Consider the following 144,179-nt stretch of genomic DNA (forward strand, 5'->3'; position numbering starts at 1 on the left):
TTTGACAGACCCGACTACTGCTGCAGTTTGAAATCTAGCATTTTAGATTCTTGAAGGCATGTAAAAGTTGCAGTTAAACCGCAGTTATTGGTTTATTACACCAACCTATTGTTCTGTGTACGACAGACTGGTTACACGGAATTAAAGCAACATTTTATTTTCATATTTTATTTCTCTACTAAAAATATTAAAGCGATAAACACATTTTGATCTGCCATTCAATAGCAAAATGCACACATTACGCTTGTAACCCCCAAAGGAAGGCTGATTTAGCTATTCATATGACATCACTCTGACACGCCAACTCATATTAGCAAATGCACAGGCATGTCCAAAACAATAAGCGTATGCAAAGCGCCCTTGCAATTGTAATTCCACACAGCAGCCGTTATATTCGATGCCGATGCATAACTAGCTGCTCGACAATTCACCGAGTTCGTAGACATAAGCATCCTTTCAGTTTCGCACCATGCACGAAAACCGCAACAGGAGACAAAACCAGACCTACCTATAACCACACCATTTTAATAAATGAGCAAAAACAGATCAGTCTTAGGGATAAACACTGTGAGAGCGATTTAGTGCGCGGCGGCGATGAGCGACAAAACGGGCCGTCGCTTGAACAGATGGCTTGGTTCTGGAAATCTAGAAATCATCGCTCCTTGCCCGAAAGTGCTATGAGCGACTAGCCAATAGCACGAAGCCGGAACTAGATGTACTACATACATCGCTCAAATACTACCGATTGTAGCGCGGAACGAGCAAATGATTCAATTTTTATACGTGCAAGGATAAGAACCTACGGCAAGACCTCCGGAAATATTTTATGCTACTTTTTTAGTAAAATACATCAACGTAAATTACTAAAGCACGCGTCACGCGTGATTGCAGCCCTCATGCCGGCAACACCGGGGAGGCGTCGATCAATATCGTCGCTCGCACGGAGTACGACTTGTAGGCGACGAGCGAACGCGACAGCCATCTCCATCGCGTCGCTTGTAGCTGCCGCGCGCAAGATCGCTTATATGGGGTTCATACTTTTTTCAGCATAAAACATGGATTCCTCATGCGTTTTCAGTAAGTTCAAGATAACGCGCCCAACTGACCTCTTGCAGCATGCAGCTGAATGCCTGCGGCAAAGTTTCTAACTAGCACTGGTGCTGCACGTAACTTCAGTGGTCGCAGTTTCCCCCTGCGCGAGACACCGTCAAGCGCGCGGTTTATTTATAAAAAAAGCATGCTGCCAGCAAAATGACGCCTTCTGTTATGTGATTCCTTAGTTCAACAGCGTTCCGTACACAGTAGACTGCTAAACTGAATAAATTCAAACAAACAAAACGCACGCTAATCACGCTCCGCATAGGCTCGGAATCACGGGCTGGTGAACGAACCATTTTAAGCGTCCTCTCGCCTGGCGTCTTATTGAACATACCATAGTTCTGGCAGCGTTTGCGATCTTTAAAACTCTTACGGACAACGGCAACGTGATAAAATCACATGCAGTTATCGCGACGACTGGCTTTTCGATTGACATGGAGAGACACAGCGCGTATGCCTAGTCCTTTGTCAATCGCGTCGGCTAAGCGCAGCGACGACTTCCTGGCGATAGCATGACATATACGTAGAATGTGCACCTAAGTTAGAATTCACTTACCGTGGAGGATTTGCTGTTATATCCAAGGCATGACGAACGACTGTCGTGTTTTCGTAGCGACGCGAGATGGCTGACATACGATCTCCTTTGGCTGGCCTTCGCGGCGGCGGTGCAGCTCGCTGTAGGGATCACCTTTCTCCGGCGCTGTGTTGTTCCGCGATCTTGAGCGCGCGCGCGCGGTGGAGCAAATCCGAGTGAAAAAGTAGAGCGCTCGCTACGCGTTCCTTTGAACTGCGGCGGTCTGTTCTCTTAGAAGCAACTGCATGTAATGAAGCCACAATTAGGTTTCTGGCCTCCTGTAACAAAATCCCGCCGGACAGATGTCCTATTCTGCCGTCTAAGAATAGGACACACTTTTGGCACACATAACTTCTTACACACGGGAAACGAGCCTCCAACCTGTGGTAGATGCGGGGAGAGGCTGACCGTCCTCCACGTCCTACTGGAGTGTCGGGAAGCCGAATCCGAAAGAAAAAAAAAACATTTTCTCTTAGCATACGGGCACCACATCCCCCTTCATCCTGTTATGTTACTTGGCCCAGAACCACTCTTTGACATCAACGCCGTCCTAGGTTTTTTGAAAGACGTTGTGTTGCATGTTATTAGCCCCACACGTTCGTAGTGCTTCCTCTCTTCAGAGGATGCCGCTGCGATAATTATTTTGAATAGCACATGCCTCTAGGCCCTTGTGGTTCAAGGGCTCTGGCGAGGCAGTAGTGCTGTAAGCAATTTAACATCTCGCATATTTTAAACAATGCATCATTCCTTTACGATCGATTTTAATGTTCATAGTATTCGTCATTAGTCATCGCCATAATTTTATAGCACGTAGATTTTACGCACTTTACAGCGACTATTTTTAGGCCGCTTTACGGCCAAGTCACATCTTCCATAATACATCGTTAACATTACCACTTGTCATGGCGCTCTTTGGCCCCACCTGGCCCTTGCGCCACAAAACACCACACAGCATCATCTTAGAAGCAAAACGATGTGTTCTTTGCTCAGCGTGCATGAATGATACATTGCCATGTTCGGGGCCAGCCACCTATACAGTTGAAGCAGAAGATTACGCTACGTTTTGTTCTCTATTGCCGCAAGAGTAGTTCTACTCTCTCTCTCTGAAGGGGAGAGTGAAAAGCACATTTCACTCTCTCCTTGGTGACAGAGTGAACAATGCATTTCACTCTCCTCGACATTTTGTGAGAGTAAAACGACGCTTTGAAGAGTGAACAGGCCGCTTCACTCCTGCGATACCCTTCCTAGTTTTTAGAGTGTACAAGAGCATGAAGGGCACGTTGTGTGGTTATTTGTGTGAAGAGTAGCTTAGCATTCTGTTGAAGTACGCACCACGATCTTTCATTTCATCGACCCTGGGCAGCGGAGCATCTCGAAGGGGGGATAATGAAAATTGCACATGGTGTGTTTTCCGCATATAACTTAATACCATAGTAATGGAAGCATTTTTGAGTACGTTATTGTTTCCGCACCAGTTTGAGAGTGAAAAAATGTCCTTTTGGAGGTTGATGCAGTGATGAGCACTGTTGACAGTCTAAAATAGTTTGAAGTTGTCGACACACAAAGCCATGCTGTTTATTTTATAAACTGTTTTAGCACTAACAGAAAGCAAGGAATGCAGCACCGATTCAAATACTTTTGATGCACTCCAGAGAATAGATATGCGCCGGCAGTTAGCAACTACGTGTCTAGCACCCGATTTGTGCATGGCCACTGTCCACGCTACTTTCCGAGAGCTAGAAAACGTACCAGATTTTAAGGAACTATTGAAGATGCTTGTGAGAACAGGGAACAAGTGTACTGCCATACGTCTTAAGCGCTGCGGTAGGAACACCATCAGCACCACAAGAAAGGGAAGGTTTGAGGCGCTTGATACGCTTGAGAACAAGGTCGTCATTGACTGATCGCGTACAAACCGTGCCAGACTGAGAACGAAGGTTACTTGAAGCATCTTTTACGCCATATACAGAACATATATGTTCTGCAAAGCCATCAGCAGTGTTCGAGATAACAGCTCCATTTTCATCGAGGCATACATCATTGGCAATCTCTTTAGAGGAGTGAGAGAGCTCGAAGCTCCAGAAATATTATGAATTACGTGTCACGCTGGATACAACAAGTTCAATGTGGTCATGGTGACGATTATAATAATAATAATAATAATAATAATAATAATAATAATAATAATAATAATAATAATAATAATAATAATAATAATAATAATCTTGGTGGTAACTTGCCACTCTAGACAGCTCGCAAGACTAAAAAAAGGCTTACGCCTGTGCACTCGAGCGTCTGAAAGCCAGCCATCTAGAGCAGAAATTCGCAGGGAGCACAAGACAACGCCCCCCCTCCCCGTGCGAACACACACACACATACACACCTACACAAACACGGACACACACGCACACACATTTGTTCAATTACAGAGCATACAGTCGACGGGGGCACAACGCTCAGGATTGCCAATTCTGTCCGGTCGCAAGGAAGGGGAGTCCGAATGGCCGTATGGGTGGAGAGAAAGCTCTGTATGCCAGATGTAAGCATATAGTTGCGATGTCGCGCCGTACAGACGCGATGGGGCTCAGGCTGTGCTGACCGCTTGTTCAGACGGACTGAAGAAGGAAGATTACTGCTGTCCAGAGGCCCATTAAGCAACCCGCAAAATAGAAAGACTATTACAATGTTGCGCTGGTATTCCAGGGTGTGCCACTTGAGTTTTGACTCAATTCTCGTAGGCTAGCACGAGATGGCGACGACCGAACAGACGAGAGTAGAGGGTGCGTGTTGCCCAGCGCTAACGAAATCAAGTTTCTCGGTGACATGAGTTTGGTACAGGGATTATAGTGATGAGCAATACTCAAGCCGTGGCAGGATGATAGAAGTGTAGAGTGCTCGGAAAACCTCAGGTTCGTAGGCAAGGGAGTCACGGCAGACAAAACCATGAACGCGATACAGTGCGGGTGACATATGCAGAAAAGTCAAGAGAAGGGTTGAACGTTACCCTCAGAATGGGAAGGGTCCGTGCAGTCTTTATAGGGGGGCCTCCGAGGAAGTAGTTTTGACACGCATCAGTTTTGTTCTGGCTGATACTCACGGGAGCACTTTTTGCAGTGCTGCTACAAAGTTTGTGATTGTTGGCCCAGTTATTGGCATTTACGGAATGTATTTATTTCAAGTGCGCATGCCGTACACCAGCCTAATGTTGCAGTGGAAGTGTTAAATCGTTAATCGAACAGATTCTGCGAAGATGAATTCGGAACTTGGTTTGGAGTTTACCTTACTCATGACTACAATTATTGCAGCGAGAAACATTTTAGTGAAAGCTGAACAGATTTCTGCAGTTTAAGCATACCAACTGAACAAAGCACTGATGACTTTTCACCTTCACCGCAATGCACTCACATCGTCTGCTCTCTCCACAAGCAAAAAAAAGTTCAAAAGCCAACTGCAGTTTCATTTACTCAGTATGTGCTGCTTCTCAAGCAGGCATCGAAGCAATCCTGGTATACGCGGCTACATGCATAGGGGCCCAACAATGAAATCTTCCGTACCTCAGTAAGGAAGCCTTCACTACGGTGAGGCCACCTTATGTCGCTTTAAAACCTTCCTTGCTGAGGTGCCCTAGGTGAAGGTTTCCTTTTTGCTTCCTCAGCTTCTGAGCTACCTTCATGCGACCTTACGCCGCTCCTGGCCCTGAACGAGCGCTTCACCTCACTGCTTAGCCACGTGACGTTCGCTTGCGCATGCGCGCTGTCGCCCGCCTGCGGAAAAGCGCGTGCACGGTGCGTCTTGCCATAGAGTTTCAAGCATTGTAGGAAACTCTATGTGCCTTGCTACGCATTTTCGTTTCAGTCGCACGTTCGGCATGACTGGCGTTCCTAGGCATTGCTAGGCGTTGAACGACGCCGGTGTGCCAGCGTTGCTGGAGCACATCAAGTTTTGCGTTAAAATGTGGTACTTCCTTACGTTTAGTAAACAAAACTAGAAGAAAGCGTGGACGCATCTTTATATTAGCACTTCAGTTTAAGAATACTTCGACGATACAGCATTTTTTTATTTAATAACAGTGTTCGCGCAAAGGTTTTAAGGGGTCGTCTCGAACCAGCCCGTGCGGCAACCCTTCCTTAGGTGAGGACAGGTAAAGGGAGCTTTCAGAGTACGCTTGCTTTCTCCATTGGTACTTCGCTGTAAGGAGGCCTCACGTAAGGTCGCATGACAACGCTAAGGGGGCATCTGTTCTAAAAATGCACCAGCAACGAGTTAGATGTTAACAACTTCTTCAGGCTCTTAAATTCGTCCGTGTTGTCTGCACCCTAGTTCCATGCTACGCTACTAGCGAACAAACGATACAGTTTTTCAGCTACCTCTGTCCTGCCCTTCAAGAAACGATTAGAGAAATTTACCATACCCAAAAAGGCTTGCAATTCTTTTTGTTCTGTGGGGCAGGAGCCTGGCGGATGGCATCGACCTTGGCCTTCGAGGGTAGCTACGAATAACATTATTCCGATTCTCCAGAAACTCAAGGCACTCCTTGAAAAACTCGCACTTCCCGGTTTGAACTCTGAGCCCCGATTTCGAAAGGCGGTTGACAACTTCGGCCAGCATCCATTCACGTTCCTCAATACACTTGTTGGTAATCAGGATGTCCTCTAGGTATATAGCTACCTGCGGCATCGGGGGCAGCACCCTGTCCATGGTTCTTTGAAAAATCGCGGGGCAACAGACATGCCGAACGGCAACCGAAAAACCCTGCACGGTGTTAATCAGGAGCAACTCCGCCGTTGCTTCATCGACTAATAGTTGCTGGTAGGTCTGCGTCACATCCAGCTTGGAGAAAATATGCCGCCTTCCTAATCTGGCAAAAATGTCCTTTCTTGTCGGTAGTGGGATTACATTACTTTTGACCTACTGTTTAACAGTGCTTCTGTAATCTCCGCATATTCTGAGGGAGCCGTCTTTTTTCCGCACGCGACTACTAGCGTTTTTTGTCAGTAGTGGGATTACATTACATTTGACCTACTGTTTAACAGTGCTTCTGTAATCTCCGCATATTCTGAGGGAACCCTCTTTTTTCCGCACGCGACTACTAGCGTTGCCCCATCGGAATATTGGGGGGAATGGGCTGCAGAATTCCCAGTTTCACCAAGCCATTTCGCTCAGCGACAACTTCGTCCCTCATGGCAAACGGAACGCTGCGGCTTTCCAGGAACCTTGGCTTGGGCGCCCTCGTGTTCGATGTGGATGCATGGTAGGGCAGCGCCTGGAAATGTCTCAGTGAACGCATCGGGAAACATTTCCAAAATTGATTCTAGTCTTACATGGACGCTATGAAGACCCGTTCGGCTGATTTCCAACGGCTGGAACCGATCTCGGCCCAGCAGAGTGTTCCCCTCGTTCTTCACTGCAAGTAGCAACAGTTGAAATTCTCTGCCTTTGAACTTTACGGGCACGTATGCTTTTCCCAGCACGTCGAAACCTTCCCTTGTCCAGGTCACGTCTTGTGTGTCACAATCTGCCAGCTTGTTCCCTTTCACCACCTGCAGCTTTTGAAATTTGTTCACACTAATAATCGATCTGGCAGCTTCATACTCTACTTCCATGGGCACGATTTCGTTCCCAATCCCTACAGTGATGACGTACTTTGGCGTCCCATTTTTACTTGGCTGATACTGAACAACTGGTCGTACTCGCACTTCATATAATGTCCCATATCATCCAGCTGCAATTTCACTACCGCTTGCTTCATCCCGCATGCTTTTGCTAAGTGTCCCTTTCCACCGCAGCTGAAGCACACACAATCTTTGTATCTGCGACACCATCCTGCATTCGCTCCCAAGCAGCGAAAACAACACCGCTGTCTTTCTGGTTGCTTCTTGCTTGCTTTCATTCCTACTTTTGCAGTCAACTCTTGCTGGAATTCGGGTTCCTGCGCATTTCTCCTCACTGCTTTTTACTGCGTGTCAGCAGTTTTCGCCGTGACTGCTAACTCGTATGCCTTCTCGAACGTCCGATTCTTTTCCGCTAACAATCTTTCTCTAACCACATTGTCCGAAATTCAAAAAACCAAACAGTGCTGCAACATTTCCTCCAATGGAAATTTTGTACCGCTAAATCCGCAGCCGGATAACTTGCGCAAAGCGGTGACATAGTCAGCCGTGCCCTCCCCGTCTTCTTTGTTTCGCTTCGAAAAGATGTACCTCGTGTATAGTTGAGACGGTTTCGGGTTGATGTGCTTCTTCACTGCGTTGACGATGACTTGGCAGCCAACGTTTGATGGTCGCGAAGGCTTGACGAGGGGGTTGGTATTAGGGAGTACGTCTCTCTCTGACCCACAGCAATTGAGCAACACAGCTCGCATGTCCTCATCCGTTGTGAGCTTGTTAGCAGCTCAAGATAGCTCAATGTGCTCGACATACTCTACCCACGACGAGTTTCACTAAGGTCGAACGCTCGCATGCGACTCTCGAAGGCCATGCTGCCCACGCGCAGGGTAGGCCATCGCCACTGTTATAACTGACGTGGAAGTCACGAATGCACGGAATCAGAAGCCTTTTATTCCAAGAATACCACTGATTAATTGGCTATGGCGGTGGCGGGCTTCAGCACACATGGTGATAACAAAACACGCACAAAACTGGCGCATGCTCTCTTCTGGCACACCGACGTTGCAGCGCGCGATTACACAATCACACTATCTATCTATCTATCTATCTATCTATCTATCTATCTATCTATCTATCTATCTATCTATCTATCTATCTATCTATCTATCTATCTATCTATCTATCTATCTATCTATCTATCTATCTATCTATCTGTGCATTCACTCGGGAATTAAAGTCCGGCACCAGCTTATTCATGGCCAGTAGCTGGCTCTAAATATTTTTTATCTCAGTAATTACTTTTTTGGGGGCCGGTTGTTTCTTCTATTTGTTTTAGTGCAGCGTCAGCACTAACGAGACCCGGGTTAGAGTCAATGTCTACTGAGAAGCGAACCAAAGAGCTAACGGGAAAACCACACTCAACGGCAGCAGGCACATAGCACCGCGGGCTGGGCTGCTGTATTGATGGACATCTCGATAAAAAGAGAATACCTGTTACCTTTCTGCCTGGTGTTACGACACCCAACCGGTGCCACCAGTGTTACGACATCCAACCGGTGCCAGCAGTGTTACGAACTTTCACCGCTGCACCCCGATTACGGCTTTGTGGTCCCGTAGCGCTCGTCACCCGTTTCGTGACAGAGCGTTGGTAGCGAAGACTCCGAGCCTGGCGTCGATGAGAATAACAAAAGGGACTTTATACATTATATACAGGTTATCATACAGGACAAGATCGGATCGGCACTGGGGCCGAGAGCTCACACAAACGCGACTGTTCCCGCACGACGGCGTCCGGCGAAAAACGCGTGACACATCTCACCCCAGTCGGGAGCGACACTCTCTCCCGGTGGGTCGGCGGATCCTGTTTTTCAGGCAGCGCGTTGCTGCTTTTATAATCCGCGAGAACCATTGTCACTCAAACGGCCCAATACAAAGTCAGCACACGACGGTCGTCCGAGGGGTCCAACCAGCGACCGCGCTGGCCACCCGGTTCAAAGTTCGCGCGCGCGGTGACCTCCAGGCAAAGGGAGGTGCGGCGCCGGGCTGTCTGGCACACGCGGACACGTCCAAACAGGCTGCTCGCCGAGGCTTCTCCCGCAGGATCCCGCTGCCTGACGGCTCAGCATCTTGACTCGGGAAGGGAGAATTAGGGCGCTCGCAGGATAGATTCTGCATCTTGCAGATTCGGAATCCGGGCTTGTGGTAATGGCACAACACTGGTGAAGAGCAACGCGTTGGTTGTTGCATTGAGGTATAACCCAGCAGGGAATGTCCAACACTCGCATATGAGAGCGGGAGAACTGTGTTTCTGTAAGTCAACGCAGCATCGGCGAAGCCTTGTCCATACAGCGTGCATCGATCATTCTGTACTCTTAAGCTAACTAATCGCACTGTGGTTATCAATGTGACTCACTCTGGTGAGCCTTTAGATCCCTGTGCTTAGCATCATTGGCGTTAACACAGTGACTGTCCCCGAGGTAGCGCTCCACGCACTGCGCGGAACTGACGCAAGACGCGGAGTCTGCTCTGGCTAACGCAGCGGCATGTACGGTCGTAAAACATCAAGAATGATGCTGAGTTAAATCATTCGTCAAACCCGTTCGAAATCCTCCCGCCAAGAAGTACCGGTTCGGCTTTGGCTCTCAACTTAGCCAAAAATTATATCGCTTCAGTTCGGTTGCGGTTAAGCTGAAAAAAGGAAAAGACAGTCGCTTTAGTATCCTTAGGTGATTTGAAAGCGAAAGCATTCAAAACAACTTTAATGCATACAAGTCCTCCTTAATTCACCTTATTTCATTTGAATGGCACTTTACTCCCCCTTAAGTCACCGTACTCTAACTTGTTCTAACACTAATTCCCTTTACTTCAGTGTAATTTATACCAACCACGAGGTCGCGGGATTCAATCCCGGCCACGGCGGACGCATTTCGATGGGGGCGAAATGCGAAAACATGCATGTACTTAGATTTAGTTGCACGTTAAAACACCCCAGGTGGCCCAAATTTCTGGTGTCGCCCATTACCGCATGCCTCAAAATCAGATAGTGGTTTTGACACGGGAAACCCCATAATTTCAGTTTATTCACCTTCATTATTTTTATCGCCCATAAATTTAAAAAGAAAGCAATGCGCTACTCAAAGAAAACCTAGTGCATATTGTTTCCAGTACAGTGGAGTAGCTGCCAGTAATTTTTTCGCTACTGAAATTTAAGCAGGTAGTGGTGATTAATTATCTAACTCGAGGCGTGCTATCATAATCATCAAAGTGTCAATGAGGCACTTGTAGGCACAGCGAAAGTACATATAAGTGCGGTATCTTCAACGACATACAAATTTTTTTCTGACTGATAAATAAACCCCCCAAAATATGGCGAATACCACGCGACTGCACTCCCAGCCACACCATAAAGCAGCGCCCTCGGACAGGCTCTTTCCGAGTTAGCCAGAACGAAATGAAGTAAGTAATGAAAAACATCACCACCCAAGCACTCCGTAGAGATGATCAACCAGCGAAGATGAACCGTGCGGCCCGGGTGTTTATCACTCGATTAATCCCGACGGTTCATTAAGGGACGGATTGGTAGGCTGCCGGATCTTCGGTACACTGTTGCTGATTGCGCTCGGCTGCATGAGCCTCTTGTGCGCAGACTGCAGCATCGGAATGGCGTAGACGAGCTAGTTCCCGGTTTTGCTTGCGGCGTTGCTGATCGAAAGCTGCCTGTTCCTCAGGGGGTACGTACTAAGCGTGGCCTACCCAATTCGGAGCCGGAGAAAAACTGCGGCGCGCCCTCTCGGCTACGACGGAGAACAACGACGTCATACTGGCGCAGCCAATGGCGCGCTTCTCTTTCGCTTTTCTTTCGCATGGGATGGCGCCGGAGTAGTTTTCAGCGCACAGGCGACAGACGGAGGGACAGACGAAAAGGATAGTCATATACAGCTTTGATATAAAAAATCGTGATCGGGCTAGTGCCTAATCGGCTACGCCTCGGCCAAAGTAACACGTCAGGTGTGTTTTAGTTGAAAACAAGCTGTGATAGCTGTTGTCAGCGTAGATAAACTGCACGAGTGATTCTTCTTTCGTGGCCACCAAGCCTATCGCCGCAAAAGCAAATTGACAATGTCAGTGTAAATGTTTAAATGTGCGTTTTGCTTCGTCCCAGCCGCCATGTCTTTCTGTATTGAGCAGAAGGTAAAAACAGTAAAAGTCCTCGCTGTCTTGGGAGCTTCAAACCACAAGAGGAAGGCTGCAAATATATATCAGCCATGGAAGTGTGGTGTTGGACCAAACGGGTCGACTATCATCACAAACGATCAAAACCTGAGACAAACTGGCAGCTTCAGGAAACGGCGCTGTAGGGCTCCATCTTTGAGACCTAGTCTACGCAAGGATGTTGTAGAATTTGTGGCCTCAAACCCTCATGCTAGCGTGTGCGACGTGGCCGCCCAGGTACCAATTCCTAAGTTTGTATGATTCTAAACGACGGACTTTCATCCGTACCCCGTTAACCAGCACCAATGCATGGAAGATAGGGACCTGTAGAATCGTCTAGATTTATAAAATTGGGTCCTCACAAAAGCCGATGACTCACCTCACTTTTGAGCAAGCTCATGTGCACAGATGAAGCCAATTTTCACAAGAACCCCCAGGTAAATTTCCATAATGCACACTATTGAAGTGACTACAACATACACTGGGTAAAGCGCAATCGACACCAGTACAGTGGTCGTTCAATGTGGGGTGCGGAACTTACGCCTGTTTTACAATCAGTCCCATCTCCTTCGATCACGCACACACTAGACTGCGTTACGTGGACGAAATCCTTGAAGGAGTGGTGGATGAGTTTGTCAGAGAATTCCCGCTGTCACTTACGTGCTATCAGCAATATTGAACACCAGCACACAGCAACAGCTGGCACGAAATTGGATGGATGCGACTTTTCATGCGCGATAGGTTGGAAGGTATGGGCCTGTAAATTGGTCGCCTAGGTTACTTGACCTCTCTCCCCTCGATTTCATTTTCTGGGGTTATGTGAAAGACCGTCCTTACGTGGTGTAGAAGGACGTCAGATTAGCTTAAGACAAAGGTAATGGATGTCTGCCGTAGAATTCGAGCGTCGGTCATAAAGAAAACCACTGAAGATGTGATAAAGCGGATTAGTACTGCGTAGTTGCAGATGGAGACCTATTCGAACACGTCCTCTTGGCAGCAGCTGGTGTTCAACTCCGTTTACGAATTCATAGAGAAGAAGGGCATACTGAAGTCAGACGTATTTTTTCAGTTTATTTATTCTTTTTTTTTGTGCAGGCTTCCCGATTGCCAATTCAGCTCATCTATAAGTGTACTTCGTTGAACGCATCGGTTCTGCCTTCTCTCAACACGTGGGTAACTCCCCAGTGTGTTTATCTCGCTTTTATTTGATGCCATGAACCTGTTTTTGCAGCACGTATACATTCTCATGAAAATTGTAACCCTCACTTTAGTTCGGCTTTGGGTCCAAGCAAGTTTCTGGCGCGAAATTTAGCTACGCGTGCACTCATTCGATGCGGTGCAAGTAGAGCCGGGATTTTGAAACATGCTGTGCCTATTACATTGCTTTTCGAGTTTCATGTGCGGTCCGAGCGGCACTTCGGCCACGTGATCGAGGGTCTATTGTTATCAATGTGCTCGGTCGGCCTTGAGAGGTGGATAATAAGTGTGACGTAGAGAGGAGGGAATAGCTGCAAAGCCACGAAACATGCTGTTGGTGCTCCTTCCGTACCATTATCAATGCGGCGCTCTGTCTCTTAGGTATTGCGATAGGCAATGCAATTGCTTTCAACCAACTTATTTGAGAGTGCTGCTTGATGATGCGGGTGGGAGCGCAGTCACATGTTTTTCTTCATATTTCGTGAGGTTTGTCTGGCAGTCGGAAAAAATTACAAGCAATTAGTACGTCGATGAAAGCACATCAATTAGACGTCGCTTGGGGCTGCCTGGCGCTGCCTACAAGAGCCTAATTAACACTTGGATAATTAGGACAGTACTTCTCGAATTAGATAATCATTTGCAATTGTCGAATTAAATTTAAAGAACTAAAGAATTACTGGCGGCTACTCCACTGTACTGGAAACAATATGCACTAGCTTTTCTTCGGGTAACGCAACTGCTCTTTTTGAAAGTTTTGGTGCATGATAATTGGGGCATTCTGTATAATTCACTCAGTAAGGGAAATGAGGACCCCCGGATTCACTGGAAATCAGAATCGACATCAGTCATGCGCAGGAGCACTTACTCGGAGTCACAGAAGAAGAAAGAGAGGCTGCAGTTTCGCCGGAAAGGCGAAGCAGTGTCAGTGATAGCGAAGTATAGTACTCTTGCACGAAGGAAGATTACACCACCGAGAGACGCCAGATTCTTGGTGGTGGGAGAGGACTCAGGGTGTGAAACTGAACTGTCTCCTGCTATGAGGTCTTGGAAATTCTTACGTAAGGCCGTCACTGCAGTGAACAATTCTTCGAGGTCGCACGAGGTTGCTTCAAGTGCAAGAAAAATATATATATATATATATATATATATATATATATATATATATATATATATGTAGGCAAAGAGGGTTTCTTCAGGCTACCTTTCAAACGTAAAGAAAGACGTGCCTCCGGGATATGCCGTGAAAGCGCGTGGGAAACGCGAATACATTCTATGTACTCTAAAATTGAGACGCTGGCTATTCACTGCTTGCTCACCCCTCCGCATGCGCCTCAAGGGGGCGAGTGGAAAACCAATAAATTCAGTTCCCTGGACCCTGCCACTGAAGTGGTCATTCGGAGTGACCTATTGCCCTTCCTGAAATACGCACGTGCTGACTTGATGTCAGTTGTCTGTTAAACGTTCAAAAATTGGACCACAAGGAGGCTATTTAACTCGACTCCCTAAATCTAAGCCCATGGGCGCACTTGCTTTGCGAATCCCATGCATATATTCTGTTTTGGAACTATTTTTTTCTTTTTTTCGCACCGTAGCTGGACCACAAAGCTGCCGGAACGGGCCGTGCCTTGTATATTTGTACTGTGACACTGTGTTTCTTTCTACAAGTTGCCGCTCTTCTGTCTTCCTTCTGGGCCCCTTCTCTATTGTGCCCCCCGCCACCCGCTCCCGCTACAACGGCAGCCCACGCACTGGAGCTGCGGAGCGACCGCTTTCTCCCTCCTTGCCTCGGGTGCACGGGAACCTAGCTGCCGCTACTTCCCGCCCCCCTCCCTCTCCGTCTTACGTCTCCCTCCTCCTGAGTGCTTTTTTCTTTTCCTTTCCGTTTTATTTCTCTCTTCCTTTTTCCTTTTTTTTTTCTTTTCCTCCTCACACACCTCCTTGCTCTAGATACATGTGACTCCGCCTTCCTCTTGCCCTGCATAGCTGCCAAAGGCCGCTGTAAATCTGCCAAGGCGCCGAAAATCAATCAATGTCACAACTGTTCCTCTCGGATTGATGTATGTAAGAACGACCGGGTACCCGGTCTGGTGTCTTCCCTACCACGGCCGAACTGCCATTTTTTTGTAAACCCTGACGAAGATCGGTCCACCGATCGAAACTGTCGAAATTAAATACTTGTTCTGTTTACCTTGTAGCACCACTCAAGTTCTTTATATATATATATATATATACACATGGGTTTCGGAAAGCTGGTCCGGCCCCAGCGCCCCCCCCCCTTGGAAAATAAAAACTTTCAGCCTATGAACGCTGTGGTACCATTTACTATCTTCTGTATTACTACTGAGGTCATACAAGACACTGATGACGTCACTTCCTCCCCATTGGCTGTGCCTTAACCTGCCGAACTACACACGCACTAGGCCACACGTTTAGTCAGCCAGATGGCTGCGACGTGACGTGTCCAATGACGCATACGCTAGGCACAATTTTAGTGAACTAGAACCGTGGAGCCACCGTGTCGTCCGGGGAGCACACCCCGGAGGCCCGGCGGGTTCTATTCCAACCTAGACCGAAATTTACCAAATCTTCTTTTCAAAGGCATTCCTTTACTTTGTCTACACTAACCTTCCTGGAAAGTCTGAGCTCCTGTTTTTGGTTTGGTTTGGTTTGGTTCGGCACAATGCTGCCAAGATGTTCCTCTCTGAAACAATCAGCTGAAATGGGCGATCTGGCTTGTAGGCGTTGCCAGAAAAATGTCGCAGGTTCGCCCGAAAATCGCAGCGTCAATTGCGACGATAAAATATTAGACAACTATAGGAAGTATATATAATACTTAATAAGCACGTTATCAGGCTTGCATAGGCAATATGAACACATCTCGATCGATGACCGCGGACACTCGCTGTCAAAACGCTGACGTGAGGAAGAGCGTCAGCAACAGCTTGGCATGAATACTTTGTTTAGCGCAAAACGACAGAGACAAGAAAGACGACAGGACAAGGCGCTACTCTCAACTGACATCATTTTATTGCGTCACTCCTTAAGGAGTGTCTATAAGGAGTGACGTCTATATATATAAGTGACATAAGTGACGTCTTATGTCTATAAAGGAGTGACGCAATAAAATGATGTCAGTTGAGAGTAGCGCCTTGTCCTGTCGTCTTTCTTGTCTCTGTCGTTTTGCGCTAAACAAAGTATTCATGGATTCGCACCAACTAGCCCTAGCTGAACAGCTTGGCAATTGACCTTCGTGCAGCCTCTCCCTTCAAGGCGAACTAGACGGCGAGAACACGGCGCACACAAAGCTATCAGCCATTGGCGTGCCTAGAATCTGTGTCATCGTAGATCGCTTTCACGACAGAGCGTGCGCGGGCACGCACAGCCCCGCCATACCTAGCCGCCGCCGTAGTAGAACGTAAAAGCCCCTTGATAATTTGAAAGTAGCGACACTCCCCTCCCCGCGGCGCTTTCTTCCTCGATTCTCCTCGCGCAACGGGTGCGCGCGTTGCAAACGGCACGCTTTTTCTCCTTGGCTAACGCGGAGGGGCCGCAGCACTCGATGGAGGCGCATGATTTTGGGACATTGGTGCGCCCCAGGGGTGCAGAAAATTTCGAAAAATCGTGATAACAGCATAGAGAATGCTGAGGTAACGTTTGTGAGGAATATGGTTTCTTCTTAAAGCCATATGAATAGGCACGCTGATGTAAAGCGAGCGTTCAGGCGAGTTCTATATTCCAAACATTTTTTTCTGCCACATGATAAGGTGCTTTACTTAGTGCATCTTATCTAGTATTGTTTTGCGGCACATCCCTCTGTGTTTGGCTTTTTTTCTTGCCTGTGCGCGCATTTGAACCCAGGGACTATATTAAGCGTGCCTACAGATAATGAATTAGTTGAGAGTGAATCGTCCGGCCATGCGTTTGTCTTCTTAATAGGGAAGTAGCGTTTTGCACTGCAGTCTATAAACTGCATAAGACCGTTGCGCGAGCAAGTGTACGCGATCATGCGAACATGCCTAGCACGTTGCCTGTATCCGTGAGAAAGCCAAATAGTAATCCTCACTCACTCATGCGTACGTGGCAGCTCAATTTAATTTCATTGCGCTTTATTATCCTAAAGGCCCCTATATATGGGGTGTTACATAAGGGGTCCCAAGAATAAAAATATATAGGCACAATAACCGGAAGTGTTGTACATTTGCGACGAACTTCCATGGGCTATGGGATTCAAAGCATATGCAAGAGCTGAAAAACCCAACGTGGGCTAGCTAGCGCTCGTATACGTGCCATTAATCTTATTCAAGGCCTACACTGAATATATATATATATATATATATATATATATATATATATATATATATATATATAAGGTGGCCGATGCACACATCGAAGTAAGCTGGAAAAATACCTCTTCTACTACAAGCAGCTATTTCGATTTTCAGTAAAACTTGCAACGGAATCCTACGAATCACAAGACGTGCGAACTGGAGGCTGCATCTTGACACATAATTGTGTCAAGATATATATATATATATATATATATATATATATATATATATATATATATATAAGGTGGCCGACGCACACATCGAAGTAAGCTGGAAAAATACCTCTTCTACTACAAGCAGCTATTTCGATTTTCAGTAAAACGTGCAACGGAATCCTACGAATCACAAGACGTGCGAACTGGAGGCTGCATCTTGACACATAATTGTTCACAGCGGAGAGCAGAACCTGTAGTCCCGCATTTTCGACTGAATAACAGTAGACGACGTGCGAGTTGATGGCATCCCAGCAGAATATTGAGCATAGTGAGGAGAGCCCCACTTTCATGCAACGTACAAATTGTGCAGCGAAAACGCTGATGGGCAGTCCGGAAGAATAACATATTTATGCGGAAACTCCATTGGAGTTGTCTCAGTATGCACAACCATGCCTCCTAATTTTAGTTGGCTCATCCTCAATTTTAAATTTGCCCACCTCCAAACTTTAGCTGGGGCATTCCTAAACTTCAAGTTGGGCCAAACCCAAAATTCAAGCTAGACCAACGCCAAATTTCAAGTTGGGCCACCCCGAACTTCAAGTTGGTCCACACCAATATTTAGGTTGGCCCACCCCCACATTTAAGTTGTCCCTCCCAATTTTGGTTGTTCCACGCCCAAATTTATTATTCGCCCATGCCCAAATTTAGGTTCGCCAACCCCCAAATTTCAATTTGGGCCACCTCCAGATTTGGGTTGGCTGACCCCAAAATTTCACTTTGCCGACCTTCAAATTGGCGTTGGCCCACACCAAAATTTAAGTTGGCCCAACGCTACTATAGCCTTCCTGATAGAATTTTTATGGAGCACTATGTATCCCTACGGGAATCCTCTCTAATCAATACTGTTTTTCGTTTGCTTTCGATTGCTACGTATCGCCTATAAAGCTTTCGATAATCTACATTTAAACTATTATAATAATTAGATGTCGTAACTTTGTGAATTACTCATTTTGGTGCAAATACAAGACATTGAACTTTTCGCGTGAGGGGGTGGGGCACTCGCTAAAGAATGCTTACGGATTAAAGAGACAGCATTCGGGGACACTTTGTTACTGACAATAAGAAAGCCGCCTTACCTTGGAAACAACACTGATCTTTGTCAGAACAAAGTTCTTTCGGCCAGTGTTGTGTCGCCAGTGCTTCTTGCACAAGGCGTCACACTTTCCTTGTGGTACACAAAAGCTGCATAACGATTTTCAGACATCGGGCTGCTGTTATACGCGCTATAGCACGGCGCAGCCCTGGCACCACACAGTAGCAAACACAGCGTACAACGTTCGCTGCGGCATTCCAGCCGAGTTAAGGAGAAAAATGGCGCCAGCGAAATAGAAAAACAGAAGCAAAACGCAAGGCCTGTGTGCTTCCAAGTGCAACGGCATGGATGCCAATGGTCGTACCAGAGGAGAGATCGGTTCCCGTGGTTCCCGAGGAGAGATCGTACAAGGGGCGAGGAGGAGGCGAGGAGATCGCGCGGTGGCGGCAGAGTTTAAAGAGTGGTGGTCCTTTCAAATTATCAAGGGTCCTCAGCAGAACGCCCTCCTTTCCACCCCCTGGAGCGTTGCGCGCGATGGAAGAATGCGCTATCCTGATGTTATCACAATCAGTATATGAAATACACATTCAGTGCTAAAAATATCCATATTTAAATGGGGATTTGAACATCGATGACAGCAAGTGATGCTTTATCTTTTTATTCAGTTGTCTACATGTCACATTGGCATTATTGGCCCATACTGACATGGGTTGGGCCTGTTTCGAAGGCAGAGAAGCGCAGATCAAAACTTGCGTTGAAGAAAGATTCGCGTACATAGATAAAAATAAATAGGCGGCTAAAGTGCTCAAGTATCGATACATGAAAAGCGTGGTCAGAGAATGAAAGAAGAGGTTAAGGAAGTTGCCAACCAAGTAAAGGGTAATTAAATGTGTAAATAGCCAGGAATTATCAAAATCAAAGTGATAGAAGCGGAGACAGTGTATTGGATGGAAAAAATTGAAACAGAAAAGGCGATGGAGATTGACAAGAATGGGAAGAAATTAGAAGAGAAAATATGTACACTAACACAGAGTAGTGCCTTCCTATTTGAGGCTCGATCTGGTTGCCTTCGTATAAAGACATACCGGAGCAAATACTCGCAAATATATTAGGTACGTTTATGATACAGCAATAGTCCTGAGCACAAATGGAATGCGAAGGGATTCAGCCAGTGGGACCCGTATGTAACTTAAACCTTCCGAAAGCGCCTGAACTTAAGTGGACGTAAGCATCAAGCGGTCACCAGTCGAGATAAGTTGGAGACATTTAGAGTATGGGGGGTAAAAGCAGGGAAGAGACTTCATTACAGGCCAAGGGGTAGCGGCACAAGGTAAATAGAGAAGTTCCGAAGAAGAGGAAAAGATTAACGAAAGGTAAACAAAAATGTTCGAAAGAAAAGCATGCATAGCATACCTGATTAACTCAAGAAGGCTAGGTGACTGTTTCTCACTATGCCTTTTAAAATGGGATGTCAATAAAACATCATTTTCGTCGTCATCAAACTCCCATATTGGTTCCCCATATCTTCGCTATCACGCCACCGCTGTCATACATTCGTGGACGTTTTATTCTCCCTATGCCATCGTCCTCACGTGGTCGTCTTTCTACCAACGTCATCATCCCATTCTTGTGATGCGTCAGAGTCATAGCCGGCCCTGGCGCGCCAGGGTTCTAGCAAAGTGGGCCCTTGCCGTATGTAGTCTGTCGCATACAGCCGAAAGGAACAATGAAGGAATGAAAGGAAGGATGATCACGGCAGATTTTAAATAAAGGTGCTATTAGTGATTTGGGGTGTCGCCACATTGTTTGACTGCCAATTCCATTAAAATCGAGTCATCGTGAAATGGGTTCTGCCTGCATTTTTTCTTCTACTGTTATTTTTGAATGCTTCTCCCTGAACAACGTATATTCGGAAGCATTAATAGCTGTCGAACAAACTATGCCTGAAGATGAAGCCACCGTATTAGTTCCACCACAGTTCATCACGTCAATTTTCTATCTTCCTGTCGACCTCTGTCTTATCGACCAATACATGTGGCGTAGACTGGTTTCCACACGTAAGGGTAGCAAAACTGAGCAATTAGGTATATTTCAATATTGTAGTACTTCTTTAATTTTGAGAAAGGGTCATTGCTAATACAGCTGGCGACTAAACAGAAGTGATAAATTTTGGTAGAATTTTTGCGTATCTTTCCACCTACATGAAGCTGCATGGTCTTTTCATGGTGTGCTCTGGAGTTTTGCCTGCAGAAAAGAAGGAAAAAAGACAGTGAAAACTAAGCAAGAATATCGAAAATTACCAGCGGGCCCGTTAATAACCGCATTCAGCATTACGAAAAATACCCTGCCCGGTTCTTAAGCCTGTACAACAGCTCACACAATTTGTTCAACAAGCAGACCTGCCCGGTTTTTTACTTACGCTAACCCGTCCACTGAGCAGTTATTGTCGCTAAGTTTGTAACACAAATATATGCAATTTTGTGTAAAGTTTTGCTCCCTTTGCTAAAATGTGCTATATTATGCGAATCAATGGTCCTATTTTGACACAATCGTACACTTATGTGCCATTTTATGCCGACGCTTTCTGCGTATTCAAAATTGAGTGCGTAGAGAGAGGTTAACCATGTTTACAAATGGCTTTAGTCAGCACTATTCCAGACGGTGCTAGTAGAAAGAGCCCTGCCCGTTTTATCATCTCTGTTGATCGCAGTCGCTGAGCAGTAGCTATATAATTCTCAGACGGTCTGGAAATGCCTCGAATGCCCGTGGGGCTCTTTGTTGTACAAAATCCGAAGTATTGAGGTTTGCCAAACATAATTCTGTTCATAACTTCAATTGCTGAACAGAACAACCACGCTATGGACACCGTATCTATTTTTGTTCACTTTCTTACGAGATCGTAAATTTTTGTTCAATTTTCTTGAGGAAGCGGTAAATACGGCCTATAAAATAGGCTTTCTTTAGCGATGTCCACAGTCTTGAGGTTAGGCTGTTCCTGACACAATATCTTTTCATTAAGTGTCATCGCCAAAAATTTGAATCCTGTATGAAATATTTTCTATTAACTATCAACCAAATCAAGTACTCTTTCTAAAACAACAGTGACAAATGTACAGAAACAATTGAAGCTGATTCTTGGAACCAACAAACGATGTACTTTTTTTTTTACCATACTGCGGTTGCATCGGCTTTGATTTGTCTTAGCTCCTATCGCAGCATGAATAGCACAGCAGAAAGAACTCGATCAGGAGAAGTTTTCTGTGATTATAATTTTCGGCAACAGTGTCGCCTTGGCTACGCCTTCACCATCGGCACGTGCAGGTTGGCTGTCTTAGCAAAATCGGTAAATAAACAGCGCTATCTAGTAGTTTCAGTCTATGTCAATTTTACGTCACGCTGTCGATGGTTGCTCCCGACATGACGTATGTTGAATAGCCGAATACGTGTTTTCACGTTCGTTTGGTGCTGAAGTGCTGTAGAGACAAGTGAAATGTAGTAGGTCGTTTATATTGCTTGTTTTTAAGGCGGCTTACACGTGGTGTTTCACGGCGATATTATTGACTGCTGACGGGCTATTGCATTCTGTTGCTTCCTATAAGTGACAATTTTCGTTGACAGGGTCTTGAATCAGCTGACAGCGGCACCATGAACAACGCGTTGCTCTCTTGGTTGGTGGTGAAGTGTAGTAGAGACAAGTCGACACCACTCTGGCGGTGAACGATGGATGACACAAAGATGGAGAAACCAAGTGTGTCGCTTTATATTATCTTTGTATTATTGCCACGTTAGTTGTAGCCAAATTTATTAATAAAAAAATAATTCAGACTTTCTATTCAGTCAGACGATGCCACTCTGGCGGTGCACGATGGATGACACACACATGGAGAAACAACGTGTGTCACTTTATATTATCACTGTATTATTACCCCATGAGTTGTAGCACAATTAAATCATAAAAAATGATTCAGACTTTCTTATCAAGTTATTTCACTAAAATCGGCCGTAGTCAACCCTGGTCCATGTGCAGAAGCCGTACTGAGGTCGACACACTCGAAAGAACAAAAAGCACACACACACACACAGTTGAGCCACTCTGCACTCGCACGGTTCGCTCTCTCTCGTATTGTGAAGCGTTTGAAAGCGCGCGTAGGCCGTGCAGCGATGACCTCGCGGGTGCGCAGTCGCTTGAATTTTTGAAAGTGCCTATCGCCGAGGCGATAGTGTGACTGAAAATGATAATCGCAGAATACGTCCTCAGAAGTAATCTTTTCTAAGCCCTTGTCTATGGTCCTCGAGAAACCTGCATTATACGAAAGTCCTTAATGTGAAAGGGCTCTGCATTGCGCCTAGGTGAGTGCAAGTGATTCGCTGTATGAGAGAGGTGCCAAAAAAAGGAGTACGTTTGGACAAGCCGGCTACTTTACAGCTCTAAAGTCAGTGATGCTCCCTTGTAGTTCGCGAACATCCAGAATCACAAACTGAGAAATATTACGCACCTTCATATATATAATAAAGTATCTGTACAAATATTACTGCATACTTAACTTACCCGCTTTACCTACACACCACTCGCAGTCTCAAAAACCTGAATACTAAGTCAAGGATTCACTATGATCTGCCAAGACTATTGATGCCGGTCGGGGAAAAATAAGCACTTGCTATGCAAACAACGAAGCTGACTTTCGAAGTAAAAGGAGCTTACACTTTCTTCTGCCATACAGATCAGCATTCTTTTATTTTTTGTAGCCTCATTGAACTGTGATCATTTGGTGCGGCTTTTGCACAGCTGCACATCGCTGGCCATTGCAGGCATGGCAGCCAGATCCGCGGCTGCGCGTTATCTTTGAAGCAAACTAATTTCTCGTTTACATTGGGTACCTTAGTGTTGCACAACTCGCAACGCTGGAAGCGTTCTTTCTGCAGCCGACATTGGCCGATTTCAAAAGCGGTGCCGTGTGCCAGCATTTCAAAGCACCAGACTGCTTCCGGGAATGATGGGGGAACTAGTGTGGTATTGGTGCAGAAACTATAGCCGCTATGACGTATTTCCATCCCCTGCAATCGATACTGGCACTTGCAGAACACAAAAGCATGCCTTCGAGAATAGCTTCCGTCGCTGGGGTGCGCTTAAGACGTACCCTCTCGTTGCTATAAATGGCGACGCGTGCGCCCAGCGCATTGAAGACTAGCTTGAACGATGAAATGCCTTTAATGTTCCTTTCTGTCACGCTAATCGTGTGTCTGTGGTATCTGTTGAGAATTGCTAGCGACCGCCGCACGTGTCTTGTAACAGTGGTTGGGGGCCCGCCGACGCGCCAAGAGGGAGCCGGCGAACGGACGAGGGCCGCCCCGCTGGGATGGCGTCCCGACCGGCGCCTTGACCCGCAACCTGATCCATGCCCCGTGTTTCCGGCGGACCACCTGCTGGGTGCGAATCGCCGGTGCCTCCGAGAAGGACGAAGGCGTCGGTGTGGCCAACGGATAACTTTGATTTCCTATTTTCTTTTCTCCTCCTTTTCTTTTCACTGCGTCGTCCTTTGTAAAATAAACATTCAGTTTTGAAGCGAACCCCGACGAGTGAGAATCGTTCCTTCGAAGCGCCTGCGCGCGCGGTCGCTATACGCCGCCAGAAGTCTCACGCAGTTTGTAGTGTTAAGAACGCCCCGCTGAGGTGCAAGTTTTTCCATACAGTTGCGACAGCGGGCGTCAACTTTTCCTGGAACGCCATCGCAAACCTCTAGCCACGGCGTCATTATGTTGACTGTGTGTGGAGAACAATACGCGCGTCCTCGACTCTCCGTCGCTGGAGCCAAGATGAGTGCGACGAATCTGGCTTTGTGCCTGAACCTGCCACCGCCAACCTGGTCTGCTGTGAACGACGGAGCCCCGGAGGGAACGTAGTTCGAGGCCCCTTCCCACACGCCGTTCAAGACGCAGGAGAATGGGCAACGGGTGGGCGCGCTGCGGGGGTCAGCTCGGGGAATAAAATGCGCCTTTATTGACGTAAGCCCCGAGTTCTGCGAAGACCGTCTCACCTCGGTTGGGGACCGTAAACCTGTGGGGAAATGTGTGTGGAAGCCCTACCGCCTACGGTGCCTGGTCGTCCCGCCTACGGCGCCTGGTCGGCTCGCCTACGCTGCCTGGTCAGCTCGTCTACGGTGCGAACGTTTTCCTCCCCTTGGGATCGAGGGAGGACCGAGTGTTTATAAACCACTGTTGTGCGGCTGCTCAGTGCGCTTCTCTCGCAGTCATGCTACACTGATGAACTGCAACGTCCTGATGTAGATACCATAAATAAACCCATATTCGTCGTTCTCGATGAGAAGCAGTCCTTCCCTTCAACAACGTCCTCAGCCTGGATTAGTTGGACGACGGCATGGGCCATCTGCCATCTAATTCATGCCAGACTCCAATCTTGACAACTGATTACGAGCGATGAGATTGAGCCCCCAATGCTTACAGTAGTCGCACTCGCGAAGTGACCTCCAGAGTGTTGGTCGTAGCTTTTATTCCCCAGTCTCATGGGCAGAGTATCCGCCCGCCACGGTGGAAAATCCCGCTTTACTTTCAGCTGCCGGATGTGTAGTTATATTTATTGAGCGATAGCCTGTGTAATCAGGCAGCTGTTGTCGCTTCTGTAATGCGAGCGCTAAACACTCTCCCTTCTGAGCGCTTACGCGACGGCCAAATTCATGCCAACGTGTGTGGTGTAAAACACCACAAATATTGTAGCGTAATACAACCGCTCATAGAAGATTGGTGTAGAGACATCCAAGTGAGAAAACACTCAGGTCAAGGAGCGTAACGTCATCATGTGAAGTTGCCAGGTGCAAAGCGTTCTTCTGGGTAGCTGTAGCCACTGATGCTCTCGTTTTTTAGCCTGGTTACACCAGAAAATTGGAGGACGCTTAAGCTTCGCCTTTAAGAGTGGAACGCGACAGCGTTCCCGTCGACCCGCCAAGGGGTATAAGACAATGCGCTACGGCGCAGCGATCACTTACGAGGCGCCCCGCATCGGACTTAGCGCCCACCTATCACGCGGTGAGCGTCGAGCAACGCAGCGTTCCGCGCGGCGACGAAACGTGCGCCTGAGCAAACGGAACGAACCAAAGAACTCGGTGTTTCGGAGGGGAAACGACCTACGCCAGCCAAACCTCGTGATCGGCACGGGCAGAAAGATAGATAGATAGATAGTAATCTAAAGAAAGGAACGGCGCTTGATTCTGCAGCCCGTGTGGAAACACGGCGAAGCGTCGTCAGGGGAGAGGGAGTCGGGACCGCGACGCGCCTGGCACCGGTCCCAATGCGCGCGCGGCGCGCCTCCTGTCGGGGCAGCGCCGTACATTGAGAGCAGGGGGTCTTCTGTGTCTGCCGCAAGATGGCTCTGCGTGTGCGGTAAGCGCAGAATAAATGTAGCGGAAACGTACTTTGCTACTCGTGTAACTGCGACTTCTGTAAGTTACATGCTCATAATTACCGATATACATCGCAGTATAAATTTCTACGGCACGTTTCTGAGGGAACACCGCATTCACTAGAAGCGTTTTTGTACCGCTTTCAAGCATCGAACTCGTGGCTGAGTAAAATAAAGAAAAAAAAAACTCGTTGGTGAGTGGTAGCGTCTCCGTCTCACACTCCGGACACCCTGGTTCGATTCCCATCGAGCCAATCATGGAAGTTGCTTTTTATTTATGAAGCGCCAGCCATGATTTATCGCTCACGGCCAACGCCGCCGACCCCGACACCAACGACACCGGCTTTTCTGCGACACGAGCTCCTTAACGCTATCGCGTTAAAATATACAACACTGCGTTCCGCTGCGCGGCTACCTCCAGTTTTTTTTTTTTTCGGAACGTTGCTTGCGTAGCTCCTTGGGCTTTGGCCTGGACCGATTGGCCCGTCGCCAAGTTTTTCGCCTCAATGACTCACCGAGGAGTCGCAGCGCTCGCGCTGTAGGAGCGGCGGAACTCGTAAAAAAGCCGCGTGTTGACACAGATTGTTGCTCTATGAAAAAACTTAAGCTTGCCATATAAGAGGTTTTGAATACAGATCCTCTAGCATAGCAGCCCGAGGCCTTAGCGCTACATCGCAGACGCATATGTCACTCGAAATCATAATAACCTAACGAGACCTTCCCTCGTTCAAGTAAGAGCTTCAAAATGCGTGACCTGTGGGTCGTGTCTCAGAGTAACCATTAGAAAAGTGATAACACGTCAGTTTCCCCTATTCATTCAGCATCGACAAAGAGTATAAGCAAAAAAAGGCAGTAAGTTGATCCGGATATCGCAATGCAACTGCTGCCGCTACAAGCGAAATATGCAGCAATACGACAGTACACTTGCAATGTAGACATCTCGCCTAGCACCATCGGCCTCCAAGAAACCAGCACTATACCAAAGCACATAGGCTACAACAAACACAGATAACCACTAGAAAGCACAGTGGCTACACTTAACAGCTAACAAATATATTCCTAACAAAAATAAGGTCATAGATGACAGGGACACCGACGACAACATGATCGAAATTCTACCCGCCAAACGATAACGCAAATGCGCATTCGTGCGTAACGTATAGAATTCTCTGATGCAGAGAAACCAAAGTTTCAACTACCTGGTTACCGAGGCTTCAACCATTGCCAAAAACGACGGCTTGGTGATAGTAGGTCACTTTAAAACTGCACACCAGGCATGGCCACGGTCAAGGCAACAGCACAACAGAATACGAGGCAACATCATTGTTTCCGGCTACTCATGAACCTCTGTAAACTCACGGACTGGTGCGAACGAAACCGTATGCAAATAAATTTTGATAAAGTAGTTCCTATGACAATAACCACAAAGAAAAAGCCACTGTCTCATAAGTACCATGTTGCTAATAAAACTATTCAATCAGTAACATCTGTCAAATACCTAGGACTATCACATTAAGCAACTTAATATGGGACAAGCATTCGAAGAACGTTTGCACAACATTGTTTAAGAATTGTTGGTTTTTTGCGCAGGAAATTAAGAGGCTCACCGTCAACTTTTAAACCCGAGGCATACCGTACTTTGGTTCGACCAGTCCTTGAGTACGCTTCCGCAGTATGGGACCCATACTACGTTAAAGATATTGCACAAGTAGAACTAATTCAGCGCCTGGCTGCTCGATTTATCGTATCTGACTATCGTTCTTCTTCTTCTGTCACAGAAATGTTGCAGGGACTGAATTTGGAACCCCTCCGTGTCCGCCGAAAGATTACGAGTCTAAAAATTCTTTGTTTGATCTATCAAAACAAAATCGGTCGGCCGCACGAAACTTATCTTTCCCGCGCGCAACACAGGTCTTCTAGAATTATTCACTCGAATGTTATCCGCCCGTACTTTGCGAGGACGAAGATATTTCAGAAGTCTTTCTTTCCGCTCACAATCGAAGAGTGGAATTTTCTGCCAGCGTCTGTTGTTGATTGTGCAAATGTTAATTCCTTTGTGAAATCTTTGTCATTGAACTTGACCTAAACCCCTCTCCTGCTAGGGCAGCATTGCTGCCTGCAGTATCTCGAAATAAATACCACTCCACGCGGATAGGAAAGAGCGTGTCCAGGGATACTGGACCCGACTTCGCCGTCGTAAAGGGAATACAACAGGCAGAATGTCATAACACGGAGCAAACTGTAGGCATACAGTGAACACTCCATACTAGCCACCGCGCTGCCAATGGCGCACACACGCAAACGAGACTAACAAAGTGGGATTCCATTCGAAACCAAAGATATGACAGTCGTATAACAGACATCGAATCACTGCAACAATTACTGCAACTTTTGCCGCAGGATTTCAATAAACATTCCGAAGAAAAAACCCTGACCACAGACACGAGGACTGCAGACCTACACCCCCTACATCTCTGCGAGGCCAGACGCAGCCTAATCAAGATATAGAGAAGAGAAATATCACCCGGAAGCTAGAACTGCGCATAGCGAAAATCGCATAAACAGCAGCGAAGTGCGCGAGTGATCTCGTGCGGCAAACAAGGAAGCAGATATTTATTTATTTATTTATTTATTTATTTATTTATTTCAAGTACCCTCATGGCCCTGCGGGCATTATTGAGGGGAGTGGAACAAGACATACAATAATACAGATAACAAGATATGTAGAGAGAGAGAGAATGAAGAGGAAAGGCAGGGAGGTTAACCAGATATGAGTCTCTGGTTTGCTACCCTACACTGGGGATGGGGGATAGGGGTTAGAAAGATGACAGAGAGAAAAACGCAAAAAAAACGCAAAAAAAACGAACGCGCACACATGGAGACACACACACAAAAGGCGTTCCAGTTAAAGTCGTTCACACAGGCCGGTAGATCGCAAGAAGCGCAAAAGCGCTTGCACGGCCTTCTTCTGTGACGGCAGGTCCTTTCGATGTTGCAGGATTTTTTTTTCGGATAGTGGTTGGTCGTCCAGTTGGTCAAGTTCCTGGCTGAGGCATGCCCTCTGTGGACTGTACTGCGGGCAGGTGCACAAGATATGGCCAATTGATTCTTCATGGCCGCAGTGGTCACAGGTTGGGGTGTCGGTCATCCCTATGCGGAAGGCATAGGCTTTAGTAAAGGCAACGCCCAACCAAAGTCGATATAAAAGCGTGGCGTCTCTATGGCGAAGCTGTGATGGCGCTCGAAGACTTAATGTTGGGTCAAGTGAGTACAGTCGCGGATTTCTTAAATGTGGCTCATTCCATTGCGACGCGGTGCACTGCCGAGCAAGTAGGCGGAGCTTCCGTGCCGCGTCAGTTCTAGAAAGAGGAATTGGGACGTGGCGCTCCTCAGTATGGGCTGAGCGGGCAGCGTGATCCGCCCGTTCATTGCCGACAATCCCGCAGTGACTTGGAAGCCACTGAAAGGTTATTTCGTGGCCTGCATCACTTATATGGTGTAATGTCTCTGTAATATGGAATATTAGTTGTTCGTGCGGTCCGCGTCGTAAAGGTGACAGTAGAGACTGCAGTGCCGCCCTCGAATCGCAGAATATTGTCCATTTGTGTGGCGGTTCATCACCAATGTGATGAAGAGCAGTAAAGAGCGCTGCGAGCTCTGCTGCCGTCGATGTTGTCGCGTGGGTCGTCTTCAATTTGATTGTTGTAGCTTTCGCTGGTATGAAGATTGCCGCCGTGGAGCTGCTTGGAAGGACAGATCCATCAGTGTAAATATGCGTAGAGTGAAGGTAGTTCTCGTACAAATGCAGTAGCGTGAGCTGTCTAAGGGCTGGTGATGACAGATCAGCTTTTTTCGAGATACCAGGTATTGCGAGGTTGATTTTTGGCTGAGCGAGGCACCATGGACGGATCGAAGGTCTCGCAGCCGGAGTGAAACAAGCTGGCAATGATTCATCATATGCAGTTATCGTTTGGCTGAAAGATGTGTGTGGCCTGTCCGCTGGTAGAGAGGCTAAATGGTGACGAGGAGTCCTAGCTAGATGCCTTATATGGGTCCTGAGTACTTCAATTTCAATGTGAGTCTTGATAATATGGACTCTAGCGATTGCTGTCGTAGCCACTGTTGAAGCACTCTGAGGCAGGCCTAGACAGATCCGGAGCACTTGACCCTGAAGACTTTGTATTGCGCGTAGATTCGTTTTGCCTGTGTTGTTTATTGCTGGCAAGCTGTATAGCAGAAATCCCAGAAAAAGCACCCTGTACAGTTGTAACATGGCACTAGGCGACATTCCCCAGGTCTTGCCTGCGAAAAACTTGAACAGGTGGCAGATGCCTGTCAACCGTTTTTTCACGTAAGATATGTGTGGGCTCCATGACAAGTCCCTGTCGATTATGACACCTAGAAACTTGTACGATCGGACCCGTCGTATTATTTGGCCATTTATCGTTACACTGTAGTTTGCCATGGGTTTGCGCGTAAATGGCACTAGTGCGCATTTCTCGGAGGAAATTTCCAGGCCTCGATTACGGAGGTAGATAGCAGTTTGTGTCGCGGCTTTCAGAATTCTCGCTCGCAGCTGTAGGCGTGTTACTGCAGATGTCCATATGCAGATGTCATCCGCGTACATTGATAGCCTGACTGTGGTCGGCACGTCCTCAAGGAGAGCAAGTAGTGTTAGATTGAATAACACAGGGCTAAGTACACCGCCCTGGGGGACGCCGCGGTAGCTATAATGTAGAGAAGTATGGCCTTCCTCGGTGCTTACAAAGAAGGATCGCATGGATAGATAGCTCCGTATCCATTGAAACATCCTACCACCCACTCCTACCTCTGCGAGAGCAGAGAGGATGGCTTCATGCGTAACGTTGTCATACGCCCCTTTAACGTCGAGGAATAAGGATGCGCAGAGACGCTTACGGCGTTTCTCATGTTGAATGTAGGTCACCAGGTCGACGACGTTATCGATCGATGATCGACCGCGTCGGAAGCCCGCCATGGCATCTGGGTAGGTGTTGTGGTACTCCAAGTACCACTCCAGGCGTCCTAGGATCATTCTCTCCATTACTTTGCCCACACAGCTCGCCAAAGCGATCGGGCGATATGAGGAGAGCTCCAACGGCGACTTGCCAGGCTTCAGCAGTGGAACAAGGCGACTTGTCTTCCAGGTTGTTGGTAGCGTGCCATTTCTCCAAGATTCATTGTACACCTCAAGAAGAACCCCTCTCGTTCGCTCCCCCAGGTGACACAAAGCTCGGTAGGAAATTCCGTCAGGTCCGGGCGCTGATGTGCGGCTACACAAAGCTAATGCTGCCTTAAGTTCGTGGATCGAAAATGGTAGATCCAACCGGTGATCACGTGGTGGCGGACAGCTGCTCGAAGGCGATGGAATGTTGGTAGCTGTGAGTTGGCCGGATAATCTGGCGCAGAAATCCTCTGCCACGTCAATCTCCGATCTCTTTTGAGAGAGGGCAAGTGCCTTGAATGGGAATCGCTGTACGGGAAGTGTCCGCAGTCCGCGCACCGTTCTCCATAGTTGCGATAAAGGCTTGCGTGGATCTAGCGACTCACAGAAGGCCGCCCAACGTTGCGATTCGAGCTTGTCTAACCGGCGCTGTATCTTCTTTCGCGTGCGCCTGGCGGTCCGTAGATCGTCCATTGTTTTCGTACGTCGGTATCTTCGTTCAGCACGTCGTCGGATTGCTTGAAGTCGTTCTAGTTCCACATCATAATAATTAAGTTTCGAGGAGCAAGTTAGAGTACGCATAGTGTCTTGCACCACGCTCTTGATTGCCTCTTCCAAGTCGAAAGATGGATTGGCGTCGCAGTGTTCTTCCATAATAGACTGAAATTTAGGCCAGTCCACTCTTTCGATCGTATCCCGTATTTTGGAAGCGGTCAATCCTCTGATCTTGATGTACGTGGGGATATGGTCGCTTCCGTGCGTCTCTATGTCCGCAAACCACCCTGCACGTCTGACTAGGCTTCGTGAGACGAAAGCCAAGTCAAGACAGCTGCTGTACGTGGAGCCACGTAAGAACGTAGGACTTCCATCATTCAGCAGCCAAAGTTCATTACTGGAGGCGAAAGATACCAGAGCTCTGCCTCTCGCGTTGATGATCGGACTTCCCCAGAGTGTATGATGGGCGTTGAAATCTCCAGTGATGACCCAGGGATTGGAAGTTGAGGAAAGGATGTGTCGTAGTCTTTTGTAATCAAATCGACTTGACGGAGATAGGTAGGCGCCTACAAAAGTGAAGGCCAGATTCTTTTTCCTTACGTTTAGGCATATATATTGATTACTGTCATTAGGCTGATGAGTGTAGGTGAGGTCACGGCGAATGAACACCAAAACCTTACTGTTTTCATAAACAGCTGACGACATAAATGATTCATATCCAGAAAGCCTGATTTTTTTTCGATAAGTTCGGCTCGCAAATGACGATAATGGGAAACGTATTGGCGAACACGAAGCGACGGAAATCCGAAAGGCGCGCTCTGAGTCCGCGGGCATTCCACTGAAAAATAGCTGCTTGTCGGACCTCTTCCCTGAAAGACCGTGGCTGTGGAGCCATGATCTATTCAAGGGTTGCAAGCACCGGACTCAGAGCGTCCAGTACTTGAAGCGCACTTCTGGCAGACGGTGTGTGCATGTTGCTTAGCAGCACGCGAATGGCATTCATTAAAGGCCTAATAAGTGCTATCACTTGCTCATCTGTTTTCCGCGACTCCTCGGATACAGCACCTTGCTGTACTGGGGGCGGCTTCGTCTGCGGCTCTTCTGGCGGTCGTGTACGCGGAAGTGGCGGCCATTCCTTTGTGGAGAGAGATCTGGCAGTTTGCTCCCTTCCAACATTGGTGTTCAGAGTGCTGGAAACGTCCGCTGATGATGATGCTTGACGAGGGGACTTGTCCTGAAAGCTTGATGTTTTCCGCCGTGAAGACCTTCGTCGGTGACGTCGTCTTCGCCGTACTTTCACAGCGGCCTCTTTGTGGGTAGAGTTGTCTCTCACCATTTGCTTAAGGATGGTGAACTCTTTCTTGATCTGGGGACAGTCTTTGGAAGAGGCGCAGTGATCACCCTGACAGTTAGGACACTTGAACGTCGTTGCGCTGCAGTTGTCTTCTGAGTGGGGTTCGGCACATCGAGGGCACACGGCCGAATTTCTGCAAACACCCTTCACATGTCCAATCTTCTGACAATTGAAGCATTGCATTGGTCTTGGAATAAATGGTCGAATCTGGTGGCGAAAGTGGCCGACCTTCACGTAGGGTGGAAGGCAGTCGCCTTTGAAGGTTATCTTCACACGACGTGTGTTGCCGAGGCGACCAACATGTACAATCACGTTGTGTTCGCTTGTTGGTTTTATGAGAATTGGGAGGTCTGCATTAGATATTTCATTGTCGATGTCATAGATGACTCCAGTTACTGTGGCACCATTCGTTGGCACGATGGATCGGACCTTGATGTTTCCCAGCTGCGTTACATGTTGTAGTATGGTGAGTGCACTCGGGTTCATCACATCGATTGCCAGGATGTTTCGTCTAGTATTTATCCTAACATCCCTGATCTCATTTGGCACGGTGTTTTCTAGATACACGCAGAGTGCTTGCCTGTTGAGGACGCGCAGGTTGTCGGTAGCGTTCTGTGGCACAAACAGGATGGAGTGAGGCCATCGCTGAGGAGCTGTTTTCACAGTGTTCGAACTGGACGCCGAAGATGAGTTGATAATTCTTCGTTTGGCCTTGCGGTACTGGACAAGTCGGAAGCTCTCTTCCGAGGACTCGTCACCTGATGCGCAGTACAGCTCTGTGTCCTCGCTACCACTCGACGTATTTCCTCGCTTCCTCGAACCGATGTCCGCGGGTGAACGGGAACCGGGAGGATCCTCGGGGTGTTGTACATCCATCACCGCGATGGAGGGGGCGGTAGACCCCACAGGTGCAGTAAGAAGTCCAGAAAAACACAGAGACGGGCGAGATGTGTTCCGCAAGAGAAGCACTTCGTCTTCCTCCTTCACACAAGATATGTAAATACATTCATGGGTCACAGCATTACATGTCATTGCATTATAGCATAGCATTGCATACATAACATTACAAAGCTCACTGCACTGAGTTTTACAGATTTCACAGATTTCAGCAATTGTGCACATTCATGGAAGGCTAAAAAAACGAGAGAAGAAAACAACTAACAACGCAAACTTGAAAATCAGCAACACAGAGTTCGTGAGGGACCACGAAACGAAAGGCGCGCATGTCATGAAGAAGAAACGTAGACACTTAACTTATTCTTAAAGTGCTCGAGGTCATCGGCGAGTGCCACATCTGCTGGCAAGTGATTCCACTCGGATGACGTAGTTGGAATGAAAGAAGTTAAGCGAGCGGTAGTGTGACAAAGTGGAACGCCCACTTTGCGTGGATGGTCAATGCGCGATGAAACATAGGCGGGTGAAAGGGGCAAAGCGTTTTTCAAAACAGGATTCAGATTGTAGATCTTAAAAAAAAGACAGAGTCGTGAAATTTTCCTGCGCAATGAAAGTAATGGTAGTGACAAAGTGTTTTTCATTAGTGTTACACTTGATGTGCGGTCATAGTTGTGGAGGATAAAACGAGCGGCACGGTTCTGAACAGCTTCCAATACAGATATAAGTGACTTAGCTTGAGGGTCCCATATCGACGCGGCGTATTCAAGCTTTGAACGAACCAGTGTTTTATAAAGTAGGAGTTTGACGGAAATGGGCGCATTAGAAAAGTTTCTTTTTATGTAACCGAGCATGCGGTTTGCGTTTCCAGTAATGTAGGTGATATGCTGATTCCAGGATAAATTTGATGTCAGATGTACACCGAGGTATTTATACGAGGTAACCGGGGCAAACGAAGCATTGTTGATGCTGTAAGAGGCTGGTGGCGACACGCCTTGACGTGAAAAGCGCATGGATTTGCATTTTGATGTGTTTAAGACCATTTTCCATTTAGCACACCAGCCTACAGGACACCCTCGCCGCAAACAAAACGTGGTTGATTCACGCCATCTCCTGGATCGAACACAAAGCAAAGCAATCAGTGAACAAACAGTCCAATGGATTCTAGACAATTATTCAGGCATCGACAACGACATCGCCGCCGAGCTGAAGACGGGATATATATAGGCACCTACACCAATAGACAGGTACAGCCGGCTGAATGCAGCGCACGACGAGTGCGAGCTGGACAAAACAATCATGGTTGCCGTAGTTCGGCAAGCAATTCAATCGCTAATTTGAAACACCATACCGGATAAAGGGAAACCCCAACAGGTTTCTGAGCATCCTGAACGATCATTCGACACGTGCTCTGACCCAATTATTTCTACCACCATCGCACGCCGAAAACCAGTACAATAAAAGCATGCAGGCAGTCTCCTTATTACTAAATTAGACAAATACCTTTACCTGAAGAATCTGAGGCTGGTATCACTGAGTCCATCTACCGCGAATCCTTTTCAACACGTCGTTTTGAATACACCTTAACGCTGTATTTCTTGGGCAATACAGCTTAACGAACGATCTTTTGTGACCATGAACACGGGAGCTGGTGGCATTTGCTACTATCAGCGCTGTCTAATGCTGTCGCGGAAAGTTTTGCGTATGCTCAGTGGGTGCTGCATAAAGGAGTTTTATACTTCGCTTGCATGACGTCATTTAATCACGCTCGTCGTATGCAACGCGAAGTTGTCACTGCCGACAAATAAGTACTGGCCTCTCGAAAATGTATGTATAATTGTTCTTCTAAACTGTCATGTGAGTAGAACATATATACCTCGTAATACACATTAAAAATGTATATCTATAATCGTTCTAGCACTGCAGACTAGCGACGTTTTCTGCACTTTGACACTCCTAATGCTAACGCGTTAAAACGTCTACTTTTGCACTTTGTAACGCTTCCACTCGTATTTATAACGTAGAAATACCATGGGGGGCGCTGTGTATTTAGAACACGTGAAACGCGCCTTTTTATGAAGTCCAAAAGTCTACTGCACTTGGCTTTTAAGGGAGTAGCTGCAATACCAGCTGCCAAGAATAAGTATTTGTTGGGTGCTTCTGCCTGCGAACAGGTGCATGCATACAGTCTCACCTCAATGTGTAGCGCGATCACAGGATCCTCCCATATGTTGTCCACGGTAACATCAACTTTCCCATCAGGCTTGACGACGAATGACCTTCCAGTACAAGCGACTGAAGTCTTCACGCCAGAGATGACGTCGCAGTATGTTCCCGGTGGTAAAGAAGTCTGAAGAATTACGTCAAGACGGAAGTCCTCGTTGTTGATGACGACGAACGTCGCGTTTCCACGGCCGAATGCGATTGCATGGTAACCGTTGTCCCACCAGTTAGTGACAGGCGAGAACCCCGCCACATTGTGCAGCTCGACAAGGTTGTAGATCTGTCTCCATCTGAAGGGAAAGTGAAAGCAGAGTCTTATTGCTTGTGCGCACAGTATATCGAAGATACTGAGTCATCTGCAGCGGAAACACTGGGCCGGTTTCGTGCGATAGGTTGTGTGTCCGATAATACAACACATCACCGCTGTTGCTGCATACGTTACTGAACTCTCCGGCAGGAACACATATGAAATGAAACAGCGAAAAAACTTGTCTCACCAACCGCTCCCAACATACCGCTCATAGAAAAAATATGCGTACACCAATGCAATTGCATTGTCCAATACATAGGTTTCCGCAAGTTTCTCTACAAAAGGAAGACAGCTCGAAGAGGAAGAGCTTTATTTTAGCTCTGCTTTGAAATGACTAGGTGTCCCTTCGGAATAATTTTTTTACAGCGCTGCTGGGAGTGTGCCTATATAAAGAAACGCTCGAAAACGCTATAAACCAGTTATCACGGTTACCTTATAAAACTGCATAAGTCACAGAGTTTAAATTTTCAAACACTGTGGCTAACAGCAGGGGCAATGTGCAGGCCAGTTCGAAAGTTTGTGTGGCAGTTCGGAGTTTACTGAAAGTTGTTAAGGGCTCAATTTCGACTGGTTTGGAAGCGCTATATGAAAGGCTTCAAAAGTTTGCCCGCTTTACTGAATGGATAAGACACAGAAGAGGTTCAGAATGATTAGGAAATGCGGCTTCCACAATGGGTAACACTTACCGGAAGTTTGAAAGTTTTCTGAAAATAATTATTGAATACTCGTCTTCACCGAAAGGTTATGCACCGACAAAAGTATGCAGTTACTTTTGCCCCGTCTCCTAGGTTGTCTATTCGAGGCAAGCTGCTTTTCGTTTCGATATTTCGTTAAAGTAGGAAGCATGTTATGAATGGCGAATGTGAATGTTTAATCTATGTAGTTTCTTTAACCTTCCTAGAAATTTACTTATTCAAGCGTTCAACAGCGTGAAGCTGTTGTTATCCACAGTGCTTCTCAAAATCATAATACAACGGGAAGGTACCAACTTCAAATTCAGTGGAAATAGTGGCGATCTCGAGTGTACTGTGGGGCGAAAAGTTTGTGTTTTGTCATCAGCAGAATTGCGATACAAAAAATTATTGATCCCTCCTTTTCAGTCTTTGCACGCGTCATAACGAGGAATGCACTTCGTCCTCCGTGAACTATACAACCCTCCACGTTTGTGTAGGAAGCAACAAAGGGGAAGGGACCGGGTAATGTGTACGCAAAATTTAAGTTTTGTGGGAATTATGGCGTTTACAATAAATTAACTATGCCAGTGCTCTAGAGCCTTATCAGTATGTTTTTCGAGCAACGCAGACCAGCTACGATTGGAGGATTTTCTCAGCCACGCACCAGAACAGACCTTCGTTCATTTTTGTGACTTGTGGGGTACTATGAACGGTACATTGCGAATTACTCGCAAATGGCAAGTCCATTAACGGACGCCCTCCGAAAGGGAGCACCGAGTAGCGTACACAGGTATAAGAACAAAGAGAACGCTTTCCAAAGTTTGAAAATGCTACTGGTTTCTCGTCCTTTGCTTGGCGCGCCAGACTACACAAAGAAATTCATAGTTCAATGCGACGCAAGCGACAGAGGTATGGGCGTGGTACTTAGACAGGTCGGCGACGATAACGAGGAGCATCCTATCCTCTATGCCAGCCGTAGACTAAATGTAAGAGAGGAAGCCTACAGCGCTTCAGAGATGGAATGCGCTTGTTTAGTTTGGGCCGCCCAGAAGTTGTCGTGTTAATTGTACGGAGCGAAGTTCGTCTTCGAGACCAACCACTGTCCTCTGACGTGGCTCGATCAAATGTCACAAAAAATGGTTGCTTGCTACGATGGAACCTCAATCTCCAAGAGTACAACTTCTCGGTTAGATATCAGAAGGGAAAGTTGCATAGCAATGCGCATGGTTTGAGCAGGCTAAATTGAATTCTGAGTTTGAGGGTCCCGCCTACATTTTAGGGTTAATTGTGTCAATTTTGTTAAGCCAAGAAGATCCGCTCTCATTAAGCAGGATTTCCTTCATGATTGCTGAATTTGTCAGCACGAAATTGCTTCAAAAATTGGCAGAGCAAAATGCAGCATTCTTTGTTTGTTTCTACACTTATATTTTCTTTGAAGCCTAGTGGGTCTAAAGTGAGAGCCAAGGTACGTCATCTCGGCGCAGAGCCGTGTTGTGCGGTTCGTTTTGCAGCTGCCTGTCCTTTTGGGATGTTTTGGGGCGGTGAGATCATTACACAAGTGGTTGCTGCGATCCAAGGCATCACTCCCTGGCCACCAGCCGTTCTCTTCCTGCTCAGCGGTTATCAGCACTGGACAGTCGAGATTTTCCGGGCCATGGAGGCGGTGTTAAGAATGGCCAGCCGAAGTGCAAGTTTTGCCAGCCAGTTGCGACAGTGGCGGCAATTTTTCTTGTAACGCCACCGTTACGCTCTAGTCTCCTCGCCGTTGTGACTGAATGCGATCGGCGGACCAACTATTGTTACTGAGCCCGCGACCGCCACCCTGGCCTGCCGCGAGCGGGAGAGTGCTCGCGGGAACGTAGTTCGAGGCTCTTTCGCACGCGCCTTCAAAGGCGCAAGATAATGGTTACCCGGCCGCGCTGCAGGGGTCAGCTCGGGGAATAAAAGGCGCCTTTCCTCACACAAGCCCCGAGTTCTACGAAGTCCCTCTGACGTCGGCTCCGGACCGTGAATCTCGCGCCAGAAAGTGTGTGTGTGAGTGTGTGTGTGTAAACCGTCCCGTAGAGAGGCGACTCGTTTACGATGACTGGTCGGCCGTTTCCCTCACCTTGATATCAAAGGAGGACCGAGTGCTTATAAACCGCTGTTGTGCGGCTGCTCAGTGCACTTTCTCAAGCAGTCATGTTAGACTGATGCACTTTCTCAAGCAGTCATGCTAGACTGATGAACTGCATCGTCCTTATGTAGATACTGTAAATAAACCCATATTCCTCGTTCTCGATGAGAAGCAGTCCTTCCCTTTAACAACGTCCTCAGCGTGGATAAGTTGAACGACGGCATGGGCCAGCTACCTTCTAATTCATGCCCCACTCCAATCTTGACAACGAGTTACGAACGGTGGAATTGATCCCCCAATGCTGACAGGGAATACTCCAGCTGCTCGGATGGAGCTAGAGCGTTACAATATTCGCGGTAATCTGTCAAAACAATAAAGACACCAAGAATAAACGCACCATTACTTCATCTAAATGGTTCTGCCCACGACCTAATTTTGGTTAGAATGCTTAGGCCACTGCATTCAGTTTCACGTTTTTACATATATTTACAACTCCGAAATGATCGCTTGACAGTGAAATGGGAAGTCTCATTTATTAAGTATAAAAACAGCCGAAAGTGTTGCTTAAGTTTTTTTGTTCACAATGATGATGCACGGTCACACGTGCAACAGCACGAATCGTAATTAAACACTGTGACATCGCAAGATGCCACTCTCAGCTAACAGACTCTGTGCAGCGGTAATATGCGAATACTTCCCTTAAAGAATTACACATACTCTATGCATAAACTCCGCTTCCACGAACCAAGAACTCAACTAGGCACCTGCGATGCCATCCGCACCTTCGCGTGACGTACCAATGCCAGTCACAGACCGAACGAATGTTTAGAGACTTGGTCAAGAATAATCTTGGCTTGAACACAACTGTTCACTTCTGAGTAACTGTTAGCTCAGTACCTAAGTTGCTGAAGGGGTTCTTGATGACATGGTAAAATGTGTAGTTCTCAGGCGTATCAGATGCATCAGTCATGAACAAGACCTACTGGAATGCGCACTTCGATATTGCAACATACTGTTGAGACTGTCCTATCCCCGTCTTGCGTAAACTCCAGAATGAGTGGAGCTACGTCGTGTAGGTACAATTGCAGTATCCATAAAGTCAGTGACGCGGTCATCGAGGCACCCTGCAACCTAGCGCCGGAATCTGCGAGGACATGGTATTGGCGAATCGTCTTCTGCACTTGCGACTTATCGTGCTAAAGATACAAGTGCGCCACGTTAGCATGACTTATGAATTTGTTGTAGGCTTGCGTTCAGTCACAAAAAAGTAGGGTAATCATACTTTCTCATAAAGCTTTTCATGCAATTTATAAAATCACGAGAATTGAACAGCGGGCTAGATGTTCAACGTGCTTCATTTTGTGCGCGAAAATAACGAAATAGCCAGACTGAAGCATCTATACAAAAATCTAATACCAAGGGAAAATTATGAAATGTTTATTCTTCAGAAAGTAACAAAAAGTTGTGCATGTATGGCCACATCGCATCACAACGACGACTTCTCGGGGTATACCGAGGTGATCAATTGTCACTAATTTTTCTGCTCAGAGCTAATGCTGTGGACCTCTTTCTTGCTGAGACTAAGAAAGATACGTTGACATATGTACCAGAAGGCGTAACCTGCGGTGCTATAACTTAACGCGAATCCAAAGTGGGTCTTTTCCTATTCTGCAAACAGCCCTCCATGATAGGTCGAAAACATTTTCGGGCTACCCACACTTTCGTGTCTGTCAAGCGACGTCCCCATAACCGCTAAAGCTATCCATCTGATATCACGCATACACATTGACTATGCATGATCATACCGAACAGAAAAATATTTGTTTCTTATTGGAAGCTTTTTTTGCCATTCGCCCTGTTCTACTGGTCAAAAGTTCTTGGTCTGCGCCCACTTCACCTGTCTGTCACACGACGTCACCATATCGTGAGAACTAAGCTCGAAAAAAGTGTTGTGTACGCATTAAAGATGCATTGCCATGTCCGAAAAAACGAGATTTTTTTCTGAATAGCCAGAGGCTGCCCCTTTCCGAAACAAATAGAGCATGGTTGTGCGACGATCGCTTTGGCACTGGTTACCATTGTTGCCGGCGTGCGTGCACTCATTTGTGTGTAATAAAAAATTTTGCATGGAAATATAACGTTATCGAGACCTTTCGGCACGTAAACTACATAGCTTTGCCAACTCTTATTTGATGGGAATCAATTTTAGCGGCAGTTTTGACCTTTCCTTGCACGCCGCCGCGATTTGTTGCCAGCCACCGCAAGCTCAAGTAAGGGGCTGAGGTCCGATCGCAGACGCCGGCACCACCCTCCTCATGCGGTCTTTCACTGCGCTGGCCTGGGCCCACCAAAACCCTCTGCACTTCAGCGTGCTCCTTGCCTCTTGTCAACCAACCATATACAAAAAACCGCTCAACGTAGGCAATGCTATTTGCTTTGAAAGCAAACAAAAGTGACCTCCTTATTGAGGAATGCGTTTGATGGGGCATTTCGGTTTCCAGCCTCGTCAGTGGTTACGTGATTGGAACAAAAACAGATTGGCATAGTTTTACGTTGTAGGGACCCTGGCGGCACAACCGTGAGGTATGTCTTTTGTGGAATAGGCAGAGCAAAAATATTTATATGCAAAAACGCCGAATGATGTCACCCTTCTCTCATGCTGCAAGGAAGCGGAGGAGTCGCGCACGCCCACTTACGGTGGGGCTGGCTTACCTGTGCTCGCATATCCATCCGCCTCCGCAGGTGTCATCGCTGTGCCGAATGACGGGTTCGATGTTCCACGCGGCATCCGACGGCGGTCCGAACCAGGCGTTTCGGTCCTCGCCATCCCGGAAATCCCGGGGCCAGCGGTAGCTGCTCATAACGCGAGGCAATCCATACGGCCACGCTAGTAGGAAAACGTTGGCCATCTTGTAAAGGCGGGGCTCGAAGAACGTCAGGATGTCCGTGCCGCCACCTCCGTGGCCCCTCTGGTTGTCATGGTTGTCCACGAAACTCAGCGCGTCTTCACTCGGAAGGAAGCCCCAGTCCTCGCCAAAGTTCCTGAGGTGCCTGAGCAGCTGATGCGGTCGTTTCCTAAGCACGGCTCCTTAAAAACAAAAACAAAAAATCAATATGCAAATCGTCAGCTAAGACGCGCTCGCGCGTGCATGCTTTCTCGTTTGGAAAACTAGTTACCAGCTGCAGTTTACTCGCTTTATATCTCACTCAAACATTTATTGGTTGCCATTTATTACCATGAATACTTACTGGTCGTTCAGTGATAAAGTAGCGCATAGACGCGCCTTCCGCGTGGTAATTCAAAATAAAAGCCACCCCTTAATTAAGGATCAGAGCCTCCTGGACGAGGTACATATTTCTAAGCCAATCAGCGACAAATGTAGCAACGCTGAAGCCCATCTCGGTGGCAGCTTGTGAGTGGGCTGCCGCTGCACAGTAACGCGTTATTTACCGTAATACTCTACATAACATGTTCAGTATGCCATATGAGAAAATACGTTAGTAGAGTAATATAGCAAACCGCAAAGACAGTCCGCTAGTAATCTCTTGTCGGTCACCTAGGCTCTCAGCGCACCTAGCAGATTGCGCCGAAATACATCCGCGATGACTTCCATTTCAGTTTTCCTTGAGAGCACAGCACTTAGGCGTCTGTTCCTGCGGCAAGCGTCATGTTACGTTCCGCCTCCCACGTGCGGTATAGCCGGCGCGGATGCAACGGACTCCGGGGCTTCGTTCACAGCGGCAGACATTCTGGCCAGTTCAGCGCTGTTCCAACGCTTCTTGCTGTGCGCGTCCAGGCATGTTTCAACGCCACGTGTCTACGCGCGCGCGCGCGCGCGCGCGTGTGTGTGTGTGTGTGTGTGTGTGTGTTTGTGTGTGTGTGTGTGTGTGTGTGTGTGTGTGTGTGTGTGCGTGCGTGTGCGTGCGTGCGTACGCCCACGCTCCTCAAAGCGCGGCAGCCGGGGAGAGGAGCTCTCCAACTGTGAAGCGAGGAGGTATGACCAATGCCGGCCCGGCGGACACGTCACTTCTTGTCACAACGTGTCCGTGCGCCGCCGTCACGTGCGCCTCTTGCGCGCCGTTCCTCCTTGCCCTCGCCTCCGAGAGTATAAAAGCAGCTGCCCCCTGACGCCAAGAGAGAGGCTTCGATTTCTTCCGTCGAGTAACGTGGTCTCCCGTTTCTCCACTTCGGTCGACCTGACCGGCGGCTCTTTTGCGATGCTAGAATGAACAAGTTGTTCTGTTAGCAGTCGACTCATCCTTTCCCAGGACCTTCGGATGCTTCCAGCTGTGCCCCAGGCCACCAAGCCAACGCTTCCCTTGGTGCTTGCGTCCCATTTCAAACAGTCAGCGTTGTGCTTCGCAACCTAGTCAACGAACACAACCAAGCGTGAAAGCGAATAGAGCGCGAGGAGGAATACAGAGGAAGAGATATGGCAAAAGCGTGAGACGAAAAGTGTAGTGGCGCGCAAGGCGGCTTCACGGCGACAATCGCAACGAGAGGGAGCCAGAGTAGCGCGTGTCGTCTCTATGGAAACAAAGCGTTGCATGAGCAGAGGTCTGTCTGCTGCAGCTGCTGTGAAGCGCGCCGACTCATAACCTACGCGCCACCTCTAGCTATCTCCCGAATAGCGAAGCAGTCGCGCCACAACGCTCCCTTTGCAACGTGTCTTACGAGACAAATCGGCCGCGCCAGACAATGTATCACGAAATGTAATCGCACACAGCTGCACTTCAATTTCGCATTAGAGAATATTGTAATCGTCGGTGATTTTCTGGTTTGACCGACCAACGTTGCGTGCTTCATCGAGTGGTTTCATGTCAAACTTGCCCCACTGCTCATATTTTCTGACGACGAGAGAGAAAAGCTATATTGTTTCACTTAATTGCAATATTTTGTTTAAATTTATGTTGATTACGTCTCAAACTCTAACTTAGGGCAACAATCATGCAACACATTTACGAGGTGCTGAGCAATGGTACTAAGCTTTATGGTGTGTAAATCGTGCTTCTCATGCTTCGCAGGCGAAGATGCACATACATTGCCAGTAACACAATAAGACAAGATATTAGAGCAAGTGCAATAAATACATTGCAGTAAGTTGCGAAACAAATTACGGCAGAACTGATCTCGCCGTCACTGTCGACATCATTTCGATTAGCAATTTAGAAATGTAACGGCCCACCGTATTTCTGAAGTAACGTTTATTTATCATCTGTAGTGGTAATTGTTAGGCTTTTGTTGCTTCGGATATACGCGACATAACCCGCCATTTCCAACTTTGCTTCATTGCACTCGCTTGCCGAGGTCTCAGAATAGCTTAGCAGCATGACGACGATATCATGACGCCGCAGTAATTACGGCGATTGAATGACGAAGAAAGAATGACATTAATAGACCGACAAAAGTAGTATTTTATGACGATAATATAAATGATGACGATGTCATATGGACGACAGCGTGACGACGGCAACGTGACGATAATGGAATGACGACGAGTTTGTGACGTTAGCCAAATTTCTTGCTGGACTATTTCATTCATGCTTAACAGCTGAAAACTGGTAAGCGCAGTTCCAATGCGCTTTCTAGTACTCTGTTTAGTGTATGACAACGATATGCCGTGACGCAGAATGTATAAAGACAGCATGATGCCAAAGCTGGAATCACAATAATGGTGCGAACAAGATGGAATGACGACGACAATGTGGGAACGGACCCCTGATAGTGACTAAGGGCGACGAAATGATGACGACTGCTTGTCAACGGCGCATACTCACGACTGAATGACGACATCATGATTACGATAGCCCGACGAAGAAGGAATGACGTCGATGGATCGACGCGGGCGGTATGAGGAAGAAGGCGTTACCACAACGGCATGACATTACTGATGTCATAACAATAGTAAAATGATAGTTCGACGATAACGACATGAGGACGATTATGTGACGACGACGGCGTGACTACTACGACAGGACGAGAGTAGGTGGAGGTGGTTAGAATAAACACAGTGGAAGGACCGCGGCGCCATCAGGGCGACGTTAAACAACAAATGCATGGCGACGATAGGATGATTAGGGTATGGGCATGATAGGATGAAAGCGAGTGTATGACAGTATAGGCATGACGAATGCTTTATCATGAAGGCTTTAAGAAGACGACCGCATGACGAGAGGTGGATGACGAGGTTGGAGTGACGAAGATGGCCTGACAAAGACGGTTTGAGAAAAGTTGCGCAATAACGATTGTCTGACAATGATGCAGTGACAACGTTGGCATGACAGCGGCGGCCTAATAACGAAATAATGACAACAGCATGATTATGGTATAAGGAAGAACAATCGACATCGATGGAACAACGAAAGCGGTAAGACGACTACAGCAAGACGACATGGGAGTGCGCTACTACGGTGGTGACAACAATAAGACGATGGCATGACGGCTAGAGCATCATGACAGTGTTATAACGACGACTGTGTGACCACGATGGCGTGACGACAATGGCATGACGACAGTCGAATGATAAAGCTAGAATTACGACAGTAGAAATACTACGCCGGCACCACTACGACGGGCTGCAGCAAATGCCGGACCATGATTGTATACCGGCGACGCGATCATGTGGCAATGGAGTTGGGATAATGGGCTGACGACGAGTGTATGATGACCATGCGGTTACGACAACTGCATCACGAAGCCTGTGCGACGGCGATGGCGAGAAGATGGCGTCACGACACGAGGCTGAATAAGTGGCTACAGAGGCGACATTAGAACGATCATGTAGGCATCACAACGGCGGTGTGACCATATGGTGTGACGAGTGCATGACAAATGTCTGACATCGATAGCGTGACGAAGACGGCTTGAAGAAAGTTGGATAACAAAGCTGGAATTACAACGATGCCATTGAACAACTTATGTCACTGGGTCGATGTAGAAAGCGTGACGACGACGGCATGGTGAGCTCGATCAAGAAGTTGGAATGACGGTGATGGAATGACCACGATGGCATAACGATAAAGAGCAGATACCTAGCGGACAAGACAAGCCAGTGGGATGGCGTAGATAGATAGATAGATAGATAGATAGATAGATAGATAGATAGATAGATAGATAGATAGATAGATAGATAGATAGATAGATAGATAGATAGATAGATAGATAGATAGATAGATAGATAGATAGATATGACTGATGTAGGCAAAGAATGATAATCGCATTAAAAGAGCATATAGGGTTCGTATACTTATTTACACATGCAGATCGTATGCAACAAGCAATACTTAGTGCAGCTGGTTATATTGAAATGTCCTGTTATTAAACCAAAATACTATCGAGGTGAAATCAGTGAGAGAAATGCTGGAAACTTCATTGATAAGGAAGGAGACACGTGTGTTGCGCGTCCGTCTGTTTCGCTTCATGAATAAAAGATTGACTTCTTTGAAAACTTTCTATGAGGATATGTTGATATTGTCGTTTCATGACAAGCGTGCTTTACTGCATCATTTTCAGATACTGTCACGTGCATTGTCACTTATTTATATGCTTGCTTTCAATAAAATTGCCTGTTGAGTCAGCGCTTGTCCGTGTATCTGTGATGTGTAGTTCGTGCTGCCAATAGCTTCAGAAGGTTATATTACATCGCCTATTTAAAAAAAACTAAATTATGGGGTTTTACGTGCCAAAACCACTTTCTGATTATGAGGCACGCCGTAGTGGAGGGCTCCGGAAATTTCGACCACCTGGGGATCTTTAACGTGCACCTAAATCTAAGTGCACGAGTGTTTTCGCATTTCGCCCCCATCGAAATGCGGCCGCCGTGGCCGGGATTCAAGCCCGCGACCTTGTGCTCAGCAGCCTAATATCATAGCCACTGAACTATATTGCCTCTTTCATTGCAGCACAGCGGTACACTGGAGAATGTCATCATGAGCAGCAGAAGCTTATTTTATGTCCACTGCAGGACGAAGGCCTCTCCTTGCGATGTCCAATTATTCCTGTCCTGTGCCAATCGATTCGCTAATTCCAACGAGTGCGGTCACCTATATGTCGGCCAAACAGGTCATTGCCTGGACATTAGATCGTCTTAGCATAGGCCCTCGTTAACGGGTAATGCCTACTCAGATGTCGCGCGACATTGCTCTGAGCATTGGCGTACTCCAATCTATAAAAACACCACAATATTTTCCGCGCATAGACATCAGACCACGAGGGAGATTATTCAGGCTTACTATATCAGAAAAGAAGGGTCGCGTTGTGTAAGCATGCCATCGTTGATTTTGTATGACAGTGAATTTAAATTTTTGAGCAGCGTCGTAGTGCACCATTATATCACAGGATTTTGCGTTTTGCCTGCGCACTGATAATGACGCCATCGATGCGAGAGCATAGGTTGAGTACATAAGTTTGTGTATGCCTTCAAATAAAGTTAGTTGTCAGTTCAGCGCTGTCCTGTGTGTTCCTGCGTTCAGTCTTCGTCATATTGTGCTGCCCCTTCAATATCTACGATGATCTACGCGATCAGCAGCGATTACATTGGAATGTACAATGAGTTATGTATAAATGGCCGATGTAAATGCTCCGCAGAAAAAATTTTGGAGTAGGGCGACTGTGCTTACCGCGATGTTTCCAGTTTGAATGACGCTTGTTTTTCTGGGCACATGAAAGAGAGCTATATTTGTGACTCACAGCTTTGTAGATGCCTGGTTCTTCACTGTCGCTATATCTTCACAATGTGCTGGCTAATTGGGAGCGAAAAAAAGGTCCTAGCCTCACTAAACAGACAACTTAAAAAATTCAAGATATTTCAGGACTTCTGGCTCTGCACTTTTACCTTACATTCAAGACCTTCATAATGGACAATGTGAAAAGCTAACTTGAAGCGGGACATGCACAGGTATTTGCAGGTTTAATAAACATCAAACTATATCCCGCCTGAACCCCTGAGACTCGAGCTACACACCTGTATATTCAGGTAATATTTTGGGGGAGAAAAGGTTGCAACTGCAGTCGCAGTAAAAGCTAGTATAACGCACGAGTGCCGTATTTTTGGCTATTTTTCCTGTGTTTCACGTGTTTCTTTCAGTATGGTGCTACGCGCGCACACGCAAACCAACACATCTGACTCAACTACCGTGGAAACCCACTCTCAAGACGCAGCACTGAGAAAACGCGCCAGCAGTAGCGAGCCTAATTGACTATCCTTCATACGCTGGCATCAACGCCAACTAAGTTGCGAAAACAGCGCAACGCGGACTCTGCACCCATCGCATATGGCTTTCAAGATACAGCGATTCGGCCGGGCGCCCGTGGATAACCGGGCGTGACTTGGGCCGCCGGAGTAGAACGCTACCACCTTCTCTACCGCCCCGCATTCTTGCGCGCGACGGAAGGTGGCGGGCTGCCTTCCCGCTTTCGTCGGTTGCGTGCGCGAGATTGAGCGGCGATCGCCAAATCACCCTCACACACTTTCACTAGGACATAGGGCTATACGGCGCGCGTCGATGATTTCATCGCCCTTTGACTGTATATGGAACCTCACGGCGGCACAGACGCCTACGGCAGAAATGCACCTGGAGTGTCCCATATAATCGCTATCGCCATGAAAGAAAGATTTCAGTGACAATAGATGATTTACCTATGCTTGGTCCCTTATAGACCCTGTTAAAGATTTATAGTAGCATTTGCATTCTTTAGAGCCCGAACACACGTCATCGCAATTTCTTGAATTTTCTCCTTGCCTGATTGAATGCCAGATTTCACACGTTAGCTGCTAAGATTGTGCCGTATTCTCTATATTCACACACAAATGTGCAGTGCACATTTATGTTACCCTTAATTGCTTGTATAATATATTCCATTTCGTCTGCAAATACATGCTGCTGTTTTATTCTTTTCTCACATTATCCAACATATTTGTACTTGAAGTGCACACTTGGCTGTCCTTAGACCTTCTTTGTTAGGTTCACAAATCCCAAACTAGAAATTAGTATCGTGCATTCACTCTGCATTTACCGAGCTTAATGCCGTAAATGAACTCGGTCACTCTTCCCAGGTGGTGGTACTCCCAACCGGTGACTGGCTCGCCGTTACCCAAGTCGATCACCTCCTGGTAGATAAAGGGCTTGGTTCCCGGGGCAAAGAACTGTGTATTGAGGTCATTAAGCGAAGTATAGATGGCTTGGAGGTCAGCAGGCCACATGTGTTTGGCGGCGTCGATGCGGAATCCAGCCACGCCAAACCCGATGAGTCGATTCAAGAACTCAGCAACCTTGGCCCGAACGTTCTCTCTACCCTGGTTCAAGTCACGGAGCCAGACCAGTTCGCAGTTGCGCACCTGTGCGAACATTCATACACAAATTCAAACACTGGAAAGGCCCTGTGACTTCCAAGGATAAGTTCGAAAAGCCACGGCCTTTTATGCTATCAGAAGGAATATTCTCTGAGCGTGCTCGAAATTAGATATCGTTATGTGTTGAAAACACTGCCAAAGGGACAAAGCCGTCTCAAGAAGTATGCAACAGGCAGTTACGGTTTGAAACAATCGTAAAGCATTGACAAGAACTGGCAGCTGTTACAAAAGCTTCATGTACCAGTTCCTGTGCTGTCGCTAGAGTACCAATACCCAGTTTCTGCGAAACTTTCGTGTGACGTGTTAAACACGTAAAAAGAAAATAACAGGCGTAACGTCACACCTGATAAGCAGGCAGAATATTGTGGTTCCGCACATTTCCTCAAGCTCGAACCTTTTAGAGTTGCAAGGCCAGCCACTTTAGTTAAGTGCAAAAGTAAGTGCCAGATTGTAGTAAATGGCACAAAAACCCCTTCCATCGAATTATTGTCATGTTTCTGGATTGCTGAATAACAATACACCAGCTCGCAAGCAAAGGCGGTTCAGAAAAGTAAAACGTTTTCTTCCTGTGGGGAAGAATTCTTTCTTATAATCGCTAGAAGACTTGAAATTTGATTACGCAGCTCATAACACGCCGAAAATAAAGAAGAACGCTTGCACACATCACCGAGATCTTCGTCACCATCTTTTGTGCTGGGACTGCATGAATTCTCCTAACTTACCCATTTCTCTCTTTGTCCTATGTATAAGCAGATGTACGACATCTTTGGTATCTAATATCATAAGGACACGGCACAAACAGCTTGCCCTTGACTGACAAGTTGCTTTCCTAAACGTAAAAAGAATTGAAGCAAACTCGAATTAATGTAGTGATCAATCCGCACGGGGGTTCGCACTGCGGATGCTTGTTGGGCCTCTGCATGAATAAGCATAACTAAATGTTTTATGCTATTCTGCTAAATACGCTGCAGATCAACACGTACTGAAAACGTTTCACCGCCCATATCGCAGCTCGGGGCAGTGAACTCGCAAGTAATGACAAAAGAGGAATCGAAAATAAGAACTTCACTAGCTTAATCAACATTTGACGTAAGCAGCTTGCATAGATTTCTCCTCATTGATTTGAGCACACGAGCTAGCTATTTCAACTGTAACTGTCATGTGGCAACGTTCGTCAGTACTGATGCCAATAAACTGCTGAAAAACTGCCACCTATATCGCTTTCGCCATAAGCACGTTCGGGCTACTACAATTAATTCTTATATAACGTTTCCTAAGATACATTGTATATATGTATTTGACCCTTATTTAGTAGGCTTCACTTGTTTCTCTTCGTTCACGTGACGCCTATTAATCTATTTTAGTGGATTTTCTTGCTACCATGAAATCAAATGGTCTCCTAGCGCTGTTTTATGCTACTCCATGAATTGAATTAGTCCTTGCATAAAAGGAGGAATACCTCAGACTTCGAAGGGACGTAATTTCATTGTTGGTACAGATACGTGGAGCGTGCCACCAGCAGAGGTTTAAAACCAAAGAACTCAGTGTCTCGGAGGGGAAACGATCTACGCCAGCCAAACGTCGTGATCGGCACGGGCAGAGAGATAGATAGTAATCTAAAGAAAGGAACGGCGCTTGATTCTGCAACCGGGAGCACGGCGAAGCGTCGTCAGGGGAGAGGGAGTCGGGACCGCGACGCGCCTGGCAGCGGTCCCAATGCACGCGCGGCGCGCCTCCTGTCGGGGCAGCGCCGTACATTGAGAGGAGGGGGTCTTCTGTGTTTGCCGCAAGATGGCTCTGCGTGTGCGGAAAGCGCAGAAGAAATGCAGCGGAAACGCACTTCGCAACTCGTGTAATTGCGACTTCTGTACGTTACGTGTTCATAATTACCGATATACACCGCAGTATAACTTTCCACGACTCGTTTCGAACGCAACGCCGCATTCACTAGAGGCGCGTTTGTACCGCTTGGAAGCATCGCACTCGTGGCTGAGTGGTAGCGTCTCCGTCTCACACTCCGGAGACCCTGGTTCGATTCCCACCGAGCCAATCTTGGAAGTTGCTTTTTATTTATCAAGCGCCTGCCGTGATTTATCGCTCACGGTCAACGCCGTGGACGCCGACACCCGACGCCGACGACACCGGCTTGTCTGCGACACGAGCTCTTTAACGCTATCGCGTTAAAATTTACCTTTCTTAGAGCAACTTCCCTGACGAATACGTTATGTATAATGAAGAAGTCAATACGATGACAAAGCAGCCAAGTGAGCAAGCCATAGCGTTGGTAGTACCCACGGGACCCGAACTTGCGCTTGCCCAGATTTTTGGCCGCTTGATGTCCGCCATTTCTTGACGCTCACCTTTAGCGTTCCTCGTAGTTCCTTAACGTCTAGACGCCATTGAATCACGTGACATTTAGTGGAGCTTACGTGGGTTCCCCGCACCACGATGGAACTTCGTTCCCAGATGCTCTCTTCTGGTCCTGCTCCCATTATGGCCAACGACACCCCCACTCAAGCTGACCCCTCGGCCGCCCATGCCACCTGTGGCACCGTGTACACGTCAGCGGGATCCGCCAATAATGAACGGTTCAGGTGATTCAGATGTTGAAGTTTGGTTGTCGACGTACGAACACATCAGCGCCAATAACAAATGGGATAATCCAACGAAATTGACTCACGTCGTGTTTTATCTTGCGGACATCGCGCAACTGTGGTGTCGCAACCACGAGATTGATATTCGCACTTGTTCCGTTTTTAAGACTTCCATTACGGACGTCTTTGGTCGGCCTACGGCACGTCAGCTTCGTGCTGAGCAGCGCTTGCGTCAACGTGCGCAGCATCACGGCGAGAATTTCACGTGCTACATCGAGGATGTGTTCAATCTTTGTAACAATGTCAACCCTACCATGACTGAGGAGGAGAAAATCACATTCTTAAGGCCATCGAAGACGACGCTTTTCAGATGCTGCTCGCAAGATATACCACTACGGTCGCTGCACTCGTTTCATTGTGTCAGAGCTTTGACGAGTTGCGTAGGCAGCGCGCGATCGCCTGGCACGCCTTCACGACGCCTGACACACTATCTAGCCAACAGCTAGCTGCCCGCCCTGCCGATCAACAGCCGCTGCTCTCCACAATGAAGGACTTTATCCGTGAAGTGCTGGCGCGTCAGCTTTCATTACTATCTCTCACGCACGAACCTGCGCAGTCTTGCGCTCCGGTCATTCAACACATCAATCGGACCTAGGTTGCTGAGGCCTTCCCGCTGATGCCTCCACAACAACCAGTCACTGCGCCGCTTAAGTACGCTTTAGTCGCGGCTCGGCCCCCTCAACAGCCCGCGCCGTATGCTCGACCTGCGATGCCGTCCCATGCCTTGCCGCTCTCCATCGGGAGACCTCAGACTCCGTTTTTCCGCCGCCCAGACGCGTTGCGAACGCCGGAAAATAGGCCCATCTGTTTCGCCTGTGGTGTCGCTAGACACGTCGCCAGCTTTTCTCGATGCCCACCTTCATTTGACGTCGTGGGCAGGCCTGTTCCTTCGTCGTCACGAACGCCACCGAGGTACACCTCTGACGATCAACCACACTATGCCAACCACCGGTCACTATCTCCACGACGACGGTCACTGTCACCCATGCGTCGCCGACCTACTACAAGAGAGGGATACTGCTGCAGTTCCAGAGACAGTTCCGGAGGCTTGCGAGTCGAACTGCCCAAGGTCTCCATCTGTTTCGCTGCAAAGTGTTATTGACGTCGCTGTTCAAGAAACCACAGCGCTATCGCTTATGGACACTGGGGGCGCCGTTTCCGTCATCTGCGAGCATCTATGCCGCAAGCTAAAAAAAGTGACCACGTCGCTCTCCGGACTAGTGCTCCGCAATGCTGGCTCACACTACATAGCACCTTCGGCTGCGTGCACCGCTCGTGTCGTCATTCAACGTGACCTTTACGTCAAAGAGTTTTTAGTGCTGCCGTCATGCTCCCAGGATGTTATTTTAGGATCCGTCTTCCTTTCGCGTCATCACGCCATCATAGACTGCATCCATGCAGAATTGTCCCTTACGCCACGGTTGACCTGTCTTTCGTTGCCTCCCCTTCCCGACACTCTCAATCTTGTCATTGCTGCGGACACATATATCACCCCGAAAACTTCGATGCTTGTACTCTTGTCCTCTACGGCAGCCCCAGACGGAATTATTTGTTTTACCCAGTCAGAAGTACTTCTCCGCTGCCACGACCTACAACTGCCATTTGCCGTACTTACCGTGGAATCGATTGCTACAGCCATGTTCGCTTCCAACTGGCTCACATCCTCCGTTACATTACTTCGTCGGGAATCTTTAGGCCACATACAAAATGTTGACCTCCGGCGCTCCCTGGAGTTTCCTGAGGACTAACCCAATCTTCAAATGACTGCCATGACTACACCTCTTCCTATAACTTCAACTCCAGAAAGTTTCCACCGTTCTAGTACCGCTGATCTATCGTCAACACATCGTAGCGAACTCCTGACCCTTCTTCGATTCTTTCGATCCTAACTCGATTGCGCTCAACGCTATTTGAGTCGTAAAACGAGCGTCGCACACCGCATTGACAACGAGTGTCATGCGCCTTTACGCTCACGACCATATCGAGTTTCAGCGACAGAAGTGCGTATTATCAACGAACAAGTCGATGATACGCTTAACCATGGTTTCATTCAACCGTCCCAGAGCCCCTGGTATTCTGCTGCTATACTCGTGCGCAAAAAGGGTGGATCTATCAGATTCTGTGTAGACTATCGTCGCCTCAATAAGATAACTCGGAAGGACGTATACCCATTGCCACGCATCGATGATATTCTAGATAGTTTGCAAGGGGTAGAGTACTTCTCGTCTTTGCATTCACGCTCGGGTTATTGGCAAGCATGTTCTCAGGAGCGGAGGAAGCCTAAAAGCAGTGAAGAGGAAACTTGGAATTGGCAACAATGAGATGTTTGCGTTAAGAGACAAAACCGGCAATATCATTACCAATATGAATGAGATAGTTCAAGTGGCTGAGGAGTCCTATAGAGATTTATACAGTACCAGTGGCACCCACGACGATAGTGGAAGAGAAAATAGACTAGAGTGATTAGAAATCCCACAGGTAAGGCCGGAAGAAGTAAAGAAAGCCTTGGGAAATATGCAAAGCGGGAAGGCAGCTGGGGAGGATCAGGTAATAGCAGATTTGTTGAAGGATGGTGGACAGATTGTTCCAGAGAAACTGGCCATCCTGTATAAGCAACGCCTCATGACCTCGAGTGTACCGGAATCTTGGAAGAACGCTAACATAATCCTAATCCATAAGAAAGGGGACGCCAAAGACTTGAAAAATTATAGACCGCTCAGCTTACTGTCAGTTACCTAGAAACTATTTACTAAGGTAATCGCAAATAGAATCAGGAACACCTTAGAGTTCTGTCAAGCAAAGGGCCAGGCAGGATTCCGTAAAGGCTACTCAACAATAGATCATATTCACACTATCAATCAGGTGATAGAGAAATGTGCGGAATATAACAGACCCTTATATATAGCTTTCATTGATAACGAGAAAGCGTTTGATTCTGTCAAAACCTCAGCAGTCATGCAGGCATTACGGAATCAGGGTGTAGGTGAGCCATATGTAAAAATACTGGAATATATCTATAGCGGCTCCACAGCCACCGTAGTCCTCCACAAAGAAAGCAACAAAATCCAGATAACGAAAGGCGTCAGGCAGGGAGATAGGATCTCTCCAATGCCATTCACAGCGTGTACAGGAGGTATTCAGAGACTTGGATTGGGAAGAAATGGGGATAATAGGTAATGGAGAATACCTTAGTAACTTGCGATTCGCTGATGATATTGCCTTGCTTAGTAACTCAGGGGACCATTTGCAATAAATGCTCACTGACCTGGAGAGGCAAAGCAGAAGAGTGGGTCTAAAAATTAATCTGCAGAAAAATAAAGTAATGTTTAACAGTATCGGAAGAGAAGAGCAATTTACAATAGGCAGCGAGGCACGGGAAGTCGCAAGGGAATACATCTACTTAGGGCAGGTAGTGACTGCGGATACGAATCATGAGACGGAAATAATCAGAAGAATAAGAATGGGCTGGGGTGCGTTTGGCAGGCATTCTCAGATCATGAACAGCAGGTTGCCATTATCCCTCAAGAGAAAAGTATATAATAGCTGTGTCTTACCAGTACTCACCTACGGGGCAGAAACCTGGGGGCTTACGAAACGGGTTCAACTCAAATTGAGGACGACGCAACGAGCTATGGAAAGAAGAATGATAGGTGTAACGTTAAGGGATAAGAAAAGAGCAGATTGGGTGATGGAACAAACGCGAGTTAGACATCTTAGTTGAAATCAAGGAAAAGAAATAGGGGGCATGGGCAGGACATGTAATGAGGAGGGAAGATAACCGATGGTCATTAAGGGTTACGGACTGGATTCCAAGGGAAGGTAAGCGTAGCAGGGGGCGGCAGAAAGTTAGGTGGGCGGATGAAATTAAGAAATTTGCAGGCACGACATGGCCACAATTAGTACATGACCGGGGTTGTTGGAAAAGTATGGGAGAAGCCTTTGCCCTGCAGTGGGCGTAACCAGGCTGATGATGATGATGATATTGGCAAGTTCCCACGGCCGCACTAAGACGTCTTTCGTCACTCCTCATGGACTGTATGATTTTAAAAGTGTACTGTGTGTGTGATAACTTCATTTGGAATCCCGCACTTGGGAGGCACGCGCCTGGGGCAGCCTAGATGGCCACTGGGAGCTGCTGCTCCCGTGCGGCCTCCTTGGCTCGCTGGAAGGCCCAAAGTTGGTGTTGGAGTTCTGTGCTGAGCAGCACGGCTGACCACCGCCCCCGTATGTTTTCTGGGGAGACTGCCACTTTATCTTGATATATTTCACATCCTCACAACATGTGTTGAAGAGTGGCTTTAACTAACGTGCATAGCTTGCACATATTGCTCTCGTATATATCGGGGTAGAAAGTTTTTAGTTGCGCGGGGCTCGTATAAGTTTCTATTTGTAATCGCCTCCAAGTAACGGACTCAGCTCTGTTCAGTTTAGTGTGAGGCGTTGGTAATACTCGCCTGTCATTTGGCTAGAATTTGGTAATATCGCTAAATCTTAGTAATGCATCTTTTTCTCTCCAGATCTCCTCCTCCGCGTTCTCGTGAACGATGGAAGACACTCTTTGCTCAGCTCGGCGAGTAAGACCTCGAGCTTCGCGGTGTCCTACCTCGTTGAGGTTGACTGCGGGAATGTCTGGAGTCGTATGCGCTGGGAACCAAAGCAATTGCCTGCCGTTCTTCTCTCCGTTGGAGAATTTCGCTTCATTGGCTCTGATGATGTGCCATGCTTCAGGAGAGATCCTACCTTTGGCATAATTTCTAATGGCCGTTTGGAAATCGCTGATGATGTACTGAGCACTCGTGGAGACCAATGCTAGTGCAATGGATACCTCCTCTGCTGCCTCGGAATGTTTGGTATTAACTTATAAGCTTGTAAGGGGTTTTCGGGTGCGATCTACGGTTACTGCTACGTAGCTATATCAGTGTGGGTATTCAACCACTTCTACGAAGGTTGCTTTGTCGGCTCACCCAAAGCTTCGGATCATTTTCTCGGCTCTACTCTTGCGTCTTCCGTCGTTGTAACCTGGATGCATGTTCTTGGGTATATTAGTACTAGGAGTTCGTCACGAATTTCTCTCGTGATCATCCTCTTTCCCCGTATAGATTGTGGTAATGCATTCCTAGTTTGCTTAGTATATGCCGTTCCCTTTTGACTTTGGTTAGTCGTTCTGACTCAGATGTTTGTTGTGCTTCTATGAGTTCGTACAGTGTGTTGAGGACATTAACTTTAGCAAGAGATCCGTGCTCGTACTGATGGGAATCCCTAGTGCTAGTTCGTATGCCTTTTTTATCAGGCTGATAATTTTAGTCTTTTCAGCTACAAACCAATTGTGGAAGGCTGCTATGTATGTGATCTGACTGTTTACGAATGATTGTATCAGCCGTATGATACTTTCTTCCTTCAGACCTTGGTGCTTGTTAGTAATTCGTTTGATTAATCTCATGATGTTTGTCTTTATGGTTTGTGCCTTTGTTTTTATTTTTGCCTTTGTTCTCGATTATTACACACAGCACCTTCAGCTGGTTGACTATTGGGATATTCCGCCCATTCTTGGTGTGTAGCTTCATTTCCTCATGAGCCTTGTTTCTGTCGCATCCTTTGAGAGGCCTGTCCCTAAGTGTGGGGCGGTGCAACAGAAGCTCTGATTTCTCTGCAGAGCATGTGAGGCCTACTCCCATGAAGTGTTCCTCTACTGTGTTAATTGCAGTCTGGAGTCGTTCTATTGATCCGTTGCGGCCATCACAGGTCCAGATAGCATTATCGTCCGCGCAGATTGTGGGATTCAGGGACTCTATGTGATTTAATTTTTCGGGGAGTCTCATCAAAACGAAATAAACTACATAGGCGAGATGACAGTGCCTTGCCTCTTGCCCACCACCGCTATGTCGATCTCAGCCGACGTGAGACCTCCGACGGAGATGGCTGCTTTCCTATCTGATAGAAAGCTCTTGATGTAGTTGTACGTCCGTTGCTCTAGTCCTATCGGTACGATATTTTCCTATATGGTTGCGTGGTTGGCATTATCGAAAGCCTTTTTAAGATCAAGGCCCAAGATGGCCCTTGTAGAGCGCGTTTTATCGATTATCTGGTGCTTAAGTTGAAGCATCGTATCTTGTGTTGAAAGGTTTTTGTGAAATACTGTCATTCTACCTGGGTATAAGTTGTCATCCTCTAATAAGTTATCTACTCTGTTTAAAATTGCATGTTACGTTAATTTTTTGACATAGGATGTTAAGCAGATAGGTCTCAGGTTGTCGATCTCAAGCTTCTTGCCAGGTTTTGGAATTAGCGTTATCGTCGCTTTCTTCCATTGAGCTGGCACTGCTCCCTTTACCCAACCCTCGTTTATGTATTCCGTTAGTTTGGCGATCGATTCATCATCGAGGTTCCTGAGAGTCTTATTGGTTTTACAGTTCGGGTCTGGGGCTGATTTGGTGTTTAACTTTTGTAGGGTCACGCGTATTTCTGCCTCCGTGATTTCCTCGTCTGGTTTTGCGCTTGTATTCACGCTTTATAGAGGATAGCTACACGGGGGTGCCTGTGTAAAGTATTTCTGCTCTAATTCATTGAGAAATTCCTCTTCTGTGCCCTCACATGGGCATATTATTAATGGCTTGTATATATATGAATTTTCTTGTTACTCTCATGGACAAGCAGGAACCCGAGCATGTGCCAAGTTTTCCGGGTGCTTAATTGCCCATCCATGGAATTATATATCTCGTACCATTGTTGTTTGGTCAATTTCTTAGCATGTTCTTCTATTTTTTTTTCTTGAGGAGCGCTATGCGCTTTCTTAACTTTCTGTTATAGTTCTGACCGCTAAGTCTATTCTGAAGTGACTGCTTACCTTCCCACTTGTGGAGAAGTCTGCGGTAGCATTTCTACAAGTTAGAGTCAGGTCGTGCTATTTTTGCGGCAGCTTTGACGACATCGCTGAGCGGCTTAGTCCATTGTTCTATGTCTGCGATTGATCGTTGCTTTGTCGTCTCTCGCGTTCTACGAAATAGTTACCGGTCTACTAATTTGTTCTGGCGTTCCGTGGGTCTATTTGGCCCTTCTCTGACGTGTAAATCCGATGTGCGGTGGTCGCTACCCAAACCTTCAAGTGTGTTGTGCCACGTCACCTTTTCAATATTCCTGGTAAAGGTTAGGTCTGGGGTTGTGTCCCTCTTTAGCGCCGTGCCTACTCTCATTGGACTGCCGTTGTCTGTGACGAGCGTGAGGCTGAATTTTTGCGAGTCGTTCTATAAGTCCCTTCCTTTTGCTCTGGTATATAAATATCGCCACGTGGTTTGTGGGGCATTAAAGTATCCTCCTATAACTACCGTATTTTCTCCAGCAAGTCTGAGTGTTTTCTCGAATAGGTTCTTGAATTTGTGTTTCTGTAGCTTGGGGTTGCTATACATGTTGAGAATAAATAGGCTACGTCCTGTCTTTTTTTGTGGGATGAGTTCCAATAGAATAGTGTCAAGGTGCATTATATCTGTGTTGTGTTGCACGCAAGTTATGTTTCCTTTTACCAGCGTGGTTAATGCGCAGGTCTCCCCTTCGGCACAGCCAAAAGATCTGTATCCTGGTACCGTTGGAATCCCCTTGTGTATCCTGTAGAATTATGACGTCCGGTGTATCCTTGTCTTTTAAATACTGCTGCAAAACTGACTTTTTGTTTTCGTAACTTCTACAATTCTATTGCCATATCCTGAACGCTTCTTTAGAACGCCTCATTTCGGATGCGACCACGGGAGGGAGACGGGAGGTTGGAGAGAAGGTGATCTTATATAATTAGGTGGTTGTGAAAGGGGTAAGGATTGTGGTGCTTCTGATGCAGCGAAGGGGTGTCCATTACCTGGTGACTGCTTTGCGTCTAGGAAGTCTAATCCACTGATAATTGCTGCTATTGCCTTAGCCATTTGATTCATTTCACCCTGCTTTTCATTTGACTTTTGTATCTCTACTAGGGTCTTGTGAATATCAGCTAATCTTCCAGCTTTATCTACCACTGTGTTATCTTGTTTAACACTCCTGGCTTGGGCCATGCGTTTGAATGGGGGGTGGGGTCATCCCCTTCGTCCATCTTATTGTCCGGTATTTCAGATGGCTCTTTCGTGCTCGCGTGTGGAGCGGGAGTTACCTGATTTATTTGATTTTTTTCCTTCCTTGATAATTTTTATTTCATTGCTCATACGTGCTAGCAAAATCCTCAACTGCGCGTTCTCGTGTTTTAGTTACTTTATCTCGTCATTAATAGCAGCCTCCCCGCCAGCCCCCGGGCCCACACCATCGACCACGTCTGCCCAGCATCGTGGTTTGCTGAAGAGGATGGCCTAGTTCTGGACCCAGATCTGGATCTGGGTCGTGTCCCCGGTGCCCTGGAGCCAGACCGGGATAAGGATCTTGTCGTGGAAGGAGACCTTGTTCTCGATCTGGAGCGTCGTTCCCTGGCGTTTGGGGGGCAGGCGTTCCACGAGACTCTGCTCTGTCTTCTCTTGGGGTAGCGTCGTCATGTTCTTGTTGATCTCGTTGCAGTCTGTGTCATTGTCTCTGTTTAACGATGAAGGGCTTCTTGAATTTGGCTTTGCACGTCTTGTCTGCGGTCGGATGATCCTCGGCGCATAAGTGACATTTATGTTGGCACCTATGCCCTTTATATAGGTTTGATGTTCCACATTCCGCACAAATCTTGTTGTCGGGGTTCGGACATATATCTCCTCTGTGTCCAAGTCTGTTGCATTGGTGACAGAAATCCACTTGTTTCTTGTGTAGGGACGAAGGGAGTAGCGCTGCCCTGTATCGTGCGTATCTGGGCACTTTGTGTCCTTCAAAGAGCACAATCACTGTGGTAGTATTACTTACTGTGGAGTCTCTTTGCTGCTATCGCCGTTGGCTTTTTGCTGGTAACCATCGCTGTAGGGGTGTCTTTTGGGTCCTCGTCAAGTGGGATTCTTCTGATGACTCGTTTGGCCGTCCTGTCAGCCGCTGTCTCGTAGGCACTGGTCTCGTAAAACGTGTCTTGAATCTTGATATGTGCTACTTCTTGACATTTGTTTGCACGCTCTTATATCCGGTGCACTGACGATCAGGATCTTTTGATAATTGTTAGTTTGATAATTGATGATTGTCCTCCCTTTCGTCTGGAGGAATGCCTGCCGCATCTCTTACCGCCGCTGTGAGGTGAACTATACCGTGCTCAGATACTTTGAGTCCTCCACGCTCTCTGATCACAATCTTGTAATGCCCTCTTGGAAAATGTGGCATTCTGCTTGCCTTGCGGATTTGCTCTAGCCTGCCTTTCCAAGGCAGGCTACGCGCCGACGCGCCGACGCGCTTGTCGAGCCGCGTCGGCGACAAATGCTTACGCGACGTTGGAAGGTTTGCCGGTCTGATCTTCTGTGTCTGACCTCCTTCCATCCCTTGCTTATATCAATTTCTTCCTGGAATACGCTGCGTCCCTCTCAGGTGACTTCCATTATTGAAAAAATCATCTACAATTGTTGAGGAAGCCGGCTCCGGAAAGTGGCCTCGCGGCTCTCCCGCCACGAGGTCCGGCCCAAATATTGTCATAGAGGCTTGAAAAATGGGAATCAAACCTGGTTTTTGGAATCCACGTGTTCCTGGGAACGAGCTGAGTTCGTTGGTGTGCAATAGCTGGTACTTTTTGGTGATTGGCGCTACAAAAACATTTGAGGAATACGGAGCCGACGGGATGTGCATCCGCTCCCTCCAGTTTCTTCTACTCCTTCTCCTAAAGGAGTACTGACACAAAATTTTTCGATCTAGTTTTCTCTGATGCAATAAGTAGCTAATGACCCAGTGAGCACGGCACGACACATAATTGGATTACTAGCGCGACAGGTAATTATTTGGGGCCTTGTTTGTAGCTACCATTCCAAGTTTCGGTTTGAGAGAGCAACAAGACGGGCCAAAGAAGAAATGTAAACACAGCTGGGCACGTGATCGCACAAAACTGTCACGCATACACGCCAGCGTGTGAGCCATCGCGAGCTTCGTGCTACTAGTTGGTCTGCTACGCCTGCACGTGCTTTGGATAGGATAGGATAGGAATAAACTTTATTTGTCCAGCAGTTGTTGATGTTGGTGCCCGGGGCTAGGCTGCCAGTGGTCCATCGCCCGAGGAAGATCTTTCCAGATCCTCGGCAATGGCCCTGGCCCGCTGGACGGCCCACTCCTGGTCTTCGGGTGCCTCGCTGAGGAGGGCGGCTTGCCATCTCTCAGCGAGGCGCCCCGCTTCAGAGGGTTCCGCTGTTGTATTCCCCCTTCCTCTTTGTCCTTGTTCCACGTGGCGTTGGCATTCCCAAAGCACATGGGCCATATCAGCCCGTTCGTGCTCGCACCACGGGCAGCCGGGCGACGGGTGCAGCGCGGGACACAGGCGGTGCAGGGGGTAGGGGTTGGTGAAAGTGCCCGTCTGCATCCGTCTCAGGTCGACCGCCTGGGACCTGTCTAGACGCCCGTGGGGTTGTGGATATTTTCTTCTTTCTTTCCGATAGTGACCAATCACCTCTCTGTACGTTGCCGGAAACTCCCTGACATCGCAGTCGGCGTCCGCGTGATCCCCAGCTCCGTCCGCGGCGATTTGTGTTGTATTGGTAAGGACAGCGGCCGCGCCAGACGGGGTGGCAGCCGCCGTCGCCGTCACTCCTCCGCTGGGGTCCCGCACAACAACGGCAGCGGCTGCCCTCTGGGTGACCAGGTCGCGGCGGGTAAGCTGCCTCGCGACGAGGTGGGCGCGCTCGTTGTAGTTGGGTGGAGTGTCGTTGCGTCTTCGGCCGTTAGCAATGTGGGTGTCATTGTTGCTGTTACTGCCAAACTCCCCGACATGCGCGGGGAACCACTGGAGGGACTTGTTTGTAATGGTGCCGGATCCGAAGTCCCCAGCCCGGGCGTTGAGCATGCGCGCCACATCCGCGGACACCCAACCTTTGATGTAATTCCAAATCGCTGATTTGGAGCCGCTGATAATCAGGTTATCCTCCGCACCTCCGTGGAGTACCGCGAGGGCTATGGTCATCTCTTCCGCTGCTTCGGCCGACGGCAGCCTCGCTGATGCCGTGACTCGGATCGTTCCCGTTGTATCTATGACTGCCATGGAAAAGGCGGGCGCCGCCGCCGTCGGTCAGCCGTGTCGATGTTGCCGTTGTTACTGCTGCCGTTGTTGTCGTAGTAACAGTAGGGGTGGTGGTGCTGGTAACTGCGGCTCGCCTCGCACATTCCCTTGTAGCGGCGGTGGTGGTCGACGTTCCTCGTCGCCATCAGAGTCACCGAGTGGCCGCGGGTACCTGGCTGCATCGACGAAGAGGACGCCTTCTTGTCTTCCATGCTTCTCGAGGATTGCTACCGCCCTGCGTATACGTCTTTGCACGTCATGCACCGGGTGCATATTCTTCGGCATGTTTTCCGTCTGTATGGCGTCCCTGACTTCCGGTAGCAGTGATTCTTTCAGTCTACGCGCCTCGTGATATCGAATCCCGAGCTAGTCTGGGATTCGTCTTCCCGTTACGGTGCTCGAGAGCCTCTCCAGCTGCGCGAATCTCTGCGCCTCGGCGATCTCCTCGAGCGTGTTGTGTACGCCCAACTCGAGGAGCCTGTGGGTTGGCGTGTACTGGGGTACTACCAGGGCGGTCTTGAACGCCCTGCGGATCGCCACGTTCAGCTTGACGGTTTCGCTCCTGTTCCAGTCGGCGTATGCGGCGACGTACGCTATGTGGCTCAGCGCGTACGCCTGTATCAGCCTCGTAACGTTGTGTTCCTTCATTCCTTTTTTCTTGTTCGCGACCCGCAGCACGAGGTGTGTGGCGGCGGCCATTTTCTTCTGCAGTCAGGCAACCAGCTCGCGGTTGGCACCGTTCTCTTCCAGCCACAGGCCGAGCACTCGCAACTTGGACACCGTCGGTATTCGGGTCCCCTCCCTCGTCGTGACGCGGTCGCCCAAACGACGAGCGTCTAGCACGGCCTGCGGAAGGGGTCATTTCTTGCGCGGCCTGTGGAGCAGGATCTCCGACTTGTCGGGTGAGCAGACGAGTCCCGTGTCTTCGAGGTGCCGCTCCACCTCCCGGACGGCCTGCTGCAGTCGGTCTTGCATTTCGCCGACGCTCGAGTTCTCCGTGGTCCACACCGTCACGTCATCTGCGTATATGGTATGATTGATGCCCTCTATCGCCTCAAGACGCTCCGGCAGGCCGATCATGACGAGGTTGAAAAGCATGGGGGGGAATACGGAGCCCTGCGGCGTTCCCGCACCACCCATTCGGACCGTTCGTGGTGGGGCCCCGTCGATCTTGACTGTCGCCTCGCGCCCATTCAGGAAGCTGCTGACATATCGGTGGAACCTCGCCCCAAGATCGAGTCGGCTGATCTTGTCCAGTATGGCCATGTGCTTCACAGTGTTGAAGGCGCTCTTGAGGTCTAGCCCGAGTAGGGCGCGCACGTGCGTGCTCGGAGCGTTCACACCCTGTTCCTTGATCTGCAGCATGGCGTCCTGCGTTGAAAGGCCCTTCCGGAAACTGATGATGTGGGTGCCGAAGGCGTCCTGTTTCGCGAGCAGCGTCGTCACCCTGTTAAGGCAGGCATGCTCCATCACTTTCCCGACGCAGGACGTGAGGGAGACCGGCCTCATGTTTCGGACCTCCAGCGGTTTGCCCGGCTTTGGTATCGGTATAACGTCCGCGGTCTTCCACTCTTGCGGAATTCAGCCCTCCTTCCAGCACGCGTTGATGTACTCGCAGAGCTTCTCGATGGCGTCGTCGTTCAGGTTCCTCAGGATTTTGTTGGTGATCCTGTCAGGACCGGGCGCCGAGTTATTCTTCAGTAGCTGGAGGACCGTTCTAATTTCCTGCACGGAAAAGTCCGCGTCCAGCTCCTCGTTGGGAGCCCCGCAGTACTCTGGGTGACTCTGCCCTTCCGGGCGTGCGAGGTCCGTCTGCATGATCTCTTCCGCGAAGGCCTCTGGGTCGTCCTTGTACTTGTGTCGCAGCTTGGCCATCTCTGTACGGGTCGCCGTTCTGGTGCTTGCCGGGTCGAGCAGGTGCCTGAGAATCTTACAGGTGCGTCCAACGCTCATGTTCCCGTTCATGGGGTCGCACAGCTCTTGCCATTCTTGCTCGCAGAGGCGGGTGCAATGCGTCTCGATCTCCCTGTTTATTTCGGCGATCTTCTTGCGTATCTTCCTGTTGAGTTTTTGCCTACTCGCTCTCCGTTGCATGGATTTCTTGGCCGCAACAAGATGTGCCAGCCGGCTGTCCACTCTGGACGGTTGGGGAGCGCCGTCGCCCACGGCTCCGTGGGATCTGTCTGCCTCTTCTTTGGGTGGTTCTTGTCGCCAGTCCGTCCATTCGATCTCATCGGTGGCTTTCTCTACGTCCGCGAGTAGTACTCTCCACCATTCGCTGATGTCTTTGATCGGGCCCTCCTTCTTGTCTTGCTCTCTATTTTTCCGGAATCTGTCCCAGTCGACGATACTCGCCTCTCGGCAGACGCCCTCCTCGTTTTCATCCTCTCCCACGGTCACGCACAGGATCCTGTGGTCACTCCCCAGGTCCTCGAAGGAGTTCGACCAAGTGACCACGCCCGCGCCTGACCAGCCGGAGAGGTCGGGGGACGTGTCGCGGCACACTCCCTGTCCGATCCTGGTGTGCGAAGCAGGTTCGTTGAGTACAGTCAGGCCGAGCTCGTCCATCAGTCCGGCTAGCCTCTTCCCTTTCGGCGAGTCGGCTCCGTATCCCCATTGCGTGTGCGGCGCATTGAAGTCTCCGCATATCAGCAAGGGACTGGAGGCGGCCTTGGCCATCGCTTCGCGAAAGAGGGTGTCGAAAGTGTGTAGCGATATCTTTGCGAGGGGGAGCTATATAGGTTGAGCACGAAAAGGCCGGTTTTCCTACATCCAATACTCGGCACGACTTCGATCAGTACACGGTCTATGTTCGACTCTTCGTGGAGCACGAGTTCGTGTTCGATGAAGGCCGTCCCGCGCTTAACCAGGGTGCACACCCTGACGTCCCTTCCCATGGATTCGTAGGGGGGACCGCACGTCACATAACCCGAAAGCTGGGCCCGGTCGAAAGGTTCTTGCAAGGCAATCCCGACAGCAAGTTTGTTATTGGCAAGCGTTTTCATGTATTGTACCATCGTTGCTTTTTTGTTTTTAAAGCCCCTGCAATTCCACTGCCAGACTATGCGTCTGTTGTCGGACTTGCGGGACACGGCCATGATTGTTATGCAGAGGTGTTGGGGGGACACAATTGTCCGTGCGTCCCTCCTGCCCCGGTGTGGGTGATGTTGGCGTTGTTGTCGCAGGCGAGGATGGCCGGTGCGCTTACCACTTGTGACGATGGTACCCTGGCCCTTCCAGGCAGGTGGTGGTGATGTTGCTGTTGCTTCAGCTGCTTCGTCCCGTGTTCCAGATCTTCGATTCGCTTATTCATGGCCGCGAGTTGGGTGTTGACCACTGCGTACTGCGCGTTCCATCCCGCGTCGAATTCGTTCAGCTTTGTCAGGAGTATGTCAAACATTCGCTCCGTCTTGTCCGTCAGTTTGTTTACAATCTCTTCGATCGCGTCTATCTTTCTGGCTCCTGACCTGGGTCTCTTCAGTACTTGTGCGTGGTCCAAAGCGTCTTCCGTAGGTGGCGTATCGCTTGTGCCCTTGCGCTTGGAGCCCGCCGCCGCTGGCACTTCTTCGCCACAACACATGTCCATCTGGCCTACTTCGCCTCCTGTCGCGGTCGCATCGCCTCGCTCGGCGGCCTCGCGGGAGGTGAAGGAGGAGATCCTCTCATGAGGGGATTCTCTCATGCCCTTCAAGATTTCGTTGAGCGTCTGTTGTAGCTCGTCGATTTTCCTCGCTGATTGTTCGTTCTGCTTTCTGGCCCTGCCCAGCTCTTCACGAAGCCAGCAAAGCTGGCTGCTCTTCTGTGGGGTCCATTCTAAGCGTCCAGCGGCGCGCACGAACTCGGTCCACTTCTGCTGTTTATCGACGCCGCCGGTATAGCCGACGAGCAATCGAAGCGAGCTGGCGATGACTGGGAAACGGTATATGGGCCTAGCTCGCTCGCCGTCAGATCCAAGGCCGACGGCCCTTGCGACCCGTCCTCATCTGCTAATAAAGCATATATATTCGTCAACGCAATCAACGTCTGCACATTTATGTTGTTCGTGAGTGACCATACAATTAGTCTTCCTGACACCGTTGGAAGCAATGAGAAAGCACGTTAGCCAGGCGTGTCGCTTCGCCGCTTCACTCAGCGATGGCTGCGCTGACCACTTGCGAGTCAAAATCACGCCAGCAATTCACTATATCGTGCAACGTTTTGTAACATGCAAACTTCCGAGGTCACTTTATGAGTTATTTTGCGTCAGAAACAAATTTTAGCCGATTTTGTTGCCGCTGTCAGCGGCGAAAGAGGTCAGCGTCACGACGAGGGGAAAAAAGAGGACCGGGACGATTGGAGCGGCGAGAAACGTGCTCGCAGGACCCTCCTTGATAGCAGCGCAAATTCATGACGTAGCGTTTTTTCGGTTGTTTACATTCCTTTTTTGATGTCAATGTCGCGAGGTGCTGCGTTTTGCAGAATTGGCAATGCGCACGCACTTTAAAATTGATTTTAAATATGTTCTGAGCTCTATTTGCCCTTCATATTTTGCAGACGATGTGTGTGCCCACATAGATGGATCTCGAACGTTAACTCGACTTCGAAATTTTGTATCAGTGCTTCTTTAACGTCATGCCGTTCGGATTGTGCAATGCCCCGGCTACTTTCGAACGGGTGATCGATAACATCCCTCGTGGCCACAAGTGAAATAGCTGTCTGTGCTACCTTGACGACATCGTCGTTTTTCTTGAGATTTTCCGACCCACCTTGTTCGTCTTCGTGAGATTCTCACGTGCCTCACCTCTGCTGGCCTTCGAATGAACATAAAGAAGTGCCATTTTTCTGCGCACCAGCTTACCATACTAGGTCACGTCTTCTTCGAGGAGGGCGTTCTTCCGGACCCCGCGAAGCTCCGTGCCGTAGCCGAATATCCCAAGCCCAATTCCATGAAAACATTTCGAAGTTTCATTGGGCTGTGTTCGTATTTTCGCCGATTCGTGAACGACTTTGGTTTTATCATCGTGCCTCTTACCAACCTTCTCACAACCTCTAGCAGCCTGTCTGCTTGGTCACGAGCTTGGGATGAATTTTTCTCACGCTACGGCGCTTACTAGCATCACCACCAATCTTTTGTCACTTTGACCCGATTGCGTCTACGGCGGTCCATACTGACGTCAGTGGTGTCGGCCTTGGTGCAGTACTGGCTCAAAGAAAATCAGGATACCAAGAAAACATCGTTGATTACAGCAGCCGAACCCTCAAGAAAGCCGAATGTAATTATTCCGTCACTAAGTTAGAGTGCATTTGGACTTTGCCTAAGTTTCCTCCGTACCTTTATGCCTTTCTTTCGACGTCGTCAGGACTATCATACTGTATGCTGGCTCTCATAGCTGAAAGATCCCTCGGGACGCCTTGGTCGTCGGGCACTTCTCCTGCAAGAATACGACACTCGGGTTGTGTACCAATCCGGCTGCAATAGGTCGGGCGCTGATGCGCTGTCCCGCTTGCCGCTAGCGTCTGACACGGCTTCTCCTCAGCTTCTTCGGCTCTCTTGTAGCCTACAAACTTTGCAGACATGTCGTCGGAGCAGCGCAACGATGAATGAATTTGTCAACTCCTTAACTTTCTAACTGATGCATCAGCTTATTTAGCTTCAAGAACTCTTCGTCGCCAAGACTTCCATTTCAGTATTCTAGACAATCTCCTCTATTGGCAAAATTGCAAGTTTGATGGCCGGAGGTGGCTGCTGGTGGTACGCTGCCACTTGCAAACGGAAATCTGCGCTGCTTTCCACACCTACCTGCAAAGCAGTCACGCCAGCGTTCTAAAGACCCACAACCGTCTGCGTCAACGATACCACTGCCGCAAAATGTATATATTTCTGTGCAAGTAGATACGTGCTTGCACTGCCTGTCAGCGGCCCAAGTCTCCACCTCACCGCCCGGGCGGGACACTTCAGCCTCTCCCTTAACCGGCGCGTCCATTTGACTGCGTCGGTCTCGACTTATACGGCCCACTTCCCTCGACTACCTCTGGAATAAGGTGGATAATTGTCGGCATGCACCACTTCACGCGTTACGCACAGACTGCAGGTTTCTCCACAGCCACAGTGAGAGACGTTGCGTTTTTCATCTTACGCAACTTCGTCCTGCGTTACGGTGCTCCTAGTAAACTCTTGAGCGACAGAGGACGTGTTTCCCTGTCAGCTGCTATTAGAGCCTTGCTCGTTCAGTGCAACATCGTTCATAGCATGACATCTGCACACCACCCCCAAACGCCTAACGGATGGGCTAACTGAATGATTTAATCGCACTATCGGTGATATGCTGAGAATGAACACCCCATTGGATTAAACGAATTGGGACGCCGTCCTTCTACTTATGACATATGCGTACAACACTGCCACGCACGCGAACACAAGACTCTCGCCATTTTTTTTCTTGTACTGACACGAGCAATCATGCACGCTGGACACTATGCTTCCATACACACCTGACTCCTCTGAATACATTCCCATTGCTGATGTTGCCAGGTACGCCAAAACTTTTCGACAATTGGCCCATTCATTGGCAACCGAGGACCAAGGTCACCAGCAGCTAAGGCACCACACCGACCGACCTCTCCCGGCTTCCGCGACAGATGCCCTCGCTTGGCTTTAGATGGCTCCGAGTAAACGTTGGTTTTCCTCTAGATTACTGGACCGATATCGTGGGCCCTACCGCATCTTCGCTCGAACATCTGTAGTCTATTATAAGGTGGAAGCTTTAGCACTATCCGACGACTTACGTCGTCGTGGTCGCGAAATCTTCAATGTGAGTCGCCTCAAGCCCTATTATGACCCCGCTATGCTATCAACGCCTTAAGTAGCCACGATGGCTGCGCTATTCCCTGGGAACCAATGTAATAAAGAAGGCAAGATGACTACGAAGCAGCCATGCAAGCAAGCCACAGTGTTGGCTGTAGCCACGTGACCCGAGCTTGCGCTTGCCCGGATTTTTGGCCGCTTGATGCCCGCCGTTTATTGACGCTAACCTTTGACGGTAGACGTTCATTGACGTGAATGAAGGAAGTGATACCAACGTACACCTTGTGATGAGATGGGTGAAAACTCACCCCTTCCTGCTTTTATCTAAATCAAATTGTGGTAAACAGAGCAATATACCACGTGTTGTTCCTTTTCTTTTCTTTCTTTGTTACCACAAGTTCTAAAAAAAGGTCGTCTGGAGCATGCAGCACAAGACGTCTACTTCAGTGCTCGCCTGCTTGGCACTGCATAACTCAATGGGCATCTGAGTTCAAAAGTCTAATCTGTCCACGATGCGTAGTTATCGATTGTGATTTCATCGACATTGAAAACAGCCCATACGGGAGGAGTTTTAGCAAGTTTCAGCTTTTTGCTAGTACTATTCCATCACCCTCTGCAGTTTCATCATTTGAATGGATGACCCATAGAGCAACCTCCAGACGTTGACAATCCTTGCACGACAAGCCTTAATGTCCATGCAGCCGTGTAAAAGAATCGACTTTAATTACCGTTCTAATTATTGACATTGTACCGTATGCTGAGATAACAGGATAAAAACCAAGTAGTAGCAAAGCTATCGTGGCTTAGAAAAAATCCGAACACTTGCGGCACTTTCCAGATACTTGTCCCTAAAATCAGCTAGGAATCCCATAAATTTTTCTCACCTGCTGCACGTCTCTGTAGTTTTCGATGGCGCCTGATTCGCTCCCACAATCTTCTTTCCTGTGAAAGTCATCTGAACCGTATGGTACGGCAGGGTAGCTGAATTCATCGTAACTGAAGGCGCTCCCTGCTGTGCCCTTCTTTATCTGCCGGCGGCCAGTCATGTGATTGACCACGACGTCCACGTACACTCTGTTGGTACAAAAGCGCACAATTTTGAGTATTTCCCCACTGAATTGAGGAAAACGTGCGCAGGAAGCGTATGCAAATTGTTGAGTATTTGATATGTGCGAGTGCGTGCGCACGCGTTAGTTCTGCTCTGGGTGATAGGCGGGTGGCTGTAAAAGAGGAATATATACAAGGTTTGATAACTGGGAATAAAGCTTGAGTGCGAGTAGCGGACGGCCTCGCTACTATTCATATGGACAGGCGCTACGAGTTGCGAATGTTGAAGATCCTGGTGCTCCAAGTACAAAAAACACCTGTTCATTTGCAGCATACAGTTTCATACAATAATTACCATAGGGATCTCTGGCGCTAGTGTATACGGAAGCTGCTATGGGAGCGGTTACGCCCGTGTGGCAATTATGGTGAGTGCATGGATTTGCCTAACTTCGCCCTTCCTGCTTCAAACGGCTTCGTGGCTTTGTAAATTCGCCATTTTTAACAATGTATTGCGTAATAAATAATTAAATAAACAGTACTAAAATTGTCCGATTCTAGGATACGAACACAGGACGTCTATCACAGAAGGTCGATACTGAAATCATTACGCCATGAACGCATGCATCGCAAGCGATGTGAAACGCCTCTATGTAATTATCGCAGGCCAGCCAGTGCCTTGAGACACTTGGCGTTTTTCGATTTGGCCACCTCGACAAGCTCGATTGTTGCAGTTAGTAGCTATTGTGTGTTCGCAGCATCCTCTTCACTTACATTGCTCTGAAGTCTACGACAGTGATAGAATATCAAGCCTAATAAACAAAGCCACAACAACGTCTGACTCCAAAAGCACGAAGATCAGACAAATCCATGTACTTCCCATCATTCCCATGGTGTCTCAATTATTGCAGCGCCAGAGTTCCGTCTAATATATTGTACAGAACTGTGATTTAAAAAGTGTACGCGTAGCGCGAAAATATCGCTCCTAAACAAACGTAGGCTTCAGCATGGTACGTTGACACTCATATCTCTGGGGCTGCGTATACGTCGCTTTGATAAACCGCGCATTGAAACGTTCACAGCACGAAGGCAATGTTTGCGTAAGTTTGTCAACTTCACTTTAGAGCAGAGACTGAGCCCAGGAACAAGTGCTTATGTCATTGGCATCGTGTGCACAAGAGACCAGAAATCGAATGTCGAAATAAGTTATTTGAGTTTGTTGCATGCGAACGACCTTAAACTCTCTATAGCGTGACGGTGAAACGCGTTTATTTGTGGGAGATAAGAAATGCATGGTGATCGCGGGGTGCTCCGCTTGCTTGCGCGCTTCCTCTATCATGGCGGCAGCCCACTTAGGGGGATGGGCCAGGAACGCAGTGGTGAAGCGGATGGGAGGAGCTAAAGCATTACATATATATATATATATATATATATATATATATATATATATATATATATATATATATATACGAGAAGAAAGGGGGCTAACCGAGGGGCCCGATAACTCCCAGGGTTCTACTAGTACACATAAATACCCAAGAAAGTGGATGGGGAAACGCCGCCGCGGTAGCTCAATTGGTAGAGCATCGCACGCGACATGCGAAGGTTGTGGGTTCGGTTCCCACCTGCGGCAAGTTGTTTTTTCATCCACTTTAATTTCCATTATTTATCATTACTTTATTTCATTTATTAAGCACATGCAATTTCCCCTATGTTGTACTTGGTGTCAGTGTTTGTTGGCTTCTCATTATATGACTATATATATATATATATATGTGTGTGTGTGTGTGTGTGTGTGTGTGTGTGTAGGCTGAAGTTGAAAGTGTACCGAAAATTAATGTAGACAACCTAATTTTAACATGTTTCGCTTCTGAAGAAAAAGGTGTGCTTCATGGTAGGAGAGCAAATTGGAAGTTAATGAATTTTACTCGATATCAAAGTGCAATTTATTTTTTTCTTTCCTGCAACCAAAAAAAGTGCCAAGTGGGACAAAATCTGGGCCAACGTCGGACTTGTCATCTATGAACCGTTCACTATTGCCTATCATTTCCCCCGTTGCAGATGATGGCGACCGGCCGAGTCTGTCGGAGTTCACATGCTGACAACATTTGAGGCGGGCGACGTGAACCACGTCGGTCTTGCTAGAGCGGCGGGCAGTGGCCGTGAAGTAAGATATCACGTACGTGACATCACTGAGATGGGCCACAATCACAAAGGGACTGGCGTACCCAGGCCAGCAACGTTTCCTATACACTGCGCTTGCGGAGTGCCGTCCACAGCCGCACTGAGTCGCCTTTGGTATGCGATATGCCCTAACGACGCTCGTCATAACGGGTCATGAGGCAGTCTTGTAAGGGAAAAGTACGAAAGGGAGAATTACGCCGGGCCTCTTCAATGCGGTAGAGCGTCTCGGCAAGGGAATGTTCGTCCTTTTAGGAAAATGGTAGACTGGAACGAACTGCTACGCATTATTGGCGGATGCAGCGAAAATTAATGAAGGTCTGTATCCGGTGGTCGCAAGCTGTGCAGTATTGCATGTAAAAAATATCAAAAGTAAAGCAATTCCCCAATTTTTGCGTTTGAAATCGACACACGTAGAGAGCATGTTGCCCAAAGTCCTGCCAGCCCATTCATGAGACCGTTAGTCGGCGGATGATACGAAGTCGCATGACGATAGTTAGACGCAAAAAGACGCAGCAGTTCCTCGATAGCATCGTCAACACTTTGTCGGGCACGGTGACTGATGGCGACATGAAGGGATCCACGACGTGAAATTGTGAACGGCGTCAGGAACTAAGGAAATTCAGCAATCGTTGCTGCAGGAATTAGGTCAGGTGGTCAACATAGACAATAGTCCATCGATTGCCATTGGTTTACTGCGTAACATGGTCTAACAGGTGAATACGAACAATCTCTAGAGGTGACTGCAACAACAAGGAAACAACAACAACAACGAAAGGTCGCCGCCACCCGAGTGTTCTCCAGTGGAACACTAACTCTCTGCGGCGGCGACACGCAGACCTTTCCCTGCATCTCCTGCAGAGCGACTACGACGGGCTTGCTCTGCAGGAGGTGTACGCGATGGCCGAGGACCTACGACTCCCGGGATACACCGGTCACTCAGGCGCCACCACCTGCACGACACGCGGCTGCACGGACGCGCCATGCCTGGACGACGCCCACCAGCCCGGCAAGCAACGGACAGCCATCTACGTTTGGTGCAATCTGGCGCACGTGGTGGTTCCAGTGGACGACGTCGTAGGAGGCCCCCTGGAGTGTTGTGCTGTCACGGTGCGTCTCGGAAGCCCAGACACAACCGTGGCGAGCATATACATACGACCAGGAAAGCCATGGGACTCCTCCATCCTTGACTAGCTGGCTTTACACCTCGGGAGGCAGGCAGTCCTGTGTGGCGATTTCAACGCCCACCACGCAGACTGGGGAAGTCGCCGCTGCTCCAGCCGAGGCCGAAGCCTCCGCGACGCCATCAGCAGAGCCGGACTGGTGATCTTTAACAGCGGAGGACCCACCTATGTCCGCCGAGGGGTGAACTCAGCCATCGATCTCTACCTCACCACAGAACAGTGTTCCTACTCCTGGGACAAACTCCGGACACTTGGGGTTCGGACCACTTCCCCATTGTGATCACCGCTGTACATGGAAGGAAGCCAGAGACCAGAACTTTCCACGTCATAGACTGGTTTCTGATTAGGAAGCACTGCAGTGAGGCGCCGATCGCTGTGACTTTCTAGATGCCATCGCGGAGGGCGCCCAAGCGGCTACCGTTCAGTGCTCTGCGCCACCGGACACCCCTGCCCCGGATCTCCGCCTACTCGATCTCCACGCCTCCTGGCGCCCCACCGAGCGCAGAGCAATTCGGACAGGGAAGGCAGAGCACTGGACTGAATACAGACGGGTGGATGCTTGCCGTAGAAGGAGGAATCAGAGCTGGGTGAGCCTGTGCTCCAGCATCAAGGACCGTTCAAGGGGTCCCCTAGCCTGGCTACTACTCTAGTCACTCACCGGCAAGAGGACGAGCCGTCAACCCGTCCTCGCTGTGGCCATCTCGCTAGGAATCAGCGAAGAGGCCCTCGCGGAACTTCTGGCGGACCGGTTTGCCCCTCCGGTGCCACACAGTGCAGCCATCTTACCGGTCGGATACCCCCCTGCCCAGCTCTCCACCTGTCTACACAGCATCCACCCTGCTTGGACGTCCAGTCAGGTCGCTGCCCTCTGCCAAGAGCCATTTGCCCTGCACGAACTCCAGGCGGCTCTGAGGTGAGGAAAACGCCGCAGCGCACCAGGAGCAGACGGTGTAACGCCACAGATGCTCCGTAACCTGGGCACCAGCGAGCAACAGCGCCTGCTCGAGTGCTTCAATGGGATCTGGCAGTCAGGGCAGGTGCCATAGGCATGGCGCACAGCCATTGTGGCACCCATCCTCAAGGCCAGAAAACCGGCTAGGGAACTGTCATCCTCTCGACTGGTCTCGCTCACCTCCGCTGCCTGCACGGTGATGGAGGCCATGGCTCTGGCACGACTGGACTGGGTGGCACGTGCTCGCGGCTTCCTGGCAGACCAACAGACGGGCTTACGGCGGCGGCGTTGCACTGCGGACTCCATCGCTGAAATCGCGCTTGTCTGTGGTATTTGTTTCCTTGTGTCCTCGTCTTTTTCGCGCTGTTTCACCTCAGTCCATCGCTGACATGGTGTCCACCCTAGAGGACGCCAAGGCTGGCGGGGACCTCGTGATGCTCTTGCTGATCGACGTACAGGGTGCCTTCGACAGCCTCCCTAACACAGTTGTCCAGCAGGGCCTGGACTTCCTCGGCATCTGCGGCAACCTGCGGGAGTTCCTCTCGTCGTTCCTGCACAACCGCACCCTCAGCGTACGTTTGGGTCAGTCGAAGAGCACCCCCCGTCCAGTCGCTGCCACAGGGGTCAGTGGTGAGCCCCTTCCTTTTCAACCTGGCCATGGCAAGGTTGCCTGCTGCCCTGCCAATCGACCATCACTTTCCCGTCAGTCCTCAATATACGCTGACGACATCGCCCTATGGGTGCGGCGACCACCGCAACACATACGCAAGGCACGTGCGACCCTACAGTGAGCCCTGGACACTGCGGCTGCCTACTTGTGCAGCATCGGCCTTACCATCTCGGCCAGGAAGACCGACGCCTTACTACTGCACCCCAGAGCATCAGCCCACCGCTCAGCTGGTCAGCTGCGGTTGGAGGGCGTCCAGATCCCATGGCACAAGGCAGTCACCTACCTAGGGCTGCGCATTGACCATCGGCTGAACTGGCTGCCGGCTACCAAGGCCCTGTGCGCCCAGGCGCTTCGGGTCCGCAAGGCTTTCTCACAGCTCCTTGCCCGTGGACAGGGCTGTACCACCAGGTGGGCCCTGCAGCTATTTGGAGCTGCAGTCACTTCACGGCTACTGTATGCCCTCCCTCTTGTGACGCTGCCCCCACCCTGCCTGCGGAAACTGGAGCTGCAGCATCGGTCAGCAATACGGCTCTGTCCGGGCGTTCCCCGAACCTCACACGTGGCCGCCACTTTCGCTGAGGCAGGTGCCTTGCCCCTGTCATTACTCTTCCTACAACAGGGTCTACGACACATTGATCGCCTACACCATGCCGCAGATGGTCAAGCACTCCTGACCCGCCTACGCTCCCGGCCAGCATCACACATGGGACGGCTGTGTGTCCTCTATAAGGAGGTCATAGGGGACACGCCTGCAAACGGTGTACAGCCTCGCCCACCACAATGACCACCAATCCCGATCTCGACCGAGCTGCCAGGTGTCTCGAAGAACCGTTCCCCAACACGTGCCCTACAGCAGACGGCAGCCTCTCTCCTCCAAGAGAGACTTGGGGACCACCTTCACATCTTCGTCGATGGATCCGTGATACCGGAGACTGGCTCATCCACAGCAGCCTACGTTGCACCGGCCCTACGAAAGAGCAAGCTGTGCCGCCTCCCGGGGCACGCAAGTTCTACCGCAGCAGAGTTAGCAAGACTCCACCTTGCTGTGGACCTACTTGCAGATGAGCTACCAGCGACCCCGGCAGCCCTCTTCTGCGACTCCAAGGCGGCGATGTTCTGCCTGCAGAGCCCTGACAGGGCTAGCCTTGTGGTAGCGCTGCTCTCTTCAAGACTGACGGCCCATCAGGACGCAGGATGCTCAGTATCTCTGCATTGGCTACCGGCACACGTGGGGATCCCGGGCAACGAAGAGGCGGGCACTCTGGCAAAAAGTGCCCACCACTCAAGCGTCCCCCTCAGCCCTGCTGTAACGGCCGCAGATTTCACGAGACACAGGCTGCGCGGGCACATCATCGCCTGCCACCCGCAAAAACGGGCATCCCTGGGCCGGCCTCCAAGGCCTCTTCCACAGTACGGCCTCCTACGAAGGGATGCCTCGTTGCTGCTCCGACTGCGAGTTGGCTGCTACTGGACGGCAGCCCGCCGGCACCGCCTTGGGAAAGCCACCTCGGCAGCCTGTGCATCCTGTGGTGAACCATAAACACTAGAGCACCTCCTGCTGGCCTGCCCTCCTCACATGCAGCACCGCGGTCGACTTCTGCAAGAGTTCCACCGCCTGGGGCTCCCATCTTCACGACAGGAAGATATCCTCTTCCCCTGTCGTAATCAGCTACGAGCCATCCTAAGTGTCGTCGAGTACCTCGACTCGTCGGGGCTCTCGGCGAGACTATAGGACATTTCTACAAAGACGGATGGCCGCTCCTCGGGCTTCCTGATGGACCACTACTTCGCTTCCATCTCTACGACCCTCTACCTTTCTCCCTCCTGCCCTCTCTTTCTTTTAACGCCATCCCATCCACCCTGCTGGCGCTGAGCCGTGCTCCCGCATGGGTTGCAGAAAATAGCGCAAGCCTTTTTTCCTTCCCCACAAGAACCACTTCTCTCTCTCTCTCTCTCTAAAGGTGAAATAGGGGGTGCGACAAGATTGAAAAGTCCAGGCGGTCCACTATTCAGACTATTGCAGAGCTGACATAGTTCACAGCAGGTAACGTACGTAGTCGTATATTGACGAATCTTCGGAAGTCCATTCTGTAGAAGGAAGCGGGTTTGAAAAAACAAAGGAGCCAAACTGCCATCGTTGAGTTGCTCTGTACGGTAAGTAACAAGGTCGGGAAACGGAGGGTGAAGAGGGCTCGATATTCTTGGAAATTGCCGTCGTGGCACTCAGTAGGAAAGGAAAGCCGCGATAGACACTCAGCGTTCGTGTGATGGTGACCGTTTTGTAACAAACCTCTTTTTTTTTTTAAATAGTCGACACCAACGAGCTAGTCGACCAGAGGAGTCACGTAGTCCAGGGAGCCAACATAGCGCATGATGATCGGTGGCAATTGAGAATTGGCGTCACTATATATACGGGCGAAATTTGACGACTGTGAAGATGACTGCAAGGCACTCTTGCTCCATCACAGCGCAGTCACGCTCAGGTGAAGTTAAGGAACGGCTGCCCCAGCAACGATAATATACTGTACAGTGTCATTACTTTGAAGTAGAACGGCGTCGATGCTAATCCCACTGGTGTCGGCATGTACTTTAATGCCAGCATATGGATCAAAGTTAACGATACACGGGCCCCGAATTAAGCACAAGCTTTAGCTGCGAGAACGAAAGCTCTTATCCTGCTGTCCAATAAAAAGGCACACCCTTTTGAGTACGCAAGACAGGGAGTAGTAGATCAGGTAAGCAAATATTGGCACAAAATGGCGGAAGTGCGAGCACAAAGACACAACACTTCGCAGTAGCGAGTGCGGCTGCTTCAATCTGCTAACCGCAGCTGCTTTTTGCGGGTCCGAATCAACGCCGTGTTTCTGAACAAGGCGACCGAGAACCATCGATTCACTGCCTCCAAAGTGACACCTCTTAGAACTCAAAGTGAATTCTTAGTTTCATGTGCCATAACCACGACTTGATTATGAGGCACACCGTAGTGGGGGACCCCAGTATAATTCTGGCAACCAGGGGATCATTAACATGCCCCCGATGCACGATAAACTGGTTTTTCGCATTTTGCCCCCATGAAAATGCGGCCGCCGTGACCGCATTGATGCCACGACCTCATGCTTAGCAGCGCAACACCATGGGCGCTAAGCCACAGCGATGGGTATCTTAGAAATCAAGGTGAGCGCAGCTCTCCCAAGTCATGTAAGGGCAATGTCGATAGGACGGTTGTGTTGGTCAAATGTGCGGCCAAGTACAACGCTACAATCAAGACAACATGGACAAATTGTGCAATTCATTCCACCTATAACTGTGTCCATGAACCGCTCAAACGTTGTAGGGTAAATAAATATACCAAAACGACATTACATTACATTCAAACAAACCGACTGGGGTTATAATGGTTGTCTTCTCTGTGTCATTGCAAATCATGATGATTTTCCAATAGCCAGGTTTTCGGCTGGTGGAGGAGAAATACGAAGCCGAGTGCAAAGCAGTCAATTACGTCCTCGATCGGAAAACGTGTATACATTCTTACTCATAACAGAGTTGACACATCGGTGGTCCACACAGAACCTCAAAGAACAGTATTTTCTTGCACACAAGAATAGCAGGCGCAGTCCAAGGACTAGGTGACTCCTGATTAACATTCGTTAACGTGTCTTCGACCTGCTGAGCTATAATTTTGCGCACTTTTAGTGAGACGCGCTACGGTTTCTGGCGGAAAAAATGGGACAATCTCAAGTTAATCATGTGGCACGTATATGACTCTGGCCCGCGGGCTTGTTCGACGCTCTGAGGAAAATCAAAGAATGTTGCTTGCTTGTCACAATGTAGAACACGGCATGGCGCTTGTCAGGTGACAGCCGCTCGTTTACCATACTCAGAAAGTTGGCCTCTGTAGAGCGACTGACAGGGACAGAATCTAGATTCTTTATCACTCAAGGCCACGATGCCGCTGCTCGCGTTGTGTTGAAACACAGCGAGCCGTGTTCCACTGAACAGTACAACAGGCTCTCGAGAACAATTCAGTGTCAATAATTCGGATCGTCCATTAGTAGCAAAAGCATGCAATACTGCACAAGTACATTTTTCTTGACGCATTTGAGAGGTACCGGCTCCACGATCTCATCAACGTCTGTAGCAGAGGCGGGAACGGGCACTACGACCATCGACTACGGCGGGAAGAGAACGTCTTTACAACGGTGGGAGTATCCTGACAGCCTGCCGAGCCTTCTATAAAAGCCTAAAACAAAATTTCAGCGGCGTGGCCAATGTACACTAGCACCACACTCTGGAAGAAAACCGATCCCCCGAATCATTTCGATACGAATAATAAGGCATATTATTAGGTACTGAAACCAAGGTTTCTTCATGCAAATTGAGGCTTCGCTATTTTATCACTTCTGAATGATTTATCTTTCTGCACTTAGCAATATATTCAAATCAAACACTTTAGTTATGATAACAAAGTTGTTTACGGCTAGGGTTTCGCGCATTTTTCGTGTCCGTCAACAAACCTCTTCAGTAAAAATTGTCACCATCGGCAATGGCTCGTGTCACTACTCGCACGTTCGTAGTCGTCCTCCTGTTTGACATCTGGCACCGCTGCGGCGCATCATGCCAGAGTTCCCATACTACCCCTCCCTCTGCGAAGGCGCTGACGACACGTTCCCTCTGGCATCGGTGTGGTGGTTTCGGTCGCAAACTATTTGCGTCAATATTTCGCAGAATGAAAACACGAATGTATTTAATGAATGTATAACACTAATGAACGCGGGTGAACAAAAATAAATGGGTCCGTACCTTTCTCCTAAGATATGTATCACCTCATTGTCATGTGCTACACAGCTTCGCTGGTCATCCAGCTTCCTACAGTGGAAAGGCTGATCATTTTTAGACGCTATTACATGCACAACGAAGGCTTATATATTGAAAAGCTAAGCTGAGGTGACACGCTAGCCAAATAAGAAAATGATAAAAAAATGGGAAACGCTACAAATAATTCGATGATATGAAATAACGAAGAAGGTACGCCACTAATCGCTAATCTCAGAAAATACAAAACGAGCCCCCCCCCCCCCCCCCCCTTCCTCCTCAAAGAGATTGCACGGCAATCGAAAAAACAAAGAACAATAAGAGCAATAGCCTTGCGTTCTTTCTCATTGCAATTCGTATGTTCAACTTAAACCAGCAATCATGTGGCGTCTGTAGAGCATAGCAGCCTTTATAACACACTGTTTTCTGCTCTCGGACAAATAATTTTTTAATAAATGTCATCTTTCTTTAGCATATGAGGAGACGTATCTTAGTGCAGAGTTAATGCCCGAAGCTAGCTGTTACTGCTGCCCAATTCATGGCGGCTACCCTTAAACATGGTATGGGATCAATGAAGAGTGTAGATAGATGGCGGCACATATTGGGTACCATCCATATTTTGTTTCGTTTTGCGACGAATATCTGACACTACTATTAACAAGCAATCCGAGGCAGAACAATGCTAATACGTGCGATTATTCAGTAGCAAGAATTGAACGCATTACCGTCAGTACTCCAAGCACCAGCTTTTACTAGAAAGTTCGCGCACAGCAACAATTTAAAAAAAAAACATCCCGTGTGTTATATTGGGTCAGGCACATTGCAGCGCCCCTTACCACTCCTGCGCACTGTATTTTTCCATAGTGTCCAAACATAATCCAAACCACAACGCCCTTCGGCGGAAGATTGAGCACACTTGTTTCTCAAAAGTGGTCTACGGTGCAGAGTTTCTAGCGAAAGGTAGTACTTCAGATGCTGGCTAACATGAATTCTGCAGTATACAGCGCGCCAATCGTAGTCGTAAACAAAAATAAAATTAGTGGCATTTTGTCGATAACAGTATTCGCAAACTCTCGTGTGCACAGCGCCAGGGCTATGAAATATGGTCAGCACATTTCGTCTCAAATCTCCGCATTGTAAATATCTCCGATACTCGTTGCGCAAACGCGCAGTGTACGCGTCATGTCCTACTGAAACGCCTGGCTTCGGCATTAGCATATACTTGATGCAGCTCACCACCGGAACTCGTTTCCTGCAGCAACGGCTTTCCACGAATCAATTTATTGAGTTGAGCTTGCGTTCCGTCTCAATACAGTCCCAATGGTGGGCACAGACGCTTGGAGATAGATGTTCGAGCGAGCAAAGAAACGTTCAAGCGAGGTCCAGTCGCAACGACGGCATGCTTAGCTGTGCACCCACCTGACGCCGGCCCCGTTGCAGCGGCGAACCATGTCACGAAACTGCGTCTCATTGCCACTCCGGTTGCCAATTTTGTAACTCACCGGCTGGTACCGCTCGTACCATGGTCGTTTCACCGTCTCTCCGAAGACGATGCCATGTTCATTCACTGGCGATGTCTGCTTCACGGAAACAGAAGGATTACGATCGTAACAAAAATTGGGTATAAAACAAAGCACAATAACACTGCGTACTGTTAAAGATGACGTGATCATTAATGTCTTCCGATAATGAATTAAAAGCACAGGATTCCCATGTAGTGGTCCAATGCGGGTTGCAGCAGGGACCCTTGACAGCGGATTATTGATTGATTACGTGTAACATTTCTGACAAGCACAGGGACTAGGGCGGATGCTGTGTTGGAGGCCTCAAGATTAGGTGTCACCACATGCAGTTCTTTAGCGTGCCTTCAGTGATTGGCAGACGAGCACTTACGGCTGTCGCTTAGTCGAGCAACGAAACTGCGACCTCCTCCTGAGCAGTGAAAGACGATTGCCACTTATATAGTGACATGGCCAAGCAAGAATTTCCATCATAGTCGAGGCCTTCTCCAGCAAATAAAAAAAGTGAATTCGGGATTCTGTTATAATATTGGGTGGCGAAAAAATGAACAGCAATGCGGAAGTCAGAAAGTGCAAAATAGTTTAACCTGAAGCGTCCTTTAGCTACTAAGCTTCGCTAACTGACATTTTATTTACGAGTTTTCATGCGCACATACCAATCGCGGAGTTCAAGTTACACGATGCTCTGGGCACGCGCACCTAGTACTGGTTGCAAAACTAGGAGCGATTCTGAGGTCGTAGTTTTGAAACCCACGAAAAAAGAATTATTGGCGTCGAATATATCACTGTTTTAGAAACCTTAAGCGCTTTCACAAAACTGAGCACAACACCCGTGCACCCTGTCCCTCATTTAGAGAACGAAATTGTAACAAATGGGGCTTTACCTTAAACATATTAGTTAATTGAACGTGTCTTAAAAATTATTAGATGTGTGAGCAATTCTTTCTAAGAAAGGCTGATGATAAAAACCTTACACTTGTAGTTTACCGATCGGGCAGCTACGGTGGCATGCAATCAGCAGCAAACACTGCTGCCTGTCAAAGTCACTGATGCAGTAACTTATCATAATGCTGGGCCCTGCTGGTCGCGATAACAAGCACAGAATGCTCGGAGAGGCCAAACTCCGCCATTTCTTTATATAGGGACTGTACCCTTCGGATAACAGACAAGTGCGCAAACTTATTTTTTTCAAGCACCCGCATTCGAAATGGCGGCATTGGTTGATGTTTATTTGGTTATTTGTATTTTTGTATGCGTATTACTACAGATGATTTGCGGCACATTCCCCGCAATGATAAAAAAGTAGCGTTTCTTTGTTCGTCGTCATATGGCGCACTGCAGGCTGCGGCCCATGACAGTACCACAATACGAGTTGCCTTCTACATGCAGCGCGACAGGCTAGAGAAAACTATAATAGTGTCAGTGGTAGCGAGTGCTGTGAACAGCTTTTTCGTGAATATTGTGCTTCTGATGACCGTGACCTCTATGACGACGAAAATTATCAGTGTTCATGTATTCACCAGTGTTGCATTCCTGACAGCCATCATTGAAAATATTTTCTGCTTGAAGAAGCCTGATGTATCACATGCACCCTTCCCATCCCCGTAGGAAACTCTTCCGCACCTCATCTCAATATATTCCGTTTTTTTTACAAGCGAAGCGTATATATATAATTATTGTCACACCGTTCAATGTAGCGATGGCATATTCCTTAGAAGCAGCGGACTTTCACAAAAATTCGGCATTTCGATGTCCTATACCTATAAGGTTGCTATTGCGAAAAAAAAATGCGCAGATCTAAGCAGAAGTCTCTGTTAGTAAACATCAATAACTGGATTAAGTGCAAATAACTTGTTATTGCTATGCCACTTGCTGACAGCGAGTGATAAGCACCCATAGATTGATGATGGTGGCTAAAGAAAAGCACCAAGAACCACCATTCCACTTCAAAAAGCTGAGCAAATCGCTGCCAATAAATATACAGATTTTGCAAGAAATGGACGAGTCGATGCAATAAGCTGCGCGGAGGACGTTGTCTGCATAGCACAGACAGGCTCCAGTAATACAGAACTGCATGCTGCTGAACAGAACTAAGGAGGCGCAGGTGAGCGGAGACTCGGAAAGAGTAGTTTAGGAAACAAAATATGCGACTGCTTCAATTTAGATCCGTAGTAGCTGACTGCAGATGGTAAAATCTGAATAGCATGCTCAATTGAACAGTGCCAAAGAAAAGTGAACATTTTAAACACCTCCGAACGTTTACTTAAGTTCTGAGGCACATTTTCGCACTAAGCGTTGGGAGTATTTACCATCACAAGTTTCTGTTATAAAAAAAATAAACGATAAAATGGAAAAGAATCACGGGGTGCGATTGCGGAGAATAGTGAACCAGGATTATTACAGAAGTACAATTACCAAAGTATGTCCGTTGCACGGCATGACAATAAGAAATAACTTTCGGCATACAATTATTCTTTAAGTCAGTCGCACTTATTCAAAATATCTGCATGCCATGACGTAAGTTTCCCCACTTGTTTTGCCAGAAAGTGTGAATTGTATCCAAACCTGCACTTTCACCAATGATGTAAAGCAGTAAGGCAATACGTGGTACAATATTTCTAGAAAGCCTGTGATGCTGGTACGACGTCATGCGGGCGCCAGTTTTGCAGCATGTGAGAGCAGCCGCCCTTATAGAGCGTGCCGATCGCATTAAAGAGGTGGGTAAAACTGTTACCGAGAGCAATTCAGAACGCTTAGACGTTTAAGATGCGTACTCGGATGCCGGCAGAGCTGTTTCTGATGTAGGTGGAGAAATTTAAGCCCATGTTTCGATCGACTACGCATGCACAATTTAACGTAACCTATTATAACATAAATGTTTTGCCTGCCCACAGTTCACGCGTGCCGCTTATGGCGCAGCCGTCGATAACCATTTCCGCGTGGCCCCCACGATGTGGCACACTCAGACATAGTGTTTGAGAAATCGTGACACACTGTTTAATGTGGCATCGCACTCGCTAAGGACTCAAGTCGATGTCTTCTTCCTTTCTGAAACTAAGGCCGTCCTTTGCTGAAGTGAGGGAGACACCGCTTTTCATTCCAGTTTTCTGTCCTGCATATCACTTCTCGTTACTGGTTTCCCCTGTACTCTTGAAGACTGACACTAGCTGAGGGGATAAGCTGCACAGCATGACCACATCGTTTAAATGCGCATCTTTGCTGCCCACAGTCCCGTTTATTCAGTTTAGAGTGGAATCATATGCGTGTGGGTCCTCGTGTGGTATTTTGCACTTCATTGTCGAATCGTACACATATACCAACCAGCTCAACTTGTGACATCCTTATCGCACTCAGTAGTGCTGTAACTTTCATCTTTGATAGTGTTTGTTCAATATGAAGAGGAAGCCCGTTCGTAACATTCCCAAGCACCAGAGTTCTATAGTTATGCGAGATACTGCCCCAACATGACGGCAGTCCTTTTATTGTTTTTTATTCTTTGAATTATAGTCTTCATGTCCCAAAAGCACGAGGAACGCGGTAGAGGGAGCCCCGGAATAATTTCGGCCACCTGACTTTCTTTAACGAGCACCCAACGCACGGTACAAGGCCATTTTTGCATTTGGTCCACATCGAAATTTAGCCGCCGCCGTGGCCACGATATCATCCCGCGACCTTGTGCACCCGCCGTCGTTACTTAGTGGTTATTATGTTGCGCTGTTAAGCCCCAGGTCGCGGGGTCGAGTCCCGGCCACGACGACCTCATTTCTATAGGGGCGAAATGCGGAAACATCCGTCGTCTTAGATTTAGGTGCACTTTAAGGAACCCCTGGTGGTCAAAATTTCCTGAGTTCCCCTCTACGCCGTGCCTCATAATGAGATCGTGGTTTTGGCGCGTAAAACCCAATTTTTTAAATTTAAATTAGAGCCCCTAAGCAACCACGGCAAGTACCAGCCCCTCGCAAGCGGTTTTAAGGGGAAGCTTTAGCTCACCGGCCCCTATCTGAATACATGAAACGGGAGAAATTGTGATCCCAGACCACCACTGTACCGATTTTGATGAGGTTCGTTAGATTTCAAAGATAGTAAAAATATCGTAGCTCTAGGAAGGAGATTTATCATTTAGGCGGTAGATTTTCTTTAATTGCTGAAAATTGCGAAAAGAAGAACGAGACTATCAAGCGTACATCTCAGGCTGAAGAATAAAAGCGATATTAAAATTCTGCACACCGAACTTATAAGTCATATATGGCTGTCAAAATCGGTATATTGTACACCACTATGAAGTACATTGTTAATTTGGGAATGGAATTTTGCAAAATCTTTTTTAAATATCGCAAGAAATACACATACGTTGCAAATTATTATTGTGTATTCGTCCACCTGAGAGGGTCTAAGGAATGCATTTTACCGAACTGAAATATCTTGTTTTTGGTATTGACTTCCGTATCTGTAACCTTCGTGCTTATATTTCTTGAAGCTGATCCAATTATGGACAACTTTTGTAAAGGTTAACTACTGTATATCAGAATTTCAATTCCGACACTCGAAAGGATTTGGCTATTCTGTGAAATTCATCAAATTTCATAAAACTGGTTCATCGATTATGTTATAAGAGCATTTTTGTGTTTTACATGTATGTATAGAGGCTGCATCGGAGTTTGGCCAGAGCTTCCTCTCGAAATTTCTCGCTAAGGCCTGAAACCTCTACCGTGGTTCTCCCATTTGTGTCAGCTCGTATTTTGTTCAGTATCCAAACTTTGCCACAATTCAATGTTGGTTAATGTTTCTGTTGTTTTGTTAGTTCCTTTTTTTTTCTCACGGTGCCTACCTTTGTATAGGTTGACAGGCAATTCAAGACATTTCTAATTGTGAGGCGAGGAAATTAATAAAAAATCAAAGCGTCAGCCCACTCTTTAATTATAAATATAGCCGTTCAATACAACACGAAAAGGAACGCTCGCAAGCATGCATTCACCCACATACACACACAAACGTATCGGCCATAGGCCACACTTTATCAAGAGCTGCCGGCCGAAACATCTACACAATGGCATCGTATTCTTGAACAAGTGCTCGCAGTAGAGTTACCAGGAACGCTGATAGTTTTCTCCCTCTCTCTCTCTCTCTCTCTCTCTATATATATATATATATATATATATATATATATATATATATACGGATACATCACAAAGAAATATTACACGCTCTGTGGTATGCTACCAAAAGTGTGCGATACGATCCACTGGTGCTGGGCGTCGCTTAATAGAGAGAAGTTGCGCAACTCGCCTGAACACCGCCATAGCCACGCGGGCCAAGGAACGCTTCGCACTCTTCGGCAATGTCGTCGAATCTCCACTCGAACAGGTGCACCATCACGCTTCGACCGGGAACCATATTGGGCTCCTTGTTGCTTCCATGGGCGCTGCTGCAGCAGTTAAACAACGCAGCCGTCAGCAAAAAAAAAAAAGAAAAACCGCAACGTCCACATTATAGCTCGATGTTCGCAAGACCACCGACTATACTTTATTTCTTAATGTGACACGTACTTGGAAGCGACGGGGCAAAGCATCTATTGCTTCCTATTTGTAAAAACGTGGCTAAAATTTAGCACTCAAGCACCACCTAGTAATTGTGCAATGATTTCACATAGCACATGGAAGCCTTTATCTCATCGCTCGCAAAATTTTTTCTACGCCGTTGTTAAACAGGCACGAGTGCCAGCAATAAGAGAAAACAAGTGAACAACTTTCCATGATTCCTTTATATGTCTTCGAAGCTTTTTGGCCAATAATGTTCTGCGTGAAACAAACAAATAAATAGTATAAAAACTGCGAAGACTACGGTAGATCGCGTGCTTACAGTGGCGATGACGCTTTAGTCATCTTCTCAATTTTTTGTTACAGAGAAATTTTTTTGGCGACCCCTCCTCCACTTTCCGTACCATAGGTGCTGGGTGCTGATGCCTGCACCAGCAGTTCACATTTAGGAAATTTTAATTACGTGCCGAATGCTAGGACCCTGCCTCGACCCCCATTAAAGCCAGGAGATCCTCGAACCCCAAGGCCACCATTACCGCGAATGCTTCTGTCGTGCCAACGCCAACAAGCTCGTTGAGAGGATCGCCGTGTGGTTCGCATTGTGTAGCACGGGTACGCGAGAGCGCATGCGCCCTCACCACTTTCCTTTACGTGAAAGACGCGGGAGTGAAATAAGCAAATTTATGCCATTTGGATAGCCGCTTCACGTAAGCTTTACTTCATATAGATTCAAAAATCCAGAAACCCTCCTTGAAGCGTGGATCGGGAAGCACCACGGCTGAAGATCAAAGGAAGGCACGTAAGCCTGAGGTGGTCCCTTACATCCGTAAACTTTCCCACAATCATAAAAAGCTGGCAAGTAGGCATGGCGTGCCAATTTGTTTCTCGGCCCCAAATAAGCTGGGAAAGTTGTGTCCACGCATCTTTAATGCCAGAAAACGTGGATGCCAGAAAGAACCACCAGCCGCCGTTAGTTCAATGTTCCACTAGAGTGATGTATTGCATTCGCATGTCATGTGGGATGCTTTACGTCGGCGAAACTGGTCGCTGTGTCCATGACCGTTTAGGAGAACATGCTAAAAAACTGAAAAAAACACACCTTAGGTTGCGCACGATAGGAAATGTACGGATTGTGTGACCCGTTTGAAAGAGGCTACCATTCCAGAAAAGATCACTGACAAGACTGCGCCCACCAGTTTTGAAACCTAACACATTAAAAATTTGCTGGCAAGTGCTTTAGCAGGCCTCCCCTTGCTTTCTTTGATGCTGAATTTGATCTTCTGGATGTGACTATCGGGAGTTCAGATTGCAAAGAAAAAGATCAATAATGGTTTGTGTTTTGTTGCGCTTGGTTGGCTGTATAGCGCTTGCATTGTTGGCACGCTACCACCCTTGAGATGTTCTTCCCCTTCGTTTTTCTTGCTTCACTCTGGCGTATATAAGATGTGCTATCGTTGCCAATAACAGCAGTAGTGAGTCAGCGCTTATGTGTACGCGTGTCTCCCTTGTTGTGGTCGTCTGATAGCGCTCTTAACGAATTTGAATTCCTGTTATATATTATTGCATCAGGTAGAACGCCGTGCAACAGGTTAAACAGGAACGCCAACAGGAACGCCATGCAAAAGGCAGTTAAAGAAGGCTTGATGATGAAAGAGAAGATTATAGAGATGTAAAAATCCTAATGTAATGGAAATTATCTGGACGATAGCTCATTAATTCAAGCAGGCTAAGTGACCGTTTTTCGCCGTCCTGTTTCAAAGGGAATGTTATTAAATCATGATCGTCATTACCATCGTATCGCGCCATTTGACAAGCGCGCCGCGTAGCGTCGATACGTAGAAACTTTGCAGTGCCGTTCTGTTATGTTGTTGCAGGCATGCCGATAAGTAGTAGTTGTATATAGCAGTTGCATGCTGCAAATAGTTGGGTCTAATAAACTCAAGCAGGTTATGTGACTATCACCACCCGATTTCGAACGGGATGCCAGTAAACCATAATTATGATCATCATCAGCATTAGCAGCAACGTACCGTGCCACGGGTCAAGGCATGTGATAAACGCGCCACGTAGTCTGCATAGTTGCATGTATACTTCGGTACACGTTGTGGCGCCTCCTCGCAAGGTAAGAACCGCTGCTGAAGAAACGAATCGTAGAGCTACGCGCGAGGCTGCGACCAGGCAACATCGGTCTCAGCAGACCGCGGTGAAGAGAGCAGGGCAAGCTACAGCACAAGCCGCAGCTCGCCGTCAAAGCCGAGCGGTCAGCTCAGATCGTTCTCCTGAAAACAACGCGAAGAGACTTCGCCGCGTGCAACCCGTAGTGCGTGTGCCGCAAACAGAGCCCTTTGGAGCCACTTCTCCACCCCACGCTTGTACATGTACTGCGTGCGCCGCGCAGGCCTGTGAGTTTTTTTTTTTTGTACGCAATGTAATGTTTTCTTTCTGAAACGCAGAATTTTGTGTGTGCAGGTATCGTGCCGCAGTCAGCCTGTGTAGGCTTTCTGTCTTTATATGTGTAAGAGTTAGCCACTCTGCTAGCAAATTGTGCGGCTAACATACTTTTAAGCATCCTTTGCAAATAGAGGAATGACCTCGCACGTGTTTCAAAAAAAGAGCGCCCAAAAAAAGGAAAGCTCCTGCCTGTACTGAGAAATTAGTATTGACAATTCACTCTCTGCCAAGGATACACTGTAGATTTCGTGCATTTTGGTTATTGAAAAATAATTATTGTGAATTTGACGGCTTTTTTCTTACTTGGTTGCTTGTGTTACCTGTATTGTGTGCTCCTGATGGCAACAAAAAGCTGTGGTTATTCTGTGCCGTCGAGTGCTCTGATACGTATTTTATCTCTATAAATGCTGTTTTTGGTCAATAGACCCATAACAAAAGTACACCGCTCGCGGCAGCCGCTGCAACTATGTGCGCGGCCGCCATGTTAAGGGGCGCCGCCAGCTGCCTTCAAAGCTGCTGTCACGGCTTTGTCAACTATGCAAACCGTCGCGTCGTTCACGGCTCTTACGTATAAGCTTTTTTATTGCGCTGGCAAGTCTGCTTTGAAAATATTTATTTAGCTTCTGTTGTGTTTCTGAATGTCGCCAGCAGGGATATACCGATGCAAAGGCGGCGAGAAGGTACGTATACGTGCGTGCTATTATTACGGGTGTTATTACGGGCATGTCATTGTTGTCCTGATGCATTGACCCCGCGTAAACGAGCATAGAGCGAATTTTTTCCGATGCCGTATTCAGCGTTTTAGCGACACATTGTGGGAACGCTTGAGGGGCTATGACAACCGCGTTGTGTGCGTGCGTGCGTGTGTGTGCGTGTGTGTGTGTGTGTGTGTGTGTGCGTGCGTGCGTGCGTGCGTGCGTGCGTGTGCGTGTGCGTGTGTGTGTGTGTGTGTGTGTGTGTGTGTGTGTGTGTGTGTGTGTGTGTGTGTGTGTGACAACAGCAGCAATGAAATGACCGCACGTGCTAAATGCAGCTGTTAAACCGCGCCTTGCACACACTACGCAAAACTAGCCGATCGAACTTCGTTTCTCACCACATTGGATGTTTCTGCAAAGTGTTCGTTTGTCCACGCATCTGTTCGTATTCGATCGACGGTAATGTTGTGGGGCACTTATATGGGGTGTAGAGGTGCGTTCGATCGCTGAAACTACGGCTGCGCCGCAGTGCAGCGAGCGTAACTGACAACACAATAAAATAAATGACCCCGTCGCAGTGTCCGCAGTCTATACAGGCACATGCAAGCTACATGGATACGGGGAACTGTTTGCATCCACCGAAACTCCGTGTGATCCTAAATTATACCGTGATGCAAGTCGAACGTCGCACTCTTTAGTCAGCCTGACTGGTACGACGCTTAATTCCGTAATGTCACGGCACCCACCACACTTTCGAGTCAGATCAGACGCTGGGGTCTCTTCATCACCCTTCTTTGCCCACTTGATCATTCAACTGCCTTGTCGTGAAGCAGAAACACAAGCATTTTCAGTGCAGATTTACGAAGCAAAAGCCCGAAATATTGTAACAGGTGGTAGCGGGATAACCACCTTTTTTGGGGGAGATAAAATAAAGTCTTTTGCGGTTTAGTAATTAGTAAGTGGCTTATCAGTTCCACGAGCGTAAAACCCTGGTCAGTGTTTCTCCCCAACAAAGCTACAAGTACTACAACAACTAACCTTTGCCTCAAAAACTAATGTAATTGCAAACATTGAATGGCCAAATTCGGTTAAATTATTCGCCTTTCATTTAGATAGCCTACTACTTCGGTCCGGACAAGCGCACGGCGTGCAGGAGTTTTTAAGCGCTTCCCAACATGCCCAACGCATGCGCGCACCAATGGCCTTGCAGGCTTTCTCAGCGCTGTTGCTAAAGTTATCTATGGAATTGGCATCATTCTGCCGTAAAAACTTACGTTTTGCAGGAGTAGATCACAGGGATTGTAGCAACGACCGCGTCGCTCTTCGTCGCCAATTTGTACGACTTTCATCGGCCCTTCGTAGTCGTGGTGGAAACAAAACTACCGAGTGCCGTCTCCCGCCACTACAAGTCACTCTCACAACCGTGTGCAGGGCACACGACATCGCTCATATCGAGATCAGCGTCCAACTATCCGAGAAGCGACGTTGCAGCAGCGAATCGGCAGCACCTCGTTACGGATGTTACGGTGCTCCACCCAACATGGCGAATTCATTCCCAGGATGCTTTTCGCAACCGAAACCAAAACTCGATTTAATCGGCAGGTGGCGTACTTTTGAAAAGGGTTTATTGACGCACTCTGTGTGAACACTACTATGCTGGGATACAGTGTTTAAAACTTCAACACATTTGAATGTTTCTCTGACAAATTGGTAACTAAACTTCGTGCATTAAATTATCACTATATATCTAATTTATATTCCGTATACTTTAATTGTCTTGGATATGTTCAGATCCTCACTTCTTCTCTGACCAGCCTTGAATGTATGACTTGAACAATGAAGTAATTTAGATTGAACTTCATGTGTAGGAACAATAGATTTCAGGGCACTCAGTCTCTGGTCTTAATTTGCAAATTGTACTATTTTGATTAGTCTTGTTGCACTGTGAAGTTATTGTCACTAAAGCAATGCGGATAATCAAAATAAACGCTACGCAATGCTGTCGCGATATGAGTGCACTTCAAGGAATGGGTTAATTATTCCGATAGTTAACAATGCGATTGTTCAAAAAATACCTCAGCGAACATTTCCCGTTTCAACCAAGTAGCGCTCGACGTCTTAACGCTGCAAACAGTCTCTCCAGCTTTCATAATTATTTTCCCAGCCCCACTCAGGAGCCCTCAGTGCAAGGGTGAGTTGTTTTTATCGAATCCTAGGGCGTAACACAATGGAGAGGCTGAATTGCTTCCAAATACAACAAAAAAGCACCTTTATTAAATCGGGCGCTATGATCCATTAAACGCATGAGTAGTAATGCACCGCGCTCGAGCAGGAGCGAGCCGGCCCCGCAGTGTCACGTAGCCTACGTCCCGTCATGGGACGCGCAGGCCTGAATACCTGTCTAGGAGATGTTGCATATAAACCGTTTCATTGGGCGAGGAGGATAGGGCGCGCAGAGAGCCTTTCCTCCTCTCTGGCTTGGGCGATCCGGCGCGGCGCTGCTTGCAAGTATTGCTGTCGCGTGCTGCGGAACGATTTCGGAATGATTTAGATCGTACTTCGCGAAATTTACTCCATGTCCGTTGATATAAGATAGTCAGGGAAGCCTTTCGGTGCATCAGTAACTACCGTACGCGGAAATATCTCTTGGGGGCGCAAAAATGGGACGCGTTTTATCAGCCGCGGTGTAAGAACATTATCAGTCGCGGTGTGTGTATGTGTTGTGAACCATTTTGGTCATATCGGTTTTAATTCAACAAAGCAAACCGGTGTCTCTGTATTAGCAGCATGAAGTGGAACCCTCCGCGGTTGCTCAGTGGCTAAGGTGTTAGGCTACTGCGCACGAGGTCGCGGGATCGAATCGCGGCCACGGCGGCCGCATTTCGATGGGGGCGAAATGCGAAAACACCCGTGTACCTAGATTTAGGTGCACGTTAAAGAACCCTAGGTGGCCAAAATTTACGGAGTCCTCCACTACGGCGTGCCTCATAATCAGAAAGTGGTTCTGGCACGTGAAACCCCATAATTTAATTTTTTTTAGCATGAAGTGGTAAATCTGCTCACTATCGAATCGCTTGGCGTAGGGAGTAGAACATAAAACATAAGAGCGCATGCTCGTGCACGGCCAACCTAAGGCAACCACGAAACATCTAAGCGGCAGGCGCTATCAAATATTTGTGATGCACCGGCATCGTTCTCGCGCATTTCGAGTCTAGTGTGCTTCAAATTACCATATGTCTACGCTAGCCTTCCTGCATGAGGCCGTTGGCGCTGCTCAACACAGCGATCACTGTGGTTGGTGAACCAGCATGATACATATGTAAGCCAAGGTAAATACACCTGGTAGCGAAGCTTCCATAGGAGCCCATACGTTAAAACATGGCGGTCCATCGGCGGTCCATGGGGCTTAGCGCCATCTGTATGTGGTGGGAACACTTCCGGCGGAAGAAAAAATAATGTGACGCCATGTCCGTTAAAAGCACAAGTGACGACATTTTGTTTTCGAAGGCGCGAAATTTGTTTTGTTGTTCTTCCTTTGGAGCTATATATTCAAATGCCCCGCCATTCGACTTGATGGGCGTTTCGAGCTTTCAGCGTGGAAAGCGATGCAGGAAAAAGCCAGCCGTACGGTTGTCGAAATCTCATCCCTGCACAGAACATACTTTCTTTGGAGGCCGACCAAAGCTTTAGGTTTAGAGTGCTGATCCTATTGTTGGATGCCAAGCCTGTCGGCCATCGCAGTCGCACGAAAACAACTACACAATTATCTGGCGGTCGTAACTCACTACTTTTGACTGAACAGATTAAGAAGTAATGAAGCTACCCGCGTCACCAAATTCAAACTTCGACAAGCAAGAAAGCACAAACTGTGAGGGGGGCGTGCTTCAACAGGTGATACGAGTGCGCCTTTCTGCCCATTTCAAGACGTGCATTGCATTGCGAGTGATAGTGGCGTGAACGCCCCCTGTAGCGATGGGCGCTGAAAAGAAATGCATTTATTATTAGTATTAAAATTAAACTTGTATTTTTCTTAACTCGTCACGAAAAGACTAGTCAAGAAATTGACTAGGAATTTTATTTTCGTTGAATGAATCTAACTGTGTCTCGTTTAATTAAAAAACGCGTTTTTCTTTCCCAATATTTGTTCCCTCCAAACATAGTCGCACTTCAATCGCTGCTCCCATAACCCCCCATGCTGATGTCGGTGACAATCTGTACTGAACCGCTTTTCGACCGAAGCTTCGCGACCTATTTGAATCGACCTTGTGTAAGCTGTGCGCTTCGGCATTGCCTTCTTGGCCTGCATACAGCCATAATATATGAGAGGGATTGCATAAAAAGAATGCGATGCCTATTTTTTGAGGACAAAATTTCCGTAATATGTGTGGGTGCGTCGTACAGAACGGAACGAACACAATCGAAAAAAAAATCGGTTACCATCATCTTTTCTCGAAAAAGCAAGAGAAAACAGGCTAACGCCGCAATAGGACCTCGCATAGCCACGCCGCACAACGTTTATAAATATATGACCGCTGATGCCGTATGCTTGGACCACGCGGTATATAGAACAAATATGTCTGTAATCCAGCACCTACCACTGCTTAGGACGCTCGCGCAGTTAGTAAACAGTCCATTTGCTGCACAAGCTTAAATCAGACTGTAAGCTATGCTGCTATTACTTGCCAAAACTATTTTATTCAGGGGCGGAAACCTGTTCCATCAAACCAAGTAGTCACGCAATGTAACCTGCAGCGAACAGTTTGAACGCTTCTCAAAGTATAACATCACAGCTCCTATCGTAGCAGAGCGGTACCCACACTGTTACGATCGTCACGTATGTTTCATGGCTCCTAAATGGCAGCTTAGAGGTAGAGGCTAATGCTGCAATAAGGCCACATTAATGATTGGAACATTCAGAAATACACAATTGATCTCCGAGGCTGATTGTAGGCTCAAATATGCGCGCACACATCGCGCTGCGTGTTCCGTCCACCTCAACGCCAGCAGAAATTTATGCCATGATGTCTTAAACCACTTCAGCTCGTCTCACTGAACCGTTTACCATGTAGAATACGCGCGTCATGCTAAACAGACCGCACGATGGCAAAAACAAACGCCAGAACCTGCCGCCGAGCGTATACCTGCCATGCAAAAGACCGCTTTCACCCAAGCCAGTATGACGCTGCTCATAGGCGGCGCAACTGCGTTCACAATATGGCGGCACCTACGAAAAAACGGTCTATACCCAGTGGCATGTTGCCAGTGACCCAAGTGGTCATGAAAATGGTTGATTAAAAAGCGGCGCATACCCAGTGGCCACCATGTGACCTTAATTCGCATGAAAGAGGGTAGTTACAAATAAATATACCAGAAACTAGGCGAAGTTCCCGGAGAAGGGGAATCGCGTTATTATAGTTTTCAAATAGCTGTGCGGCCTCACCAGAGCCCTTGAACGGATGGGCGTGGAGGCAGCATTTGCTAGCTACGAAATATACTCAGTACATGAGTCAAAGTGCTTTGAAGATCGTCAGCTCCGTTGACTCTCAAAGGGATTGACAGCCATTTCTTAAGGTACCCGATTTTTTTTTTGTTCAACGGAACGTTTGTTGGTCTGAGTGCCCAATCATAGAGAGACAACTCGGAAAACGCCGTGGAGCTATTATCCGAATTTTCAGATCTCCAGTGAGGATGTAGTCGTGCTCACGAAACATGTTGGAGACAGTCACACGTGAGCGTGATCGCGACTATACCCCGTCATTGGTAGGAAGCAGACTGCAAGTGCGGGTTTAGCTCTAAGAAAGTAATATTTTTTTTATCAAGCCGATGTTCCAGCGGTTCATGTTTTATGAAGCGTTGAAATATGTTTACAATAACAGCTGATGTTCGAATCCACGCCCCAGCGATGGCTCCCTCCATGTAATATAAACAGATCGTGAAGGCCATGCTATTGCTGGTGGCATTCACCAGGCTTTCTTTTTAGCCAAGCCAAGCGCTGGGAAATGCCACTAGTGCTATTATTGCACTGCTGTCTCTAACTCATGGCACAATTCGTCGATATTATTTTGCACCTCACAGTGAGCACAGAATTCGGCGTACTAACTCGCGAACTCGCACGCGTACAGCTAGCCTCATGTGCACCTCAATGCATTGAATAGTTCTGCCAGCTCTATCGCTCCACTCGTTACCACGAAGGCAATGTCGGTTGTTAGCGTGAGCATTTGCTCATGTCCGTCCGTGACAGACAGACAGACAGACCAAGAACTTTAATAGCAAGGTCCTGAGACGCTTTGCCCTAGGGCAGAGCTGAAAAAATTATAATCGGCAATGCCTCATACCACTTTAAGCAAAGAAAAATGGAATGGCTCATGCCCCTCGTAATGCAGAGGCTACACGCACTCAGCGTATCATAATCCTCACACTGTTCGAGAATGGAATGCTTTATCTTCATTTCTTGTTAATATTACTGACAATGAAGTATTTGCATTGTCATTGTGACTGCAATTGTAATATTTTTTTTTCGTTTGTACAATCCCCCACTGTAATGCCACTGTGGCGCTGTGGCGCTGTGGGTAAATAAATAAATAAATAAATAAATACATAAATGAGACAACACTGCATACATTCATTGAAATCGCGCATGCAACGTACAGAACGGCGTACGTTTCAATAAAGAACAAGCTCGAAAGAAGCATCTCTCATCATCAGCAATGGCTTATACCCCCCTAAGCAAGCAAAGACATCGAGGACGTTTAAGCTTCGCCTTTGAGAGTGGAACACCATAGTATTCACAGATCCCTCACTGCTTCTCACGCTCCCCTGCAAGTGCAGCTTAAGTAATCGTAATGTTTACCAGGAAGCGCTGGTGGCAAACCCTATGCACGAAGGCGGGTTTTCTGGTAGAAACGCGGCCTCTTGCATAGGCCAATCCCGGAGGTAGGGCACAGCTGCGCAAAAAAACGTCATTTTTTCAAACTTCTGTTATTGTTTCCTATTTTTATTATTTAAGTCTGAGAACCTTTAACATAGAAGGCATGCCCTGTCGGTGTTTTGTTTGATGAGATTTGTTTGTGGGCTGTGGTAACATAACCCACAGATACCACATGTCTTATAACAAGGTGTGCCATATGGATATACCTAAATATATACGACAGTTTTCGCTTATGGGTAACTCCGCCGGCATCGACAGTGCATTTTTTGCGACACGGGGCCTCAACGCTACCGCAATAAAATGCAATGACTTATGCCTCCAGAGGAATGGCTCATATCACCCGTAAGCAATCAAAATAGGGAATGGCTCATACCCCCTTTAAGGAAGAGGCTACAAGCGCTAAGCAAAGTGAAGTAAACAGTGCATACATTCATTCAAATCACACATACAAGACACAGAACAGCACACGTTTTAATAAAGAACAAGCTCGAAACAACCATTCGAACCATCAATGAAGCATAGCACACCCCCCTCAGCAGTTTTCGTGATGGTTTTGCATCAGCTTCGCTGCACATCAACTTTTACAGAGCCCGGATGGTGAGTGATGGTGAGATATCACTGTGTGGACGTCGAGGGCAGGGTCGGAGAGTTGGATGGAGGAGGCCCTTCAGACAGTGGCAAAGACCGTGCACGGGTTCACTGAATCGTGTGGCCTCAGTTGCTCGCCACAGAAGTCAGAGTTACTCGTCATTAAGCCAAGAAGAAAGAAAGGAGACCGAGAGAATGTACGCATCACCATCGACGGGACGACCATAACACCAACCACGCAAGCACGTATCCTGGGTGTCATCTTCCAGAACAATGGCAAGGCGGGGGCGTCGATCGACAAAATCAAAGTTTCAACTGAACAAATTTCGAACATGATCAGAAGAGTCAGATAAGAAACATCATTGTTATAACGTCATCACGCAGCCAAACCGGGAATGGAATCAGTTTATTCAGTGCCGGCGTACATATATATATCGCTATGTGACGTCACATGGATCATGGCCGTTAGCGCGCCCAGTACACATGCGGCATGACGTGCTGCGCTATCACAACTCCTTCCCGCTCAAATAAATACATGGGTTAGCTAACTAGAATAACACCTAGTAAGATTAGGTACAGTGTAATTAACAATGTAACATTACCACCTGACTAATTAAGAGGAAATTACTTAAAGTCCTCAGATCTAAACCAGTCCGGTTGCCGGCGCACACGAGCACCCCGACGTAGTGGTGGCTGTTCCTCCGAGTTGGGTGCAGCTGGCGCCGCTGGCACGTGCGACTCCGCCAAGTCTTGCGGTACAGGCTGCTGCGTGGGTGGCGGTACTGATTCGTCGTGCTCTAGTGTTCTTCTGCGATCGGGGTCTGCCGGCGTGCCAGGGGAACTGGGACCATCCTGGTCTACCTGCAGTTGTCTTGGTGTCGGAGTGCGGTCGTCTGCCGGTAGCACTTCTGGTGGCGTTTGTTTTACACCCCCCTCCGCATGCGGGGGCGTCTCGCCGGGGTCAGCATGTCCAGGACGCAGGTGATCGGCGTGTGTGAACCGGAGTTGATCGCGCACTTTCACCATATATGTCACAGCACTGACAATTTGGATCACAACACCTTCTTCCCACGAAACGCGTTCACCACGCACAGTTTTCACCAACACCCTGTCCCCCACCACGAAGCTGCGCTCCTGCCCACGAAACAAATCGCGCTGCTCTTTTAGTTTTTCCTGCTTGTCTCGCATGGATTTTGCAAAATCTGGTTGGAGCAGTGAAAGCTTTATGCGTGGCTGTCGCCTCAAAAATAGTTCAGCTGGTGATTTGCTTGTCACACTGCTCGGTGTGTTCCGGTAGGCCATCAGAAAACTATCAATATTTTCCTGCACTGTCTGCTGCCTACCCGCGGCCTCACGCTCGAGTACCTGTTTCAGTAACGCCTTTTTCACGGTTTGTACTGTTCGTTCTGCAGCACCATTGGACGCTGCGTGATAAGGCGGAATGCGAACGTGTTTTACACCGTTGGTGCTCATAAATTCTGCGAACTCCTCTGAGGTGAACTGTGGCCCGTTGTCACTCACCAATACTTCGGGCAAGCCATAAGCGGCAAAAGCACCCCGAAGTTTTTCCAATGTTTTTTGTGCAGAGGTTGAGGACATCGGCCATACTTCGATCCATTTCGAGAATGAGTCGACCAATACGAGAAACACGTTCGTACCCTTCTGTGCAAAATCTACATGTACGCGTGACCAACACTGCGCGGGGTATTGCCAAGGGTGAAGAGGAACCGGCCGAGAAGCTGGCTGAACTGCTTGGCAAATCTTGCACCGCTGAACGTACTGTTCAATGGCCAAATCGATGCCTGGCCACCATACGAAACTCCTCGCTAGCATTTTCATGCGGCTGGTGCCAGGGTGCTCCTCGTGCAGCATGTTTAGCACGCGGTCCCTCAGCAGCTCCGGAATTACGACTCTTACGCCCCACGTCACGCAGCCTTGCTCTAGTGACAGCTCATCGCGGCGAACATAGTAAGATTTCAATTCATCTGCCTGCTGTCTAGGCCACCCGTTTAGCGTATATTGTGCCACGCGGCATAGAGTTAAGCTTCGCTTCGAGACCCTTGCAATCTCCTCTGCTGTCAGCGGGAGACACTGAAAGATTGACATGCAATCTGATGACTCGTCGTTCACCGGTCCTGGTTGGGGCAGCCTAGACAAGGCGTCTGCCACTTCAACATTTTTTCCTTTCCTAAATTTCAGCCGGTACCTGTAAGCTGCGAGGGTTAAAGCCCAGCGTTGCATACGCGCGGCAGCGATAGTCGGGATACGCTTATCGTGCCCTAGTATCCCAAGCAGTGGCTGGTGGTCTGTATAGATAGTGAATTCTCGGCCGTACAGGTACCGGTGAAATTTCTTTAGGCCAAAGATCAACGCCAGGGCCTCCCGTTCGCACTGCGCGTATTTTTTTTCTGCTTCCGACAGTGTACGCGAAGCAAAAGCAATTGGTTTTTCTTCACCTTCAGCCGTCTCGTGAAAGATAACGGCTCCTAAGCCATATGACGATGCATCGCAAAGCATTGCGAGCGGTTTCTTGACGTCATAGAATGTGAGCACCTTGCTGCTTGTTAGCAAGTGCTTCGTATCTTTAAACGCGGTGCTGCACTCCTTTGTCCATGACCATGTTTGTTCTTTTCTAAGTAGCCGATAAAGCGGCTCTGCTACTGTCGAAGCGTTCTTAAGAAACTTTGAGTAAAAGTTCCACATACCCAAGTACGCCTTAAGCTCTGTAACTGTAGTGGGCTCGGGGGCTTGTAAAATTGCGCTCTTCTTGGTGTCGGTAGGGTAAATGCCTTGCTCAGTCACTGTGTTACCCAAATATGTAACCGATTTTCGGAAAAAGCGGCATTTATCCAGGTTAAGCGTGATGTTGTATTCACTGAGGCGTTGCAAGACACGTTCTAGTGTCTCCTGGCAGTCGCCGATATCTGTCCCTGTGACGATAACGTCGTCAATATAACAGCCTACATGTGGGATGCCATGAAGTACCTCGTCCATCATTGCCTGAAAGATAGCGGGTGCACTTGCCACCCCGTAAGGAAGGCGCTGAAATTCGAACAACCCAAGACTAGTGTTTACTGTCAAAAATGGTCGTGACTCCGGAGTGAGTGGCAGCTGCTGGTACGCCGAAGAAAGGTCTAGTACACTGAACACCTTTCCTCCTGCTAAGGCAGTGTACAAGTCCTCCGGTCTGGGTAGGGGGTAATGATCTGTTTTGAGAGAGGGGTTTACTGTAGTCTTGTATTCCCCGCATAACCGGACACTGCCGTTTTCCTTCACAACTGTGACAAGTGGGGTAGCCCAGTCACTCCGCATTACAGGACGCAGCATGCCTGTTTCCACGTGTTCTCGCAGTTGCCGCTCAACTTTTTCCTGCAACGCAAACGGAACTGGTCTAGCGCGGCAAAATACAGGAGCTGTACCCGGTTTCATAACAATCTTTGCTTCAAAGTTTTGTATTGTCCCCAGCTTTTTAGAAAACACGGAAGGGTACTTCTGTTTTAGCACCGCGACTCTGTCTTCAACTGCAATCTGGCCAATTTCTAGCCAGTCAAGCTTCAAACGTTCTAACCAATTTCGCCCCATTAGTACAGGCGACTTCCTCCCGTTGTTTTTTACAACAATGACTGGTAGAGTCATGCACTGATTGTTGTACTTAACCACCACGTCACACTGCCCTTTTAGCTGTATTTGCTCCCCAGTATACGTGCGAAGCGACATTTTGCAAGGTTCACATTTTACGTGTGGAAATTCGGACAGGTACACTTGCTCCGGGACAATTGTGACAGCCGCTCCGGTGTCAATCTGCATATTCAATTTACGCCCTTCTATTTCCACACTCACTTCATAAGATGATTGGTTGGCGTTAATGACATGGTACAGTTCCTGCTCCGAGTCCTCGTCAGAACACTCGAGCGCATGCATGTTTTTTGGCTTCGCTCTAGCAACTGGGCACATGCTTTTCAAATGACCTACAGCCGAACACTTGCGACAAATAAAATTTTTGTACCAACATTCTTCCGACGAGTGTCCCCTGCCGCATCTTGCGCATTTTTCGTTCTTGCGGGCTTCGACATGCTTAGGATTAGCTGGTCTCTGATACTGGTGTTGTCGGCTTTTCACGACTAGCACGGGTGCCTCTCATTCTCTTGCCCGCAGTTGTTCAGTGTCTCGCGCCGCTAGTTCTCTATCCAGGGCGATTTTGCAAGCGCCATCAAATGTCAGCTCTCGTTCAGCAAACAGGGCACGCTGGGTCTCTTCGTTCCGTATGCCAGCAACCAGCCTATCTCGGAGGGCGTCTTGCAAAAAGTCACCGTAGTCACACTTCCTGACTAAATGTTTAAGTTCCACGATGAACCCCTCCACGTTTTCGCCCTCCTGTTGTACGCGCCGGTTGAACTTGCATCGTTCTGCTATAACGGAACTCCTGGGGCTGTAGTGCTCCTTCAGGAGGCGTTTAACTTCTGCGTATGACTTTTCTCCCGGGGCAGCCGGCACAACAAGACTTCTCAGTACTTCGTAAGCCTCTGGTCCTATGACTGTCAAAAAGACGGGAAGGCGCTTTGCGTCGGCGATATCATTAGCCGTTAAGAAATGTTCAAAACGCTCTAAGTACGACTCGAAGTTTTGCGTTTTCGGGTCGAACTCGGACATCTTTCCCAGTGGCGGCATTTCGACAGCAGTACATATATCCGTTACTCATCAGTTTGGCGTTTCCTTGCTTGGACGTGCTGCCAGCTCCAAGCCCCGTTGTCGTTCCTTGTGGCCGAGTGCTTCCTCCGCAGGGGTGTTCGGTGGGCGGTGCCGTACTCCGGGAGCCCGTGCAGCGCCTTGAAGCTGGACGAAAACTCCGCTCGCTTGCTTCCGTTCGTGCCTGTCCACCCGTGCAGGACCAAGGCCGTCGCTTACGTGGGTATGCAAGACCCTCGTCGCCAGTTGTTATAACGTCATCACGCAGCCAAACCGGGAATGGAATCAGTTTATTCAGTGCCGGCGTACATATATATATCGCTATGTGACGTCACATGGATCATGGCCGTTAGCGCGCCCAGTACACATGCGGCATGACGTGCTGCGCTATCACAATCATCTCAGAACATGATCAGAAAGGGGATTGAAGGAGGACGATGTACTGACGCTCGTCCAGGCCTTCTTGACGTCGCGCATCGTTTACGCGGCGCCGTACCTCAAGTTACTGAAAAAAGACAGGGACCAGTTGAACGTCATTATACGAAAGTCAACCAAGATGGCGCTGGGCATTCCGAAGCATTCTTCGACCGACAAGCTTCTCGGCATGGCCAAGCATAACGTCGTCGAAGAGTTATTAGAAGCTCATCTGTCTAATCAAAGAGTTCGACTCAGTCAGACGTCGGCTAGACGTCGCGTTCTTGCCAAGTTGGGCTGGCAAGAGGCAGAGCGGAAGGGAACGGGGCCTTTACCCAGGTTGTGGGCGCATAAAATCCACAGTAAGCCATTACCTATAAACATGAGGTCGGGTCGTAACGACGGCCGCAGAGCGGCTCGTATAGCGGCCTTGACGGAGACTTTGGGTCAAGTAGTAGAAGAGGAAGGGTGGGTCACTCTCTTCACAGACGCTTCGTTACCCAAGTTTTCATCGAAAGCAACGCTGGCAGTTACGACGCGGGATGTGCTCGTAACCTGCGCCTCCATCAAGACGTATTTTCCAGAGGTGGCAGAAGAGGCCGCGATAGCGCTAGCACTCGCGCAGCCCAAGGTAGGAAGAATTGTTACCGACTCGCAAAAGGCGTAGAACAACTACAGAAAGGGGTGGGTGTCTCTTGCGGCACTACATATTCTCAAAAGTAAACACGAAGTATCTGAAAGGAAAGTGGAGTTATTATGGACACCGGCTCACTCTGGGCTGGAGGGCAACGAACTTGCCCACCAGTTCGCCCGAGAGATGTAACACCGGGTTGAGGAAGGTGAGCCACAGTCCATATTTAGTTACAGAGATATTACGAACCATTATAAGACGTAGAGGCGCCGTTACCCTGATCCTCACAAATCGCTTAGCAGAGAACAGCAAGCGATCTACAGGCAAATACAGGCAGGATCCTTCCCGCACCCTTACCTTCAAACCAAGATGTACCCGGAAAGGTACGAGGAGGATTGTAACTTCTGCAAAACTAAGTTAGGCAGGCTCCAACACGTCATTGGAGTATGCGATTTCATCAAGGTGATCCCCCCACCTCTTAACTGCCCCGCTACCCTACCCCATCCCTCATCCACCCTTACCGAGCGATGGGAGACCTTGCTAACCAGCACCGCCCTGGAAGACCAGCTCGTCCTGATCTCCAGGGGCCAGGCGGCTAGGGAAGCATATGGGTTCCGTGAAGAGGGAACCACTCCCATCGACGGCGTCTAAGAAGATGTCGTGCTCGGCTCAGTAAAGTTGTTTCTCTCTCTCCCATGAAATTTAGCGCTAAAGCTTAGTAATATACGAACTCCAATTTTAAGCAGTAGGTATGCCGTACCTAATAACAGCCCACTTACGTGCACTAATCTGATATACCAGATCTGAAGTTCCAAGCCTTCACAGCCAGGCCACGCTACTTACTGATTTTTGAGACTTTCTTCGCCAAATTAAAATTAGAATTCGTAGTTACGTCTCAAACAGCGTGCTGAATTGTATCGTTATAAGTTATGATCATTTCATTTCTATCAACTTCTCGCAACACATTCTCGCCAGTTGCTAGCCCCTATTGAGCGAACTATTGAGCGAACTCTTGCAACTGGACCAAATATAACAGAAGAACTTCAGCATTCATTGTTGTCAAAGTTCATTGGAAGTGTAGGTATGACTCCACCGTTGTACATCAGTATGAAGCAGAGTAATGAAAGGAAGAAAAACGTGACCCTCGTTTCCGCAGCAGCTCGCCCAGAGAGCGACGGGGGTGCTGATAAATATTTTGCTCTACCAGAAAAACAGTTATGAGCCATTCCACTATGTGAAGGTGGATTACCAGCGACGCTGTTTAGCACACGACACAGAGGTCACACAGATTTTGAACAAAGGTACGAACTCATTTAAGGTGATTTTTATATGCATTCGGGCTGACCACGGGACTGCCACCCCGAGGAGCCAGAGAAATCTGGACACGCGTGAAGTTTCGACGGGACCGCCACCAAGGGAGAGCGGAAGGAAAGTAAATACGCAAGCGCTTAGAACGCTGACAAAAGGAGGGCGGTGCGAACGTAGACATGGCCAACGCGGTTCAAAGTATGGTATGTGTTCTTATCAGCTAAATATCTGATAGGGCTCCTATTTGGACTGAAGACATTAAACTTATGTTTGGAAACTGGCAGAGCGCTTGAATCCTGCTTCACCTCCTCCGGGGGTCGCCTCGGTACTGCACATATTCGCCCCATGAATGTTGCACAGGCAGACGGAAAATGCATGGAACCCTAGCCATATGCAGCTTTGCTCCAAAAGATTCAACAAGGTAGCCGTGAATGTATTTCCCAGTTCGCCTATACCCAAGGGTACAAAGATCATCTACCTGTGTTTTCATCTCATTTATCTTTTCACGTCATGTTGGAAACAAAGAAGGTGCGCCGAGCCGGAGCAGCCTGCAAGATATTTAGAGTACACTGGTCCCGGTTTCATACACCACAGGTTGTCTTTGTACAAACATTGATTCACCCTTTAAATGTACGTATTTGGAAGGTGCCACCTATTTGTGAACGGCGAAAGACTCTACAGATAATCTATGATGCAATCTACCCTAACAATGCAAAATTTTTCTTTCAGAATATAATAAATGCGCTATTGCAAGATGCTTTATTTAGTTTAGGTATATATACAGTCATCGCAACAGACGCTGTGGGAAAAGAAACTTCTACCAGGTTTATTGTCGCAGAGCGTTAAGCCGTCCTAACATGGCGTACTCAAAGTGACAAGCCTGACATCAGCATACTCTCGGTCCCAAGCCCATCTCTCCTTTCCTCTTTTTCGATGCGCCGCGCGAGCACAATTTGCAACATCCTCTGCGGCCAACAATGTCACTTGCACAGTTCCAAAGCACAAAGAAGTTGAACTGGTCTCGTGAGCTCTATATTGTCTGCCAGTCGGACTTTGCATGCTCTGACGTACCCATCGCTCCCCTAAAGATTTTAACAACCTTATATAATTTCCAAAACGTAATGGGTACTTTGTTATCTCTAATAATGACAAGGTCATCATTCTTTAAACAGTTGTCGAGATTATGTGACCTGCTGTGCGCGCTTCTGAGTGCCAAGATGTATTCTTTATACCAGCGCTGCCAAAAGTCGTTTAGTTTTTGTTGTCTACATCTCCCGGTGCGCAGTGTCTGTGTGAACTCCCGAGTGCTCGTTAACTTGCGCTTGTGGAAGGGCAGTGACACACACGTCTACCTGACAAAAAGTGCGAAGGAGTTAGTACTTCCGCTTCGGTAACCTTAGCCCGCTGAGCATGCTGTGACCGAGCTCGTCCGAACGAGCTAATCACCATATCTATCCCGTATGGGAAATCATTTGAGCTTCTTACTGACATCTTCCCGCAAAATTGTTCTCTGACTGCCATTGTCCAAAACACTGCCGACATAACAGCATTGTCCAAAACACTGCCGACATAACAGCGCCTCATGTGGTGTTGAGCGAAGGTGGAAGCCAGACTCCAGCCGTCCCGAAGTAAAAAGCCGTTTATTTAGCATATACAACCAAATATATAATGAACAGAAGCGCCCCCTGGGGAATAAAGAACAGAAATGAATAACGAAACTGAATATAACATACTCCCTCCCTTATTTTTAGTGGTTAGTTGTTAGTAAGTATTAGTAACGAAAACCCCAAAGCATGCACACTGGACTTACTTACACATATTTACAACTTATGTACACAATGACAGAACACATATTTACAACACAATGTCAGACCTCGAACTAATTGGTCTGATAGTCTTGGAGCCAGGCTGGTGGCCGGCGCTCTCGGGTCGGCCGCGTTGGACGTCGCACTGGCGACGGACTCGTTGACTGCTGCTGTGGTATGCCAGGAGACAGCACCTGCGTACTAGGAGAAGGAGGCTGTAGCACGGCAGGCTGCAGCACATCGGGAGACAGCGGCTACGGCGTGGCAGGCTGTAGCACTTCAGGAGACCGCGGCTGCAGCGTGGCAGGCTGTAGCGCCTCAGGAGACCGCGGCTGCAGTGCATCAGGAAGCTGCGACGTGGTGGGCTGCAGCGCATCGGGAGACCGCGGCTGCGGCGTGACAGGTCGGCCTGGTCCCCAGGTGCCCCTCTCCGGAACCCTGGAAAGCTTGGAGGCATTCCACGTACGGCCGTCTCCAAGTCGGAAAGAGGCTGGTCCCCTCCTCTTGGTCACCTCAGTTGGTGATGAAAAGGCGCAGTCTCCCTTGAACCGCACGGAGGGTTTTCTGACGCGGACAAAATCGCCTACGGCTATCTTCGTCTTCTTGGCGGCTCTCCTTTTGTCCGTGTAGTGCGTGCTGCTTTGCTGCCGACGCCAAACCCTTTGACGAAGTCGCGTCAACTCCTTGGCTGGATCTTCCGCAAATGGTGGTGCCGAGAAACCCACAATATCCAGCCTGGTTCGGGGCATTCTACCATGCAGCAGAACTGCTGGGGCGACCCCGGTGGTAGCGTGCGGAGTACAGCGGTAAATGGCAAGGTATTCTGTGACAGCTTGTCGGAGTGGTCGTCTTTCGAGGAGTTAGACTTGAATGAAGTTTTTCAATGTGCGATTGAAACGTTCTATTTGCCCATTGGCTTGGGGGTAGTATACCGAAGAATGTGAAAGACTGATGCCTCTGTTTTGCAGGAAAGTTACGAACTCACGCGAAGTGAACTGAGGTCCATTGTCACAAAAAATCTCTTCCGGGTAGCCTTCACGGGCAAAAACACTTCTTAAAAAGTCTTTCACGGTGCTCGTGGACACTTCGCTGCAAAAATACACTTCTGGCCATTTAGAATGGTAGTCAACAAGCGTTATAGCAAATCTGCTGTTGTAAGCTGCATGCTCCAAAGGACCAACAATGTCTAGGCCAAGCTTTTGCCACGGTCGCTCAGGCCATTCAACAGGTTGCAACGGTGCTGGTGATGTTCTGGCGGACTTATCTGCCTCCAGGCAGATATGGCAGTTTTTTACTGCCGTTTCCACTTTCTTATCCATTCGTGGCCACCAGAACCGCTCACGCAGTCGCGCCTTCGTGCGCGTGATACCCGGATGTGTCTGGTGCGCGGTGCCGATGATCTGAGCCGTGAGGGAGGACGGAATAACGAGGTGCTCTCCACGCAGAAGCAGGTCATCGACAATAGAAAGTTCTTCCCGAATGGCGTAGAAAGGTTTCGCCTCTTCTGGTATGGACTTCTTTGGCGGCCAGGAACTCAGCACGAATGACTTGACAGTTTCCAGGCAACTGTCGTCGAGGGCGGCCTGCCTGAACGTCTCCTTTGTCACGCAGGCTGGCTCAATGAACGAGACAATTTCTTCCTCCTTAGCAATCTCTGCCTCCGAGGTAGGTGCTGGTAGCCGAGAAAGTGCATCTGCTACAATGTTTGTGGACCCCTTGCGGTATTCAACAGTGAAATTGTAGCAAAGCAGTCGTGCATTCCATCGTGCAATTCGGAGTGGGCGTCTTCCATGTCCTTGTGACGACAGCAAGGACACCAGTGCCTGGTGGTCTGTTCGCACTGTGAAATGGCGACCCCACAGGTACGTGTGCCATCGCTCACACGCCCAAATGCACGCAAGAGCTTCTCGTTCACCGACTGAATATTTCCTCTCTTCAGGCGAGAGTGTACGAGATGCGAAAGCGACTGTGCGGAGCTCGTGGCCACTTTGTTGCTGCAGGACTGCTCCCAGCCCACAGTTGGACGCGTCGGTCGACACAATTACTGGCAATGACGGATCGAACATCTGGAGGACTGTACTCGACGAAAGCATTTCCTTGCCCCTCCGGAAACTGCTGTCTGCTTCGGCAGACCAGATGAATGGCTCATTTTTTGCGAAGTAAGGCCCTCATAGGCTCAACCACTTGTGCCAAGTGTGGAACAAACTTGGAGTAGTATTCTACGAGACCCAGGAACGAACGAAGGGCGGCCACATCAGTTGGCACTGGTGTGTTAACAATGGAATCTACTTTCTCTGGAAGTGGCGAGATACCACGTGCAGTGACCTTGTGCCCTAGAAAGGCAAGTTCTGGACCGTCGAAAAGGCATTTGTTGTTCAGTTTCAGACCTGCATTCTTGATCTTTTGCAGCACGGTCTTCAAGTTTGAAAGGTGTTCTTCTGCGGTCTTGCCAAAAATGATTACATCATCAATGTAGAACAACACGCCAGGGCAGCGGTCAAGGATTTTTGCCATCATCTTCTGAAATGCCGCTGGGGCAGAAACCAACCCAAACCAAACTCTTTTAAAACGGAAAAGGCCATCATGGGTGATGAAAACTGTCAGATCCCTGCTGTCAGGGTGCAAGAGAACCTGATGGTAAGCAGAAGCCAAGTCAAGTTTGGAGAAGCGCCTACCAAAGCGTGAAGCAGCTCCTCTGTATGGGGCAATGGGAAACTGTCTGGAACAATAGCTTTGTTCGGCTCTCGAAGGTCCACACAGATCCTGATGCTACCATCTTTCTTGTTAACAACAACAATGGGGGACACCCATTGAGAAGCATCGATCCGCTCGATGATATCAAGGCTCAGCAACCTCTGAAGCTCATTTGATACTGGTGACCGAAGAGAATACGGCAGACGGCGAAGCTTCGAAGTTACAGGCTGCACGCCTTGCCGTGTCTTGATGCGATGCGTGAACCCCTTAGCAAGACCCAACTCGGGACTGAAAAGTGAACTGAACTCATGTGCTAAGGCTGGCGGAAGAGCTTTGTTATGGGGCTGCGTGCTTGACGGTGTGGAAATAGAACAGGATAGCGGGTCAACAACAGTCGGCTGCGGAGCAATGGACGTGTATAAGCACTTGAGAGCAGAACCCTCAATGCGAAGATCCAAGGCTTTAATGCCGTCTAGACCGATCAGAGAAGTGCCTCGGTGAACAACATAAACATGTAGCGACGCTGTGCGGCCTTTAAATCGAACGTCTGCTTGGAAACAACCTAGCACTGGAATCGGCCGTTGAGAGTAGTCAAACAGAGTAACATGTGGAGCAGGCAAAAGCGGAACACTCTGAAAATATCGACTGAATTCTTGCTCCGACAGAATTGAAGCAGACGACCCTGAATCAACAAGGAATGTCAAAGTGACATTCGCGACTTGCACTTGAATATGAATTCCGCTACGCGCGGAACGTCGCACAGTCAAAACTTCCTCAGCACTGCTGGAAGACGAACCATCTTCATGAAATTCAACTTCACGGACTCGGCCTTGCATTTGGGTTAGCTTGCGGTTGCATACCCTTTGAAAGTGGCCCTTGCGACCGCAAAACGAACACGTCTTGCCTTGCGCTGGGCACTGCGGCGGTGACGTGATGTGGTTCCGCGAGCCGCATCGGAAACAAAGTGGCGAGCCGGAGCGGCTACTCTGTGCTCGGTTCCGCTGCGGCGCACGTGAGCCGCCCGCGCTCCTCGTTAAATTCCGCTCTAAGGTGGCTGCCGGTTGTGAATTCCTTTTTTTTTCGAAGAATGCGACGACGGTTTTAGACGTTGCCGCAATGAAATTGCTTCGACCGAAGCAGGAAGCTCCTTTAGCTCTTCAGCCGTCTGCTCAAACTGAAGTGCAATTCGAACAGAATTCTCGAATGAAAGTGTAGAACCCTCGAGCAGTAACCGCTCACATACGTGAGTGGAAGCTACGCCGGCAACGAATTGGTCTCGCAGAGCATCATCTTGCGAGGCAAACGAACAATGTGACGCTAGCTTCCGTAGAGCGGCAACAAAGTCATGAACGGACTCGCCTGTGTGTTGGCTGCGACGGTGAAAGCGATGACGCTCGATGATAACGTTGCGCGACGTCGAAAACTGGTGCCGTAATGCGGCGAGTGCAGAGTTGTATTCGTCAGGAGGGGCCACGACAGACTTGTCATCGGCGAATGCTGCGGCACTTGGCGCGGCCGGTGCTGCGGCGCTGGTCCCTGCATGTAGCGTCTAATACGCTGGCCTTCCGCCCCCAAACAATGCAAAAGAATAGCCTTGCGTTGCTCCGGCTTGAATGCGGCGGCTCCGGATGCCAGCAAGTACACGTTGAACATCTGCTCCCACTGCTCCCATGGCAATGAGGGACGGCCGGACGTCGGAAGGAAAAACGGTGGCGGAGCAAGCCCGGTGAAGCTCATGGTGGGCGGATACGGACGGCGCAGCGGGGCTGGGGGTACGTTCACGAAATCCTCGTCGCCAATGTGGTGTTGAGCGAAGGTGGAAGTCAGACTCCAGCCGTCCCGAAGTAAAAAGCCGTTTATTTAGCATATACAACCAAATATATAATGAAGAACAGAAGCGCCCCCTGGGGAATAAAGAACAGAAATGAATAACGAAACTGAATATAACAGGCCGCAGTCGTCAGTCAGGCAAGGAACGTCTGTAGGAGAATCTCCGTAGCGAGTCGAGGCTGTGTAGCGTTCGTTGCAATGTGCATGGCAACATCCGGCGTCTTTTGTGGTGCTGAAGAAGGCGATCTTTCGTTAACGCCAGCGTTGCACATTGTGGAAGCATGACGACGCTTGCATGCGGTACGCTGGAGCCTGCGACGACAGTCACGCGCAAGGTGTACTTGAAGCATCGACTATCTTTCCTGATCATGGTGCGTTCGTCTTCTAGGTTAACGTCACTGGTGCATCGTTCTGTCCTGTGGTGTTTGGCTGAACAAAAGAAGCATGGTTCTGTTAATACTTCTGCCATGTTGTGCGAAACCCTTACAGCAGGAGTCGACTACATATTGAAGCTCCGTACTGTGTTTAGGACGTGTTTCGTTCAGCCTTGGTGTTCTAGTCTGAGCGCACGTCTCTCTACATTCGAATTCTAGTTGGAAGGAATTTCAGGAAACGGCTCTAACTCCTGTTCCGGTCAGTGCTCACTATTGCTTGAGCCTACCGATGACAAAGTGGACTCTATGCTCTCGCGCTTGTAACACTCTACTACCATATCTTGAGGTATAGATTTCAGAAGTATTTCACCTAGCATCGAAGCGTAAGATGGAGTGCTCACCCCAAGGTTCGCGAGTCTTCGTCGCTTTAGTTGATTGTTGTCGAGCAACTTCCGCATGGCTGTAACGTTTTTCGAAGATGTCACAGACCCGAGCTTTCGTAGGTTTTCCAGGAGCTTCTGCTCGATCAACTTGCGTTTGCTGTAGCGCTGCTTCAATATTCCACGTGCATCGTTGTAGCTTTATTGCGTCACTTGGATACCGGCGACCGCTTGAACAGCAGCTCAGTCAAGTAGCGAAATCACGTCATGCAAGCCATCCTTTTCGGAAAGCCGCGGGTTCTCTTGAACAGAATGAAGAAACATATCCCACAACGGCTGCCATCTGGTGATCGTTCCGTCGGAACGTACAAAGTTCTAACTTAGGTAACCTAGCGCCAAACTCACGCTGTGAAAGTGTCGTGTTCGTCGAGGAAGCAAACGCTTGGTTTCCGTCAGATGCGGTCGGTGGCTGAGTTGTCGCAGGTGAGGAGGAAACATTGAGCATGTCGATATTGTGCTCGAGCAAGATCAAAGCGCTGGTAGCAGCATCCTCATATTTCATGACGGAATCATAATCTGGTGTGGCTTGCTCGTCGGTCATGAACGTTTTCAACTCGGCGTTTAGTACGGATAACTCCGACTTCGTCGCCTTTAACCGGCTATGCAGGACACGAAGGGCAGAAAGGTCAAACTGTCCGGATTGAATGATCTCCTTCACCGCGGTAATGATCCTCGTGCTCTGCGCTTGGCGAGAAGTCGGTTTGTTCTTGATGAGGTCCATGACGGTCTGGCTGCAGAGGTCACTCACAGACGAAGCCAAGTTGCAAAGGCGCTGGCTGGCTTCCCGGGTTTCGGCACCAAATACGATGTGGGAAACGACACTTCTGCCAGGTTTATTGTCGCAGAGCGTGAAGCCGTCCTAACATGGCGCACTCAAGGTGACAAGCCTCATATCAGCATACCCCCGGTCCCGAGCCCATCTCTCCCTTCCTGTTCTTAGATGCGCCGCGCGAGTACGATTTCTAACAGACGCCTTGCAGTGTGGAGCAAAATCTGGAATTGGCATTTTCGCTCCTGCTCTAGACTACTCATTCTCAAACAGGATTCCGGACTAGTCGTCCGTATTTCAGGCTGAATTTCTAGCTGTAGTATTAGCCTTACGGAAGATAAGTTCATCGATATCGACGGTAGAGATAACAGATTCTGTATCTTTGTGTACATCGCTCACAACAAATAGTGCTGCTAGCCTATTACGTACACTTAATTTTCTAGTGCGTGGCCGCATAAATTTAATTAGATTACTTTGGGTGCCTGGTCATACATGAGCGAGATGGCTGAACGTCTCGCGAGAGCGGCTCTCAATGGCCTGTACTATGATTACTTTTGGCAACAACTTACCTAAATTCTACTAGTTACAGGAGATATGCAATTGCTCCAGACTTTTTAAATCGAGAGATCGCACATTTTTCAGAATATCGAAATCTCCTATTCCCTTCGCATAAAAACACCTTTCACACCAGAAAAAATGATGCAATTTTTACCCGGTTACGCTGTCGAACACCGTTATTAAGCTTTCATTGGCACAGCACTGGTCTAGCACCCTCCCCTCTGTGCCCATTCTGTGCAGTAGATGAAACCATCGGTCATTTTTTTTTATTTTGCCGCCGTTTTTCTGCTTTAAGGAAAAACATCTTAGATCCGCTGTAATGCAGTGGTTTGGGATTGTTGGCATGACATCGTAACGCTTATAGCGCGTGAAAAGACAAGGACACAAGGAAGTTACACACAGGCGCTAACAACAATCTTTATTTTGAGAAAAGGACCCAAACATATATACAACTTAGCAGGATGCATTGTTGGACAAGTTGGTTCATTGTATTTGGAAAGATTAGATGCGCTTTGATGAGGATTACAAGCCTCTCCCTTCTACTTCCTTGTGATCCTCTACAAAGCGAATCCAATCTTTCCAAATATATACAACTGATGAGATATACAACTGATATGACGGTGACCACTCGAGGTTTGCTGCAGCATACAGAGACTGCTCCGTCGTGGGAAGAGCCCGAGGAAGATTAACACGCGAAATTATCGAAGCAGAAATGATTGATAGACTCGGGGATAACTGTGTTTCAAAACCCTCAATTGCCCTTTCCCTCAAAGAGTTAGCTTACCTTCATAATTGTGTGTAAGAGGTTTTTTTGCAAACAACGCATGTATGATGCTGTATGCGAAAAAGTTGTATTTGTTTGTGGCTCCTTTCCTCAAAATAAACATTGTTGCTAGCGCCTGTGCGTGTCACGTCTTCCTTTCGTCCTTGTCTTCTCACGCGCTATACGCCTCACGGTCGTAGAACCAACGTTCACGCAACTTAGTTTAAATTTCTCCATTTTAATTATCCTTTCTCTAGGAGCCTTCTCTCTTGGCAACTACCACAGGGATGTATGCTCAGCCGTGGAGTAATTCATAGTTGTTTCAAGACGTTTTCCTTAAGTTCTTCAAACATTATTTTTATCCGTTTCCGTGTGACACTTATGATATGACCTTGTGGCCACAAAGCAAGTACACCTTTATTCACAAAGCGCATACATTTTATAGGCTGGTGTGGCGTCACACATTAGATAGTATTGGCGAAGTTTGCATGCGCCGCACGTTATCACATTTCACTCCATCTAATATTTATTTGTTTATTTTGCAAAGTCCTCGTGCTTGAAACGGTCCGGTGGCTTGCGGGTGCGCGTGCTGCGTCGCAGCGGTTGCCTTTCCGCTGACGGTGTAGCTAACCGTGTCTCCGGCTTTGACATCGACGTTAATGACGTAGATGCCGTTGACGGTGTCGGGCAGTCTATGTTGACAGGTGGGATAGGCTGTTGAGCTTGCTGACATGGATGAGTTGGACCTCTGTTTTCTGCGGCCGATGACACGCTCTCTGCTGCAATGTCGCTGTGCTGCGTCACAGGATTTCCGAGAATCGACTTGGGTTCCAGCCTTGCTGCCAGGTCGGCATGACGTGACCACAAGTGGTCGGCGTGAGTAAACCGGAGTCGTTCGCGCACTTTTACAACATACGTCACAGCACTCACAACCTCGTGCACAACATCAAACAAGCACTCACTCCCGCGACAGCTGATTTAGCAGCTGATTTAGCCGGGAGTTGCTCGGCGTTCGTTTATCGTCCCCGGAGCAGACTGGCCATGTGCCACATGGGCGCGATTTTATACACGCGTCGAGGCGTCGGCCTTCACATGTTGTCGTGTAGACGTGGATCGCACACAGCAGACTGGATCTCGCCGTAGTTCAGAATCCACTGGCGGTCGCCTTCGCCGGCGGTCAATTTGCCCCGTGCTATTTCCAAGCCCGTACAAGGCTGCTGCCTCAGGAACGATTTCTATGCTACATCGCGCTGCTCCGGAGGCACGCAGGAGACAGCCATAACTGCCTGTGCCAATGAGCCCAACGACAGTGAGCTTTCCATTCAAAGTGGCTTCCTTTAGCAAAGCGCTTGCGCTCTTGTTTTCACATACTGGCTGAGTTACTGTGTTCGCCTCGTTGCGCTGCAGTGCCTCCTTGCAGTGACGCTGCGTGTGGTCTGTTCCGTTGCAGAAGAGCCATTCCATTGGTCGTTTTGGTTGCGGACAGTCTCTCGTTATACGTCCGTACTGGCTACAGTTGTAGCACTTTCGCTCTCATTTTTCGTTAGTGAGAGGGGGTTGCCTGTCCTTGGTACGTCACTCCCCGAAGGATTTTCTTGCATGCAGCGCGCTCGTGTTCGGAGCACGTGCTTCGTTGCTTGCGCGTCTATGGTCGCGCGCTGAGCCAAAAAAGCTCTTGGCTTTCACGCTCGATACTCTCGAATTCTTGAATGTCGCGAAGGATATTTTCGTCGCCTTCACGACTTTTTCCGGGCAACATCGTGCTGAGTTGCTTCGAACGTAATCCTGTCATTCCCTGCTCACGGGTGTCCCAAAAGTCCAAGTTCGCCTCCCTGCGCAACCGCACCTTGGCGTGAAAATAGGCCACCCAGCTTTCGTTGCGCTGTTGCACACGCTCGTGCATTTTGCGCCAGTGTTCCGCCGCACGCGCCTGGCTCACAAAGGTTCGCCGAAAACGCTCTTCAAAATCGCTCCAAGTTTTGATTTCGGATCTCCTCGAACGCCGCCAGTCTATCGCCGGTTCCGCGAAACGAGACTTTGTGGTCTCAAGCATGAAGGACTCAGTCCAGCTGTGCAGCATCGCTGTTGTACGGAGATTTTCAATCCAATCCTTTGCTGAGGGTGCGTCCTCTCACAACCGTTAAAGCTCGTTATGTTGTTGCTTAGGTCGGGCATCACTTGCAACGCAGCGATTCCACTGGGCGTGCACGCGGACACGAGCTGTGGCGTCGCCGATGGAGTCAAGCGTTCCAGCAAAGTCGTTGGACGCTGTCCTTTTCCACAATGGCGTTCAATAGCTCACGGACGGGAATACCATCACTTTGGTCGGTATCCATGGAAGGAACCGCCTCACGCGCAGTCTCACCAGTAAAACCACTCTCGTTGTCGCTGTCGGTTGGGGCGTGTCCACTCCGAATGTCACTTACATTCATGGTGCGGCTCAGTTCTTTGGGCTGAGTAATCCCACTACTGAGGTGTTGAAAATAGTAGCAATCCACAGGTCATGGTGGTTTGATTCAATGCCACTTGATTTATTAAGGAAAGGAAAAGAAAGGAAGAATGCTCGCAGGGAGCAACGCAGGCGCTCAAGTTTATCGCACAAAAACCCGCACATATCGGCCGTCCAACACGCACACGGTCTGTCGCGCTCACACTCGAACAGCCTCTCATCGCAAGATCGAATGCGCACTTGCTCCGAACAAAGTGCCGCCACATGATCTCACCGCCACTTGACGCGGCTCGGCCGCATATGGTGGTGTACAAGGTCGGGCGCGCTTGCTAACAGCTGGTGAAATAGCCAACATTTCTGAAAACTGCTTGAAAAGCGGCAAATCACTATGCCGCAAACACCTGCCCGAACGGAAAAAGAATGAAAGAGTTCATATATATATATATATATATATATATATATATATATATATATATATATATATATATATATATATATATATATATATATATATATATATACACAGACCGGTCTTATCTAAAACCACACTGAAATGGGTCATGCATGTCATTGTCTTGGGTGATATATATATATATATATATATATATATATATATATATATATATATATATATACACGTAGGCACGTACCCAAGGGGGGGGGGCCCGCCCCCCCCCCCTCCCCGCCCACGCCACCATTTCTCAGAGACATTCCTAAAGCGCCGCCAAATCAATGTCGAGATTTGACAGCTATTCGGCGGTCTACATTTTGCGACCTTTTTCACTCCTTTGGGATGGCGGCAGTTATCGGCGTCTCCTGGGATGTGATGGCCAGTTTCCTCATCAATTCGGTGCCCGCGCGATTAACTCGAGATGCAATCAGTTGTTACCGTCTATTCAACGGTCACGCCCATTGTTGTTGCTTCGTAAGTTCAACCTTCTTCATTTAGACTGATCCAGTAACCAGGAAAGGGATTCAGTTCATGATCAGCTGGTCTGTATCCAAGTGGAAAGAATTGCAGCCAGGGAAAATGTCAATTGCGTTTAACGTTTCTTTTTGTTTCATTATTTCCTGGAGTGACGGTTCGCCGCGACGCTGACAGATCCTCGGAACCATATACCCGTGATATGGGTTAGATAAGGCGGAAAATGAAATATTGCGAGATAGCATCCATCGTCAATCCCTGCAATAACCTTGAAACTCATAGGCAATATGACTGTCACCTGTTAATTCGCCTGATTTTTACCTAATTGTACAGCTCTTTTCGTGCAAAATTGCCAACTGGAAACAAGAGTCGCAAGTATTTGAGAAATTGAGCGATCTACTAAGGGAGAGAGCCAAGGCAACAGCCAAACAGGAAGGAAAAGCGAAAATTAACAATTGTAACCGTCGTTTATAAAAATATTATTGTATCAACGTCTTTTTATTTAAAAATGAAGTCGAGAAAACGCCGCCGGAAGCGGAGGACAATTCCGTGTGTTCTGAATGACGCTTCTACAGTTATCATTCGAGCCGCTTAACGTTGCCACTTCTCTGCTGTGCTTATGTAGATGTTTTTCTAACCTTCCGCGGTGGACGCAGTACATGTAGAGTCGCAGCTTCCTGCGCCATACGCGGTTGCACGCAACTGGCAGCCACGCATCGTTGCTTAACTTCCCAAATAACAATAATAGTCAGTTATGGCACTTCTTAGAGCAGTAAACGAGGGATCCAAAAGAACTGTGATTGTTCTGCAAATATATATTTCTGTATATTTCTTCCTGAGATAAGTAAAAAAACGCTACTATAGCCGGATACAATTTAAGAGGGAGCTTTAGCTCGGGCCCAACTCCGAGGCGGCCTATTCAAATACACGTAAAACGCGAAAACGTTTTTATGAGATAACCCCTGGACCGATTTTAATGAAATTTGTTGCATTTGAGAGAGACAGGTGAAATCTAGTGACTGTTTGAAGCGGAATTTCGATTTAGTGCCTCAATTTTGTTAAAAAGGTTTTCAAATATTCGACAGTGTGAAAAAAATAGAAGCACGAAGTTTACAAATCCATAGCTCTGCATCAAGAACAGATGTCGCGGTTCTTTCAAGGGGCATCCATTAGACCATTCAAAGCGGACAAATTCGATATATCATTTTACATCTCATGCGAATGTGTTACGTTGTTTACAAGGGTTGTGCAAAAGGTGTATTTCAATATTACTAATTTTTTTGAAATTCATATGTAACATATCACTTTTGTACACTTTAAATTTACTATTAGATGCAATTCACAGAATTCTGATATCATTTTTTGTTGCGGAAGGACAGAGTTGTAAATTTGATGGTCTCGTTTTCTGAAACGTTTCGATTTTTGATAATTTTTAATAAATAACTGAAGATATAAATCGAAAATTCGAAACCAACACTCACTATTCTTTAAGTTTTTCTTTTAAATGCAGCAAACTTCATCGAATTTGGTGCAGTTGTTGCTGAGAAAAACGAATTCTCCTTTTACATGTATTTAGATAGGAGCACCCGATCTAAAGCTTCCTCTTAAGTCTGCAATGAAGCCCCGCCCACACCCTCATAACCGCCAGCCACTGTTCCTCCGCGAGGCTGCAAATAATTTGTACTTGAAATCTCTTCTGTTGCCCAAATAAGGCGGTAACTACAATAATAAAATTATCACCGCGTAATTTTATACCTTTCCCCTCGCCTATTATAGTGGAATGGCGAATGCCTAATTCCTTATTGAACTGAAATAACATGCTTGCTTCGCTACAACTATTTGTTGTGAAGGTTCACTTCAGTTGGCACTGTAGTTTCATGAGTAAAACGGGTTCGGCAGTCAAATGAACTGCACAGCACACTTTTGAAGAGTGAAATACTCAGACTCGATACATTTTGTCCATGTCTGTTGCACACCTCATTGTTTCCGCCGATGAAGAGACTTTTGAAGAACAGCAGATGCTCCAGAGGTATCAAGTATGACGCCATTTTGAAAAGGCCGCATGACGACAATTATGTTTGCTTCTGTCATTGGCTGGCGGAGTAACACAACTCCGCGCAGTCCGTGTGCCTTTGTTGCCAACTACTCTTTTTAAAGTTCTATTCTACTAAAGTAATGTTTATTTAACACTTTCGCTTCTTTACTTGTTCTTGGGTGTGTTCTTCCTGCGCTTCTTTCCTGCGTGAGTCCGTTTAATGTGGTTCTTTGTTTGCCAAGTAAAGAAGAGGTGTATCGCACAGGCGTATCTGTAAAATACACCTTATTTCATTTCTCTTTTGTGCGTTTTCGCGTTTTTATGGTGAATGGTGGGCGTTATTCACATTTTTACCAGTAAAGGTACCCCCCTCATTTGCATAGAAAGGTTACCTTGCGTTGCCCCCCCCCCCTCTCCGAAAAAAAATCCTGGGTACGTGCCTCATAGACACAATTTAATCTTGGTCCTGATTCTACAGTCACACGGCCACAATGGCGAGGCCGAATCACGCAATACAGACCCTGAGACTAATTAGGCGGGTGGCCAGCAAAGGCCGAGGGCTAAAGGAGAAAATTTTAATTAAACTAATACAGGCATACATATTCAGCGGGGTGAGCTATGCAACGCCATATCTCGATTTGAAAGTGGTGGAAAGAGAAAAGATTGATTCTCTCATGAGAAAATGCGTAGAAAGCTGGGACTGCCCATGTGCACATCAACTGATAGACGGATGGCTCTAGGAGAGCACAACACATGGGCAGAACTGGCGGAAGCGGCGCGAACCTCTCAAATTGAGAGACTTAGCACCACGAGGACAGGAAGAGCCATATTGGCCAGAGTTGGAATAAATCTGGACAGAGGCCCCACCCAAAAGGTGGAAGTAGATAAGGAAGTGAGAAAAAATCCGATTATCCCCCCCCCCCCCTGGCACAAAATATGCATCCGGAACATAGCAAAGACAGGAAGCATAAAGGAGCCGAAGCATTAAAAATTAGATTCGGTAAAATGTCGGAACGTGAGGTGGCCTATGCAGACGCGGCGGGTGGTAGCGGCAGTTTTACGGTGGAAACGGCCGTCAGCGGCCGGGGTATTCCCGTGACCACTGTCACTCTGCGTGGGCGCAACATAGAATTTGCCGAAAAAATTGCGATCGCATTAGCTTGCGATGGAACGGACGCGAAATTTGTGATCAGTGACAGCAAAACTGCCATACAAAATTTTATCAAGGGAAGCATCTCGCCCTTAGCGGCCAGAATCCTAGGCCAGAGAAAGATAGAAAAAATCAAATAATTTGGACTCCGGCGCACGAAGCCGCCCCTGGCAACGAGGCGGCCCACGAGCTGGCTCGAGATCTCCACCGCCGAGCCGCTACGGGGCCCCTCGATGACCGAGGGAGCGGAGAGCGCATGCTAAAATATGGGGAGATCACGCATCATTATAGATTGGCTCGTAGACTGGTATCCCCGCCAGACCCAAAATTAAACAACAGACAAGCAGTCGCGTGGGGACGACTTCAAACTTATACGTATCCGAACCCGGTTATGGCGAACCACATGTTCCCCGAGGCCAGAAGCGATAGATGTAATCTTTGTGGGGCGAGAGGGACCCTCGAACACATAATATGCGAATGTCCGTACTCTCCCGGGGAACGCACAAAATAGGTAGTAGAGACACCTGGGAGTGAGTGAGTGAAAAACTTTATCAGCTCTAGATTCGCTGGTCTTCTGCGGTCTTCAGAAGGAATCGTCCATCTTCTAGCACAACGGTCGGTTGCCCTTAGCCGAGGGCTCCGCTGGATGCTGCTGCCAGTTGTGCTCGCCGAATCAGACCTTCTTGGTCGACCTGGCGATCGCTGGAGAGCACTGCCTCCCATTGCTCCGCACTCGGGTTTGGTATAACGGGTACTACGTCTATCTTCTGGCATGCCCACGTTATGTGATACAGCGTGGGTATTTCGTGGCACCAGGGGCATTTGTCATTCTATTGTGTGGGATAAATTTTGCTGAGTACGTTTAGGTTCAGGTACGAGCCCGTTTGTAGCTGCCTCCACCCGACAGAGTCCTCTCTGCTAAGGCAGTTGTGCGGTGGTGGATACCAGTTTCTGCAGCCCTTGTAGTAATTTAGTATCGCCGAATAGTCTTGTGGTACTGTTTCGGTCTCCTCCAGGTCGCCTACGTTGGATGCTCGGTAATAAGTGTACCCTCGAGCTATCCTGTCCGCCTCTTGGTTCCCTGCTACTCCCGTGTGTCCCGGCGTCCATACTATCGTATGCCTAATTGGTTCTTCTTTTGTTTGTCGTTGTGTTATGTGGTCTCCGGAGTGGAGTATGCGGAGCGCTCCGTGCCCTATTCTGCCGCGTAGGTAGTTGCGGCATGCTGTTTGCGAGTCTGTAAGGATTGTTAGAGACCGTTTAGAACGATATCCCTCCGCTGCCGCTAGAGCGACGTCCACTTCTTCAGCCTCGACTATCGTAAAGCCTTGTAGTGATGCGCTGGTGATCTCGCGTAGGTTCGAATCAATCACCGTTGCTACCGCGTTGCTATTGCTCTGCCCCGCTGCTCTGGCGTATGTGGCTGCGTCCACATATACCGTCGTTTCTTGGGGTGCTAGTGTCTTTTGTAGGTATTCAGCCCTCGCTTCTCTGCGTGTTTTGTGTAGGTTGGGATCCATGCTCCGGAGTATGGGTGCTACGCTTAGTGTGTTGCGATAATAGTCCGGAATTGTTTCGGCCCTCTGTATCTCTTGAAGTTGATCGGCGCAGCCTAGTTTCTTCAGGAGCTCCCTGCCAGATGGGGTCTGCTGTAGTCTGCGTTTTTGGGAGACTAGTTGCGCCTCTTTCAATTCGTCGCAGGTGTTTTGTAGTCCTAAGGCTAGGAGCTTTTCGGTTGAGGTGCTCTGAGGAAGGTGGAGTGCGGTTTTGTAGGCTTTGCGTAGAATCGCGTCCACCTGTTGTACCTCACTCTTGATGGGATTGTCGTATGGGAGGCTGTATGCCACTCGGCTGACAACCAAGCTTCTGCCCAGCTTGAGTGTGTCCTCCTCTCGCATGCCGTGGCGTCTGTGTGAGATGCGCGTGATCATGCGGGCCACTTGTAGGGTGGATGCCTTGAGTAGGGCGAGGGTGTGGGTGCAGCGTTGGTTTGACTTTATCCACATCCCCAGGATTCTGATGAGCGTCTTTTCCGGTATCGGCTTCCGCTCGAGGTAGACGTTGAGCTTTACCTCGTCGTTGGTGGGGACTGTGTGGTTTTGCTTTCCTCTCCAAACTCTCAGGAGCTCGGACTTCTCAGTGGAGCAGGCTAGCCCTCTTGCTCTGACGTAGTCCTCTACGCAGGTGGCTGCCTCTTGTAACTTCTCTTCTTTCTGTCTGAGCGAGCCTGTGTTAACCCAGATGGTGATGTCGTCGGCATGCAGGTCATGGTGTATGCCGTCGATTTCTTTTATCTGTGTCAGGAGTGACAAGGGGAAACGAAGAAAGAGGACGAGGAAGAAGGAGTGGAGCGGGCGCGTGGAGCCGCCATCTTGAAGAAGGGGCACGCGCAGAGAAGGACGTGGTGACTGGGCGCAGCGTTCCAAGGGAAGACGGCCGGAGATCGCCTGTCTGGGTCCTGCCCCAGATCTTAGGCGACACATCGACGTCCCGCCCGAGTACCAGGCTCGGCGAGCAGATGTCCGACGTCCCTGGAACCACCGCTGGCCCGGACCTACCTGCTAGGACACGTCAGCGTTGCTGCCGCTGAACGTAGACGCGCGGAGGCTGGCTACAGCCAGTCACCATCCCGTCCGGAGAACCAAGCTGGGCCGGCGCGCACCGGGAGCGCCAGCCGGCACGAGCCCCGCTCTGCCGGAGCGCGACAGCGCCTCAGGGACCGTGCCGTCGTCACGTCGGCTGGGGCATCGGTGACGCCGGACACTAACCACGACTGACGACGACCAGATCGCATCGACAGACCGCAGACCGGGGGACGCCGATACTCGCGTCGAACAGTACCGGTACTGTAAGCGCTCCTACTACAGCGAATAGACAATCGCCGCACAGACGTTTGTAAACGCGGTAGTGTGAGCGGAAAGCTTAGTAAGGGAGGACGCATGCCGTGTGCAATGTGTTGAATCTTACCGTGTGTTCCTGTTGCTAAAATAGCCTATTGAATGAATGTTACGTGTGTGCTGCATCTTGCGTTCGTGTGTTCCTTCCGCTCGCTCAAGCAAGCGTACCAGGCGTTAACCTACTCGTGACAACATTGGCGAGCCTGCCAGGATCCCTTTAACTTTGTCACGTGCCTCGGGGTGTCTTGAGCAGCGGAATGGACCTTGAACGTTTGTTGACGGCTGGGAATGCCGCGGGCATGTCGGCCGAAGCCGTAATAGCACTGTATCACGAGGCACAGAAGCGATTAAGAGAAGAACGCGCAGAGGTGCGAGAGGCTGCTAAGGAAGAGGAGGAGAGGGCGAAAGCTGCGGACTAGCGTGCATATAGGAACTTGATGTTGGAAAAAGAGCTTACGGAAAAGAAATTGCAGCTGCGCATGAGTAACAGTGGAGAAGAGGCAGGAAATAGGAGCTCAGACGTGGTACCTCAGAGAATAGCGACAGTGTGTCCCCAAAAGCTAATCGCCCCCTTTGACGAAAGGCGAGATGACCTAGATGCCTATATACAGCGTTTCGAACGGATAGCAACTGGACAAGGCTGGCCGAGGAAAGACTGGGCGACGGGATTGAGTATGTGTCTCGTGGGGGAAGCGTTGGCCGTGTACAGCCGGATGTCAGCGACTGACGCACTAGATTACGACTAGGTAAAAAAGGCTCTCCTACAACGCTTCAGACTAACGGCCGAATGTTTCAGGGATAAATTCCGAAGCTCCAAGCCACACGATAACGAGACAGGCCAGCTATTCGCCGCTCGAATCTCCAACTACTTTGATCGTTGGTTGGAGATGGCTAACATAGAGAAGACATTTGAAGACCTGAGGGACAACATGATTGCAGAACAATTTCTAGCATCATGTCATCAGGGCGTGGCAATATTCCTAAAGGAACGCAACTTGAGGACGGTGACTGAACTATCTGAACACGCCGACCGGTATTTAGAAGCCCAATGCCAAAATAACTTGGGAAAGGGGAAGGAAGATAAAAAGACACCAGATGAGAGAGAACAGACTCGAAGCACAATCAAATGTTTTATGTGTGACAGGATAGGGCATCGGGCTGTGAATTGTCCCTTGGGTCGTGCTCGCAGTTCGACGTTGAAGTGCCATGGGTGCGGACGGCATGGACATACAATACAAACCTGCCGAGGTAATTCAGAAAATAAGACTGCCTGTGTTGTTGCGAGCAAAAGCCACATCGACGGTGACAGGACGCGAATGGAGCCGGAGTACAGCGACAAGGCAGGCGCTGTCATGACAGTTCCGAGGTCAGAAGACCCGAAAACCTCGATGCCAGTAGTAGTGGGAATGCTGCAGGGACGAAACGTGTCTGTACTCAGAGACACTGGGTCCAACATTGTTCTGGTAAGACAATCCATGGTGCTGGAAAGAGATATCACCGGGACAGAAACGCCAGTTCGATTGGCGGATGGTACAGTAAGGCGAATGCCTATGGCTCGTGTGTTGCTTTTGACGCCTTATTATTGCGGCTGGATTGAAGCCCGGTGCGTCAAAGAACCGCTTTACGACGTCATTCTTGGGAATGTGCCAGGAGTCAGAAGAGTGGATGATCCAGATCCCCTCTGGAGTTTTCCCAATATCCCGAGTACAAGTAGGACGGAGCATGAATCCACCAAAGCCGGTGGCAGAGACAACGGAAGAAGTTCGGATCCATATACCGGAGAAGCTAGCATATTGTCAGTAGACAGAATCACAAGGAACCATGATAGGAAAGATGTCGGTATAAAGAATACTTCAGGCACCGCCATCGATATAACCGCAACAGAAATGAAGAAAAGGCAAGAAGCGGACAGTGCGCTGCGACATTATTTTGAAATTTTAGGGAAATGGATTCGGAATAAGAAGAGCCGGGTCGTACATAAGTTTGAGAAGGTCGGAGAATTATTTTACCGTATAGCCAGAACTCACGATGGAAGAGAAACACGACAGCTAGTAGTGCCAGCGAGTTTACGAAGAGCAGTCCTCGAGTTGGCTCACGACACTATAATGGCTGGCCATCAAGGAGTAAGAAAGACGACCAGCCGAGTATCAGAAGAATTCTTTTGGCCGTGCATGCAAAGTGACATTAAACGGTTTGTGCGATCTTGCGACATATGCCAGAGAACCACACCAAAAGGATTGGTATCAAAGGTACCTCTAGGGACTATGCCTATTATTGAGCAACCTTTCCAGAGGGTCGCAGTGGACATTGTAGGCCCTATTAATCCAGCATCAAGCAAAGGAAACAAGTACATTCTCACGATGGTGGATGTTTCCACAAGATATCCTGACGCTGTCCCATTAAAAATGGTGGACACGGTAACAAATGCTGAGGCTTTGGTAGAAATGTTTACTAGGTATGGAGTCCCGAAGGAAATACTGACGGATAGAGGAACCTATTTCACATCAGAATTGATGACAGAGATTTGCAGACTGTTGTCTCTACGACACCTCTTGACGACGCCATATCACCCCATGTGTAACGGGCTGGTAGAAAAGTTCAATGGCACGCTCAAGAGCATGTTACGCAAGGTGTGTCAAGAGAAACCCAAGGAATGGGATCGCTATTTACCTGCACTCTTGTTTGCATATTGGGAAGTGCCGCAGGCTAGCACTGGATTTTCACCATTCGAGTTAATCTATGGCACAGCGGTGAGGGGACCATTAATGGTTTTGCGGGAAATGTGGTCGAACACGAAATTAAAAGAAGAGCAAAAGTCCTCGTATGTCTATCTATTGGAATTGAGAGATAGGCTAGAAGAAACCTGTCGCATCGCCCGAGAGAGTCTTACCGAAGCCCAGGCATCGTACAAGAAATATTATGATAAGAAAAGCCGGAAACGAGTTCTTCAAGTTGGGGACATGGCACTGGTGCTACTTCCAAATGACACCAACAAGCTCACCATGAGTTGGAAAGGACCATTCAATGTGAGCAAGATAGTAAGCGACGTGGACTACAAACTAGAAATTGCAGAAAGAAGAAAAGTATTTCACGTCAACATGCTGAAAAGATACGAGTTGAGACAACCAGAAAATGTAGAGGAAGTTGCAGGAATGGTCATCACAGAATCGGACGCCGAAACTCCATACGAAGCAGAAATCCCCACGTACAGCAGCAAGAAAACAATGGGTCGAGAGAAGGTGGTGATAAACCCTACTTTAAGCGAAGTGGAAAGAGAAGAAGTGCAGACAGTGCTAAAGGAGTTTGATGAGATATTCTCGGATCTCCCGGGCAAGACGACAGTGCTCAAGTGCAGCATTCGATTAACAACCGACAAGCCAGTCAACGTAAAACAGTATCCTCTCCCATTAGTGGTGCAAGAGGACATAGATAACGAAATTGGACAGATGTTAGAATTGGGAGTGATCGAACGTTCCACCTCTGCGTACAATTCTCCTCTGGTGGTGGTAAAGAAGCCCGACGGGTCTAACAGAGTCTGTGTCATTTTCGGCGCCTAAATAAGGTGTTGGTGGATGATGCAGAACCAATAGCACGAGTGGATGCAGTCTTTGCGAAGGTTGCCAAGAAAAAGTTTTTTTCTAAGCTGGACCTAACTAAACTCTCCTGTGCGCGGGGTTTATTTCAATTCAGGTTTATGCCATTTGGACTCAAGACTGCTGCACAGACGTTTACTAAGCTTATGCGAATAGTACTTCAGGGACTGCACAATGTGGAACACTATATAGACGACATCCTAGTAGCGACAGATACTTGGTAGGAACACTTGGAAACGTTGCAGGAAGTGTTCGGTAGGCTACGTGCGGCGGCGATCACAGTTAAGCCGAACAAATGTCAAATTGGGTTCCATGCAATTACATTCCTTGGTCACACGTTGGGCATGGGCCACGTCGCGACCCACACAGACACTTTAGAGAAGATCCAGAGGGCTCCTAGACCAGTGAATAAGAAACAGCTATCCTTCTTAGGCCTTACAGGGTACTATAGAGAGTTTATCCCTCAGTACTCGGAGATAGTTAGTCCCCTTACCGATCTCAAGAAAAAGAATGCTCCGAATATATTACCCTGGTCAGAATGCCATCAACACGCATTTGAACGATTAAAGAAATGTATGGCGGAACCTCCGGTTTTGAGGGCACCGGATCTCAAGAAAAAGTTCGTTTTGCGAACAGATGCATCGGAAAGGTGTGTAGGGGCTGTGCTGTTGCAGGAGGCTGATGGGGTATTGCACCATGTCCTTTATGCAAGCCGAAAGTTGAATGACCGGGAAAGAAACTACGCTACAGTAGAAAAGGAATGTTATGCTTTAGTGTGGGCTTTTATATTTATATTTATCTATATATATTTATCTATATGGGACTCAGTTCGTTGTGCAAACTGATCATCAGCCACTAGAGTATCTAAACCGGGTAAAGCACAACAACGCCAAAGTCATGCGCTGGAGCCTAGTGTAACAAGAGTATAACTTCTCAGTGCAGTATATTAAAGGGCGAGACAACGTGGGTGCGGATTTTATGAGTAGAGTGATCTTTTAGGAAGCCAAAAGGTGCCGCTACCAAAGTAGAACAGTGCTGTGTGAATGGTGGCACCGCTGACATTGATGTAGTGTTAAGACTCGGCAGAAACATACGTGCTTACGTGATGTGCGCGTGGGTGCAGTGAAGTGCGGTGAAGTTTAGTGATGTGTGAATGAAGAAACGACGAAGTGAAGTTACATGTGGTTTAGTGCAGTGAAGTGCGGTGAAATGCAGTGATGGGTCAACGAAGCGGCGAAGTGAAGCTTTATGCGGTGTAGGGAAGTGAAGTGCAGTGTCCGTGTAAACCCAAGAGGTGACGAGCAGTGGGGGAAGTTTTCGCGGAGCGAAAACTCAGAAAACAAGGGGGCCATTGTCAGGAGTGACAAGGGGAAACGAAGAAAGAGGACGAGAAAGAAGGAGTGGAGCGGGCGCGTGGAGCCGCCATCTTGGAGAAGGGGCACGCGCAGAGAAGGACGTGGTGACCGGGCGCAGCGTTCCAAGGGAAGACGGCCGGAGATCGCCTGTCTGGGTTCTGCCCCAGATCTTAGGCGACACATCGACGTCCCGCCCGAGTACCAGGCTCGGCGAGCAGATGTCCGACGTCCCTGGAACCACCGCTGGCCCGGACCTACCTGCTAGGACACGTCAGCGTTGCTGCGGCTGAACGTAGACGCGCGGAGGCTGGCTACAGCCAGTCACCATCCCGTCCGGAGAACCAAGCTGGGCCAGCGCGCACCGGCAGCGCCAGCCGGCACGAGCCCCGCTCTGCCGGAGCGCGACAGCGCCTCAGGGACCGTGCCGTCGTCACGTCGGCTGGGGCATCGGTGACGCCGGACACTAACCACGACTGACGACGACCAGATCGCATCGACAGACCACAGACCGGGGGACGCCGATACTCGCGTCGAATAGTACCGGTACTGTAAGCGCTCCTACTACAGCGAATAGACAATCGCCGCACAGACGTTTGTAAACGCAGTAGTGTGAGCGGAAAGCTTAGTAAGGGAGGACGCATGCCGTGTGCAATGTGTTGAATCTTACCGTGTGTTCCTGTTGCTAAAATAGCCTATTGAATGAATGTTACGTGTGTGCTGCATCTTGCGTTCGTGTGTTCCTTCCGCTCGCTCAAGCAAGCGTACCAGGCGTTAACCTACTCGTGACAATCTGTTTTGCCAAGCCAATCATTGCTATGTTGAAAAGCGTGGGGGAGATCACTGACCCTTGAGGCGTCCCTTTGTTTGGAGTAAGGAACTTCTCTGATCGGAGCCTTCCGAGGCCAATCGTTGCCGTTCTGTTTGAAAGGAAGGCTTTGACGTAGCCGTAGACTCTCCTCCCGCAGTTCAGGTCATTCATGCACGTGAGAATATCTTCGTGGCTTACATTGTCAAAAGCCCCCTTGATATCCAATGCCATTAATATATTCTCCCCGCTCCTGGGGACGTTCCCGAGTACTTCTTCTTTGATTTGAAGCAGTGCGTCTTGGGTCGATAATTTTGCTCTGAATCCAAACATGCTGTGGGTATACAGTTCGTTGTCCTGCATGTACTGTTGTAGTCTCAGCGTCACCACTCCTTCGTATAGTTTTCCCAGGCACGATGTGAGCGAGATCGGTCTGAGGTTCTCAATTTGCAGTTTCTAGCCCGGTTTAGGAATCATCAATACCTCCGCATGGTTCCACTCCTCGGGGACGGTCTCAGCTTCCCAGTGTTTGTTGAGAAAGTCGGTTAATTCTGCGACTAACTCTTCACTGACGTTGCGGACGAGTGCGTTATTTATCTTGTCTGCACCCGCGGCCGTGTTTCTGGTTGTGTTTCGAGTCGCTGCGTAGACCTCATCTCGCGTGATGGGTCTGTCCAGGTTAACGTTTCCTCTTCCTCGGTAGCGCTCTGCGTAAGCTGCTCGGTCTGTGTCCCCGAAGCATTTAACGCGTACCTTCTCCAGGAGTTCCGAGTCTGGTCCCTCGAACTGGTGGATGAACCGGTAGATGGTTTTGTTTTCTGCCTTGGTCTTGGTCAGACCTATGAGAGCCTTGAGGATATGCCACGTCCTCGCTGTGCTCAAAGTTCAGTTGAGGGAGTCGCTGAATTGCTGCCACTTTTGCCTTGTCAATTGTGCCGCGTACTCCTCTGCTTTCGCTGTGACATCTGCTATGTTTATCTTTAGCTTCCTGTTGTATTTTTGTTTCTTCCACCTCTTGGTGAGCCCACGTCTAGCTTCCCACAGCTTGAGCAGTCTGGCGTCTACCTCGGGCGTCTGCGTCGTTCGCGCGATTTCTTTGGTGTACTTGCGCTGTTTTTCAATGAGAATTTTTCCCCAATCTTCTATCGATTGGATCCCGTTCTCGGCGAGATTCCTATCGCATGCCTCTCGAAAAGCGGTCCAGTCCGTAATTGTTACCGATCCCAGCTGACACCTTAGCCCGTCCGAAGTTACTTGCGTCTTGAGTATGTAGTGGTCACTACCTAGGTTCTCTAACAGGTTCTCCCAAACTGCTTGTTCCGCTCCTCGTATGAACGTGAGGTCGGGGCAGGTGTCAGTACTAACGCTGTTTCCGATTCTGGTTGGAGTGTCTGGGTCTGTGAGGAGGTTGCAGTCGATGTTCTCTGCTACCTCCGCTAGCGTTTTGCCTTTTGGGCTTGCTGTTTGGTATCCCCAGCTTTTCTCCATGGCGTTAAAGTCTCCTAGGATGATTAGCGTGCTGCCTTTCGCTAGTTTGCGTGCGCCATGGAAAAGCTCGTAAAATTTTGCCTTCGTCTGTTTCGGGGGGCTGTATGCATTTACAATAAATATACTGCCCCTCTTTCTTTTCTTCTTTGGTATAATTTCTACGATCACGTGCTCTACGTCGGTGTCGGCTATCCTGTCGTGGCTTATGGCGATGAGTGCCTTGCTGACTAGGGTTGCCGTTCTTCCTTTCTCTCGAGTCTCGTAACACGTGTAACCTGCGAGTGTTGGTGTCGTGCCCGTCTCTTGAAGCGATATGATGTCGGGCGGTGTTTGTTGTGTGTGAACGTATTGTTGGAGGAGGCCCTGCTTCTTACGGTAGCATCTACAGTTCCATTGCCATATATCTAAGGTTTCTTGCTTGCTTAAAGTTGTCTTGGCCATGTTTAAGTCTTGGTGTTATTTGCGGATGTGTAGGCGAGGGGTGCCAGCGCGGGGCGGTGGTAGGCCTTCTCTCTAATGTTCTCGGTAAACTTCTGCTTGCGGATGCTGCTCCGGAGCTCTGTGACTTGTAATTGCACTTGCTGCATTTGTTGCTGCTGCTGCTAATGCATCTGCTGCATCATTTGCTGAATCTCTGCTTTAAACGTGGCGAAATCCTCGTTGCCTGCTTGCCATGGGGCTTGGGTTTGTACGGTCTGTGGCTGCGGAGGGCTGTTCGACCTAAGGTCTCGCACTGCCTTCGTTAGTTCTGCTATTTGGCGCTCTAGCTCTTTCTGCTTAGCACGTGATAGCTCTAATTCGCATCTCAGCGCTATTTTCTCCGCGTCCGCCTGTCTAGGCTGTTCGCGGTTGCTGTTTGTGTTGTTCTTTTCGTTAGCTACCCCACCCCAGTGCGGAGCAAACCAAGGGTTTTTGGCTCCCCAGCTCACCTTGACGCCGCCGCTCTTTCGGGTAGGCTCCTTCTTCGTCTTCTTCTGCTGATGCTGCTGCAGCTGGCTCCCTCCCTTAATGGCCAGGGGCGGCAGGGGCGGGAAGGACCGTGACCGGCTCCGTGAACGGCTCCGCGACGCCCGGGATCTCGAACCGCTTCGCGAAGTCTCCGCCTCCGAACTGAACCATCTCGGCTTCTTGCTGCGGTCGTCCCGGCTGCGACGTCTGCTCTCGTGTCCGCCGCCGTTGTTGTCGCCGTTGGCCTTGCTTCGCAGGTCCCTGGCTTTCTTTAGTTGGTCTTGGCACTCGCGCGATCCGGTAGTGTGGTTGCCTCCACAGATCAGGCATCTCGGGTACACTGGTGATCCTTTGGCGGGTTCTGCATCCCGCACTGTTTGCAAGCCTTGGTGTCCGATGTGGGGCACCCGTCGGAGCGGTGACCTTGTTGGCAGCAAACGTAGCAGATTTGTCTTGTGGGCCGGTACGGGTAGCACTTGTACTCGGCTCCGCAGTAGATGACGTGTTTCGGTGTGATCGGTCCGTCAAATGTCATGACGGCCGTATTGGTCTTGCCTAGTCTTCGGGCGCTGTGGATGGTGACACCCTGTGTGCGCGTCCACAAGTCGGTTTTCAGTTCCTCCGGTGTCGCTCCGGGGTCCACTCCGTGTATCGCACCACGCCGGGTGTTTTCCGGTGCGGCCACGTAAGCGTTCACGTCGTATGAGCGTCCCTCGATCGTGAGGCTAGTGATGCGCCTCGCGAGCTGGGCGGCCTCCTGGTTCGGCGTGCTCACGATTATTATGTTGGACCCTGTGCGGAGCCTCGTGATCAGGTCTCTTCCCTCGAACTTGTTGCTGCATGCCGCGGCTACGGCCCGGGCCACTTGAAATTGCTGGAGCGACTTGACTACGTGTCCCTTCGGTCGCAAAATAATCTTGAAATCGTCTCTGGGGAGCGGAGGCAGCGTCTGCCTAGGCTGCCGCTGCGCTCCTTTCCCGTCTTTTTTCAGCGCGCCCGAAGCTGGCGCGCCAGCTGTCGGCGGTGGGGCCCGGGAATTCCCGGCGCTGGCGGCGTTCCGTCCGTTCTTCCTCTGTCGGTTCTTTTGGCGTTTGGTCATAACCAATCCCCAATTTGCTTCGTCTTCTTTGTGAGTGTCTTGCTGCTCCTGCATGGCGGAGTCCTCGATCTCCCCGTTCGCCGAATTCTCGGAGTCGGAGACGCCGAGGTGGTCATCGTCCATCTCTTGCGCTTCTAGCAAGTTCTGAGCTAGTCTACTCGTCGATGGCTCAAAATTCGGATATTTCGTGGAGCGGGAGTCGGGTCCAGGCTGCATCGCTATCGCTGAGCGGGCCTGGCTGTCCTTAAACGCCCGTAGTCATGCCAACCCTCGGTAGGCTTAGCGGCGAGCGTTTCCCGTCAAAGTCCGGTAATTTGCCAAAAATGGTCCTACTGTGTTGAGATCGGTGTCCGGGTGATCCAGTTTGTGAGCTCTCTCAGATCCAACCCAAAAGTTGGCGGCCCGGTGGGTTGAGATAGTCCGTGAGGGTCAGAATCTACGAAGCCCATGCGACGAACGTCCGCACTGCTCCGCTTCTTCTTCACCTGGTTCGTCTCCGGCTCGTCCAACTGGCTGAAGAGGCTGCTGTGACCCAAGACCTCCCAGCCTGCATCTGAGGCAGCGGCACTCGCCGCCTGACCTGCGTGTCGGGGGGTGGCTAGATCCCCTTATCCATTGGACAATAAAGTTTATTCTATCTATCTCACATACCGGCTGGATACATCTGAGTGTGCGCCGTTTTCTGTCGCTGAGAGACACTCTCAGGAGTGCCGCGAACTCGCACGGGCCTTAAATTCAAATGACCAGGGACACCAGAAGATCAGCCGCGCCGACAACACTGACTCACTCACCTTCCTTCTTGGCACGCTTGTGTTGCTGTCACTTCCTTCCAGTGCAAATGGTCAAAACTATTACCATCGAAACTATTACCGAAGTACGAACGTCCTTATCGCATCATCGAGCGCACATCTCCCAAGAACTACCTTATCCAACCAGTCGCGCCCTCTTTGGACCTGCGCCTTCGGGGACGAGACATTGTCCATATGCAGCGCCGCAAGAAATACTACGACCCATTCGTCGTGGTGAGCTCACAGGTCGCCAGGGCGGCTCCTTTATGTTCCCTGTGGTGATTGTAGCGAACACGACGAACGCTAGCCAATCATCACCAGCGCTAGGCACGGTTTCGCCACTCATGCTGGGACGCTTGCATCTGTTCTACCGGCGCGTTAGCCGCTCCCACTTTCCAGTCACTAAGGCGCTTTACATTATATATATATATATATATATATATATATTATAAAAAGCCAACAGACACGAAGGACAACATAGGGGAAATTACTTGTACCTGTGAATTGAATTAAAGAAATAATGGTGGTGATAAACTTTATTGAAAGGGGGAAGGGTAAAGGAGTAATTAATAATATTTATTCATAATATTTAATAATAATAAAGAAATAAGAAATTATGGGAATGAAAGCGAATGAAAAACAATTCACCGCAGGTGATATACGAACCCACGTCTACGCATTACGCGCGTGATGCTCTTACCATGTGAGCTACCGCGGCGCCCCCTTACCACCACTTTCTCGGGTGTTTATGTTTTACTACTTGTACAGACCCTGGGAGGGGAGGGCGAGCGGCGGCGACCTGGACGGTAGTTGCGAGGCGCCTCGGGAGGTGGAGAAAGTGAGCGTGGGGAGAGCCGCGCTGGTAAGGACTCGGAGGAAGAAACGGGTCTCTCTCATAAATATCGTAGCCACGGCGTTCGTCTTGTTGTCGTCTTCGGCGAAAACGGGATATGTGCCCCCGGATACCGCAATAATAACAAATGGGGCGGGGCGTAGGCCGGGTAGTATAAAATCCTGTGGCAGGCGGACGGGGTGGTAGCGTCGCCAGGTGATTGGGGCCACTAGAAGGAGCAGAAGGCGCTGTCTGAATGAACGCTGGTTGCATAGCCGCGACCTGAGCATACTAGGTGGATGGCGAAGGAGGGCCACAGCTCGCAGCGCAGGTCATGGCGGACAGCTCCTCTTTGATGGCGTCGCGCAGGCCAGGAACCCAAGGCTGAGGCAGGAGAACGGGAGGACTGAGAAGGCCACACGTTTGGAGCTCTTCGCGTATGAGAGTGCGAATCAAGAGAAGCAGGTCAGTATACGACAAAGGAGGCGCGTCACCGGCGACAGGTTGCAAACGGGTGGCCTGCAGTGCGTCCAGGTGTTGGCAAGTCGCGATCACATCGTTTACGGTATTTCGATTCTAGATAGCCAATGCGTTGAACGCGATGTGGGCAATGCCCTTTAGGATGTGACGAACACGATCACATTCTGTCATTGTGGTGTCAACACGGCGACAAAGGGGAGGACGTCCTCGTTATAAGAGGTGTATGTTTCCCTGGGAAGTTGCGTGCGTCCATCAAGCTTTTTCTTGGCGACCTCACAGCGAACGTTGGGAGCGCCGAAAATCTTCCGAAGCTGGTGTTTGATTGCCGCCCAGTCAGGCAAGGTGCTCTCGTGGTTAAGAAACCAAGTCCTGGCAACGTCAGTGAGGTAGAATGCAACGTTGCGAAGCTTGTGCATGTCATCCCACCGGTTCGACTCACTCACGCGGTCATAATTGTCCAGCCAATCATCAACGTCTTCACCACGAAGGCCAGCAAACATGGTGGGATCGCGCTGCTGCGTGCTGACGGTCCATGAAGGAACGGACGGTGGGGCAGAGACGGTGACGCTGGAGGCTCCTGGAGGATCTTCTTGGGGCATGGTGGCGGAAAGCGAAGCAAACGGCGGCCTGAACGAAGCCCCAGGGAAACTCGAAGGCGTAGAGGACCAAGGGATCGAAAGCAGCCTACACCACCTGCGAGACAGCTGTTGAGCCTCAACGGTGTATTTCGCAGCTCGCGCGGTGAAGACGATGGCGCTGGCCATGGTGATGAATATATACAGACGAAAATGAAGGGGGAATATATATATATATATATATATATATATATATATATATATATATATATATATATATATATATATATATATATATATATATATATATTGTCAGACAAGGTTTAGGCCCAGTCTCTTCTTTATTCTCTCGAGTGAGAGCCCGACCACCAGGCGCCAAAATGGTGCCGATGAGTATGTACAGGAGAGAATATGAAGCGGATGAATAATGCTCACACTAACTTCCCCGCGCGCGCAAGCGGCCAGCCCGGCCGTGACTAAGCCCAGATGATAACGCCGAACAAATCGTTTGAGGCGCGAAACGTGAACGATCTCCGACCAGGATAACGATGATCCGAAGAAACGTCCGTGGGAGTAACGCGATAGTTCACGTGGGATGTTTGTTCATTAATAATGTAGAGTCCAACGAAGTGGGATTCAAACTTCTCACACAAACCAGGTGTGCAAATGGGCGTCCAAAGTAGCACCTCCTCTCCAGGACGAAAGGAGACGTCGCGACGAGAGCTGTCGTAACGTTGCTTGCGATCTAGCTGACTGACTTCGGTGTTGAAGCGAGCACGTTGACGGCATTCCTCAAGTCTCGAGACAAACTGTTCGGTTATACTGGCCGAAGTGTTAGCTGGGGCATTGAAGAAAGCGGCGTCGATGGTGAATGTCGGTGAACGGCCGTAAATTAGGTAGAAAGGTAGAAACCCCGTAGTTCGTTGGATAGCGGTTTTGTGAGCAAACGTCACAAAACGTAAAAGTTTGTCCCAATTGTCGCGGTTTGGCCCGATATACATTGATATCATATCTATTAGTGTGCGATGAAATCGTGCTGTTAAGCCATTTGTTTGAGGGTGATATGCAGATGTTGTCTTATGAACTGTGCCAGAAGCTCCGAGTACTTCTTTGATCATTGTTGACAGGAAAGTCTTGCCGCGGTCACTTAACAGTACACGAGGTGCACCATGACGCAGCACAATGGCATCCAGAAAGAAGGTGGCAACGTCTGAGGCTGAACTAGAGCGTAGAGGAGCGGTCTCTGCGTAACGTGTGAGCTGGTCAACAGCTGTAACGATCCATCGATGACCTGCCGGCGTTATGGGCAGAGGGCCGACTAGGTCTATCCCAACGACGGAAAAGGGTGTCTCAGAACATGGGATGGGCTGTGAAAGCCCAGCAGGAGGCGAAGTCGGTCGTTTTCTCCGTTGACACTGGACGCAAGAAGCGACGTACTTGGCCACAAAGGTAGACATGCCTGGCCAAAAGAAACGGTTCCGAACGCAGTGGTATGTATGTCTTGTGGAAACCCAAATGACCAGCATATGGGTCGAAATGAAAGGCTTCAAGGATTTGTGTAGGCAGCGAACGTGGAAGAACAGGTACCCAGCGGTGTCCGTCGGAGTTGTAAGTGTAGCGGTGCAGCACATCATCGTCGAGCTTAAATAGTCGCAGCTGCCGACGTAATCTGGCATTTGGTGCAGAAGTAGTTCCGCACAGGCTTTGGATCATGCTGTTGTAGTAGGGATCAGTACGTTGACAAGAGGCGAGCTGAGTGACGTGATCAGAAGATAATGTGCCAGTCACGGCGAGAGGTAATAACGAGAGTGGAGACTTCGTCTCATCATCAAGTGGCGAGCAATGGAGAGATGTACTCGAAGGGAATAGTGGCCGGGGACAGCGAGAGAGAGCGTCGGCATCTTGATGCTTTTTCCCAGACTTGTAACCAACATCAAGATCGTACTCTTGTAAGCGGACCACCCAGCGACCAAAGCGTCGAGATAAATTTTTGATTGACAACAACCAGCATAAGGGGTGGTGGTCTGTTATGACCGTGAAGTGGCGTCCATAAAGATATGGTCGAAATTTTCGTATCACCCAAACTACTGCGAGACATTCCTTCTCTGTGATAGAGTCTGCTTTTTGTGTCAACTACCGCGGAAATGCATGCCATTCGACACGGTTTCTTCTGCGTACTTCCTTCGGTGAGTGGCCTTTGCGCGGAAACTGGGGAACTTTTTGTGTAGACCACGCCGCGGCGACGCTAGGCGCGGGTAGGCTTAGGCCTAACCCGGCGAAGAGGGTCATTATGCCCGAAGTAGAAATGCTGGTAGGAGAGGAAATCTGCTCCGAAGAAGCCAACAGCCCAGGCTGGACGACAGCGTTGGGCAAGAACAAGAAAGCCCGGCAAGGAACACCAGTTTCAACGAGCAAGAAAACCCACGTGGGCTCGAAGGGTGGCTGCCGCACGGTTGCCCCGCAAGGTGTGTTGCAATGTCTCGCAGCCTCGTTGAGGCTCCCCAGACTACCTAGGGAGCACATACGAATTATTGTCCGCCCAAGGGGCGGGCTGGACGTCAAGATAAGCCAAATCAAGCCGGCTCAAACCTTGGCCATGGCGGCTGCACTAGCCCCCACAGAAACTGAGGGCGACGTAATCTGCCCTAATTTCACTCAAAACGTTCTCGTCGTCGCTTATGCAGGAATCCAGCAAATACGCATAAGCGAAGGACTATACAAAGTGGCCGCATACATAGCGGCCCCAGATAACACCTGCAAAGTGGTCATACGAAGGGCCGACGCAGACATCAGCGAGGCCCAACACCAGCGCATGGTCGTCAACAATCGTAACCCGAAGGCTCTGGAAGTCAAACGAATTAAGAACACCACCACAGTGGTCGTCCTCTTCGACGGCATGAAAGTGCATAACTATGTCATGTGCGGCGTCAGCCTTCTGCGCTGCACGCTCTACAAACGCCAAACCGAGATGTGCTACGCGTGTGGCGGCTTGGGACATCGCGCGGACGTCTGCCCCAACCCCACCAAAGAGGATTGCCGGGGCTGCGGACTAAGCTCACCACCCGATGACCACCAGTGTTCGCCGAAGTGCGCCCTTTGCGGAGGCCCGCATCTTACGGCGGACAAAACGTGTAAGCAGCGCTTTCAAGTCCCATACGTCGTACGCAGACGCCGACGGCGCCGTAAGCGTGCCATGAACAAGCACCAGCAGCAACCGCTGGCCAAGGAGAACGGGCCACGTGGCTCCAGCGCGGAGGGAGCCCCCAGGAGGGAGCGCTCCGTCACGCCCTCTGGTCGACAACGCAGCCTCTCCAGAGGGCGCTCTCGTTCTCGAGGACGCTCTTAACTCCCGGGTTCGGATCCAGGAAACGCCATCCTGGGCCGATCGTGTCAAGTCGAAGCAGAAGACGCCGGCTTCAAAGGTAACGCAGGCAGCATTGCCGGAGCACAAAGTTGATCCCAGAGTCACTCAACTCATGCAAGAGAGCACTCGACTCAAAGCAGAAACGCAGCAGACGAGGGCCGACTTTGAGTCTTTCCGAAAGTCGTACCCCTCGCAAATCGAGAAGCAACAGGTGCCCCCCTCAGGGGAGCCACAGGCGCGCTCGGGTAAACGTAGAGCCGCGCCCCCAGAGGGGGACGCTGACTCTATGGAGACCGAGTCCAATAACAAAGACTTAGAAAGCATGCAGCGAGCAATTCAGCAGCTATCACTCTTAGGCAAAATTACCCAATTTTGGAGTAATGGAGGCCGTTAGACCTTCACGATTAGCAGTTAGTCCGCTAAGGAGCAACGACGCAGAGATGCGTGCCGTGTGCAAACCTGGAGGACTAAACGTTACGCCGCTTTTCGGATGGCGTTTCTCCACGGGACGAATGTCAGCATTTACTCTCACTGGCCACGCTGTGCACATGGTTAACTGATGTTCACGGGCCGTGCCGTGCATATATATCAGGCATTGACATCCTCCATACAGCTGTCGCCTGCTTTACAACTCATACGCACGGAATGAGACGGTCAGCTAGCGGTATGCTCCGTAAGAAAAATAAAAACGATTATATATATATATATATATATATATATATATATATATATATATATATATATATATATATATATATCTTGCCATGCGTTACAAAGTTCTGCAGTTTGCGAGTTAATTCCTTATAGATTATTATTGACGTTGCGATGTCGAGGAAAAAAGGCGCGCCCCACCCCCAGCAAGTGCTGTGAAAATTTAACGACGTGGGCTGCTAGCCAAGATTGCCCGGCATCGCATGTCCCGCACGCATGCTGCTTAGCTGATCCGGCAGATATGTGTGCTTCCAGCATAAATGTGGAACACGCGCATGTCCGCGGCGTGTACATGCACATGATGTTGGTATTGACGTTAGTGTACAACGCGCAGGCAAACACACACGTACCATATGCACGCGCGAATACTTATTTAATCTGTCAGCAGAGAGACGGGTGTACACTCGCGCGCGCGCGCATATACACACGCATGCATGATACAATTGAGAGACAAGTGTTCGCATGTGCGCACCTACAGCATTTTCTATTGTGCCTACGAACGTACACGAACGTGTAGGTGGCGGCTGCGGTGTACACACTCACTGACCAAGCCACGCCCGCCGCAGACGCACGCACATTTCCATACCCATGCATGAATACATTAATGTACGTGTCGGTAGGAGGGCAGTGCACATGCATGCAACCGCACAGTGGCGTAGACAGAAAATGTTTTTGGGGTGGGGAAGATGGGGCGACGCACCCCTTTAACTGGGAACGGGAGGGGGGGGGGGGGTGCGGGCAGGGGTCATCCTATGGTACACAGAAATTTCCATGGGAGGCATGCATTGGGTGCACTCCCCTACCCTGGCTACACCACAGTGCACACACACACACACACACATGCACACACACACATAAATGCACAGCTATAGCCTTTTAGGCACATGCTTGAATACATATGAATCCACCTATAGGGAGGTGATGAGCAAAACGAGAACAAGGTGAAAGCTGGAGCCAACGTTTTGACAAGTGGACTTGAAGACAAGTCCACTTGTCAAAACAATCGGCTCCAGCTTTCACCTTGTTCTCGTTTTGCTCATGGTCTTGAATTTCCATCTCATGGCTTCCCCCTGTTTCACCCGTAAGGAGGCCAGATGTAGAACCACACAAGTGTGCACACGCGCACAGCTAGCCATTCCATACAAACACATGAATACGTTTGAAACCATCAGTAAAGAAACCAGGGTTTATGTGCACCATGCATGCATGCGCTTATATATACACACACATACACATGCAGCATATGAGGAAAGAATGGAATAAGGTTAACATTTATAAATTATATTGGGCTCAGATGTCTTCCTTTGTACAATGCAATAAGGCACAAACACCTCGTATGTGTTCACACCTTTTGAATGGCAATGAGCACTTTTTCTATGTACCATAATGTATTTGTGATCAATAGTTCTGCAGTTTTAAATTTTGTGGCACCTACCCATGAAGAAATTAAAAAGCCTTTCACTGAATCTTCAACTAGAAATTTGGATCTATACTGTTTATACGTATTTTTCAACACAGCACAAACATAGCACATTATAACTGCCAAAATATTGCATAGTGTGGCCTTCCGTTGGAGATATTAGTTGCAGTGCTTGCAAAGTTACTGCTTGCCTCTCAACCTCACTTTTCAGAGAGCTCTGAGGAGTCGCTCTTATAGAACAAAAGACAAATGCTGAATTTTTATGTCGTCATCCGCCATGCAACAAACCTCACTGCAGCAATTTCTAATTTTTTTTTTTAAAGAGAAGCTTTCTTTGCCCACTGTCTCATACTTTTGCCTGGGTTGGTCGGTTGGTCGGTCGACCGATGGTCAGATTCTCGCTGAGTAGATTTATCCTCATTCTTACAAATAAAAAAAGAACCATGCCTGGCACCGGGTTTCAAATCTCAGACATCATGCTCTAATCATTAGGCCACAACAGAACTTTCTTTTTCTTTATCGCATGTAAAAAAGGCAATACCTCTGTACAACAATATGGTTAGGTTGACACAGTTAATATTCAGGCAGAGAAACACATGTGCTTATTAATGGCATCCATTAAGGCTGCGGCTTTTGGGCAGGCCACAACTGCATGCATGCTCCTTTCGTGCAGAACGGCTTGCCGAGTGCGCGAGACAACTCAACAAGCATTACGAGGGGGCCACACATGTAGCTTACGCAGATGCGGCGGAGTAACCGCAACTACCAGCCGTGGCCCTAGCCGTGGCCCTGTGGTCACGGGGCCGAATCATACCACTACCACCACCACCTCCATACACACCACAAAACCCAAAGAGGGCGAAGAAGATTCCATCGCTTTAGCCTACGCAATGACTACAGCCGCTTGCATCATTAGAAACTCCCAGACGGCTATCCGCAACTTCACCAGAAGCCTCATATTATTGCAAGCAAACCACATACTCTCAAGCACATCGCCATCCCGTCGCCGCCATGTTCAGCTAATCTGGGCCCCAGGTTATACAAGCCTTGCCGGGAATGAAGCCACTCACGACACTGCCCAAGAAATTGTCCACTGGGTGCATCACCTGTCATCGGAGCGGCGACCCCCTCCGATGACCTGCAGCCCAGCAGGCTGACGACGAGGCAGTAATCTTCTGGTGCGGCCACACGAAAGACAAAATGGTTACATATGGCGAAATCCTCTTGCATTACCGTAAGGCAAGGGTGAAGTACCCTTTCCTCTTTCCTTTTTTCTCCCCTCCTTCCTATCCTCCATTTCTGTGCTGCTGTCACCTTCCTTCAGAAGAGTAGGCAGGTGTTGTGCCCCTTCCGGTGGCAGTTGCCAGCCTGCTCCTCGCTTTCCCTTTCCTGTTAACCATGTATACGTATATATGTGTTCAAAACAAATAATAATAATAATGAAGTACCCACCTCCTGACAAGTCACCCAATAAGTACCAGTCAACAACATGTAGATTATTACAGACACGCACATTCCCCACACCCTCGCTATACAGTCACATCCACCCAGATGTTGACACACCACAGTGCAAAGTGTGCGGGGCGTCTCGCATTGACCTCAGCCACATTATCCAGGCATGTCCTGCAGCGACAGACACCATTAAACACAGCACCAACCCTACATTTAAAATCACCATGCCTGAGAAATGGGAGGATGTGCTGCTCAGCAAATGCCCAGAGGACCAACTCTGAACAGTCTGGCTGGCTGCCGTTGCCGCCAAGACTCAAGGTCTGGCCACCACCTTAGGAAGGAGGGCTCCGGTGGGGTTAGTCTCCCCGCCCCCCTTCACTCCAGCAATAACATGTAATGAAGTTTTGTCTCTCTCCCTCTCTTTTGTGCAAACACCAACTAACTCTCTCAGATGGTCACCACATGTTCTTTGTTGATGATTTCCATACTATGGCCTTGCGAAGGACAATGACGCCAAAGTGTGCATGCATAGTCGTGAGTGCAATGCTTCGAAAGAAAAAAATGACTACGAAAAGCCAAGCTTGAGGGCACACAGAAGAAATTAATAAAAGAAATGGGAGCAAACCACAGGTGTTCGAGTGAGTGTAAGAAATAATGCAAAGATGAAAAAGAAGATGACAGCAAAGGGTGCACACACGGTCTTGAGTGCAACACTTCAGAAGAGACAATGATGTAGAGCCAAGCATGAGGGCACAAGAAAAGAATAAATGAAATGGGAGCCAATCACACTAATAAACAAAGCTCCGACTAAACATTCACATGAAAATCTAAGGCTCAAAAAGAAAATAACAACAAAGTGTATTCTACAATGCGGAGGAGTTCTAGGAAGATACACAGCAAGGAGATCCATACTTTGGTATATACTCACAATGGGAGGCTGGCCAACAAGCAGTCAGTAAAATTAAAATAAATCAGATATAAAGAAGGATGGGCCAATATAAGATTTGTCACATTGAGCAGCATGGATGCGCACGAGAACATGGCCATTCTGGTTTCCTTTACACCTAAAAAGCAGTAACGAAATGGACAAACTCATAGCATTTCATTAAATGCTTCACGTATGCTTCACTTCATAAAGATTCCAG

At 48.7% G+C, this 144,179-nt stretch overlaps 2 protein-coding genes and 1 non-coding gene across 4 annotated transcripts; 1 reads left to right on the forward strand and 2 right to left on the reverse strand.

The window, feature by feature from the left end:
- Positions 1-20,391: 20,391 nt before the first annotated feature.
- On the reverse strand, positions 20,392-92,402 carry LOC135904282 (alpha-amylase 1B-like). 2 transcript variants are annotated; one of them, XM_065434914.1, is made up of 8 exons: positions 92,155-92,402; positions 87,484-87,619; positions 82,097-82,254; positions 70,719-70,908; positions 48,938-49,259; positions 41,635-42,010; positions 35,794-36,112; positions 20,392-20,507 (listed from the first exon to the last, which is right to left on the reverse strand). In XM_065434914.1, exons 2-8 carry the CDS (start codon positions 87,589-87,591, stop codon positions 20,484-20,486), a joined length of 1,497 nt encoding a protein of 498 aa, XP_065290986.1. In that variant the 5' UTR covers positions 87,592-87,619; positions 92,155-92,402; the 3' UTR covers positions 20,392-20,483. The 2 variants fall into 2 exon arrangements, with proteins under 2 accessions (XP_065290986.1, XP_065290985.1); XM_065434913.1 differs by having other exon boundaries at positions 87,484-87,622.
- Positions 92,403-98,764: 6,362 nt separating this feature from the next.
- On the reverse strand, positions 98,765-103,473 carry LOC135904283 (uncharacterized). Its single transcript, XM_065434915.1, has one exon. The coding sequence runs from the start codon at positions 103,062-103,064 to the stop codon at positions 102,534-102,536; it is 531 nt and encodes a 176-aa protein (XP_065290987.1). The 5' UTR covers positions 103,065-103,473; the 3' UTR covers positions 98,765-102,533.
- A 2,141-nt stretch (positions 103,474-105,614) lies between these two features.
- On the forward strand, positions 105,615-105,798 carry LOC135904332 (U2 spliceosomal RNA). Its single transcript, XR_010565100.1, has one exon. It is a non-coding gene; the product is annotated as a U2 spliceosomal RNA (small nuclear RNA).
- Positions 105,799-144,179: the final 38,381 nt, after the last annotated feature.

The sequence above is a fragment of the Dermacentor albipictus genome, chromosome 2, assembly GCF_038994185.2.
Source record: "Dermacentor albipictus isolate Rhodes 1998 colony chromosome 2, USDA_Dalb.pri_finalv2, whole genome shotgun sequence".
In the NCBI taxonomy this organism is placed as follows: Eukaryota; Metazoa; Arthropoda; class Arachnida; order Ixodida; family Ixodidae; genus Dermacentor; species Dermacentor albipictus.

Bases quoted from the DNA above. Each gene is read 5' to 3' on its own strand.
- LOC135904282 (XM_065434914.1), bottom strand. From the start codon at position 87,591: ATGGTTCCCGGTCGAAGCGTGATGGTGCACCTGTTCGAGTGGAGATTC. The intron at 82,255-87,483 runs GCGAGTTGCGCA...TCCGTGAAGCAG, and splicing joins GTGGCTATGGCGGTGTTCAG to ACATCGCCAGTGAATGAACA. The intron at 20,508-35,793 runs GTGAGACTGTAT...TCTTTTCTGCAG, and splicing joins TGATCGCGCTACACATTGAG to GCAAAACTCCAGAGCACACC.
- LOC135904283 (XM_065434915.1), bottom strand. From the start codon at position 103,064: ATGCCGCCACTGGGAAAGATGTCCGAGTTCGACCCGAAAACGCAAAAC.